The 144,179-nt window shown below is 34.7% G+C and overlaps 2 protein-coding genes across 3 annotated transcripts; one reads left to right on the forward strand and one right to left on the reverse strand.

The window, feature by feature from the left end:
- The first annotated feature begins 7,870 nt into the window (after positions 1–7,870).
- Positions 7,871–91,552, forward strand: LOC149776904 (CST complex subunit STN1-like). Of its 2 annotated transcripts, none has more exons than XM_089941610.1 (10): positions 7,871–7,905; positions 27,534–27,765; positions 34,819–34,914; positions 38,231–38,296; positions 46,604–46,774; positions 47,867–48,021; positions 50,636–50,770; positions 80,712–80,831; positions 81,754–81,826; positions 89,178–91,552. In XM_089941610.1, exons 2-10 carry the CDS (start codon positions 27,600–27,602, stop codon positions 89,342–89,344), a joined length of 1,149 nt encoding a protein of 382 aa, XP_089797736.1. In that variant the 5' UTR covers positions 7,871–7,905; positions 27,534–27,599; the 3' UTR covers positions 89,345–91,552. The 2 variants fall into 2 exon arrangements, with proteins under 2 accessions (XP_089797736.1, XP_089797738.1); XM_089941612.1 differs by lacking the exon at positions 7,871–7,905 and adding an exon at positions 7,923–8,118.
- LOC149776905 (3 beta-hydroxysteroid dehydrogenase/Delta 5-->4-isomerase type 1-like) lies at positions 53,548–76,631 on the reverse strand. The gene is made up of 5 exons (XM_089941613.1): positions 76,519–76,631; positions 65,316–65,527; positions 62,758–62,937; positions 60,477–60,692; positions 53,548–59,213 (listed from the first exon to the last, which is right to left on the reverse strand). Exons 2-5 carry the CDS (start codon positions 65,464–65,466, stop codon positions 58,657–58,659), a joined length of 1,104 nt encoding a protein of 367 aa, XP_089797739.1. The 5' UTR covers positions 65,467–65,527; positions 76,519–76,631; the 3' UTR covers positions 53,548–58,656.
- Positions 91,553–144,179: the final 52,627 nt, after the last annotated feature.

The following is a 144,179-nucleotide window of genomic DNA, read 5'->3' on the forward strand; positions in this document are numbered from 1 at the left end:
AAGTCTTCGTTACCGTATATATCAATAACCAGATCAACTGCGCCGACTAGAACCTGTGTAAACACTTTTTTGATGTATTTTTCAAGTACTTGCTTGTCGTGTATGAAAACCTTCACGTGTTGGTACATTATATGATACTTGATTAATTTAAGTTCGAAATCAAGGTCTGTCAGTAAAAAAATAAATTTCTTATGATGCACTTGCAGATATATTTTTTTTGCTTTTTACTTTAAAATTCGCATGATTTTGACGACCTTATTACTTTCCGAATAATGCAAAATGTAACATCCGCCTGAGAAAATCTAAGATTAGATCCTTAGGATTTCACAAGTAAATTAATATTAAGCGTTTCATTCCTTAAATCCAATAAGTGGCCTAATGGGTCTGTTAGTTTGAAAGTTATTCTTGATAACAGTGGACTATGGCATCGTAGATAGACTGGATTGATCGGCTCTTGCACAATCAGAAATCCAGGTAGTTCTTTCGGGGTGAATGAATAAAGAACAGATCCTTGCTGGGCTTGATTTGATACTGTTGTGTCTGTGCTGTAGCTGCCATCGATTACATCAAACACAAGATTGACCGCGACCACAGGGGTAATATTTACGATTTCCGGGGATACATGTCGTCCTTGCCCTTTCTGGGCCATTGTTGTGCCAGAGAATAGTTGCCGGCGGCAGTGTTTTTCTCCATTCTGCGACGATGACAAATCAAAAAGATGCTCATGAAAACTCTGGCATTGTTTTTCTCGTTGTGTTTTATGTTCTTGATTAATGATTTTTAAATATTCAACGATTTCATTTAAGTTAAAAGCAAGACCTCCTTCTCATATGGGACCTTTCTCAGAAACAAAACGCCATTCCATACTGTCCTTGCTGAAGAATAAAAATATATCAGTGAGCTTTGCATTTTTCATCCTAAGTAAATGATCTTTGTATGATGGTTCTGTTCCGTGGTATGAAGTCTTATCCATGACATAATCAGACATTTTAGGTTCTGGTGGCATTGGTGGCGTTGGTGGTTGAATTTCAGGCCATCCTAACACTGTTCTGATCGAACTTTGAGAGTTTATCTCGATGACCGAAGACAGCGTTGGTTCATGAGCGGTTATTGCTATTTTGGATTCTTTTCCTGTGATATTTTGTATTCGACGTTGTAATTCCTCATTGATTTCTTCGATTTGATAAGACCCGGTTGGTATTCCGACGGGGGTCCAGTGGGGTTCGCCCGTTTTTGGGTCGTTTTTATTTGCAAACACAAACGAATTATTCGCTGGTAATGCGCCAAATGATTTTGATCCGATATTGGGCCAGCTGTGATATACTCGTAATTGTGCTAGTGCGATTTCACTCACCGGAATCGCAGTTGGAAAATTAATACTGAATTCAGGGTTCGTCGAGCTCACTGCTATCATTGAGATTTTCACGGGGTTTGTATTTGCGGCTATCTGCTGAAGTAATTCGTCATTGTTGTTTATTTTTTCCCCATCAAAACGTGAATTTGTTTGTATGTGTATGCCATGTTCGTGAATTCGGAATCTGATATTGTTTCGTCGTTGAGGCTTGATGATATCAAGGACGACAATTTTGAGTATGCTGCTCTTGCTGTGTTTAGCCGCGTGACAGCGTCGTGGAGTTTTGTGCTCGTGCACGTTGATATCTTTTTCGCTTACGACATCTTCTTGTGTTTTCTTGATTGTGTCAATGTTAGTTTTGATATCAGAAAGTTTTGCGTCAACGGTCAGTGGGGTACCAAAGAATTTATATATGGCCTCATCGGTTTTTTGAAAATTTCTGCGAAGTCTTGCAAACGCGTTTACGTGAACATCATACTCGGCCCGCAACGTGGATAATTTATCGTCAACGGTGCTGTAGTTAACGTCAACATATTTTTTCGTCGCGGCATCTTCGTCGGATGTTGGATCTCTTAAAACCACTATTTTGTTTCCGTTCATGTTGAGTTCACCTCTCATTGTGTCACCGGTATTTTTTAGGCGATTAGCAACTCTCTGTATGATTTCATCTCTGATGATTGTAAACGATATACTTGAATCCCTGATTTTTCCGCTGTCAGTAAACACAGGGATGTTATCCGCGGTAGCTCCAAGAACTCTGCGAACTATGTCATTCCATTTGATATTGCTGGTTTTTAGCTTGCCATGTCGGTCTTGAAAAATAACAATCTCATCTGGGTCTATCTCGGAGAGAGATAAAAGATTGTCGACGTCTTCTTTGGTAGCATATTTTGATAAATCTACATCGCCGCGTTTTTTTGTCTTTGCTTCGATGAGAGACCTTCCGTAAATATCAACCATTATTCTTTAGGGATTGTTTAAAATGTTAAATCGGTCCGCGCTATACTAGTGCACGACTTTGTGAGGCGGTTTAGTTGATTTTGATAACGCGTCATGTACATTAATTACTTCACGGCCACATATTGGTGGATCGGTTAATGTTTGCATTGGTAGCGTTGAATACCAGACTGGAATGGGAGTACTTTGCACGTATTTTAGGAATTCAACTGGCGGTGCTAACCCGTACGAATCGAAATAGATAATTCCACGTGGACGTGTCGCGTAAGCAACCCAGTGAGTTCCTGGACCATCGCTGTTATCGAGATTAATAATTCCAGTTTCTGGATTATTCGGTTGTCTCGGTAACTGATCTCTCATAAAAACACCTCTGAAATTTTTTATATTTAATTGTTTAGCGGCATCGAGTAAATCAAAATTTGACATCGGCGTCAGCGGCGCTTGGGATACCATGATGGCGGAGTTCCTGGAAGTCTTAGGCTCGCTCCTTTTTTTGGTATCCTTTTCCGGTTGCTTTCTTTAATGCCATTCCGGCAGCGGTTCCAACAGCACCTAACGCAGCTGATTTTGCGACAGCTAGGGCAGCAGCAGCTATTAACGCTGGTATTGCTGCGAGAAGTGGAAATATACCACCGGTTTTAATCATGTTGCTGATGGCTTTTGGAGCGAAATCAAGTTGAACTCCGGTTTTTGCTTGCTTCGCTTTATTCAAATGTTTTAGGTGAGTTTTAGTCAACGACAATTTGTCTGGGTCACCATTAGCAATTTGATCTTGTTTTAGTGTTATCGTTGCCCCAAATGCGCTCGCGTTTTTTGATTGTAATTTTTTCGCCTGACCAGGAGTCAGAGTGACATTAACGTGACTATATGGCATTTTTATAATAAACGCGATTGATCTAATTGTCTACATGTTTTCCACTGGTGCATCAACAACTTTCATTCGACCACCAACACCCTCAAGTAGCATTGCTTTATGGCTGAGTATAACAGCAATTGCTCTGTAATTAGCTATAGCCCGTCTTGTCACATTAGCTCGAAAGTGTACATCAACGACTGATTTTCTAGTTAAATCAAGATGCTGTAGTGAAAAGTAATAGATTGGATAATATGTCATAAAATCCAACTGTGATATTTGCAAGCCAGTATCGATATTTATATCACGCGCTAGATATTTCGTCAAACGTTGATATACACGTGCAACATGATTATTATCAAATTCTAACAGTATATTCTCAGACGGTTCTTGATGTCCGTTTATTTTTAAGGAAATTTCTGAGACACCAAGTTTGTCAAATATCACATGACTCCGCGTTTGTGAGTTTATTCGTGTAACATCTTGAAGAGCAATGAAAATATGTGCAGAAACTCCCTGCAGTGATGCTATATGCCATGTAAATAAACCATTATGATTACTTTGAATACTATCTGTGGTTACTGTAAGCCATGATAACAACAATTTACCACCTTGATCCATAAAAGAAAGCAGTCGCTGTTCTTCAGCGATTGCCGGAGTCATTACCGGCATCCACAGTGATAAGTTTTTTGTTTCTACTTTACCAGCGTCACCTATGGGCCGCCATAAAGCATCATTGTCATCAGATTTTCTAAAAAGCACAACCGTATGTTTTGCTCCAAAAATTACCTTTCGGACATCTCTACAAAATCCAAATATATGCGACAGCGGAATTGCACAAGAAAAACTTCTACGATTACCACCCAACATTGATTTACGTGTATGAAAACCTAAATTAAATTCTGTATTTGCACCATGAACCACCGGCCACACATCAGCGTCGGCGTTGTTGGCATTATTTCTTGGTCGTCTAATATTGTACTGATCATTGTTAGGAAAATCAGAAGTGTCCTTAGCAAACATCATTGATGGACCAGCTAATTTTGTATAATCATCAGAATATCTTGCCAAACCTATTATTGTTGTAGCCACATCAACATTGTTCTCAATTGACTCAATTTTTTTTTCCGTCAATGAGATACGCAGCGCTTTCAAACAAGGCCATAATTCCGTTATTGACAAAACCGACTTTAACACTATCTCCGTATTCTGTATCATCTGTTTTTATAATTTCACCTGCTCCTTCAATAAATGCTTCAGCGGGTAAGAAATATCTACTTGTATCTTGAACTTGCAATTCAATTCGTCCTCGTTGATTTGGTTCTCGTGCGTCATAAGAATAATACTGAAAATCACTCAATGATTCATTTTTAAGAACCGGTTCGTCTATGTCAAACGCTGTGTCGGATTCACGTTTAAACATTTTATTATAATTTGTTATCGTCTAAAACGAAGACCACTTCCTGACACTAGACTTGTATTTATTTGTTCAGCCCCTTGATTTATCAGCGCTGCTAGTTTTTTATTTGCGGCTTGATTTATTACTTTACTGACATTTGCGGGCATCACTTCAGTACTGGGTAATTTCACTGGTGGTGGTGGTGGTTTACGTATTAATCGTGCTAGTCTGTCCTTGATTGGCAAGAATGCTTTACTGGCAACGTTACCAATAGCACCAGGAGCTTTATCACGAATAATATCCATTGCTTTCATTGATAATTGTTTTGCAATTGACATTGCTTTAGGGGCCATCCTCGCGAATAAACCCCGAACAACATCACCTAATCTATTTCCGTAAGTCATCCTGTATACTGGTAATCGCGAATTTACCACCCTAACCATAGCTGGTCTACGATGAGAATTGTGTACGATCATTTTATTTAATTATTCATTTATCTAACAACTAGTCACTGTGATAGTCATCAACGAGCTCATAAATAAGTTCTCGGTAGATACTAGTATCAATGATACCGCCTTGAAATAATCGTCGACAGATATCAGCTGCTTCATTAATTATTTCTGGTGAGTTATTCCTAGCTCGCTTTCCTCCTATGAGAACTTCTAACCGTTGCACGTCATCGATGATATTGTTAGGACAAGCAATAAAACCACTTCCCAACCACTGCCAGTAGCAGCGGGTACTTCTATTTGAGATGATTGCAGCTCGGCTTTTACATCTCGTTTAAATACTATGCAATTGGGATCCTTTAGATTAACACGCGAATTTTCAGAGGCAAAATATAATGCAGGAAGCCAAAAAGTCGTTACTTTTTCAACGTATCCAGGTTTCATATAATTTTTTCTAGACTCAAAACCACGTGCAGCAATACTGATTAATAGTTCCCGGTTCATAAAAGTATTAAGGGCATCATCGGTAAACATCACTGCAGGTTGTGGTGGTAGTTCGGTCCTGAGTCGAGATTGTTGTTGTTCTATTTGCTGTTGAGACGGAGGAAGTAAATAGGACTCTTGCTCAGGCGGAGAAGGTTGATAAGACCCTTGCTCAGACGGTAAATAGGGAGGTGGTTGTGATGTGTATTGTTTACGAAGTTCCTCTATTTCATCCCTAAAACTCACAAATCTTGGATCCTTATTTCTAGCCTGTTTTTTGTTGCAATACACACGACATATCCACCCGATAAAATTTCTATCACTTACGGTATCACACCTTGGTTTAAAAATTCTGTCTTTTTGAGTCGTACCTGCTAATGTTACAATGAGTAAATCCTCTTCTTTTCTTTCTTTAAGTTGCTTAATAACACCTTCGTTAAATTTTGCAATCAGTTCAACATTTTCTTTTACTGGTTTGGATTTATGCGCGATTTTTTTTTTTTTCACGTCAGCGACTCCAGTACGAATTTCGCTGATGCCTTCAAGTATTTCTTCATCGATGGACGCAGGTTGAGCAGCTATATTAGTTGGAAGATCTCGTAAAATCCTGTTTGTTTTTTTAGTTCTTGCTGCTATTTTTTCAGTCTGCTCAGCGGTTTGTTTTAATACTGAAATAATACCCAGCTTTTTTCTTTCCTCCTCATCCTTAATATCCCCCCATATAGCTTTTTCAGCAGCTGTTGTTACGGGTTTAAATAAATGTTCTGTGCCGGCTGCAAATTCAGCTTGTGCTTGCTGGCGTTCTTGAAGTTTTTGTCTTACAGAATCACGAACAGGAAGAAATTTTTTGATTGCTTCTAGTCGCTAATCTAGTGGTATGTGCTTCTCCGATATTTGCCATTATTGATAACGCAATGATTTAAATGATAGCAGCAGGGAGGGCCGCGACAACAAGTCGAGGTAGTCGCGTAAACTAAGGCTTTCAGCGACTTTTTTTTTCGTTTTGATGGAGGCCTCAGTTTACGATTTAAGGGCCTCTGAAAGTTTGTATGGTTCGCCCTCCCTGCTGCTCATGTATCTATATTATCCATAACAACCAGTAAAACATGTATCCATATTATCCATAGTAACCAGTAAAACATATATCCATATTATCCATTATAACCAGTAAAACATGTATCCACATTATCTTTAATAACCAGTGAAACATGTACCTATGTTATCCATAATAACCAGTAAAACATGTATCTATATTATCCATAACAACCAGTAAAACATGTATCCATATTATTCATAATAACCAGTAAAACATGTATCTATATTATCCATAACAACCAGTAAAACATGTATCCATATTATTCATAACAACCAGTAAAACATGTATCCATATTATCCATAATAACCAATAAAACATGTATTTAGATAAAGACCACTTAATAAACTGTACTAACTTATTAAATCTCCATTGAATATACTGATTTTCATTGCACAGCAGAGCGGTCATATTTAAGTGGAAAATAATTAGAGTAAATTTGCTTTATTATCTAAAGTATTAATTTTTTTATATCATTTTATCACCAGAAATCATATTAAGCTCATAGAGTGACTGAAACGTGTTATGATAGAAGTTTTTTTTTTTATATCCATTACATTTTTTGTTTTTATTTCCATTGCGTTCCATTTTTCCATTGCGTGTTTTAGTTGCGCTCTACAGTTTCGTATTTTGCATTGGATTATAGTTTTAAAGAAAAGAATTTCCCCGGTTTTCCTCACTGGTTATACTGGCTGTTTAAAAAAATAGACCTTGTGCATCTTATGTATTGCTCAAATAACCTTTGATTGCCTTTATTTTGGTGTATGATTGATGGGTGTAATATGGGTTATAGAGTATACAGCTTGTCCTTACTCGAGATATGCATCTTTCAAAAATACTGCTATCTCCACTTGGTCATTTTCAATTCCTGAACTTCAGAGGTAAATTGTATTTTTAAAAAAAGCCGATAACTTTTATTATATTTTATATATATGGTAATTCATTCATTGCACTTTCAGAAGCTGGTATTGCCTAGTCTGGCAAAATTCATGTTCCCTATTTTAATAGCTGCTAAACATAGTGTACTATTTTAGACTAATTTAGGCCGAGTTTTTTTTTTTAGCACAAGGGAGCAGTCATTTTATTTAGCACTGGGCTTATATCATGTACAATTTCCATAAGTACATTATCCAAAGAAATGTCAGCTACATTACATCAAAGTAGCATAGAGGTATGCCAATATTCTCTCCAATGTGCATGTTTAAAATGCAAACAACTTAACCTTACATATGTCACTCTCTCAAAAGTTCATAACAAATGGTGAGCGCCCCCTTTAGTAATACTCGTTCGGTTCGGTAAAGCCCCGAGGTCCCGTGGGTATGTAGAAAAATGTAAACAATGGAAACAATCCGTCATAAACTGAGTTTAAAAAAAAAGCACACGAAAACTTCATTTTATGAAAAAGTGGACCGTTATACCAAGGAATAGATTATATGTGTTGTCACTCATTATACTGAATCTATTACAAAAGGGTACTAACTTTCAAGTGTAATGTATTTTCGATGTTAGACTTGGACCGGATGAATAAGGGTACTTATGATATTAGCACTAGTTATAATGATATTTTATGTGGTTGTGATAAGTGAGATATTATATATATGTATTAAAACTGTCAGATCACCTGCTTTATGTAAGATTCTTATTTAGAGACGATGGTATTTAAATGAAAATTTTCATGTTTAGTATAGTTGAAAAAGAGGTAAAATTTAAACTGTTTTCAAGAATTTTAAGAAAAGAAAACCATGTCGTTTCGTGTGAATATCAGTCTAATTTAATACTGACATTATAAGGAAAAGAAAATCGACCTGTTGAATTTCTCTATTTAAACAAACAAAACATAATCATAAATATATCTTGAGAACTGGGTGCCAGTTCTTTCTCTCTCTCTCTCTCTCTCTCTCTCTCTCTCTCTCTCTCTCTCTCATTGACACTACTTCATGAACAGTATAATATTGCTCAAAATTGGTCAGAATTATTAAAAATTATTAAGAAAATATCTCCAATTCGGGATGTCCAAAATTTGGTGTTGCAATATGAAGAATTCAGACCATATTTACTGTAATAAAAATTTAGTGGAAAACCTGTACAATATGAGAAGCTGAATGAAGATTTCTGTCTTATAACTAAGTTCTAAAATGACAATTGTGGTTTATTAAATTGTGATTTCAGATCAACATATGTACAAGAATACTGTAATGAGTATAAACTATTGGCTTTAGGAGTAAAATAATTTTATTTTGAGTATGATTCATCATTGTGGTATTTCATGCAAAAATTTGTGGGTTGGGGTTAGAGAAAAGGCACAAAAGGCTTCAGAAGTACGTGAAACAGTGAAAAAGTGAATTTATACTTGAAGCTGAATGTCCACAAAACAGTATTAACTATATGGAAGAAATTTGCAAAGTTAAGCTTGAAATAATATTAAGAAAGACTTTGCAAAACGTGACCTAAGACCAATATTAAATATGGTGATGGTGCACATGTTTGAATGCTTTCTATGAATTTATTTGAAAACGTTAATAAAGATGAGTTCTTTTTTTAATTCAGCAACCACAAATTATGCATAAAACATTCAGTTGTAAGAGCAACATATACATATAATTTCATCATGCATCTGATTCAAGAATATTGTATTCAATCATGTTAGAGGGGCACATAATAAAAAAGGAATAGAAAGGCTTCAGAAGTACTTGGAACATAGAAAACGTCTATTCATCCTTATAACTGAATGTTCACACAACATTTCTATATAACCATATTTAAGAAGTATGTAAATTTCAGCTTGAAATAATATGAGGTAAAGATTCTGCAAAAAGTGACCAAAGGCCAATATTAAAAATGGTGGATGGTGCATGTGTTTGAATGTTTCCTGTGAATTTGTTTGGAAAGACATCATGAAGATGAGTTTATTTTTTAATTCTTCACATCTGAACTATGCAGAAAACATTCCATTGTTATTTATTATAAAATTCTGAAGAAAAAAAGAATCTTGCTACATATTGCTGCTTTGCACAAGTGATGCACCTTTGTGTAAGGTAAGGGGTTGCTCTGGGTAGAATTATATTATGCTTAATGGGGTCTGATTTCACATTTATGACAAAAGATTATTTAAGAAAATTCCACGAATTTAATCTGTCTCATTTTATTGAAGACAATTTATTTATGACACTTAAAAGTTGCATTATTTTCATATTTAACTGCCAAAGTTTCTTGTATATGGAGACTGTTTTACTCCAAAGGACCTCTGATGTTTGGAGCCCATGATTTTGTAGTAAACAGCATTGACAGTGATGGAGCATATGATAAAGTTACCTTTATGTTTATTCTTAGTGGGACTGATTACTATGTTAACAAAATATTTGAAACTTTATCAAGTTGAGTCACTATTCTTGCTGACATCAAACTTGCTTTGCACCAACCTTTTTGCCCAACTGATTTTCTTTTGGTCTTTTTGTTTAAAATGTCTGCTATCGATTTTTTTGGAGATGTTTACTTATAATTCCAGATTGAACTGAAAATTCATCATGTGTATTGATAAGAAAAATTAAATAAAATATTAATAGTTGGTACAATTGTTTGGCCTTTATTAAAACAGCTTGCATGATAATTCAAAGTCTCATACAAACTTTGAAAAAGAAAGACCACAAGAAATTGGTTTTGAACGAAAATGTTAAACATACAATGATAGCAAAAAGCTGATGCAGCACAAACTTTGATCATATCTTTATTGCAATATGGAATAAAGTGCAAAGCTTATTAATGAAAAAAGCTATTAGCCATTTGGCACCAATCAAATACATTGCCATATTACATGTATGCATAAATTTGCACTAGTTAGCTTGTAAAATCGTCAAGAATTAATATTGAAGCACTGAATCTCCATCCAGTATTTGTCAATGTGAATGTTTTCGTTCATCCATTTATCATGTAAGCAATAAAAATTGTCTAATTTGAGACTGAAATATATCTTATTGTACATTAAATTTTTATTCCTTCATTACTCTGGTGTTTTATAGTTCTGACAATAAATCTTTGAGGGTGAATGAATTCATATCAGACCACACCAACTAAATTTCAGTGCAACACATTGCAATGCTTAAAAGTAAACATCAAGATATATACTGGGAGAGGTGATCATAGTAAAGATTGCATATGACTTTAATAATCAAACATTTCAAAAGTGAGGCCTAGCCCCACAGTAAGGTAATAAATCCAGGTTTCCTTTCTTTTTGCTTTAGAACGTTATGATCAGTAGTGAATATTATTTAACCCTCGTTTTGCAACAAATGAGTTCTTGTATCATCACCACCTAATCCTGTGTTAAAACTTTTTTCTGTTTTGTAGTGATTCTTGACCTTTACTGATTGGTAGACTAAGACATCTATCTGTTATTAAATTTCCTGATTGGTAGACTAAGACATCTATCTGTTATTAAATTTCTTATTGGTTGAATCAATTTAGTGGAGGAGGCAATGGTGTGCTTGGATTCCATACGTGATTTTTAACATGTGTACTTCTTTGAGGTTACCTAACCACATGTGGACTTAGCTTGGTGTAACTGTATGATTTCTGTGTAGGACTCTTATTTTTCCATTTGAAACCTTCCAACTAAGATGCACACATACAGTTACCACTGGTCTGTAAGCTCTTTTACTAGAATGGTATGTGATGTCTTCTTATCATACACTGCTTCTGCAGTAGGGTGGAAATTTGTACCAACTTACATGAAGATCTATAACCCTTTGCTGAAAACTGGAATCTTATAAATATTTAACACATTCAGAATTATCATCTTTTCAATTTTTGTTTCTACTAAATTTGTATATGTCATTTTGCATAATGCAATTTATATTCCGAAAATTATACTCTGTGGCAGTTTTTTGCAAAATCACTGTATCAAAAAGTAGTAGTTGAAGGTTATATCCAACATATTAATGATTAGCAAGTGTTCCCCAGGAATCTATGCTGTTGTGACTGTATAATTATTTGTCTCTCTAATTTGAAGTACTCCATCCATCCCAAGCAATTATAATTAAATGTATTATTCATATTTTACATAGAAGTTTGATAATTTTCATGAAATCCTATAAAGTTTTGTAAAAGAAAACATTTGATTGGTTAGATCTACATATGCAAAAAACCAAAGTTTAATTGGGTAGATCTACATGTACAAAAAGACCAAAGTTTGATTGGGTAGATCTACATATGCAAAACAGCCAAAGTTTGATTGGTTAGATCTACATGTACAAGAAGACCAAAGTTTGATTTGGTATATCTACATGTACAAAAAGACCAAAGTTTGATTGGGTAGATCTACATGTACAAAAAGACCAAAGTTTGATTGGTTAGATCTACATATGCAAAAAGACCAAAGTTTGATTGGGTAGATCTACATTTGCAAAAAGACCAAAGTTTTATTGGGTATATCTACATGTGCAAAAAGACCAAAGTTTGATTGGGTAGATCTACATGTACAAAAAGACCAAAGTTTGATTGGTTAGATCTACATATACAAAAAGAGCAAAGTTTGATTGGGTATATCTACATGTGCAAAAAGACCAAAGTTTGATTGGGTAGATCTACATGTACAAAAAGACCAAAGTTTGATTGGGTAGATCTACATGCACAAAAAGACCAAAGTTTGATTGGTTAGATCTACATATGCAAAAAGACCAACGTTTGATTGGGTAGATCTACATATGCAAAATGACCAAAGTTTGATTGGTTAGATCTACATGTACAAAAGACCAAAGTTTGATTGGGTATATCTACATGTGCAAAAAGACCAAAGTTTGATTGGGTAGATTTACATATACAAAAAGACCAAAGTTTGATTGGGTAGATCTACATTTGCAAAAAGACCAAAGTTTGATTGGGTAGATCTACATGTACAAAAAGACCAAAGTTTGATTGGGTAGATCTACATGTACAAAAAGACCAAAGTTTGATTGGGTAGATCTACATGTGCAAAAAGACCAAAGTTTGATTGGGTAGATCTACATGTACAAAAAGACCAAAGTTTGATTGGGTAGATCTACATGTACAAAAAGACCAAAGTTTGATTGGGTAGATCTACATGTGCAAAAAGACCAAAGTTTGATTGGGTAGATCTACATGTACAAAAAGACCAAAGTTTGATTGGGTAGATCTACATGTACAAAAAGACCAAAGTTTGATTGGTTAGATCTACATATGCAAAAAGATCAAAGTTTGATTGGGTAGATCTACATGTACAAAAAGACCATAGTTTGATTGGTTAGATCTACATATGCAAAAAGACCAACGTTTGATTGGGTAGATCTACATATGCAAAAAGACCAAAGTTTGATTGGTTAGATCTACATGTACAAAAGACCAAAGTTTGATTGGGTATATCTACATGTACAAAAAGACCAAAGTTTGATTGGGTAGATTTACATGTACAAAAAGACCAAAGTTTGATTGGGTAGATCTACATGTACAAAAAGACCAAAGTTTGATTGGGTAGATCTACATGTACAAAAAGACCAAAGTTTGATTGGTTAGATCTACATATGCAAAAAGACCAAAGTTTGATTGGGTAGATCTACATTTGCAAAAAGACCAAAGTTTTATTGGGTATATCTACATGTGCAAAAAGACCAAAGTTTGATTGGGTAGATCTACATGTACAAAAAGACCAAAGTTTGATTGGGTAGATCTACATGTGCAAAAAGACCAAAGTTTGATTGGGTAGATCTACATGTACAAAAAGACCAAAGTTTGATTGGGTAGATCTACATGTACAAAAAGACCAAAGTTTGATTGGTTAGATCTACATATGCAAAAAGACCAAAGTTTGATTGGGTAGATCTACATTTGCAAAAAGACCAAAGTTTGATTGGTTAGATCTACATGTACAAAAGACCAAAGTTTGATTGGGTAGATCTACATGTGCAAAAAGACCAAAGTTTGATTGGTTAGATCTACATATGCAAAAAGACCAAAGTTTGATTGGTTAGATCTACATATGCAAAAAGACCAAAGTTTGATTGGGTATATCTACATGTGCAAAAAGACCAAAGTTTGATTGGGTAGATCTACATGTACAAAAAGACCAAAGTTTGATTGGGTAGATCTACATGTGCAAAAAGACCAAAGTTTGATTGGGTAGATCTACATGTACAAAAAGACCAAAGTTTGATTGGGTAGATCTACATGTACAAAAAGACCAAAGTTTGATTGGGTAGATCTACATGTGCAAAAAGACCAAAGTTTGATTGGGTAGATCTACATGTACAAAAAGACCAAAGTTTGATTGGGTAGATCTACATGTACAAAAAGACCAAAGTTTGATTGGTTAGATCTACATATGCAAAAAGACCAAAGTTTGATTGGGTAGATCTACATGTACAAAAAGACCAAAGTTTGATTGGTTAGATCTACATATGCAAAAAGACCAACGTTTGATTGGGTAGATCTACATATGCAAAAAGACCAAAGTTTGATTGGTTAGATCTACATGTACAAAAGACCAAAGTTTGATTGGGTATATCTACATGTGCAAAAAGACCAAAGTTTGATTGGGTAGATTTACATGTACAAAAAGACCAAAGTTTGATTGGTTAGATCTACATATGCAAAAAGACCAAAGTTTGATTGGGTAGATCTACATTTGCAAAAAGACCAAAGTTTGATTGGGTAGATCTACATGTACAAAAAGACCAAAGTTTGATTGGTTAGATCTACATATGCAAAAAGACCAAAGTTTGATTGGGTATATCTACATGTGCAAAAAGACCAAAGTTTGATTGGTTAGATCTACATGTACAAAAAGACCAAAGTTTGATTGGGTAGATCTACATGTACAAAAAGACCAAAGTTTGATTGGTTAGATCTACATATGCAAAAAGACCAAAGTTTGATTGGGTAGATCTACATATGCTAAAAGACCAAAGTTTGATTGGGTAGATCTACATGTACAAAAGACCAAAGTTTGATTGGGTATATCTACATGTGCAAAAAGACCAAAGTTTGATAGGGTAGATTTACATGTACAAAAAGACCAAAGTTTGATTGGGTAGATCTACATTTGCAAAAAGACCAAAGTTTGATTGGGTAGATCTACATGTACAAAAAGACCAAAGTTTGATTGGTTAGATCTACATATGCAAAAAGACCAAAGTTTGATTGGGTATATCTACATGTGCAAAAAGACCAAAGTTTGATTGGGTAGATCTACATGTACAAAAAGACCAAAGTTTGATTGGGTAGATCTACATGTGCAAAAAGACCAAAGTTTGATTGGGTAGATCTACATGTACAAAAAGACCAAAGTTTGATTGGGTAGATCTACATGTACAAAAAGACCAAAGTTTGATTGGGTAGATCTACATGTGCAAAAAGACCAAAGTTTGATTGGGTAGATCTACATTTGCAAAAAGACCAAAGTTTGATTGGGTAGATCTACATGTACAAAAAGACCAAAGTTTGATTGGTTAGATCTACATATGCAAAAAGACCAAAGTTTGATTGGGTAGATCTACATGTACAAAAAGACCAAAGTTTGATTGGTTAGATCTACATATGCAAGAAGACCAACGTTTGATTGGGTAGATCTACATATGCAAAAAGAACAAAGTTTGATTGGTTAGATCTACATGTACAAAAGACCAAAGTTTGATTGGGTATATCTACATGTACAAAAAGACCAAAGTTTGATTGGGTAGATTTACATGTACAAAAAGACCAAAGTTTGATTGGGTAGATCTACATGTACAAAAAGACCAAAGTTTGATTGGGTAGATCTACATGTACAAAAAGACCAAAGTTTGATTGGTTAGATCTACATATGCAAAAAGACCAAAGTTTGATTGGGTAGATCTACATTTGCAAAAAGACCAAAGTTTTATTGGGTATATCTACATGTGCAAAAAGACCAAAGTTTGATTGGGTAGATCTACATGTACAAAAAGACCAAAGTTTGATTGGGTAGATCTACATGTGCAAAAAGACCAAAGTTTGATTGGGTAGATCTACATGTACAAAAAGACCAAAGTTTGATTGGGTAGATCTACATGTACAAAAAGACCAAAGTTTGATTGGTTAGATCTACATATGCAAAAAGACCAAAGTTTGATTGGGTAGATCTACATTTGCAAAAAGACCAAAGTTTGATTGGTTAGATCTACATGTACAAAAGACCAAAGTTTGATTGGGTAGATCTACATGTGCAAAAAGACCAAAGTTTGATTGGGTAGATTTACATGTACAAAAAGACCAAAGTTTGATTGGGTAGATCTACATTTGCAAAAAGACCAAAGTTTGATTGGGTAGATCTACATGTACAAAAAGACCAAAGTTTGATTGGTTAGATCTACATGTGCAAAAAGACCAAAGTTTGATTGGGTATATCTACATGTGCAAAAAGACCAACGTTTGATTGGGTAGATCTACATGTACAAAAAGACCAAAGTTTGATTGGGTAGATCTACATGTACAAAAAGACCAAAGTTTGTTTGGTTAGATCTACATATGCAAAAAGACCAAAGTTTGATTGGGTAGATCTACATATGCAAAAAGACCAAAGTTTGATTGGTTAGATCTATATGTACAAAAGACCAAAGTTTGATTGGGTATATCTACATGTGCAAAAAGACCAAAGTTTGATTGGGTAGATTTACATGTACAAAAAGACCAAAGTTTGATTGGTTAGATCTACATTTGCAAAAAGACCAAAGTTTGATTGGGTAGATCTACATATGCAAAAAGACCAAAGTTTGATTGGGTATATCTACATGTGCAAAAAGACCAAAGTTTGATTGGGTAGATCTACATGTACAAAAAGACCAAAGTTTGATTGGGTAGATCTACATGTGCAAAAAGACCAAAGTTTGATTGGGTAGATCTACATGTACAAAAAGACCAAAGTTTGATTGGGTATGTCTACATATGCAAAAAGACCAAAGTTTGATTGGGTTGATCTACATATGCAAAACGACCAAAGTTTGATTGGTTAGATCTACATATGCAAAACAACCAAAGTTTGAATGGTTAGATCTACATGTACAAAAAGACCAAAGTTTGATTGGGTAGATCTACATGTGCAAAAAGACCAAAGTTTGATTGGGTAGATCTACATATGCAAAAAGACCAGAGTTTGATTGGGTAGATCTACATATGCAAAAAGACCAGAGTTTGATTGGGTAGATCTACATATGCAAAAAGACCAAAGTTTGATTGGGTAGATCTACATGTACAAAAAGACCAAAGTTTGATTGGGTAGATCTACATGTACAAAAAGTCCAAAGTTGTTGCTTAATTTCTTTTTAGATGAAGCATAAGATGTTATAATAATACATAATTAATGCATTGCTTGGCCATTTTCTAAATTTAAAAAAAAATCCATAACCTAGTATTGTTTTGTTTTATAATTGAATTAAGAATAGAAGTTGAAAATGGTTTTAAAAAAATATTGATGTGTGATTTAGACATGTCAAAGAATGACTGTATTGTTTGCTAGATATATGTTTGATAAAACTTGTATGAAAAATATAAAAATTGTTAAACTTTGGGACAGGTACTTAATTGAGACACAGAAGATAAGAGACAGGAAATATATTTATAATACTGCCAATACTGCAGACAGGTGTTTTTTTTATTACCGTTTTTTTATCTTCTAGCTTGTATTTGCCATTCCTGTTTTTGTCATGATTGATGTAATCATGCATAGAACAACTTATTGTCTTACCTTGTTTATATTGACACATTCCCTTTGCTTAAGTTCATGTTGTAATAATTTTTACGTTTCCTGGTGATAAGCAAGAAGAACTTTATGATAGCCTATTGTTTGTCTTCCAGTATCTGCCTTCTGATGAATATCCATCTGTTAGAATAAATGGTTATCACTACCTTTTAAACTACGTGGAGGACTGCCATGAAAACTTAACCACACATTCATTCTAAGGTCTCTTTGGTCCAGAATGAATATGGTACTGTGCTGACATCCACTATGCCCACCACTAAAGTACCATCTTGAATATCATGGTATCACTACTTCACTGTGCTGGATGATCATATCAGCTTGGGGTTTTCACTGAAAGACTTCTAATAATGTATGGTCAGTTCTGAGTAAAATGAATGCCAATCTCACATTCACTATGGCCACTGCAGCTGCTGCTTTAAAAGTCTTGTTATTGCTACTTCTTCTGAATGGAAACTTGTATCGTCATGGGGATTTCACTGGAACTAAATAAAAATGATGAAATCGATTATCGCCACCATGTCAGCAGTTTTGAAAAACTTATTATTGCTACTCCTAATGGAAAGCCATATCAAAATGGGGTTTTCACTGGAATTCTAATTTTGATATCTTGTTGATTGTAAATAAAAGTGGTTCTGATCTGACCTTTAATATGGCTACCACAATGGACATATTAAAACTTATTTCACTAATTCTCATGAATGGATGATGATATCAGTATGTTTTTTAACCAAAATGTTTCTAATGGTGTTTGGTTTGCCCTAAATCAAAATAGTGCAGATCTTACATCCAAAAGTGGCTAATTTTATAATTGTATTACTCAAGAATATCCAAGATGCTTTTGACACTCCTCAGTTACAAAAGAAAAAGGTTTTATCTTGAATTCCTGGAAATTCTTTGCATACACAAGAGCTCCAATCCCTTTGATTCACTCTTGGTAAATTTATGTTGACTACTGATAATGTTAGCTTTAAAATGTCATGTGCTCATTGAAATGTATGTAATCCATAATCATATAGTAGTTATAATCTATTTCAAAATAATTAAATAATGGATTAAGAACATAAAAAGATGTTTACTTAAAATCATGCAGAAAACCTTTTGTCATCTCATGGTGAAAAGGTCATTCTTTTTGTTATTGAGACTCTTCCTTTATGCTTTAGATTTTTGACTTTATCAGTGAGAATGAAAAATGAATGTTTATGACTGTTGTCATTACACTGCTGTGTGTTGTTAGCAGGAGGGCATTGGTCTCTACTGCTCATATACATTATTGTTAAACAATATTGTTAATGAATATTTTTTCTAAGTTGGTCACTGTTACAAAGCACAAATATTGTGCATTTTTAAAACGAGTTGGGGAGCCATTTGACATTTTCTTACCAAATAAAGTTTTCAATTCATGCCAAAGCAAAGAACTGGCCAATGGCCAAGTGGTCTTATTATCTGATTATAGTAAACAAATTTTAATACTTAAATATTTGTATTTTTGTATTTTTTGTTTCAGACAGAAGTTATCGAGAAAGTGAATTAAATTCTTGAATAAAATCATTTTTGAGTGCCTGTACTATTTATGCATTTCTTGTGGATAGATTTTGATTATGTGGCAATATATATTAGTTAAGGACATTGAATGTCACAAGCATCTTGGACTGTGTTTTAATAGTAATGACCAATGGCACACTTGTGTAACAGCAATGACTAGAAGGCGAATAAATTAATGTCCTCCAAGGACTTGGATTCAGATGCTACAGAAAACATTTTGAAAGATTTTAATCAGATTTAATATATTGCTTTTTAAACTTATTTTAGAATTTACTTTTGGAGGAATAATTATACTGTGCACAGAGATGAAAACAGACAATACAAATTGCTCCAGCATGCATTGTTACTGGTGCTACTAGATATGTTTCTGCTGAAAAAGTCGTTAAGGCAACTTGTTGGGAAAGTATAGCTGTCTGATGCTATAAGCATAGAATGAAAACTTACTTCAGAATAATTTTTTGATTGCACCCCTGCTTATCTCCTTGTCTTGGTTCCTAATAATGCAAGGCATGTGACCAATTGCAAATGAAGAACTGACTTTAATTTACTGGTTTCCTTGTGTAGAATAAATTTGTATCAATGTAGTTTGTAGAATAAATTTGTATCAATGTAGTTTTAAATCAATAGCTATGAGATAATATGATCTTTTCCCAAACCATATCAGAGGTAAGTTCCAGAGTATCATAGTTCCATGAACCAGAAGAGAAACTTGGAGAAAAAAAAATTTGATTGGAAAAGAGAAACTTTTGTAGATAAACAAATGAAAAAACTAACAAATAAAGGAACATTTCTTTTATGTGAAACTTTATTGGGAAAATAAAAAATTAAATGATATTCCAATTTAAAATATAATATTATACCTATGAAGTTGGAAAGTAAATATCTGCTTAAAATCTCCATAGTGCAGTGAAAAGTATGACAATTTCTGAGGCATGTGGACTGGAAATTTCAACCTGGTATATTTTATTTTTGGGAAAAATATTTATGACAGTTTATTTTAAGGGGTCAATAATTAATGGATACAGGCTTATTTTCTGTATTACTAAAATGAGGGTGTTATTACCTGCATCTCTTAAACCCTAAAAACATAGGTCTTTGTTGGAAAAAAAACAGGAGCCTGTTTCTCTGTTTCTTGTTTGGATATTGTTTTGTCTATCAAATATACTGAAGAAAGTTATGAATGATATTATACATCAAGGTTAAAAAGTGGTACATTTATTGGTTAGAACATTAGGATTATTTGAAACAAGGAAGCAATAACTATACAGTCTAGTTTTAATGTTTAACTTTGAAACAACTTTTTGAATTGTGTCCAGGTAATTAATGCATAAATGTTTGGTTTATCTTGAATTTTTGTGAATTCTATGCATAAGAGGATATAATTGTTTTGTAATTGGCAGAATATTGGACATTTATCAAATTTGAAAACGTGCTTTGTGGCTGCATGCATGCAGATCCATTTTTGCCCATTTTGTTTTATTATTTGCCGAAACTTGAAGGAAAATTATTTGGAAAATAATAGTACATGTATTAATACTAGTATTAAAAAATATTAATATTAATGTAAAAGAATGAATTACAAATGGGTAAATATGATGATGATATATTTTTGGATGGGTCAGATGAATCATTGAAATAAACTTTGAAAACATATCGTTTCTATAAAGTTTGAAAAAGACTAAGGTAGTAAGAGTGAGGTTATTATCAGTGCCCATTATGAAATTATGTGAAAACGTGAATGTAGACTGGTAGAATGGACTGTTCAAAATGTTGTGAGTGTTTTTCTTGACAAATGTTTATGATATATGGGAATTTAATTTTGAGGAAAATTGTAAAAGAACACCTTTAGTAAGTGGATGAAAAGGAAACTAACTGCCTGGTGAAGCAACAATAATATAATCCTCAGATCTCTCGACTTGTACCCATTTATTATTGCTTTACCAAATCTACAAAATTTGATTTTAATTAAAGACTGAATTAAACTATAAAAAAGTCTTTAAAGAAATGGTGGACCAGATAGAATGAAATTATAGTATGACCATAAAATGATATGAGAATTACATATGCAGGTGATGATAAAGGAATGTCTTGTAGAGGAGAGATGCATACACCAAAAGGCAAGGGGTCTTTGGTATGGAACACTGGAGGAGAAAGCTTCCAGAAGCTCCTTCATTTTAAGCATATCCAGGGCATAATTTGAACCATAAGGTTGTTTAATAATCATTTTGTGTGGGGGTAAGGGACATGCTCTTGGTCCCCTTCTCTTGGATATGCCCCTGAAATGGTTGATCTCAAGGATTTTTAAAAATCTATGCAAATTACTTCGTGACAATGAGTTATTTTAAAGAACGAAACTGGATCCATCTTACAAATGTTTCATGTATCCAGAACATTATATGCAAAATGCAGTGCTAATATTAGCCACACAAAATTAAACAAATGCATTCTGGAAAGATGCTGAAAAGCTTGGTCACTTTAAAGGTTGATTCTTTAAGACTCTATTTCATACACTATTGTTATAAGCGAAATACCTGCGTTAATAACATGAACTGTTTAGATTTCTTACATGATGATAGTGAGATTTGTCCTTCAGTAGTCAGAAGCAAAAGATTTAATGGGAAACAACCTTTCTTGAGTACTTTACTTTTTAAAGAAAAATACCTGATGTTTGGAAACAGTTAATCAAATTAAATGAACCAAAAGCATTTATTATAAATGTAACAGTGGTGTCAATAGATATGTTCGAATTTTAATTCATAGTAAAAGAAAGGAATACAGTTTTATGTGATATTGTTTTGAATGCAGATAAAATGTCAGAAGTTCGAAAGTGAAATATTCATTTACATGATGTTGGTCTAAGAGTGGAAACATTCCTATTCACAAAAGTAAAGATATAAAGCTCAAAGAATTTCAGTTTTCAGTTTTATGGTGTAATTTAGTTACAAATAATTTCTTTAAAAAAATGGGTAGAATTGATTTAACAAGGTATAGGTATTGTAGTCATGCACACACTATATTGTAATCCATCTAATGTTGGCAAGTAATGGGTGAAGACTTATTCAGAGTTAGTTATTTAGTTTTTGTTCCTGATCAATTTAAACTTACAAAATGAAATAAATGTTAAAATTATTATGCTGAATATTTTAATTTATAAAAATAAATTTGATAATAAAATTTAAGATTATAATCCTTTTTCTCATCTTCAAAAATATTAAAAACAGAAAATTATATGGCTAAAATGAATGAAACAGTGAAATATTTTCATGGAAGATGATCATCTCTTTATAATTTTATTTCTTAACATTCTGGGTACTGTATATGCTCTCTTACAAGTCCAGTCCATCTGCAAACTGCACAGACCAAGACCTGTTATCACATAATGCTGGCAGATCTGGGTCTATGCGTTTTGTTAGGCGTATCAGTAGAATGAACAATATAGACCCTGATATGCCTGCACATTATGTGACAGCAGATAAGGGTCTAGGGTGTTTGCAATTGGGCTCAATGTATAACCAAGTGTATGCCATATATTTAGCCTGACATGTGCCAGATAAAAGCAATATTTGGGTGTACAAGTGAATGCAAACAATTGATGTGAAATCTGAAAGCTCTTCTAGCATTGCTCTCTCTCTCTCTTGTATCCCAGGTGATAATATCATATTTTTATGTCTCAGGTGCTACATAAAGTGGAAGACCCAGATAGTAGCCATGCATTTTTAAACTGGTACACTTATTGATTGTGCCGCTATGTTACATATATCTGTAAAGCAACGATCCCAAGGATGCCCAACCTTGGCATCACTTGTCGTGTTCAGAGGAATAAATATTTTAAGTAAAACAAAACCTCTCTATCAAGCCCAGAACATTCAACCAGATGACTGATTTCATCATGGCCATGCTATGCAGAAAGGTTATCTGGCATTTCTCTTAAGTTCAGAATTCCAAGGGAATGTGCATTTTCACAATTGACTAGTCTTTTCTGGAACTTTTTCTTGACCATATGGATAAAAATACATGTATCTATGCATTTGATGGATTATTTATCTTCATCTTTGTTTATTATCACAACCCATCTGCATGAGTTGTTTGGTCTTCTGAAGTTGGGTCCATCGTTTGTTGTAATTTTCTTAAAGTGGTTGAGTGGTTTCTAGCTTGGAAGCAACAAATATGAGATCAGCATCTCATTGCTGAAACAGCAGGAACAAGTTTGACAAGGTGTGGCAGATAGTTTGGAGGAAGAGCAAAATGCTGACTGTTCAGTTTTAGATTCTTTTTCAATCCAGGTGCTGTAGAATCAGTGAAATTGTACAATCTTTTCATCCTGCCTTTACTACAATCCTCAGTCAAGGTGCGCTAGCATGGCCTCATAGAAATTAGCAAATGCATTAACCGTCTGGTGGTGTCATGGGATAGCCGTTGAAGGCTTGCCTAATTTTGATGGATTTCTCCTTGATCAGCCTCTTTATTTCTGCTAATTCTTGACTGTGTACAGCAGAGTAATTTAAAATATCTTTGTTTGATCACATCTAAAAACTCTTTGATCAAAATGATGTGTAGTTGCAAGTGATAGTCATTGATTTAGATGTGATATTCACAAAATTGGGATTTAAAGCTCACAGTTATTTGGCTACTCTGTTGTTTTGTTTTCCTTAATAGCAGTACCATCAGAAGTCTTCAAATAAGTTTGAGCACAGTCATCCAAGAATTTTGATATGTTTGAAAACATTGTGTATAATCCACTTTCTGTTGCTATTGTGTCTGAACTCTTTTCCTTGATCTCTTTGTATTTGGGCTTTTTATGTTGCATTTTTAAATGAATGAGAGAAAATTTGTACATTGAATTATATGATTATTATAGGTTTTAATAACAAAAAGGAAAATATTTCCCAAGTATTGGATGATCTGAATGATGTTGAAGTTTTTACTTTGCATCATTTCAGGTCAGAATAAAATGTTAGAGGAATTCTGATTTACACCAAAGTGGAAAACTTGAAGCTTTTAAAAGTCTTTTGTTCCTACATGCAGCTCATCGGCTATTATAAGCCTATGGTATTGGTGTGTTTTATCCATCATGCATTGTCTGTGGAATTTTAAATCATTCTTAAAACACATTGAACAAATTTTGACCAAATTTGGCAGAGAATTCTGGTACAAAGGACTTTTAAATTTGAACAAATGATGCCAATCTGCTATTGAACATGGCCACCATTACTAAAAATAGGAACAGCTTTAAACAAGTTTACAAAAGCTGCACTTCAGAATGTGACCAAATTTGACAGAAAGTAATTTGGCATGAAGGGGGTTCAATTTGTAGTGATGCTGATCAGACATCAAATATGGCTGCTGTTACTAAAATTAGAAGAAAAAACACAATTTATAACTTCTTCTTGAAAGGCACATGACAAAATGTGACAAAAAGCATTGCTTGCTTAAAGGCCTTTTAGATTTATACAAATGTTCCACTATGCCATCAAATATAAGTAGCCTCCCTTGCATAAAGTAGTAAAACATTTAAACGATGTAATTTTGAAAACTGCTGAACAGAATTTGACCTGATTTGATAGAAAACATTCTGACATATAAAGCATAAGTACAGTAGATAAAATATGCTGATCTTCCATCAAACATGAATGAAGATACACAAAATAGAGGAACCGTGCAATAGTTGTTTTCATAACTTGTTAAATCAACAGACATTTCTACATAAAGCATCCTGGTAACTCAGATTTCTTGGCCAATTGCTCTTTTATTTAGCTGTTAGGCATATGCCAGCCAGACAAGTGATCTCAGGCCAGTTATGTTCTACAATATTACATAATTTATGCATTTGCCTGAAAGTCAAGTTTGTTTTCATTTCACATTAAATGAACAAAGATTTATTAGTTGAATTCTTGTTTTGTAAAGTCTTAGAAAATACAGGCGTCAAAGAGCCCATTTACTGATGACAACATAAATTCTGGATATGAAAGCTTTTTCAAAAAAGGAAAGAATTTATATACGGTAAATGTTCTTAAAAGTAATGTTACTAAATCATGCAATGTTAGTCTCATAGTGGATCATTCAAAGAATTGTATTGTGTAAATACACATAAGTGACAATATCTATATGTATTTGGCTGTATTGGCTCATTCAAAGAATTGTATTGTGTAAATACACATAAGTGACAATATCTATATGTATTTGGCTGTATTGGCTCATTCAAAGAATTGTATTGTGTAAATACACATAAGTGACAATATCTATATGTATTTGGCTGTATTGGATCATTCAAAGGATTGTATTGTGTAAATACACATAAGTGACAATATCTATATGTATTTGGCTGTATTGGCTCATTCAAAGCATTAACTAAGTAAATGCACAAATGGCAACGCTTATATTCACATGTATTTGGCTGTGGGGATCTTTCAGAGGGTTTAATTGCGTAAAAAGAGAGAGTAGCAACAGCTATATGTATTTCACACTGCAAAAATCGTAGTGATATGACTGGAAAATTGTTAATGCTATGTTAAAAATTGAAATCACACACACACACACACACACACACACACACACACACACACACACACACACACACACACACCTGTATGTATTTGGTGGTAGTGGATCATTCAAAGGGTTTAATTGAGTAAACACACTGGCAACATCTATATGTATTTGGTTGTAGTGAATCATTCAATGAGTTTTATTGAGTAAATACACAGTGACAACATCTATATATACATTTGGTGGTAGTGACTCATTCAAAGGGTTTAATTGAGTAAATGCACTGACAACATCTATATGTATTTGATTGTAGTGAATCATTCAAAGAGTTTTATTGAGTAAATACACATAGTGACAACATCTATATATACATTTGGTGGTAGTGAATCATTCAAAGGGTTTAATTGAGTAAATACACTGACAACATCTATATGTATTTGGTTGTAGTGAATCATTCAAAGAGTTTTATTGAATAAATACACATAGTGACAACATCTATACATATTTGGTTTTAGTGGATCATTCAAAGAGTTTTATTGAGTAAATAGTCACTGACAACATCTATATGTATTTGGTTGTAGTGGATCATTCAAAGAGTTTTAATGAGTAAATACACATAACAGCAATGCCAACATGTATCTGGGTGTAGTGGATTTTCAATTAAGTGGATTTAATTGAGTAAATACACATAGTGGCAACACATGTATATTTTTGGTTATAGTGGATCATTCAAAGTTTTATTGAGTAAATAAATACACTTAGTAGCAACACCTATATATATTTGGTTGTAGTGGACAATTCTGAGGATTTGATTGAGCAAACTTAGTGGACAAACTTGGTTGAAGTGGAAAACTCAGAGTTTTACTGAGTAAATACACACAGTGACAGAACTTGCATATATTTGTTTGGAGTGGATCATTCATAGAGTTTTACTGAGTCAGTACACATAGTGGCAGAACTTGCATGTATTTGGTTGTAGTGGATCTTTCAAAGAGTTTTCTGGAGTAAATACACATAGTGGCAGCACCTACATTTATTTGGTTGTATTGGGCACACTACATAGAGCTGACAGGAAGCTGCAGTCCCAATAACGCTGATAGTCCCTTGATAATACGTTTTCAAATTCTTCACAAAATTTCCAGTGATGAGATTACTCAAGTGAAATCCTCTGTATATGTACAATCTTGCTGAGACAACACCGATTATATAAAGTATATTCATTTCATAAGAATACTTGGTGAGATTTTAAAATGGGTGTCAATGAATCAAACTTTGCCAGAAAATGGGAAGTCATTTATAATTTTGAAAACTGAAGATATAGATTTCTGATTTATTGATTTACTGCTGCATGGTGTGTAGAAGTACATCAGCACATGAAAGGTTCTGTTGTTCTGAGGGAGTCAAGTTTGTTGTGTAGGGACACTCCATGGTAGCTGACCCAGCCTCAGGTCTAGGCAGGATTTGAATCTTCACCTTTCGGATTTTGAGCCCAACATACTAACCATTCAGCCACTGGGTTTCATAGGTATGATTTTGAAAAATTAGAGAGCAAAACAATTAACTGGATGTCCTTGAAGCAACAACTCTTACTTCAGTTATCTCGTGCCATGTGTTCTTGAAACTTATTGTGCACAAACCTCAAGGTCTAAGTCAGGAGATTTTTTTTAAAAATTTAGAATCATGCAACTTTTAGATTCTTTATAACTTTGGTTCTTCTAATTGCTTCTAATTTTTAATGATCTAGATCTGGGGTCAGCAACCTATTTTTCATAGTGTGTTACCTTTTTCCGGATTAATTACAAAATGAATGAGAATATGATACCAGTAAGAGAGTATACTGTTAAAATTGAAAATTTTGGCTGCACCTTGTGTGCCACACGAAACCTCTTGATGTGCCACCTTGTGGCATGCGTGCCTTAGGTTGCCGGCCCCGGATCTAGATCAACTTTCAAAATAATCTGCTCTGAAGGTTTTGAGCTTGAGTTCATTTTGTGCTCAAACAATTTCAAGAATACTTGGCTCATTACAGAATGTTAATGAAAGCACTTAATCTTAATACTGTCAAGGTGCCTGTCAGCATTAAATTTAAATCATATAGAAATGATAATTAGTAACTGTAACTTTGGATTAATTATACCTAATTAGTGCATTACTTCTTCTAACCTATTCATTATCTTTGATACTTCTTTTTCAGATCAAATTTCTACACAAAAATCTACAAGATATATTTAGTGAGATAGACATTAATGGATATTCCTGAATGGCACATAGCACTGAAGTGACCTTTGACCCCAACCAGGTCAAGTTAGGACAGAGTCTGCAGTTTTATCCCCCAGATAAATGGGGGTTGGATTATTGCTTCAGAGTGTTTCAAAGGATGTACATATGCGATGTTTTAGACATGCCAGAGTACCCGATGTTTCCTGGTATATGAAAATTACTTTTTTTGAGGAGAGAGGAGAACTTATTAATCCCTTGATAAATTTATTGGAAAGTAACAAAAGATATATTGTAACATTGTTTATTCCTTTGGATGCAAAATCTGGCAGTTAGTTTCTAAATTGTACAATAAATATTTGTTATCTCCCATTTATTCAAAAGGATTTTGGACAATACATGTACAGCCACCAAAAATACCAAAAAATGGGATGCATGTGTATATGTCAGTATTTCACAATAATAAAAATAATAATAAAGAAATGTGATTATTTATGAAAGAGGATGCATATGTAATATCAACTAATTATAGGGATGGGTGGTTAGGGACATCTTGCGTGAGTCCGGGTACCCAGACAGGTTTTTCCACTGACATTCCTGCTGCTTGTACTGTACATGTGGCCATAATTACTAGGCTATTTACACTATACATATGGCCATACTTACCAGATTATTTGCACTGTACATATGGCCATACTTACCAGATTGTTTGTACTGTACATACAGCCTTACCAGATTATTTGCACTGTACATATGTCCATACTTACCAGATGGTTTACACTGTACATACAGCCATACCAGATTAGTTGCACTGTCCATATGGCCATACATACCAGACTATTTACACTGTACATATGGCCATATTTACCAGATTATTTGTACTGTACATATGGCCATACATACCAGATTATTTGTACTGTACATATGGCCATACATACCAGACTATTTACACTGTACGTATGGCCATATTTACCAGGTTATTTGCACTGTACATATGGCCATATTTACCAGATTATTTGTACTGTACATATGGCCATATTTACCAGATTATTTGTACTGTACATATGTCCATACTTACCAGATGGTTTGCACTGTACATACAGCCATACCAGATTAGTTGCACTGTCCATATGGCCATACATACCAGACTATTTACACTGTACATATGGCCATATTTACCAGATTATTTGTACTGTACATATGGCCATACATACCAGATTATTTGTACTGTACATATGGCCATACATACCAGATTATTTGCACTGTGCATATGGCCATATTTACCAGATTATTTGTACTGTACATATGGCCATACTTACCAGACTGGTTGCACTATACATATGGCCATACATACCAGACTGGTTGCACTATACATATGGCCATATCACATTATTTGCATGTAAAGATCATTGGTAAATAAAGAAATCAATGAGTTACCTAAATCCACATCATCCTTTAAATAAATTGTTAATCATTATGAAACTTAGATAATTCATTTTGTGACTGCTTCCTTGCCCCTTTGACTTTAGGCACATGTAAGATCTATAGAAATTTGCATTGAAGTTTTGCTTCTAGTTTTTAATTTGCCAGATTCCATGATAGATTTTGTTCATACTTGGATTGAAGCATAACGAATATTTTGTTTGTTTTGTTGTGTTCTTGGCTCATGAATAGAGATTATCAGGAATTTAAATCTCTGCTATATTACATGTGACTGGATATTTTTCCTAGTTAAAAACTATGACATGCAAAACCATTTTTAGAGAGAGAGAGTTCCTTTATATATATATATATATATATATATATATATATATATATATATATATATATATATATATATATATATATATATATATATATATATATATAAAACATTAAATAGAATGATTTACATCATGCTGTATAATACATGCATCTGAATTGTGACACTAGTTTTTTAATAATATTTTTGTACCTGGAATAGTCAGATTTAATTGCAGCATATTTTTTCAAATTATATTGGTCTCTTAGAAATTGTTTCAGTCCATCTAAACAAGAGATATCTCTATTTATTTTTTACATACATGCATATAGTATTTGGCGGTAAGAAAACAGAAATAAAAAGGTTTTTCATATATATACCTTTGGTATGTGTCTATCCCAATATAACAGTTCATGCAGTTGACACAGCATCTTCATTTATTCCAGATCCTGTGGGACACGTCATTCCACAGCCTGTTTATCACATTACATTCCCAAAACAAATGCAGTATTCTTTCAAGGAAAGTTTTACAGAAAGTATATTTATTGGTATCAAACAGTTTTAAAAAAAAAATCATTTGTAAAATTCCATTAAAAACACAAAATTGAAACCATAGTAATTCTGAGTTCCTCGTTATTTTAATAACTATAGGACTGCCATGATACTTTGCACACATATTCATCACAAGGTCTCATTAGTAATAAATGAAAATGATACTGCTCGAACATCCAATATAGCCACCACATTGGCAGATTGTAAATCTTGTTATCTAATAAATGGACCAATATATCAACATGGGGTTTTAACTAAGACACTTGTTTTGATGTCTAGTTGGTGCCAAATAAAAATGGTGTCAGTCTGTCGTGCAATATGGCCACCATGGCATTCATCTTGAAAATGTTATCACTACTTATTCTGAATGGAAAGACCTGTCACACGAGGTTCCACCAGAAGGCTTTTTATGTCTGCTGGATAATTAATGAACATTGTGCTACTCAGACATCCAATTTGGCCGCCTTGGCAACCATCTTGCAAATCTTATCACTACTCTTCTGAAAATGATGGTCATTTTCACATAGTGTTTTCACTGAAAGACTTCTTACAATATCTTATTGGTACTAAATGCAAATGGTACCAATCTTGTATCAGACATGGCTGCCACAATGGCCACTTTTTGAAAACCTTTTTATTGCTACTCCAGAATAGATAGTCATATTAGCATGAGGTTATCACCAAAGGTCTTCTATTGATGTCGCAAGTGTCTTAAATGAAAATGGTGCTGATCTTACATCTCACAGTTGCTAATTTGAAAACCTTGTCATTCAAAAACGTTAGATATAGTTTCTGCTCTCAGCAGTTAAAATGAAAAGATAAGGTCTTATCTTGAATCACTGGAAACAATCTTGTGCTTATTTTACTGAGATCTTGGATGAGTTTGTTTATGAGCAGCATTTATACATATTAAATGGGCGTTCTTGCATTTGATTGGCTGGGTTTGCAAACACAAAAGAGGCTGTATTTTTCAGGTGGCATTTGCTTTCACATATCATACCCTTCCCCCCCACCAACCCACTTTCTCTCACTCACATTTTACTTTTTATAGCACTTGTGGAATGTCAAGAAATTAAATGTTAAAAATTCATGTTGAAAATGTGATAGTGTGTACTACATATATTATATATGCTATATGGTTCCACAACAAACAGTTCACCTATTAAAGGAAAGTAAGGGAAGTAACCTTTGAAAAGCACTAGGCCTGTTTTGCTAAATGGGTTTCACAAAATGTATTTTTTTAATATATTTATTTGCTTTGGGTTCAATCTTAAAAGTGAAAACTGTGCAAAACTGGGTCATTTTTCATATCATAAAATAAAAAATCAAGTTGTTTATCAGTTATTTGGACTCATTTAAATCCAACATGTAAACTAGAAATTTTTTATATAAAAAAATGAATATTGTCTTTTTTTTCCTGTTCCAGCTCTGACAAAAAAGCATTTTCTGCACCTACATATGTCGTGACGAGAGTATTGTCTCATATTTGAACACTGTGGTCATCATAATGACACTGAGAGTATTGTCTCATATTTGAACACTGTGGTCATCATAATGACACTGAGAGTATTGTCTCATATTTGAACACTGTGGTCATCATAATGACACTGAGAGTATTGTCTCATATTTGAACACTGTGGTCATCATAATGACACTGAGAGTATTGTCTCATATTTGAACACTGTGGTCATCATAATGACACTGAGATTATTGTCTCATATTTGAACACTGTGGTCATCATAATGACACTGAGAGTATTGTCTCATATTTGAACACTGTGGTCATCATAATGACACTGAGAGTATTGTCTCATATTTGAACACTGTGGTCATCATAATGACCTAGGTCACTTGTAGCATCTGGAACATTCAATACTTAAATAAGACTGATTCATGCACTGATTCTTTTCTAAATGTATTCCAAATTATATGTAAAATGTCAGGACTCACAATTTTTACAGAAATTTAAATATATGCCAAATATGAAATTTTGGAGGGGAACTTGAGAATAACAGTTTTCTTTTGGGGGGGGGGGCGTACACAAAGTTCTTCACATTGTCAAAAAAATTCAAAACATATAAAAAGCTAATTTTAGAGTTCAAATGCATACATTTCAGTAAAATAAATAATGTGTAATTTAAAATGAAATAATATCATATAAAATAGAAATATAATACGTAACAAAGTTGATGAAATAATTATGAATATGTTTCTCAAGCCAATAAATTTATATTATTTTGTGAAAAAATAGTAAGACAGTATACGAGGAAACCTTTACTTAAAGGTGCAGTTAACTTGGTGGTCAGTTTGCTGGACTCCTATGCCAGAGTACCAGATTCATTTCCTAAACCAGGCTATATCAGTTGCTTTTTGATGTATACATAGGCAAGCCACATTCCTCTGATTGTCCAACAAAACTAACTAGGAAAACATCTTGAAGCAGGCTTATTATTTAGAACTCCTTACATAGTTATAGTTTTTCATTTGCAGGAAATTACAACTTTTTGTGATAGTGGTTTTCATAAGAATATATTTCTTGTAAAATCCCTGTCTGTCTTTCTTAATGTATTGAAGAAAAATGTTTCTAAAACATGACCATATGTTTGGTTGGTCCGAGTTTGACAGTTTCTAGTATTGCCATATTAAGGTGCCTGAAACATTTGATTTCTTTATGTAGTCACATTTATTGTGGTTTATTTCATGGCATTTATATTCAATGCCATTATTCACAAGTTATTTAAACTTATATTTCGTATTTTTATCTTTTAATAAATAAAGACATTTCCTTTTCTTACAAAACACTTCTAAATTAATTATTAAAATAGAAAAAAGCAAAGAAACCATGGGTTTAAAAAATGTCCTGAGAAATTCAGCAACTGATACAGGTTAGTCTAATGGTGGACTTTCATTGGTTTTGCACTGTCAAGTCCAATGTCTTGAGCACTGAGCCACCATGACACCTGAATTGTACAGACATTTGCTGAAGAAGCCTATTGATTTGAGGGTCAGAGGTCAAGATCACTGACTAAAAGAAGGCAAATTGGTTTCCACACAATTACATGAGCTTTACATCACAGACTTGTACCTATCTATGTGGATGACATGCACTTAGGTCAAATGTTTAAAAGTCAATGTAACTGTGACTGAAATTTAAAAACAAGTTCTGAGCAAATATTTTAGTTTTCAGACATTTACCAAGTTTTGTGGATAAAATACATGTGGGCTGGGAAAGGAGCATGTTCATGTTTGGGTCAAGATTATTTTGACCGATAAAATGGATACAAAAGTTGTCTAATAACTTTAGTCTAGATGTTGTAGCCTGACCAAAGTTTGTAGAGGCCATGTACATAAGGTATGGAAGAAGCTTGTTGATTTCAGGGTAAAAAGGTAAAAGGTCAGGGTCATTGTGGTTTAATGGAAAATGGATTGTGCAGAAAAACCTATGTTCTAGAGTAAATTTCTTGACCACACTTTGTAAATGACATTGTACTTACAGTATTATAGAAACCTATAGATTTTGTTTTATGGTAAGTCTAATAAGAAAAGTATTTTTTGCCTATTAAGTATAGTTATGTTCAAGAATTGGCAATCCTCTTAATTGGGACAAGATATGAAAACTAGATGTATACTCTTTATAGTCATAATCCTGAATGAACTTCATATGGATCACACTTAAGTAAATGCATTTTTATTTTGTTCCAGACAAGAGAAAAAAATGAAAGGAAATGATGAAAGTAATAAATGCAAAGCTGAGTTCATTTCTGAGACCATAAATGAAAAACAATGAAATGATAGATAAAATATAGATGTGAATGAAATGCAAATAGGATGTGAGTAGAATGCAAAATTAAATCCAGATTTTGTCTACTTATCCATTTTACTGTATTTAGGATATTTTCCAAAGTATTTTGAAAGTACTACTTACTAATCAGTTCAAATGTGAAATGAACATTCATATGTACTTCTTGAATGCGTTTTTTCCAATTTTATGATAATTCTTCATTGAGAAGCATGACACTCAGTTTAATTTTTGTATTAATTTTTCCCTTACAGTAAACATTTTAAAATCACTGTGTTGAATATATTTTAATATTTTGTACCTTCTTGGATCTTATGTCTGTGGGGGTGCTAGAAAAGAACATAAGCAGCACCAACATGCTTTCAAAAGCTGACCTTTGTCATTCACCCAGATGAATGCTGTTAGGCCCATTTTGGGTTCTCTTGTTCTGTATGGTTATAAGTTCAAAATCCAGGATGTTGTAGCTATTACACCTATACTGTTGAATCAGGAAGTTCTGCCTTGTCATATCCATCTATGTCTACTCTCACTTTGATCCTCATACAAGGTCATAGTTATTTTAAAATCATGGTTGACATTTTGGTTAAATTGTTTCTAGGTTATCAGTATTATAATACTTGAAGTGAATGTGTCATACCTGGAATGTAGAATCAGGAAGCTGTGCTACTTTACATTCATGTACTGCTAACTTTCCTCCAAACTAGGACCGTCATGCAAGGTCAAGGTCACTTGAAAATCTTGGTGAGGTTTATAGTTTTAGTTTTTCTTTATGTTCAGAAGTCCGAATGCTTTTTAAGATAGCTGTCATACATTGACTGTGGAATTAATCAGCTCTGCACATTAATATCCACATTTCCTGCCTTTCCTTAGGCCCTCTTGCAAGGTCAAGGTGATTAAAACTCTTGGCTAATATTAGGGTTAAAGTTTTTCTGCATTCTCATATATCCCTAACCTGGGAGGAATAGCTATAATACATGGATTATGGAATTGGGGATCTATGCTTTTTATTATTCAGATACTGTTATATCTGCCACCTGACTCTCATGTGCAAAGTCAACTTTATTCAAAAGTGCAAGGCATAATTAATTGGAATTTAATTTTAGTTCTGCAAGATGATGGTAAATACTTCACAAAATAGTGCTTATTACTCTGCTTTTGTATTTTTTGGCAGGTGCCTTTGCTTACAAGAATCATCCCATTTATAGAGTGGATGTCCTGGGTATCATTGTCAAGGTGGAGGAAAAGAGTAAATGCTTTATTTATGCAGGTAAACAAAGCTTTATAATAGCATGTTTTATATCTGCCATGTAATGATATGGTCTGATGGGTCATGTCTGTCCAGTTGTCAGTACATCTGTCATTATGTCTGTCAGTCTTTCAGCATATCTATCCATCTGTCAGTACATCTGTTAGTCTGTTTGTACACAGATTGAAGTAGAATGGTCATATTTGATATGAGGATTATTAAATGGCAATGAAGGTTTTTGGATCCTAACTGTAACCCCAGAGGAGAGTCACATTTCATGTGTAAGGTGGACTCTTTCTTGTAATCATAACTCCATCAACAAGTATCATATTTGATACAGTGTTCCAGAATGCTGTCTAGATGACAAGGAGTGTTGTGAATTCTGAATGCAAATAAAGAGATGGGGGTGAGGGTGGAAAGATATAAAAAATGTGGTTATTTGTGATGGCTACCATTCCAGCAAATAGCAAAATAATATAGTCACATTATGGTCCAGTGTCCTGCAGAATGGAAAGCAGTTTTAAAAAAAATTCAAGACTTCATTGGTCCTGTGCTTTTGTTGTGTTAGCCAATCCTTTAATTCAATATGTATGCATGGGACTTAAAAATTGAACCAGTAGTTGTTGTTAGCTTTGAAATATAGGCCACTTGTTAAACAAATCCTTACTTACTCTTCCTGGAACATACTTTTGAGAACTGGGTAGGTTGTTTGGTGGGTAGTTCTGTCTTTTTGTTTGTGCAAGATGTTTTTGCATGACATCAGACTTAAAGCTATGCTAACATTTGAAATGAGTAATTATAAAAAAATGTTTCCTCCCTGTCAAGGAAAATAAAAAGATTTTGATTTGTTAATTTTAGGATAGCAAAGTTCTTTTTTAGGATGGATTAGAGAAAAACCTGTCTGAAAGTTCACTTTCATTGGAAAATCACATTTTTGACAGCCAAATGTAATGTTCACAAAGTCCAATTACAGAAGGATGAAATTGAAATTCCACAGTCAATATCTTATGGCTGCTTAGTACAGGTTTGACTAGGGATTATCTTTAAAGCCATCAGAGATATTATTTATAAGCTATGTTAAATGAGTTCTCTCCCCTGACTCTGTTGATATCACAAAATTAATGTGCTTTGTATTTCTAACATATCCACTCATTTACACTTTCCAAATATTTGTAGCTTTACTGTTTAAATGGAATTCAAAATGATTTGGATTTATACAAGTTTGATTTGGTGCATTGAAGAATATTAAACAAGATGCATCAGTCAAAACACCTAAATCTAGTTCCAGTTTGGGTGAGTGAGATGGAAATACAGTTTAAAGATCCAGATCAAATGCCCAATCAGACATATGGCATTCATTGGGTTGTAATAAAAAGACCCAGAAACAGAGAGTCATAGTGCATTGCTGCAGATATATTTATTTGAAATGTGTGCAGAACACATTGGCCATATTTCTACAAGAAATGTAAAACAGTTGGAAATAACACATGCTGTAAACTGTGATGAAGATTTCTGAGATTTAGCTATTGCTGAGTTCATGCCATCTTGGGATAAATCGGTCCAATTTTGCATCTGAAATTTCATTCCTATGTTATGGTAGTAGAATTTTTTTCATTGTAAGGAAACATTATTCCTGCATTTGTCTCACATTCTGCAATTGAATGGAAATACAAAAGAAGAATATATTTTGGTACCATTCACACTTTTGAAAGCAACAATTATAGTACAGTAAAACCTTTCTTGAGAGACCACTGTGATGAGACCGCCTGTCTTGAGAGACCATTTTCTCAGTGATTTCATATGACTTTTTTTGAAGTTTATCTCTTTTAGGGAAGACTAAAAATAATGAAATTATTTGTCTAAAACAAAACAACTAGGATTTGCAATTGGGTAAAATGAATGGTATTAAAGATAATTGAATTACACAATTTTGAATGAAAATTAAAGGCAGTGCAACCCAAAATTGTCAGTTACACAATTTTGAGTTGCATGACCATATTTGGGAACACAACTATCACATAAGTCGGGTGATAGCTATATTGTTTCACCAGACTGTACATTCAGTTATAGCAGAAACTGGTTTGCTGACCAGAGTGTAGGGGAGTAGTTTTATTGCTAAAATTTATAAATCTTGTTTGCTTAATAGGTGTTCACTCTTGGCATGAAGCATTGTTACAGTTGGAAGATTCGGCCAATGTGGGTATGTGAGAAAGCTTGCCAGTAGCTTCTCGTGGGTCGGTGGTTCTTCCCGGGGTTTTCCCGGGTTCTTCCTCCACCATTAATACTGGCCGCCATGCATAGTCTATCGTGTGCTGAAAAATGGCGTTAAACCCAACAACAACAACAACAGTTGGAAGACATTTGGGTTGTATGATTTTTAATGATACATCAACACATCAGTGGGTATTTACTGCCAAGACAATGGGAGTAGAAGTTTCTTTCCCAGGAAACAATGGCAGTCATGGTAGGATTTGGACTGTTATCTTTCTGCTGTGAATCGAGCTCAGTACCGCTGAATCACCAGAACTCTGAGGAAATTTGAAACCTCAGATATGCTGGCAGAGCAGAAAATTCAGAATTCTCACAGAAATGATCAATGGTCAATGCAAATAATTCTAAAACTTTCCAGCTGTTCATTTATTCCTTGTCACCCTGTATGATATGTGTATGTTTAAAAATACCAAACTACATGTAAAAGCTTTTAAAAATGAACATAACTTTATTGTTGCCTACTCGAAGTGTGACATAAATCAGACTTACAATCATTATATAATGTAATCAGTTACAAAAAATAAAAACTATTATACCATAATGGTTTCCTGTTAAAAGTTGTTATACTGGAACTTTGACTTGTTGGACACTCCACACCAAGAGCAATTCTTGCTAGTCCCACATTATATTAGAGGGAATTGCTTTATTTCAAAAAATTCCTGGCAGCGTCTCTGGAAGCCAGAGGAAACAGCTGATGTTGGATGGGTAACCAGTCACCACTGTATGCCTTGATTCCTGACAGCAAGCCAGGAATTGCACAGGTGCAAAGGATGTGCATAACCACAACTGATTTTTCAGTTGATATTGTATTTAGGTGTAGCAAGTTGAGCCCAATGGATCAAGGGCATTTAGACAAAGGAAATTATATTTTTTGCAGGCAATTAAATTAGATGTTTATTATTATTCTAAAGCTTTAGGTAGAGGTCCTACCCTCCAGCTGTTCATCTCTCTCTCTCTCTCTCTCTCTCTCTCTCTCTCTCTCTCTCTCTCTCTCCATAACCACACTGCTATTACAATTACTTCATGGAAATGCACTGAAAATTTTTATTTTTTGTATCTATTTTAGTTGATGATGGAACTGGTGTGATTCCATGCTGCTGTTGGAAGAACACTTTCCAGTCAGCAGACTCGGGTATGGTAAAATGTTTTTCAAAGCCATCATGTTCAATATTCCCACACTTTAGCTTGAAGGGGGTGGGGGTGGGGATATTATGATACCCTTCGTCTATTTGTCCATCAGAATGCTCATCTGTCTGTCCACTCTGTATGTCCACTCATTGTCACATTTCCTTTTCAACGACTGATTGGAAATTCATGAAACTTTGTTTTTATGTTGCCCTTGGAGTAACCAGGCTTGATGGGTGTCATTCTTGACTTTCACATCTGAAGTCCCTGGGAGAGGGGTCATATGTAAAAAAAAAATCAATTACAATGACTTTTGTCAAAATTACACAGCAGTTCCAGAAGCTTATGGATGGATGTATATTACCATTTATCTGGCATCAACAAACAGATTAAGGTTTGCATGTAGGTCATTTTCTCATACAATGTTGCCTATGTTGCTTTTGTTAAATTATTGAGGGAGTAATTTAATCTTCTGCATGAGTTTATTATAATATTACTGTGTATTCTTGCTAAGTGTTATGTCACTAATATGATTTTATGACATGGTGTCACAACAGTATATTCTTGTTACTTGTTTATTCACAGTATGATTTTATTGTATGACATAATGTCCTGATAATACAGCCTTGCTAAATCTTCTATCACAGTGTGACACTGTATAACATTGTGCCATGACAGTAAAGCCTTGCTTAATGTTATGTCACAGTGTGACACAGTATAACATAGTGCCATTACATCATAGCCTTGCTTAATATTATGTCACAATGATAGTGTGACACAGTATAACATTGTGCCATTACAGTATAGCCTTGCTAAATGTTATGTCACAGTGTGACATGGTGCTGTGACAGTATAGCCTTTCTACATGATATGTTGTAGTATAACATGATTTTATTATGTCATGACAGAATAGCGTTGCTAGTTATGTTACAGTTTAACATGATTTTTGACATGGTGTCATGATATTATAGCTTTGCCATATGTCACTAAGTGTGTTTTTTTTACACCGCATCATGACAGTAATAAAAACATGAACAGTATGTGATAAAGGAATTTCTAAGTTGTACAGAAAAGATTTTTGCCAATGAAAAGACTTGCTTAGGTCCAGGTGCACAAACAATTGCTGATAAGGATTTGATTTTCCTAGCAAGTCCACACATGCAGGAATTACTGTATTTTTCTCATTACCACAAATTCTCTTTTTGAATTTGAATTTTTGTATACGGATGCAAACATAGTACTTCAATGCCAGGATTTGTTTGACCTTAGAGGGATGATATATTAGTTCATTCTTGAACGTTTTTTTAATGCCACATTTCCATATTAAATCAAAGTGCTGGAAATACTGAAAGGCATCAGCCATCCAAAAACTGCCAGGATATTTATTCTTGGTCCTGAAGTTTGCGTATCATGTCACTTTTCACTGTAGTATTCATTTGCATGGAAATATTTACTTTACTTGTAATAAAATTTTCTGTCCATGCCTCGACAATTCTGTAAAGATAATAACAGACTTAGCAAGAAATCTTTACCTTCATTCAGCTCACTTTAGGATGCATGGTCTCCCTTGTTCTACATTCTTATAACCTTGTTACTTGTGGTTCCATCAATGGTCATTCACATTACAGCTCACACTAGGACACTTGGTATAACATATTACTGGTATAACATGTTATAGCATGTTACTTGTTGTTCCATTAACTGCCAGTCACATTACATGTGACTTTAGGACACCTGGTACAATTCTTCCTTGTTAGAACATGTTACTTGCAGTCACATTACAGCTCACCTTCATTCTAAGTTGGTAGTTGGGTTTCATAAATGCTACCTGTATTATGTATTGAACTAGCTGTAGTGAGAATAATCAGAAATGTGATGCATGCATATTTAATGCATGTTCATTGCAGGCAGGAGGAGAGGGGGAGGGAAGACAATAGCATGCCAATCAGACATACAGTAATAATTTTAGTTTATGTAAAATAAATGTATTTTTTTACTGCATGGTATTTGTGTATTTAATCTTGTTGAATAATAATATGTTTAAAGGAAACATATCACTAAGCTTCATGCTGTATTCTTTCGGTTCATATTGTCATACATTTGACTGATCAAACCATGTGATTACCTTTTAAACAAAGACATGTTGTTGTTGCTGTTATGGGGTTTAATGCCATTTTTCAGCACAAGGTAGGCTATACATGGCGACCACTATAACTGGTGGAGGAATAACCTGGGAAAACCCCTGGAAAAACAAGGATATAAAATTCACCTGTGATAAATATACCTGTTGATGATTATTTATTATCACCAGGTGTCAAATGATTTCACTGAGAAAACTACTGTAAATTTAGTTTCAGTTCAAGCCAATACTTACTGATGTAATGAACATGATTGAGTGTTTATGTTTGGAATTAAGAACGTAGAATCACAAATTTGCCATTTCTAAACAAATTACAGTGAAATAAATGAATACGTAACAATGTTTCTTTAAAAACACAATGAGTTGTATTATTTATAAGTTAATGTGCCAGTGACAGGCTTTATTGGAGAGTTACGTATTATTTGTCAGTTAAGATACCAGTGGCATGTTGTATTGGATGGTTACAGATATTTGTCAGTTCAGGTACAGTATTAGGCTGTATCTGAGGCTTACAGATCATTTGTCAATTAAAGTACCCATGGCAGGCTGTCAGTTAAAGTACTAGTGACAGGCTGTATTGGAGGGTTACATATTTGTTGTAAATTAAAGTTCCAGTTACAGGCTGTATTGGGGTGTTATAAATTATTTGTCAGTTAAAGTACCTTTTGACAGGCTGTAATGGAGGGTCATATATTATTTGTCAATTAAAGTACATGTTACAGGCTGTAATGAAGGGTCATATATTATTTGTCAATTAAAGTACATGTGACAGGCTGTAATGAAGTATTATAGATTATTTGTCAGTTAAAGTACCTGTGACAGGCTGTAATGGAGGGTTATAGATTATTTGTCAATTAAAGTACCTGTGACAGGCTTTAATGGAGGGTTATATTTTATTTGTCAATTAAAGTACCTGTGACAGGCTGTAATGGAGGGCTATAGATTATTTATCAATTAAAGTACATGTGACAGGCTGTAATGGAGGGTTATAGATTATTGGTCAGTTAAAGTACCTGTGCCAGGCTGTAATGGAGGGTTGCAGCTGCTGATTTTATATATGATCACACTGGCAATTTACACTGTATCATATCAGAAGAAGGATTAACTTCTACCTGCTTAAAAGCAGCAATATAATTGGCATGTGACACATGGAGATCTACACTGACAGACCTGGTACTTTTTGTCTGGTACCCAGGTGGCTGAGTGGTACAAGGCATTCACCATTATAAATCACATATCTCACCTTTGCTTGGGTTTGAGTCTCTACAAAGCCAATGTGGGTATGTCAGAAAGCTTAGTAGCTTACCATAGGTTAGTAGTTCTTATTTGGGTTCTGCTGGGTTCTTCCACTACCAGATGTACTGGCAAATATGTATAGCATATCATGTGCTGAAAATGGTGTTAAACCCTTAACAGCAACTGAAATACTTTGGGTTTTCAACAGCCTTGCAGTAAATACAGTTGCAGACAGTTCCAAAATACAGTGATGGCTGATTTGAGGTGAATGCTGATGCTCAACTTAAATGAAGTGATTACATATATTTTTAATACATTTTACAGATTTGTTTAATAGGTCAATGTTTGGATTACATTATATGTGGAATTGCAAAATTATGTAAGGGGCATTGTAACAGGAATTGGGACCATAAAATGCTATCAAGTAAGCAAGATGAATTTGTCATGATTATTTAATCAAATTTGTATTTGGTCAAAATGTGCCACAGTGTAAAACTTTGTAAGAATTCTATTTATATTTGCATTTCTGCTCATAAAATAGTAAATATGTAAGGGATTTATCTCGAATTACTACCAACATGCTGTAATCAGTTCTGTTGGAAAACACTTTATTTGCACATTGATTACATGAGTGTCCACTTCAAGCAGGAGGAAGACACCGTTTGATTAGGAAGCACTTGACCATTGATTTGCAGAACCAGGTGACTTTCATACAGGAAATTTCATAGGGAGAAATGGAATAGCTGTTGAAAAGATTAGCTGCAGAATAAAAATAACTGTTATTACAGATTTGATTGTATTAATTGTTGAGGCATGTTTGACTGTGTTAAATGTGGAGGCAGGTTTTGATTATTAATTGTTAAAGCAGGTTTGATTGTGTAATTATAAAGGCAGTTTTGACTGTACTGTAAAGGCAGGTTTGATTGTACTGTAAATGCAGGTTTGACTATTGTAAAGGCAGGTTTGACTGTATAATTATAAAGGCAGGCTTGACTGTACTGTAAAGGCAGGTTTGATTGTACTGTAAATGCAGGTTTGACTATATTGTAAAGGTAGTTTGACTGTATTGTAAAGGCATGTTTGACTGTACTGGAAAGGCAGGTTTGACTGTTTGTGAAGGCAGGTTTGACTGTATTGTAAAGGCAGGTTTGACTGTATTGTGAAGGTAGGTTTGACTATTGTAAAGGCAGATTTGACTGTTTTGTAAAATTTAATGCAGGTTTGGCTGTATTGTAAAGGCAGGTTTGACTTTATTAATTGTTAAGGCTTTGTATTTAGTTTGGTACTGTACAAAACAGCAACACACTGTCATGTAGGTTATTTAGTGCCAAAGCAATTAGAGTAAAGTGCTTTTCCCAAGGATACATTACAGTAGCTCACCCAGGATGGTCCATTGGCAGGATTCAAACCCACACCTTTTCAGTTGGGAGTCCAGCACATTAACAAATGAACCACCACAGCTCCGAATTTTAAAGGCACTATTCATGAAATGTTAAACCTCTTCCAGAGTTATAAAATGCAAGTCTGGTAATGCTTGGAGAAAAATAGTGTCTGAAACATTTATCTTCCATGAAAAATATAGTTTTTGGAATGTTGAGCACTCACTTATAAGTCAAGTCCAACTGCAAACAACACAGACACTGATCCACCATCACATGATCTGCATACAGATCAGGGTCTGTGTTGTTTGTTCTATTGATAACTCCTGAAAAACTGCACTGACCCATATATGTCAACACATTATGCATTGGCAGAGCTGGGTGTATACAGTTTGCGGTTTGTTATAAGAGAGTATACACAGTAATACTATCACCATGCTTTCCTCAAACACTGAAAGAAACATTATCATATTCTTTGTACATCCATTTATCCCTCCATCAAAATATCTTCCCATTATATTGTTTCTGTCAGTAGCTATCTGTTTTTGACTAACTTGATGATTTGCAAGTAAAGACTTTAATAAATATCAATATATTGCTATTTTTATTTGGCATCATATTTGTTTTGACTTAGTTTTTCACAAAGTAGCTTAAAGAAGATCAGTTATAACAAATGCAGGATTAGTTGTTATTTTTAAAACGTTTTTAAAGAAAAAGTATATTTAAAAGTGTAGTCAACAACAGCATTGTAAAACTTTGAACAAATTTAAAACATGTTCATTTTTACGTTAGCAAGGAATTACAGTGACCTAGAGGCATACTTTTAATAATAATATAATCAGTCAGCAAAGGATGAGAGAGAGTACATCAACAAATTCTGGATTCTGCTTCTAGCTTGAGTCCATACAGATTTATTTGTATCTAAAACTAATTAAAATGCAGTTAGAGGGATAATTTAATAGCATTTGAGTTCAGTAGGTTTTGTGCAAACCAATATACTAATTGGAATATGTGCCCATTAATCAGTTAGACATTTAACATTACTGTCTCATTAAAATCCTCTGTGCCATTAACATACTTGGAAGTTGTAAGTTTTATTGATGTATGAGTGCAGCTTCTGCAGCCATGGAGGTTTGATATCTCACATCAAACTAGAACAGCTTGAGGTCACACATCATTTATTTTGCTGACATTTTTACCAGCATCAGCAGCAAATATTTAACTTAGCAATTAATATGTTGACAATCATTTCCCTGGATTAAGCTGTGTTATGCATGATGAATGCAATGCTGATGACCTCTAATCCATAACTAAATATTTATGTTGCACAGGCTCTAATATTTATATAGTATGAATGATTATAAATTTATTAGCGGGTACTGCCACTTGGTGATGTATATTTCTCACAAGCATCCCTGCCACAACGTAATGTTTCACGTAAAATAACATGATTTTTGACACCCAAATTTCTAACATTGTCATAATTTAAAAGAGCATGTTTTCAGTAATTGTAGACAACAAAAAAGTAATTACAAGAAAGCACAGAGATCAAGAGAGACTGTTCTTCACCATCAAGGAGGAATTCTCACCATATGTAGAGTTGTAACATTCTGATAATATTTAAACATTTGTGAAAGAAAATCTCACTTATCTTTCCGATTTTCAGAGGTGAGATAATTTGAATAGACATATTTTCCTTTGGCGATACATTACATTGTCGTGGACAGTCTCAAGACACAATCTCGATATTAGAATTTGCTCCGGTCAGCAGTAGCATACATTATTATAAACTGGATCATCCAGACATGCTAGGCTTTAAGCTATTGATTTTGTTACAAGTAATTTGTATCATTTAGGACAGGTCACTGGGGATCGATACCATAGTTAATCTAATAGACACCCTAAGGCAGTGCTATTTCCAGAGGTGGTATCTTGAATACCAGTCATCACTGTTTGACTGAAAGCATTTGTAAATTAAGTTATTTTTAGTTTTCTAACACTCGTTGGATTATTCATGAACTGTTTTAATTATTTCAATATACAGTGGAACCTGTCTTTTAAGACCACCCTTTCTGCCCAAACATAATACTCTCATGACAGGTGGTCACTCATAATGGGTCCTAACACTAAATAATTAATAAATTTGTACATCAAGAACCTGGTCTGTCAAGACAGGTGGTTGCTTATAGCAGTGGTCTCTCAAAACCATTTTTACAATGCCATAATTGATATATACTGGATCTGTAAGCCTCAGTAAGGTTGGAATTTCTTTCTTTTTTGGATAAAAGGGGCAGGTAGCATTTATTAAAATGTGGGCTTCTATGAAAATAACTATATTAGGTAATGTACACATTAATGACCAGTACATGACACAATCAGACTCGAATAGTTTTAAAAACTAAACAAACATCAGAACTGCAACATTTCTGTTTTGTAAAAGAAACACCAAAACATCATCACGGAAGGGTTCTTATTAGCAGGCAAGGATATAAATACAAACTAGCTACCATGCCCACTTCCTGCTCTCCTGATAATAGGTATATTCATTTTCAGCTATTCAGGAGAAATTATAATTTTCATTAGCACATAAATTATTTAGCCAGAGAGAAATTACAGGAATTATTTGTTTCATGTAGGTATATTTGCATTAATTAGAGTTAAGATAACAAAAATGTTTTTTCATATCATTACATTAGGAACTACTTTTTTTACCACATAAGACCCAAGGTCATCATTTAAATGGTTGAAACAACCATCAGACACAGAGAGAGAGAGAGAGAGAGAGAGAGAGAGAGAGAGAGAGATGGATGTAATAAAACCCAGTTTATTTACTAGTAGTATTAAAAGAACTGCTTAATTATGAATATATTTGTGAGGGTCAGATGGAAGACTAAGTAATGAGCCACTTTATAAGTGTACAGTACATTTTTATGTAAAAAGAAAAATACACATAAACAGTCTAAATGGTATTGGTGATCCTTCATCAATGTCAGCAGCTGAAATTTATCTATAAGTCAGTCTTGCAGATCTCACCAGCAAGTCTTGGAATTGAGTATAACATGTTCATTAATCATGCCTCTTGGCCCATATTCCTGTTCTTTGCAGTCTAAAAGAATGATAATGGCAGGAATGATCATAAGTTATCCCATATGAACCGCCACTAGATTGTGCAAAAGAAATGGACTATTTCTGACTCTGGCACTGCTGAAGTCCAACTGAAAAGCTGCTGCCTGAACATGAGGAGAGATATTAGCCATGGATTCCATCTCTGTTTAACATAGTACAGTCTTAAAATTTTGCTTCAGCAAATGGTGAGAAATAGGTATGCATTGGCAATGTCATTATCATATAGTCTTACAGTTTTTACTTAAAAGTTTAGTTGTGGAGTTTTTAAAACTCATATTCAGTAAGAATACATGCAAATACATCATACATGGTTTGAAGGCAGAACACTTGTGATCTTCTAAATCATAATTCACACATTGTGAATTTATTATAAGAATCTGTTGTCTCATTGTCTTACAAAAACAATAATTATGTTCTTCGTTTCATTTCCCAGCTGGAGAACATCAGTTTGACACCCTACCAGAGTTACTGAAACAGAGAGCCAGTCTGCTGGTTAGTAGTGTAAAGAACCAGTCTGCTGGGTACAGTCTAGGTGAACTTGTAAATGTCAAGGGCAAGGTCAAGATTTTTAGAGAGAACAAAGAAATTGTCGCCACTTTCCATAGTATCCTTTTCATAACTTGTTGTATGATCATTTCTTCTCATGACACCTTATAGAATATCTCATTCCATGGTCATAAAACTATTGAAACACAAAAATTATGTCAGATTCAAAACTTCACAAATGAAAACTGAGTCTTTTGAAATTGCAGTGTTTGGTCAAGTATGTAAAAGAAACACTACTTTAAGTTATAAAACTTTTATGTTGCAACTATTTATTTGTGTGCCCTTAAAAAAGGCTGAATTTCTTGCTTTAGACAGTATTGTTTAGGTTTTGGAAGCATTTAGCTGAGAGATAGGTGGATATAATTATGTAAAACTCCAGTTTATTATCTTCTCTTTTTTTAGAGCAGGATAAAAGTCATAGCAATTCTTGTAAGTTGTTATGGCAGCAACCTAATCTTCAAGTTTTTATGCAAGCTTATATCTCTAACACTACCTGTAGGAATTTGATGAAACTTACTGTATTTAATATTTAAGGAGTGAGGAATGTTTTATATTCCTCAGAGTTGTTTTCATCCCATGTATGGAATGGAGGAGGACACCAATTATGTATATTTTATATTTGAGATGATCCAGTCCACATTTGTTCTAAGGTGTTTTTATCTTTGGATATTGCACAAGTGGAAAAAAGAAATTTCTTTTTAGACCAATATTGCCCCTTGGTTATGCATCTGTTACTGCCCCAAGTGCCCTGCCCCAGGGTCCTTACTTGGAAAACATTAAGATCACACCCTATAACATAATATAACCTTTCCATATAATAAACAACCAAGTAACTGATGCAGCCAGCATTTACCCTGGGTCTCTCCTTACCCACCTGGAACTTGTTTATGGATCAGAACTTTATAACTGATCAGAACCCCACCCAATAATTATCTGCACTTACTTGGTATCAAAGGTAGCTGCTAACAGCAAATGGTTAGTCTGAGGCCCAGAAAGGCAAGCATGTTATTCTGTGGAACCCATGTTCATTATTAGTATTTGTCAAGATTGATCTGGAACCCATGTTCATTATTTGTAAAGATTAATCTTGCAGAATTCGTTTGTTGTTAATATGCATGTTGAGTCATTAGGACCTTGACAAACACACTAGGGAAGATAGAGGATCCTATGTTTGAAGTCCTACGTATGACAGAACTCCCAAATCTGTATGCCTCCTGCTATGACAAGCCATTTGAACTTCCATACAAGGTTACTCAGGAGCTTGCTATGCACAAGGAGGAGGCAGAGACTGGTCAATGTAGTGAGGTAAAATAATGTCAAATAACTTTTACTGAATGACCTATAGTTACTGTTCTATGATAAACTCAAAGTTGCCTGCCCTGTGAATTTTTGGCAAATTGGCATATAAGATTATCATTAGAAAAAAGCTTTCTTAAAGAGAAAATTGGTCCATATTTCACACCATTTTGAAGATGTGTTTATTATGGGAGTATGAATTTAACATGGGAGTTTGGGTTTATCATGGTATGATGGGTTTATCATGGGAGTTTGAGTTTATAATGGGCATATGCATTTATCATGGGAGTATAAAGTTATCATGGGAATATGACTTTATCATGGGAGTATGGGTTTATCATGGGAGTTTGAGTTTATAATGGGCATATGCATTTATCATGGGAGTATAAATTATCATGGGAATATGACTTTATCATGGGAGTATGCATTTGTCATGGGAGTATGCATTTATCATGGGTTTATACTTGGAGTATGGGTTTATAATGGAAGTATGCATTTAGCTTGGGTGTATTGTTTATGATGGGAGTATGGGTTAAATCATGGGAATATGCATGTATCATGGGAGTAAGGGTTTATAATGAGAGTATGAATTTACCGTGTGTGTATTGCAGTTTCTAACTGTAATCTTAATTCAACATTGTCTTCAATATAGTTTAAGGTAGGTCTTGGAATTTTAATAATAATTTGTCTCATAGGTTCACTTGTTACTGAAGTTGAGTCCATTTGTTAAGGTCTGATTACACATGCTTTATCACTGAGGTGTGTGTATGATGCCTTAGTTTGCTCTTGAATATTCCAGATCCCTGTCCAACACCATCACAATTTTCACTCCATCAAAATGAATTCTGGTGCACTATCTGATCTGATCCACCTTCTTGTTCCTTTCATGATTCAGTTTTTCGGGACATTTAGCATGAAACCAGCTCAACTAAATTTTACTTTGTACATTGGTGTCCTTAATATGGAGGTTGAACATGAAAGTTAGACAATGAAACATATGTGTAGAGGTCAGTCATTATAACACTGTTCTGGGGAGCTGTAAAAGTGCAAACATAGTATATGCGAGTTTGCATGATGCTGGACAGGTGTATGTACATTATCTGGAGATATATTTTTCAGCCAGTATAGAATCCATGACTATGAATGTGCTATATCTGGGAGTGTGTTATGCTGAGGTGCTTTAAAGAGAGAGACCCCTGTGACATGGAATACATGACTATGTCTTTGCTATATCTGGGAGTGTGTTATGCTGAGGTGCTTTAAAGCGGGAAACTACTGTATAATGGAATACATGATTATGTCTTTGCTATATCTGGGAATGTGTTATGCTGAGGTGATTTAAAAAGGGAGACCACTGTATAATGGAATACATGATTATGTCTTTGCTATATCTGGGAGTGTGTTATGCTGAGGTGCTTTAAAGAGGGAAACTACTGTATAATGGAATACATGATTATGTCTTTGCTATATCTGGGAATGTATTATGCTGAGGTGATTTAAAAAGGGAGACCACTGTATAATGGAATACATGATTATGTCTTTGCTATATCTGGGAGTGTGTTATGCTGAGGTGCTTTAAAGAGGGAGACCCCTGTATAATGGAATACATGATTTTGTCTTTGCTATATCTGGGAGTGTGTTATGCTGAGGTGCTTTAAAGAGGGAAACTACTGTATAATGGAATACATGATTATATCTTTGCTATATCTGGGAATGTGTTATGCTAAGGTGATTTAAAGAGGGAGACCAGTGTATAATAGAATACATGATTATGTCTTTGCTATATCTGGGACTGTGTGATTTATAGAGGGAGACCAGTGTATAATGGAATCCATGACTATGCCTGTATGTTTGCATCGGAGACTGTATCATGTTGAGGTGCTTTAAAGATGGAGACCACTGTATAACAGAATCCATGGCTATGTCTTTGCTATATCTGGGACTGTGTTATCTTGAAGTACTTAATAGAGGGAAACCAGTGTTAAATGGAATCCATGACTGAAACTGTGTTATATCGGGGACTGTGTAATATGATGATGTTGTCTTTTATGTGTAATCATCCTTAACATGAAGGTTCTGTTAGTCTGAAGAAAGTGCTTTTTAAAATATAAAACTGCCTTGATTTTGCATATCTGCACCACAAAAGTCTTGCAGAGGGCAAGAAACAAATCATGAATTCATAAATTTGTGCAGACGAACTTAGATGTACAGGTATGAGATCTTTGGTGGGATTATATGTTAGAGTTCATTAGTTTTGCCATTACAATTACAAACACCACTGTTGGTACTAACATTGGTGTCATGTTGGAGGTCAGTGGTATTTGTCTTGGTGGGTAGCAAAGTAACATACCTTTGATCAGATTCAACATTTCTTTATTCTTTAAAAACTGAGATTATATGAAGTTTTCTTTATCCCCATCCATCTGTCCACACATTGGAGTGGCATTATTTTCTAGATTAATACATTTCTGGCATTATGAAAATATACTCAGATGATGTTCCCCAACATTTTATGAAACACAAAAATATTTTGGACACTGAAAAAATGTCAGCCTGTTTTAGTGCATACAATTATTACAGATTGAATTACAATTAACTTTTGCTGTTGTTTTATTATTTACAGAGGCGACTTGCTTTAGAGTTGAAGTCTGTCCTAATTGAACATTTTCAGAAGAATGGTGTGGTAGATGTCTCTGCACCTGATCTACTCATTTTGTCAAAGGTCAAAGGCGTCCTTGATAAGTCACCCACTGACACAGTAAGTCCTTACATTGTATAATAATAACACAGTGAAAAGCTGGGGTTGTGAAAGGGACACAAAATGATTAAAATATTCCATTTTAGTGTCTAGTAAAGTGTTAGTATTTTTTGAGGGGGACTACTGTATTAACTTCCATCATTTATATCTTTTTTGTTTTTTAAATTACTTTAATAACCAGAAGTCAGCACGTACAAGGAAAACAGATACCAGCCATGTACTACACATGTTTTTCCTTTCTGGAAGTGGAAGTTAATACCTTTGTTTTATGTTATCAACATGAACACATGATAATGGCAAGAAAACCCCAAAAGTTAGACTGCTTTAATTGACTCAGGTTTAGTCCCTCAGCATTTCCTTTTATAATGGCTGACTATAAAGCAATACTGTAGAGTCTGAGTTTATTTTGTACCCTCTAAATTTTATGAAACCATTAACCCATAATTACTTTTTTCTTTTTGTTTCTCATACAGGAAGACTGTATTCTTATTCAGATTTTAAATGTATATCTATTTAAAAATCAGCTGAAACTGCTAATAATAATATAGTATGTACTATAAATAACATATGTACTTGCTTATAAGTTGAATCCAACAGCAAACTGCACACACCCAGATCTGCCATTGCATCATGCACTGGCAGATATCATTTGCTGCAGTTGTTAGGAGTAATCAGTAAAATAAACAATGTAGACTCTGATCTGCATGTGCATTATGCTACGGCAGATAGGATCTTTTTGTTTTTTGCAATTCAACTCGACTTATAAGCGAGTATGGATGGTAATCACCAAGAAGAAAGTCTATGCAATATTACAATGCAATGCCATAGCCCATTACCTCATGCAAGTACCTTTGGACGCCTCTACTCCATTCGCATGGAAGCGCCTTTTGACGCCTGCAGTAAACATCAGCCATTTTAAGCGGGTTTTCATAGCACCACCTTCGGGGAAAAACCCCCTATTAGATACTACATTTATTTCTGCGAATGACCATTACATTAGATCATGTGGTCACTGTTTATGCTTTGGTTGAAATCTGCTATTTAAAGTAACTGGGTTGTATTCTCCACTCTCCAAAATGGAGGTCACGGATTTCATTCAGTACTTACGAAGTTTTCACAATTAGAATCACAACTATGAAAGCTTCAATAGCTTAGGTAAAGGCTCTGATATTGATGTAGGCAGCAATTAGTTTGTATAAATTATAAAATTCAGATGACTTAGTGATGTAGACATGGACAAAAAACTTGTAAATTTCGAGTATGAGAAATGGCAGCTACGGTTGGTCACACGGCTTCACTGACTTGACAGTGAATGAGATCTCTCAAGATTTTAAATCACATAAAAAATTCTTCCTTGAAAAATAATTACACAGCTAAAACAATCAGACTTTACTCTTAAATTTTTCCTCACATAAAAGATGTTTACCAATAATGTAAAATGGTTAAAATTGCTGTTAAACGTAACATACACTACATTGCTTAACAGTTAACAGGCAGGCCTATGCGTATGGAGTCGAATAGGTAACAGGTGTTCTATTTATAGCGCACTGCACTGGCTAACTTTGTGGTAAATGGATAGCTAAATAAATGGTTGGTTGGTTTGTAGGAAGGGTTGTAACTGCATTTTGAGCATATTTCTTTTCCATATATTGTGAATGAAATGGGACCTATGTGCCCTTCACAGAGGCACACCAAGGCAAACAACACAGGCTGATTGGAGTGAGTATTGAACTCTGGACCTGTGGACAACAAGTCAGATGTAGAATGAACTAAGCCAGCTTAAGAAAAGGATGTCATATGAATTAGATTACTGTATGTACTCGCTTTTAAGTCAGGTCCAATTGCAAATAACATAGACACTGATCTGCCATTATGCACTGGCAGCTCAGGGTCTACGTTGTTTGTTCTGCTGATTATTCCAAACAAACTGCATAAATCCAGATTTGCTAGCACATTAAGTGAAGGCAGATTTCCGTCTCTACAGTCTGCAGTTGGGTCTGACTTGTAAGCAAGTATTTATATAGCAGAGGTCATACAGGTCATGTATACGTTCCACATTAATTATTACAGTAATGGTGTCATTTTTTAGAATTTGATTCTACATACCTTTAAATGGCAATCATCCATATTCCTTTGGAAGGTCATTATTTACAGAATCAATGTTAACATGCATGGAAATTTTTGGACGAGATCAACATACAGGTTTAATCCAGTACAATCTGGATTGAATGTCACATGCTGTGATGTCACAATGAAAGCTACGTATACATACAGGTTTAATCCAGTACAATCTGGATTAAATGTCATATGCTGTGATGTCACAATGAAAGCTATGTATGTTGCCAAACAAATTTGTACTACCCTATAATGTGAAGATTTGACTCAACATTCTCTTTTCTTGATCCAGTTTAGTACCTATTCACCATGGTAAAAGTCCATAGCAATTGATAATTTTTGTCTGGAATTTCTTGATGACATTTGAGGTGCAGAGCATTTGGTAAGGATTAAAGAGACATCAGTTGATCAAAATAAGTATTCAATTTTAAAACAACAATTTACATTTAATGTAAGATGAATAAATATGCATACATGACCTATATGAAATTTACTATAGTAGGTCTTTTGGAAATATTAGCTGTGCACTTTGAGACATATGCTATTATGATGAAAGGAGTGTAGAGTGAATTAAAGGATAAGAAAAAAAAAGTACAAATCATATTCCTGTGTAAACAGAATTATGATGAGAAAATCACAAATTTAATACAGAATTAGAAGTGTCCATTTATAATTTTGTATTGTCCGTTAAATACTCTTATCTAATTCAGTGAGAAAGAATATACCATATACTCACTTATAAGTCTGATAAGCCATAATGTGGCAGTAGATCTGGGTCTATGCAGTTTGAATGGGGTAATTAAAAAAGCAGACAGCAAAGGCCCTGACATGTTTGGCATATTGTGCAATGGCTGATCAGGGTTTATCTGAATTTACAGCTGGACAAAATTTTAAGTGAGTATATGTTGTAATTAACATTTTTAAAAATTCAGCAATTATACTATTTAGGCATTCATTAAAATTTGTTTCAGCAATTAATTTTAAATCTGCTTAAAGGAATGTACAAATAAAGTAAAACTATAAAATAAAACATTTTGTTATTATGGATAAATGATATCATGAGTTGATTTTTAAAAAAAAACTAATAACATTAGCTTTCTGTGGAAGAACTTGAACAAAGTCTATTAAGACAATCATCGTCATTTAAAACAAGCAAAAATCAGAGATATTTTCTTTTCTTTTGAACATTAAGTCTCTCAACTTTAAACAATGAACTTTAAATTACCAGTTCAAATCATCCTTTTTAAATTCATTGGAACTTTCATCTGTGGCAGGGGTACAGAAACCCATTGTCCATATTGTCGAAGTTGGTAATTTGTTCTTACAGATGAACAACTTTTGAATGGTTAGTCATTCACGTGCAAGTAAATTGTAGCAGGTACCTTGAAAGGACAGTGTTCCTATTTTGTTGGAGCACCATTCATATGTATTAGTGAGTATCATATGGGTACATTTGTTGTTGTTTAGAAACTGTAGACTGCAGTCTATCGATCAGGACTGAAACCATATGCAGCTTAATCTTTAGTTACAGCTACTTGGGGGCAGATGGTATTAGCTTAGGGAATATCTTCTAATGGCTACATCACAATGAATTTCATTGGCTGAAGATTATGGTTTCCCAGAGTAATCCATCATTTTGAACCAATCATTTGACTCCAATTGAGCAAGATAATGACACATCATTTTCTGTATCTCCATGGATCATTTTCTTTTAAAACTTGGGCAGAATGATAAAATGTTGAATGAGAGATCAATGGCTATCATAGGGAATGCAATAAAAAAGAAAGTGGGAGTTTTAAGATATCTGATTGCAGGAGTTCTCATGACTTGAGGCCAGCAAAGATAGAACGATCAGATCATGCAATAGAAGTAAGAGTTACCTACCCCTCAGTTGCAGACAGAGCCAATTTATTGTTTGCAGGACAAGTTATCACAAGGGAAAAACACTGTTAACTCATCCGAAAAGTAGAAAGCACAATGCATATCAGATGATGTAAACGCCCATTCTGAGGAAAAGGAAGCTGTGGGTATTAGACAGAGTGATTACTAGATACACTGTGAGCCTAACACATTGTTACAACAAGCTCTTTATCACATAATAATCTTTAGCAAAACAGAAGGTTTTTTTTGATACTATGAATTTCATTTTGCGGTGCAAATCGAAAATGGTGTTGAACAAGGAACTAACTGATCACATAAATAAAATTGCATGTAAAAATTTAACAAAGAGTAAATCTGATGTCCTACTGGAAAATGTTAAGGATAAAATATCCACAGCTACATTTATATCCATCCTGTTAAATTGTAGTACTGATTCATTTTTTATTGACCAAGATGCATTCTTATTAGATTTGTAGGCCCTGATCTTGAAAGTCTAGTTACAATGGTCTCTAGTGTAGAATATCTTGAAAGTCCAGTTACAATGGTCTCTAGTGTAGAATATCTTGAAAGCCCAGTTACAATGTTCTCTAGTGTAGAATATCTTGAAAGTCCAGCTACAATGGTCTAGTGTAGAATATCTTGAAAGTCCATTTACAATGGTCTCGTGTAGAATATCTTGAAAGTCCATTTACAATGGTCTCTAGTGTAGAATATCTTGAAAGTCCAGTTACAGTAGTCTCTAGTGTAGAATATCTTGAAAGTCCGGTTACAATGGTCTCTAGCGTAGAATATCTCGAAAGCTCCATTTCAGATGAGTTCTTTTATTGCATTACCTTGTGATATCAACGTGCATCATGATGATAATTACAACACCCAACTTAATGGCCCTCACTGTGCTTGTGGCAACATGAATTATACTTGTGTCAACATGAATTATGCTTGTGTCAACATGGTTTGTCTTTGTGTCAACATGGTTCGTGCTTGCATCAACATGAATTATGCTTGTGTCAGCATGGTTTGTGCCTGTGTCAACATGAGATATGCTTGTGTCAACATGGTTGTGCTTGTGCCAACATTGTTAGTGCTAATTTAAATACAACAGCAAAGAATGATGTTGTATATGGGCTTTTATACACCATTGATAATCCTGTCATCATAACTTAGTGTGTAGCTCATTGGTTAGAGCTTGGTGTTGCAGTTAAGAAATTCCCTTACATTGAATTAATGGAATAGTTAGAATAATTTGATCCTACAGTCCTTAAATGGCATACAGATCTGCAGGAAATGTCAGGAATTTAGCTAATGATCTGATCATGTGTTCTGATATCAAGTCAGTTAGATGGGTAGCCAGCAAAGAAGGACTGTAAATGCCATACAGACTTTAAGCCAACAGACACACTCTTGGAGCGTGTCCTAGAGACCAACAGATGAACATGGTCAAGCTGTGAAACTTCTTGATGATATACTCAGGTCAAATTTGTAAAATGTATGCACTTAATGCTTGCCATCCTCAGACAAGTAGTTATTCAGCTGTTCTAGACAATGATCTGAAATAAGTGTACCTGTACATTCATGGTACACACATCTGCATGACATGATAGTGATGCCTGGAGGGTGTTTATCTGAATTATATTATCAGTTTGAAACTCTGATGTTTCAAGACATTAGACTAAAGGGTCCATTACCAAAGACCTTCTCTGATAACAGTGACAATCAAAGTTTTCTTCAGTATGTGAGTAAACACGTATTGGACAGATTACAGATTTTTATTGCGCCCTCTCTGTTTAAACAGAGACCCTAGAACAAGACATCTAACCAATAATGCCAGGCTCTCAGCCTGAACTAGTTAACTTTCTTCGGGATGTTTTTCATAAAATTAGATGTTGTAATTGCCAGAATAAAAATGAAACAGGCCATAACTTCTGGTCGGTGTTCTGTTCAGTAATCAGCGTGGACTGAACCCAAATTTAAATTTGCTTGTGACTTTATTAGAGTTGATTCTTTTGGGGTTTTTTTGCCAACACACTGACATATTATGATAATATAACAAATTGCTGAAAGGTCTGTGTAAACTTTATTGTTTTCTTACTTGAATCTATAGTCAAAGAATACTTTTACAGCAAAAACAGGACAAGTTGAAATATCATCCAGGATGTCTTACATGTCACAGATCCATTCTGCATCTGTTTAAGTGGTAACCTAAACAAATTAAAAATTTCAATACTGTCTTCTGCTATTTCTTTTAGCTATGTAAAAGTACAGATCAGTTAGTTTTGTACAGACAGGTAATATTTTTAATTTACTTGTCTGTGGATAACTGGATTTTGATAAAAATTCTGCACACCTTGCTACAGTAGTAAACAATAATTTTCACCTCAGTTTATTTTATGCTCTTTTTTGCACCTTAATTTTAGGGTGATTGCATTACAATGACAAATAACAAAGAGCATTTTTGGTCTCAGATAGGGTTATAAAAAAAAACTGCACAGTAACATCACATCATTTTAGATTCATTTGGAATGTATCCTCTTTCTTTCCAAAGAGAGATAAACATTGTCATTCAGTTGATAGAAAAGATCTAAGCACATAATTATTCCAAAGTAAGACAAACACACCTGTCTCACAGAAAAGTACTCATGGGGCTATTTTGGTGTTTCCTTCTGATTTAATCAGTGTTGCAGAGGCAAGACATTCTTTCAGAATAAAATATTTATGTTGAAAAAGAAAAGAAACAGTTTGATACATTGCAGCAGAAAGTGAAATACTGCACTTCACAAAGTGAGTACTGTGAATGCAGCTTTCTTTGAAAATTTCAGAACCTAATCAATGTATTTTAGCAGCCAAATTTATTGATTGGAGCATTGAGGAGTTGCAGTGTGCTGGTTTGTATGTAACTATTATTTGTATCTGAGGCTTTTTTTCTGGTAGGTGATATTTGAAGTGAAGAGTTTGTGTGTAACTATTACTTGTATCTGAGGCTTTTTTCCTGGTAGGTGATATCTGAAGTGAAGAGTTTATGTGTAACTATTACTTGTGTCTGAGGCTTTTTTTCCTGGTAGGTGATATTTGAAGTGAAGAGTTTGTGTGTAACTGTTATTTGTATCTTAGGCTTTTTTCCTGGTAGGTGATATTTGAAGTGAAGAGTTTGTGTAACTATTACTTGTATCTGAGGCTTTTTTCCTGGTAGGTGATATTTGAAGTGAAGAGTTTGTGTGTAACTATTTTTTGTATCTGAGGCTTTTTTCCTGGTAGGTGATAGATGAAGAGTTTGTGACTGATACTTCTACTGTAAAGCAATTATATTTGAAGGTTGTTTATATCTGAATTTATTGGGAGAAAACAGCACAACAAATAGGCATTGCAAATAATATATGGCTTACAGTATACTTTTGCCACCAAGGTATTGATTTGAAAATGCTGCTAAAAGTTGGCTTCTGTATGTAGTACATACCAGATATACTTGATTACAAGTCGAGTTCAACTGTAAACTGCACAGCCCCATATCTACTATTGCATGATGTGAAGGTAGATCTTGATCCGTTCATTTTATTAGAAATAACTTTGTATAATAAAACAAGAGACCCTGATCTGCCTGCAGATTATGTGACAGCAGATCAGAGTTTGTGTTGTTTGCAATAGGACCAAACTTATAAGCAGTACATACCATATATACTCACTTATAAAATGAGTCCAACTGCAGAGTTTGCAAACCCAGATTTGCCATCACATAATGCAGTGGCAGATCTGGGCCTATGTAGTTTGTTAGTAGTAATCAGCATAACAAACAACATAGATCCTGATTTACCAGAGCATTATGGGTCTTTTTTGTTTTGAGTTGGACTCAACTAATAACCAAGCATGGAGAGTACAGACATAATTATATTTAATTTTTAGTTCAGATTGACATTTTTGTAGTAATGCATGCTCCTTTCCTTTGATTCTTCAGGTGTAAATAGTGGTGTGAATCCTAGCGTTTCTTTTGCTTTGGTGTTCCTAAAATGTATGGTCATATTTATATATTGCACACTGTACGACTGAGCTGGTAGATCCTTTTTTGTGAAAGGGGAGATGATTCTTACCAATCCTTCTGCTGCACACAGAGAACCATATACTAGCCAGTAAGGCAGACTGTAGGATGATAACCTGTATCCGCGTGCCTTTAAATATGGTTCCATGAAATTGAATGTATTTTGTGGTAGAGTATCATCAGGCGCATAGAAGACTTCACCTCCAAGCTCATGTCTTTGTTTCAAGGCTCTGTCAGCACAGATAAAAGCCCAAGCTGTATTGCCGACATATACTGCTTGGAACAATGCTTTCCCATCACCAACTCGATGGAGAACTCCCTTTGCATTGTGGGCAGCCTTCAAACCACTGAGGAGATAATAGGGATCTCCCTCGCCATACATCACGTTAGCCCGTATGCAGATGGTGTGTAGTGGGTTTCCTGTGACACACAAAAGCATTATAATTCAACTGTTACATTAGTAAAACTGTTGTTTACATGTTATTTTAAATTTGTGTGTGAGGATAGCATTATCGGTTTTACTACTCAGCAGTTACTTGGACTAATATGTCTATAATATCCTTTGAATGCCATCTGACATAAAACATATGCAGCAAAGCAATTTGTCATGAGTTATCAGTATCCTTCTCATAATTTAACAGACATGCATTAGTGTTTTCACTCCAAGCTCCACTCCAGGGGATGAATCCAAATCCCAGGATCAACTTCAGAGGATGGATCCAAACCCTAGGCTCCACTCCAGGGAATGAATCCTAATTTTAAAACTGACAACCACCAATCACATTCCAAAGTTTGAAGACTCTCTCTAAGCGTAGGTGTAGTGCAACATTACAAGGCTTATGAAAATCAATACATATTTGATAACTACCGTATATACCCGCATATAAGCCTGATCCAGCTACCTACTTCATGGACCCAGATCTGGGTCTATGCAGTCTGTTAGGAGAAATCAGTAGAACAAACAATATATATCCTTATCTGATAAGCACATTAAGTAGTAGCATATCAGTGTTCTTTGTTGCTATGCATAAAGTGTCTCCAACATTGCCAACATGCTAGCTGCACCCATAGGAGATGAATTAAAATTCTGAAACTGTTGTATACATCTATACAGCCTGCTCCACCCCACCCCACCCTGACATTCATATCTCAAAGTGTGAAATCTCTGACTTAAGGAAAATAAGACCTAATAAGTGAATTATGGATGGACATGTTATCTCATTTTTTTATATAAATTCTTGAGGATAAAAAAGAAAGAAAAAAATCTGTTTTTCTAGCATAAAGAAAAGTTTAAAACACTCTTAAAGTACATGTAGACGTAAATGTCAGTATCAATGTTACCTATCAACATGCATATTTGGTGGTGCAATGGCTAATGATGGTACAATACACAAATGCCTATTAAGTTAGAGAACAGAGGTCTTCATGATACTGCAAAGTATTAAAAGGGAAATTCAGCAAATAAAAAGTTTAGAGTTAAGACACATGTATATATCACTTGTCATAGTTAAAACTTAACTGGTCCAAGATTAGTTAATAATATTAATAGCAGGTTAAATATTGATTATCGGAATATACAAATTTCAGTTTAGCAAGTAAGTATATTGTACATCTTTCAGATTAAACTTAGCCGATCAATAGATAGATAAGTGGATAGATAGACAGACAGACAGACAGACATACCTTTGGCTGTAGTGACTCCATTAACTTTACGAACTAGACATTCAGCCTCATATTTTGTACTTGGGTATCCTGGGAATAGGAATTTTTCAGGTGGGTGGGTGTTTTCCTCTGTTCCATCTACAATCTCCTCTGATCCAACTACAACATCCACAGTGCTACAGAAAATAATCCTTTTAACTCCTGCCTCCTGGCATGCAGAAATCACATTCTCTGTACCTGTTGTCAGAAGTATTTAGTTTGTACATACAAATAGATGTAATTTTCTGTTTTATCTGACAGTTAGCGTATCTTGATATAAAGCATTTTTTATATGAAGCATTTTAGTAATTAATTTTATTCCTATCTATTTAAGAGAATCATGTGATATATATATATATATATATATATATATATATATATATATATATATATATATATATATATATATCCATCCACCTATTCAAAAAAATAAACAAGAAATATGTGTTTGTTAAACACATATAGCTTCACTTTGGACTTCCACCTTCGGGGCCCCAGGTGGCTGTGTGGTCTAATGTCCTCACCATTGCTGTCCTCACCATTGCTGATCCTTTTTGTCTCACTTCTGTCCATGTCATGGGTTCGAGTCTCGGGCTCGATCATTGTGGATATGTGAGAAAGCTCGCCAGTAGGGCGAGGGTATGAACACTGTTTCAAAGTTATGATCCAGCCCCTTGGTGTAGGGAATGACCCCTGTGTTAATACTTGTTGCATTTATCTTTTCATATCCATATATGTGTGATACAGGATTGGGATCCAAGTGGATTTGAATAATAAGTATCGGGAACTAAGCAACTTTTTCATGGTTATAGGGTGGAGATATCAATAGTTTCTATGTTATGACTCGGGGGAATTTGTCAATATGGGGCAGGCAAATACCCTGGGGTATGAACCATAAGTATCAGCCACATATGTGTAGACCCTTCTGTCATTGATCACACAAATAAGATTTTACACATGTGAAAAAAAGAATTCTGGAGTTCATTTGTGTGAAAACACTCCTGTATTCCATCCCACCCCCAGTTAATTGGCACAATCTAAATAATTATGAGGCAAGTTTCATTTTTGTAGCTCTAATATTGTAGTATGAGCATTCAGACATTATACATGTAATAGCCGTACGTTCGGATTTAATGTTTATCAATAACCCAGTGTTTCGCTGAAAGCATGGAGATAATCAGTCAATCAATCATCAATATTTCAGTGGTATTTCAGTTTGATGATATCTAAACAGGTCCGTCTACGTAGCTACCTTCCTCAAAACAGTTACGTATACACACATACATGCATACATGCATACATACATACATACATACATACATACATACATACGTGATTAGGCTCTTACAAAAGTAACAAGAGTGAAAACAACAAGCTTTGTAAAATTTAACGAATAATTTATTTCTCTGGAGAAACAAGGTAATAATGAGAAAAAGAACTTATGGTTTTCCTAATCAAATCCAAAATAATCCAAGAATTAAAAAAATAGAAGTTCTAGTAAGAAAAGGTCCTAATGAAACTGTGTTTGAATCCCGATGAAATCCACAGTGGAAGGCGATGAAGTATGCTGTGGTCAGCATCGTACTGCTGTGTCATCAGTTCTTTGTTGAATCAGATAAAATAATATTCCAGTTTTTGAATTCTTTATAAATTTTGATAAATGTCTTTGTCCAAGAATTAATTTAGAGCACTAGTATTTCCAGGGAAAACAAACTTGAAATCCAAATAAATTGAAGACAATAAAATAATTAGCCCAAAACTGGGCACAAAATAAAACACTGTAACTTCTTAAGTGTTAAGGCAAGAATAATTATTATTTCTCAAAACACCAAATAATAAATCTAACTACAACACAAAACAGATGCCCGGATGTGGGTCAGTCCGCTGGAAAAACCAGAGTTTGTAACAATGGCTGCATGTTATTTGTCACGTACTCCAATTATGGCCTTGATACCACTTTATGAACCTTACTCTGAGAAAGAATTTAAAAAAATAAAAGTTGTTTACTGCAGATTATCACTGGTTCTGAATCAAGGTCAGAAACTAGGTCAGCATTAGATACGATGTTTCTGTAAAGCTGTTTACGACAAAATAAAAGAAAATCAGCCAGAACGGAACTCTATTCCAGTAAATAAAGTTACATTACAGTAGCAAGTAATGGAATAAAAAATAAAAAAAAACTTATAAACAATCAATTACATTAAATCGAATATAAACTAAATCAAACATACATGCATACATACATACATACATGTAGATTTACCTCTGACATTCACATTTCTCATCCCTTCATAGTCTGGGAAAGTCCCATAGCTGATGAGTCCAGCTACATGAAATACACTGTCCACATCTTTGCAGGCTGCCAACACTGCCTGTCTGTCTGTCACACTGCCCACAATACTCTTGACTGGCTTTTGACTGACCGCATTGTCACCCTCGAGGCCTGAAATACATTATAATGAATCATAATTATGGTCAGCTTTTTCCCCCCCAAGCATTTCCGAAAAAATTGGGAAGTAGTTAATGTTTCTTGTTTGTCTGTATGTGTGCGGTTGATGTTTCATAATCCCCTTCAACCATTTAGGATGGAGATTTAATTCTAGGATAGACCTTGGGTGTCTTGTAAATGAGCACACTTGTTTTTGACTTTTTATTCTTTTTCCTCTTTGTAATTCATTTTCGGAGTCGGTGCTGACGGTTTGAGTGAGGACTGTCGGATGAATAACTTCTTGTTGTTCTGGATTTAACACCAATTTTCAGCATACATTTGGCGGTACACGACGGCCAGTATAACTTGGAGGAAGAACCCGGGAAAACCTTGGTTATAGATCCATTAGGAGTTACTGGCAAGCCTCTCAGATACACACATTGGCTGAGCCCAAAGGCTTGAGTCCGGAAAGAGGTCGGTAAAGGCGAGCGCTTTAGACCACTTGGTAAACCGTAGCCAATAATGAATAACTGCCAGAAAGAATTAAAATAGAAAGAAAGAAAAGTGGTCATATGCAAACCGTTGCTGTATATTTTTAGCCTAATGATTTTTTTTTATATTGATATTTTTAACTTAGTATTGCTGACGAAAACTCCAAGAAGAAATTCAATAGAATCTCTAAATTTTAATTTACATTCATGTTAGTTTCATAGGTACATTTCAGTTTCGTCATCAGCAACATCAAGACGGAAGAATAAGAAAAAATGTTTCAATTGAAGATAAATGTTGAATTGTGCAAAATGTAGAAACTATTCCCCCCCTCCCACATGTTTCATTCCAGTTGTAAACAATTACATTTTTCATTCGGAGTCAACCTGAATATGTACTTCGTTGCATGTTACGAACTAATTCATGTGACATTACTTCTTTGATAAATTGAATGTATATTTGATGTAAAACAAAATGATCCTTGTTTTATTGTTTACGAGTCTTTACGTATGCAAGTTTTGTTTAGGCTGGAGGTTATTTCTTCACGATCATTTCTTTTCATATTTTTTTCTTCTTCGTTTTTCTGTTGTTTTTTTTTCGGCCAAGGAAAAACTGCGAAGACAACCTGATAACCCTCCACCCCCACGTTTGTGCAGTATGACGTGCATTTGTAACGTCGCTGAAATCCATCTTACTGTTCGAGATAGAAACGTCAAACTTATAAATTTGCAGTACGGTTATAAATCTTTATTCACCACATAGAATTAAGGGGCGAGTTTAGCGAAATTCTGGGGATGGAGAATGATAATTGAAGTAGAAAAAAATATCGGAGAGATAATTCTCGAGTTAAGAGTTTTAGTGTTTAATATTGTTTATTATCCAAACGTTTCTTAAAAGGTGTCGGAGATGTTGCAGTACGCGGTCTGTGCGTCCGTCCGTCTGCCGACATGTCACCACACACTTCTTGTACTGCAATCCCCAAGTGACGACCTTCTGCGAAACGGGAGACACAGTTGGCTCCCTCTCCTGAAGGTTCAAATGTCAAATGCACTGAAATTTCAATTAAAGTCGTTGTTGTTGTAGGGTTTTAACGCCATTTTTCAGCACACGATATGCGCAATACATGCAGGGCCGGCGCTACCATATAGGCAAACTAGGCAGCCGCCTAGGGCGCTGATTTCAGGGGGCGCATTTTTTAAAAAAAAATTATTGTTTATAAATTCTGAAATTGATATTTTCCGGGGGGGGGGGGGGCTCCAGAATCTAACGTTGCCTAGGGCGCCAGATAGTCTGGCCGGGTCTGGCGCCAGCCCTGTATACATGGCGGCCAGCATTAATGGTGGAGGAAGAACGCGGGAAGACCCCGGAAAGAACAACCGACCCTCGAGAAGCTACTGACAAGCTTTCTCACATACCCACATTGGCCGAATCGGAGACTCGAACCTACGCAGACAGAGGTGAGATGGCAGTGATCTGTAACAGAGAGCGCTTTAGACCACTCGGACACTCGGGGCCCCTTCACTTAAAGTCATGTTTTCAAATATTTTATGACTTCATATGGCGATAAGATGCGTTATATATAACGGATTATGCATTATAACCTCTCGGTAACTGTCACGAGGATGGGGGGTGAGTACGAGAAGGTGCGATAGGAGATTGTGTAGGAGTATGCTGTTACAAGCTTAGTAATTTGCATTGGCGAGCCAATGCAGTTCTTAAAATTTTTGCCTTTGTCTTAGCGGCTTCGAAATCTTTCAATGACAACCCAACTGACGTACTAAAATTTAAGTATAATTTGTAAATCATCCGAATTAAGCTGCGTTTCAGTTGATAAGGTGCTGTAATTTTGAAACTTTTTTTGGATAAAGGGAGTTTGTTGTATAAATTGCAACTAAAAGACCTACCTTTACAGGGACTGCTGTTGAACACCTTTATATCCAGGACTCTTATCTCCTTCACATAATCAGCTCGTGTCTGGAGTAAGTGAACAATATGTTGTCCCAGAAATCCCGCACCACCCGTTACCATGACAACTTCCCCATTTTCTGTGGCCATAATATCTTTGGGTTTGCTCTTTGTCAAACTGAATTCAGATACATCCGATTTAGAGCTGCAACTAGACATTATTGCAAGCAAAATATTAGAATTAAATAAGATAGCCATTTGAAGCATCGTAAAAAATATATACGGTTGGTTTAAAAGAGAATTAGATGCTTTTTCAATGATTTGTTTGAAATTAGGTATTAGGAACTTCATTGTAGTTTCATTGACGCAGTTTTGTGGCAGAAAATAAATTTTTACAGATAATACCTTATAAAACTGTTCAGTTTTATTTTAACGTTTAAACTGTTCAATATTTAAACTGTTTCTGTAATTTATCTGCTGTAATTTACAGCAAAATGATTATTTTTTTTAAAAGCAAGGTAGATAGGCAATACAATATAAATCCTTTTCCGCCTTAGGTTTTTTTTAAAATTTTGATCCATACTTTATACAAGCCAGTTTGCTTGGAATCATATGAACAAAAGGCAGGCTAAAAAGAAGAAACAAATACAAAATATAACAGATTAAACGAAAAATGAAAATTGAAAAATTAAACTGAACGTTGTTTTCAGTGCATAGAGTTTTCATTTTATATTTCTAATAAATATAACAAAGCTATGTAATCGCTCAAAGAACAATTAAAAACAATCATTAAGTTCGGTAGGAACAAAAACAATTCCAAAACATTATATTGGAAAAGACGAACACTTCAAAACATTCGTTTCATTTGGTATGAACAAGAATAATTACAACAACCATTAATGTCAGTATGAACAAGAATAATTACAAACAACCATTAAAGTCAGTATGAACAAGACTAATTACAAACAACCATTAATGTCAGTATGAACAAGAATAATTACAAACAACCATTAATGTCAGTATGAACAAGAATAATTACAAACAACCATTAATGTCAGTATGAACAAGAATAATTACAAACAACCATTAAAGTCAGTATGAACAGTAAGAATTACAAACAGCCATTAAATTCAGCAAGAACAATAAGAATTACAAACAACCATTGAAGGCAGTATGAACAATAAGAATTACAAACAATCATTAAATTCAGCAAGAACAATAAGAATTACAAACAACCATAGAAGTTAGTATGAACTACAAGAATTACCAAAAAACATTAAATTCAATATGAACAAGAACAATCGCAAACAACAGTTAAAGTCAGTATGAACAAGAACAATTGCAAACAACCATTAAAGTCAGAAATTGCAAGAACAATTGCAAACAACCATTAAATTCAGTATGAACAAGAACAATTGCAAACAACCATTAATGTCAGTATGAACAAGAATAATTACAAACAACCATTAATGTCAGTATGAACAAGAATAATTACAAACAACCATTAATGTCAGTATGAACAGTAAGAATTACAAACAACCATTAAAGTCAGTATGTGCAAGAATAATTGCAAACAACCATTAAAGTCAGTATGAACAAGAACAATCGCAAACAACCATTGAAGTCAGCATGAACAACAATAATTACAAACAACTACTGAAGTTAGTATGAACTACAAGAATTACCACAAAAGAAACAAACATTAAATTCAGTATGAACAAGAAGAATTATGAACAACCATTAAATTTAGCATGAACAACACTAATTACAAACAACCATTGCAGTCAGTATGAACAAGGAGAATTACAAATAACAAAGTCAGTATGAACAAGAACAATTGCAAATAACAATTAAAGTCAGTATGTGCAAGAACAATTGCAAACAACCATTAAAGTCAGCATGAACAACAAGAATTATAAACAACCATTAAATTCAGTATGAAAAAGAAGAATTACAAACATTGATTAAGCTAGGTTAGAATAAAAACAATTACTGGAATACTCAGATTGTTTGTGCTAAAATATTTTTTAACGTCTTTGGATAATTAAAACAACATACCTTCTGTTTGCTAATTTTGCTACGAATAAATCCGGGTATATTTTTATAACCACGGCTATTCGAGCAGATCTAATGATAGTAAGCATATTTCGTCGTTCCAGCTAAACGTTTATCGATGGTTTTCACAAATAAATAATTCTCTAGGCTGTACTATGCGTACTTAACTCCAAGGTAGGCTGATATAATCGGATTGCCTTCTGCTGTTCCTACTGTGATTATGGTGATGAATTATGTTTAAAATTTGCAATGTTAGCTTGATCTAACAAGCACGTGAAAATGCCAAGATCGGTGTCGTAAATTAATTCTGAATGTCTTTACCAAATTGTACTGAATGTATTCCGTAGCATCGCAGTTTCTTCAAACTCTATCGAATATATATGTAGGTTCTGTTCACTTTTGTAACCCTTAAACTAGCTTACGTCTTGACCAAACTTAACAATATTTTCCGTGACACCGCAGTTCCTTCAAAATGTGTGTGATTTATATTCACTTTTGTAACTCTAAAAATCTCCCGAAGATATGTGGATTCTATTCAGTTTTGTAACCCTCGGACTAGCATTTCTTTGTCAACGATACCAGTTTTCCAGTTTCGCTCCTTAAAAAAAATCAAATAATAAAGTGGAAATTTGGGCTTTTTAAAAAAGCTTTTCGCATCATGGTAAGACAACGAGATTAATAATCAGCGAAGGCTTGTTCCTGGAAAATACAATATATGCTATCCCCCATACCATCGTTTTGAAACACGTCTAGAAAAATGTTCTTGACTGGAAAGAGTTCACATAATCACACAGTTGTATCTAACGGCTAATGAAACGTATTGAGTGCAATTGAAGGAAAATATCATTCGCAGAAGATGTATTTTTGGCAGACACATGGAGAATCGCTGTCAGTAGCACGTAAAAGCTCCTATTCCACTTAAGACTTTGTTTAATATCAATTCGTTGAAGTCAGTCTTGAAACTGAGATGGTCGATGAGATCACTGCAGGGATATCGTCAAGAATAGAAATTAAGCCGATATTAAAAGTCGCAGTGAAGCGATCACAGTATCCGCAGGGATTAATCTGTGTGTGGTGGATTAATTAGAAGAGCCAAGAGCAGTATTTCTGGATAGAATCGAAATATTAGTTTATTATTCATTGGTCAGTACGTTCCCTGGAGTAAATATAATATCAATCCTTAAATTTGGACAGCATTTGTAGATTGGTAGTCAATGACGGTTGTAGCATTGTTAAATTATATAATCCTCTCGACATTTTTTGACTGTGTTATGACCATTTTAAGTGTTCAGAATATAGCTCAATATATTATGGTAATTTTCCTCTTGCAGCATAAAGTGTCATTTGACCTAAATTACACAACATAAATAGTGGCATAAATAATACTGTATACAACTTTTCAATGTCAATTAATTAGAAATATTTTTTAAACATAAAATGACCATAAGACAGTTTTTATGTATAAAAAATTTAAGGAACGTTTTTAGGCGACGAAGAAACGTGTAACTAATGTTAAATACAAATATCGATGATTCTTTGACACAAGTTACCTATTTGTATGAAGATGCGCTTTCCATATGTGAAGAAAATAGTGTATAAGAAAGTAAATTTCAACCTAAAACGCAAATGCAACCACCATGGTGAGACAGAGAATGTGAAAAGTCATAGCATGAAAAATATGTACGATATATATATGTGTACATTCCGGCTTACTATTTCCAGTAATGATCTGAAGGATTACAGGAAGTTCAAGAATTTTTTTCTCCCATTGTGTATGTTAAAGAAAAACTACTATCAGAGAGGTCAAGGGGAGAAACTAATAAAGTACAGAACAGACCCACGTTTACTTTGGAAACATTTGAAAACAACGACGTTTATAAAGGACACATAAATTATCTCAAAGAATGGTTTGGCACGAGTATTTTAAAAAGCTCCTACATATTGAAAACCCTGAGAATAGTAATCTTGACAATGATGATGATACTGTCGTATCGGAAGCTGACACGCCTTAGATGATATAATAACGGATCAAGAGATCGTAACCAGTTTAAATTTAATGAAAAGTAAAACTCCTGGAAAGCATATGATTCCAGTTATATGTTACTAATTGACTAGTAAGAGTGTTTTACCATTACTAAGCTATCTTTTTAACAGAATATTTGGTTCTAGTAACTTTCCCAGTGAATGGGTTAAAAGCGTTATTTGCCCAATATGTTAGAATGGGAGCAGAGATGATCCTAATAATTATAGAGGTATATCCCTAATTAAAACATTATGCAAGGTTTTCACAAATATTTTAAACAAAAGAATTTACTCTTGGGCAGAAAAATATTATCGCATTGGCGAGGCACAGGCGGGTTTTAGAGAGAAATATAGTACTATTGGTAACATGTGCAAAGTACTTATTCAAACGAAAGGGAAGGTTTTTATGTCTTTTTTATTTTAAGACGGCGTTCGACAAAGTTGATCATGGAAAACTGGGCATAATTTATCCGTAAAGGTTTACAAGGCAAAATGTTAACTATACTAAGAAAAGTGTATGTATCCATAAAGAATTTGTTAGAACTACTACTCAGCGGGGCCCCGAGTAGCCGAGTGGTCTAAAGCGCTTTCCTTTACGGATCACTGCCATTTCACCTCTATATGCGTGGGTTCGTGTCTCGGATTCGGCCAGTGTGGGTATGTGAGAAAGCTTGCCAGTAGCTTCTCGTGAGTAGGTGGTTCTTTATGTGGTTTTCCCGGTTTCTTCCTCCACCATTATAGCTTATCGTGTGCTGAAAAATGACGTCAAACCCTACAGCAGCAGCAGCAGCAACAACAACAACAACTGGTTTGACAATCCTTTTAAACTATTCTTGGGACAAGACATGGTTACGCGCTAAGCCCAGTTTTATTTAGTTTGTAACAAAATGATCTGATCTCAGAGTTAAGAAGCAAATGTAGCAAAGACATGCGTATCACCCCAGGCTTTGAAGAACTAGTTGCTTAATTTACCCAGATGATATAGCAAACTGCTCTTATACAGGTAGATTACTGCAACATCAAATATATATTAAAGGAAGCTTTTGTGATATAACTGGCATGGATTTAACTTCCCCAGTGCCAGATATCACTATACACTGTCACATTGCAAACATTATTGAAAATCCCCAACACACATACACACACACGCGCGCGCGCAGAAACAATTAAATATTTTAAATTCTGTAGTTTTATTTCCTCTTTCAAAGTATTCTAAATACTTGTTTATTTCTTTCAAGTATATTTTTTATATTTATGAGGTATTTCAAATACCTCAGAAAGAATCAGGTACGAGGAAGCCAGCTAACGCATGCCGATTATGAAGAAAATATGTCCGTTTCCAGAAATGTTTCAATATCGCAAGCGGATCGAATACTAAAAAAAACTAATGACACAAAGTTATAAAATTCACACTAATAAATAGCAGACGAAACGAACAACTTAATTGATACTGTTTACCCTGCATCGTTAAATTAAACACTTACAGTTAATAACAGTATGCCTTTGACGAGGCTGTTCAATTTCCAAATAGATTCGCCAACTAACATGGGCAATAAAATTGGTTATTCCTATTTCATTGAGTGAGTTTACGATTGACTATCTAATAGCAGAATGGTACTGCCAGACAAAATAATGAAGTAGCTGTATTAGCAGATTAGTTATTAATACTCTTAAATGGTATAATTTAACGGACGACTATGGACATGTGCTTATGTTGATGTTATTGTTGTTGTTGTCGTGGGGTTTAACGCCATTTTTCAGCACAAGATAGACTATACATGGCGGCCAGTATTAATGATGGAGGAAGAACCAGGGAAAACCCCAGAAAGAACCACCGACTCACGAGAAGCTACTGGCAAGCTTTCTCACATACCCACATTGGCCGAACGCGAGACTCGAACCCACGCAGACAGATGTGAGATGGCATTGATCCGTAACGTTAGGCGCTTTAGGCCACTCGGTGCCCCCTTATGTTGATGTAACTTACTAAAATTAAGACTTCGTTGTAAAAGAGATAAACCTCACAGAGTTGTAAGAGATAAGACTAAAAGAGGATGCAAAATTTTAACTGGGCAGAGGTTGTTATGGCAACTGTTTCTGGTCGAATCGTTTTTGAAACTGCTAGACTTGAAATTACAGAAATAGATAAAGGATTCATTATACTCCTAGCTTTTACAGCGTTTAGTGCCACTTTACTCTAGTTTCGTTGTAAAGCTTAAAAATAAGCAATATGCAATAAAAAAATATATTAAAATATGATGAGGTTGTAACCGCCGGTCTAAGTTGAACAGTATAGATCAAATGGAGAGTAAAACTGAAAACGATTACAAAACAAGTTGCGTAGAAGTAATATGGTCCTGAATACAAACAATGGATGCAAGAACGTAACATCAAGAGTGATGCAAAACAGGACGTTTTCTGTAAATTGTGTATCTTAAATGGAAGACTGTTACAACTTAATATGAGAAACCGACTTACGTAACAGCGAAGCCTGATTACATTATTGTGGAAGGATTGTCTGGGAAAGAAACACACTTCCCAAATCCAGTTGATGACTGATGGTAAATTATTAATTTCAAAGAATAGATTGTGTAGTTATTACAGTATTTCAAGTGATCACAAATAATATTTTTGGATTACGTAAACGATAAGAATTAAACTAAGACAATACCTATACCGTATGGCCTTTACAGTTTAGAAGTGAACATGAAGAAAGTCAACATGGACATGACTGCTAATAATTACACGGAGCAAAGTATATTTATTGCGAGAATAATATTTACACATTGTATTTTACCAGCTACAACTCTATTATAGTACTATGATTTAACAGAGATCTTCAAATATATCTTCCGAATCAGATACAGTTTGTTGGTTTTTAAAGGCCAAATATTTTTGCATCTTCCTTGATCAGCGAAACAGTACAACGAATTCTTGCACAAGTTTGTTCGTGTCCTGTATTTTGCGGTATTTCATATCATACGATGTTAATAATCCATATAAGTAAATTTAACTCTATAAATAGGAAATATTAAAGCAAAAGATATATATCTCCTAACATGGGGGATCACATCACAGGTTGTTAAGCATCATAACCCAACACGTCTTTGTATTATGCACTCTCCATGTAGTATAAAACCTAAATATTTACAAGTTGTAATATTTATGTTGGGATATAATGTATTGATTGTACCAGTACTTTTTCATATAAATTGGTACCAGTGGAAACGGAGATGCAAACAGACCTTATGATTATAACTAAGAATATATCTTATAAACATTTAAGACCTTCTGGAATGAATTTATGTAATATTTATTTCTTAGAGAATGCTAATTTTGACCTAGGTCAGGTAAAAGAGTATAAAATATTGTTTACGGGGGGAAAATATTTATTCCTGCTATAACGTTTGATACAGAAATCAGTCATATTATTTTGTCCAGTAATTAATTTGGGCTGGAACTTTTTATTTAAATTATTTATTCACTGGAAATACAAAGAACTCATCTAACATAATATTCTTGGCAAGAGAGACTTAGATTTATAGTGAAATTCAAGCAAGGATATATCCTTGGATATTATTTTTTTGAGTAAACAAAAGAATGTTCGTATATCATTACTATTCAGACCATCACAGGCACATCACTTACATCGTTGAATTTATTTTTGATTACCAAAAAGGTTTATTCAGAACTGTAATCACTAGGTCTTATGTTAGAAATATATGGGATTTGATTCGCAATACCATAAATTCTTTTTTCTTCACATTTTCGCTTTGTACCGTAGGGCAATAAACTGGTTGTTGAATTGAACAAAACTTGTTGGCCTTCGTTCTTTTCTGTTAGTTTTTTTAAGACCATAGAGTCACAGCAAAACTTAGTTTGTTATTCGAACTTTCTCACGTATTTTATATTTGAGTGTTCCATCGACATCTGTAGGATAAACAAATACGTAATCCATGTTTTTGACCTGTTGCTAGGTTTACAGGCTTCAATTGGCGACATGTCTAGTCTATGTATGTGTGATATGATCAATTATTTCCGTCAATAATGCTATATATATATATATATATATATATATATATATATATATATATATATATATATATATATATAAGTATAAAAATATTAGATATTTTCTTTCTCCGATACATTCTTGACCTTTAGGTTTCAACACTCCTTTACTTTATCGAATTTTATTTGTTCTGGTTTCTGTCTCATTAAATATTTCCCTAAAAGCGTCGTGTATGACATCTCTTTTTATAATTACTATTAATTTAGCCCATGCTTATTTTGAGAACACGTCTATCACTGTCAAAATATGTTTATAGCAGTTATTACATTGTTGAATGCTTACATATAAAATATATGTGCATATAACTGGTTATCTAAATGTCTACGTGTCTAAAATAAGCCCTTCTATATTTATATCTTTTTGCGGGGGGGGGGCAGCTGGTGCAGTAAATACTAAGTAGGCTGTTTAATGAACCTATCTTTAAGTTCATAATATTTTATCACTGTATCCAAGTTAATTTGTCTCCACAATAAATTAATATTTTAGAAAGAAACTAGGCTTTTAGGATCGAAGCACAGATTTTTACAATACTGTTATCGGTACGTGGCAATAGACTTGGTCGTCATTTTCTTAAAAAATTATATATGATTTTTTTTAAAATTAAGTATATAAGTCTTATGACCTTTTTAAATATTCGTTGCAGTCTTGGATTCAAACGTCAAGCTCCTGATAATTTAAATCTATTCTGTATTGTCTAAATTTAACATTTCTGAATGCCCAGCGTAGTACATAATTTTTTATTAGCTGTCTGTAGTACGTATGAAATAAACAATTGGCCACCAACAGCGGGAGGCCTCAATCCCCTTTGCAGATCGTTATGCTACTTTCCGCTATAATAAATATGTTCTCCATTTATTGCATACAGTGGATTCTGCGTCACATCTTATAAGACGATGGTCGTATTATTATTGTATATTGTTTGAGCTTCTTTTTTTTATATCCGCGGAGATATTTTGAATCTGCTTTACTACTCTGTTCACTGTATGTATGAATGTGCTACTAAATTATATTTGTTAAATGTTTTAGGCCGAAAACGAGTTTCGATCTGCCAAACATTAGTTTCGAATCTGACGAGTATACTACCAACTTTTATTCCAGTCAGTAATTCCAGTCAGTAATACTATAGGTTCTAGTTTATATATGGGTTGACGTCTTGTTACATTTATTTATGTAAAAGAACGCACCAAAACATATTATTGACGTATACATTTGTAAGTATTATCTCAATAATGTTATATAACTTAATTATGTATATTAAGAAAATACGGCTGTAAATTCTTACACTATACGTTAAAACACGACAGGCCAATATATAATAGACTAACTAGCTAGTTAGCTGAAGAACGTTTTGTCAGGTAAGTAGGTAGATTCGCATAAACATTTTTATTGTTTTATTAATGTCGTATTCGTACCTACGTAGGTAATGTCATCATAAATTTACGCAATTTCAGTATCTGTTTTAGTTAATTAATAAAAATATGGCTCTACAATTATTGGATTATACGTCATAATAGGACGATGGGTAGCTGCATTAACTAAATGTCTGATAAAAATACAAAATGTCGAGAATACAAACGGCTGCATGTGTTAAGTATCGTCTGAATAAACTCATTGCCATTCGACAGGTGTTTGTGTCTAAAACTATGTGGTGATATGATTTACTGACTAATAATATATATTCACATAATTTACAAAGAATAACCGAGTTATAAAGCCCGACTTGGGGATGTCATTAATTTCAATAGATCAAGGGCGACAACTTGTTATTTGTTTCCAAGATAGAAAAGAGTTATGTAAACTTAGACTATTCAAGAAAATGAGACAGTCGATTGGTTGGACATTTATGGCCCGTGTTTTTCTTAATCTTATTTTTGGTATATTGTTTTGTATTCAATGCATAGTTAATAGTATTTACGGAATTTGAACATAATAGAATGGGATATGTGAAGACTCCCTCTTCTTCATGCCGTTTCGCTCTGCTGGCTTTATAGACATTGGTTTTGGTATGATAAAGTGAATAAATTAGGTTTGTATGAAAATATTTCATATTTAGTGGCAACATCTTTTAAAATTTGAAATAATGAGGGTTAGGAGAATAGAGTGTTTTTTTTTTCTTCTTTCTTTCTTTATAAGTTTGAATAACAGTAGCCTACGGTTTTTAGTGATCTTTATGCGGGTTGTTTTGTTGGGATTTTTTTATATTTAGTTTCTTTTTGGTAAACGTCTGAGTTAACCGGTGGCCGTGGATTTTTAATTGCATTTGACATGTGGAATCGGTTTTTGTTTAAAATTCAAAATTAAATTTATAATGAGGTTTTATAACATTTTGAATGACCATTGGCTTTTGTTTTAAATGAAATTTTGAGTGACGAGTAGCCATGAGTTTTTCATAAATTTTAGTCTTCGAAACCAGGCTACACAGCTAAGATTTATGGTAAATAATATAATTTTCGTCGAAGGTGCTTTAAAACGGTGTCTTTATCCGGGTTTGTTGAAATCTAGACCAAAAAGTAAATAATGGGTCAACAACGAGTCAGGTTGCTCATGACCTATGCATTCTTTACTATACAGTAACACCGTTTTATAAATTTGTGGGATTGCATATGACATCCCAGTTAATATTGAAAATGGGGCAGACTGCATGGGCTCTTGTTGAATATAGTAAACTCCCTCTATGTAATAACATGTCATCATAAATGTATTAAATATTGGTGTACATTACTGTGTGTTAAATCATAGATACCCCCTGAATTGTTGTATGATTCTTAAAATTTCCTGATTAAGGATGGTGTGTAAATTAGGCCGCCTGTATAATGCATTTATTTTTCAGATTTCATTTTGGAGTTATTTGAACTTTACAAGATGCTGGTAATACTGTGCTCATTGATTTTTCCCGCTCTATTTAAGAAAGGACTATCTAACTGTATGATACAGCAGTGACATATGTTGGGCCTGTATGGTATAGTAACCTAACATTATATCATTCACTTTCTATTTAAAATGCCGACAGCTATTCCATCTCTTTTAACCCACAACAATGTTCAGTTTCCTACCTGTGGAAATATCATCATTTGCGTCGAGCTGTCGGGTTTCATCAGGCCAAAGTGCATCATCTGTATCAAGTGTATGAAAGCTTTAGAAACCCGATATCCTGTTTCGTATTAAGATACTCTGCATATAGGTGTCTGCAATCTGGTGTTGATAACCAGGCTAATTCAACTTCATGTACATTACGTTTACCGATTGCGAGGCAAGAGGTCATACATACATGTGTGTGTATGTAGATTTGACAAAGTTTTATTCACGAGATTTTGTACCTATCTGGATACCCGTATTATAGCACCATTTAAGCTGTTGAACTAGTCAAGCGGAGCATTTATGGCGTTTCATCATGCCTTCAATGCATCACCATCCAGACAAATAATATCCACATCTAGATAAATATGGCAAACCTTTCCAGTAACCTTTGACCTCACCGTCAGGTTCTGATCTCTTAGTTTTCAACAAAAATGTAGTGTTTTTGTATTACCGTGTACACTTAATAAAATGAGTCGATGTATTTTCTGTTGTAGCATAGTACAACTTCATTATCATTAACAAATATGTATCCATCTTCACCCCACCCCAAACCCCACCCCTTTACGGTACAGAGACGTCTAATACTGTTATAAGCCTCCAACGATAGTAACTGTCCATTTTTATGGACGGAAAGCCGAACCATGGTTTGTAGCTTATAACTGATATAAAACCATGGTTTGTAGCTTATAACTGATATAAAGCCATAGTTTGTAGCTTATAACTGATATAAAACCATAGTTTGTAGTTTATAACTGATATAAAAACATATAAAACCATAGTTTGTTGCTTATAACTGATATAAAACCATGGTGTGTAGCTTATAACTGATATAAAACCATGGCGGAACTTAAACTTGTATATTATTTGCTGTGAATCCACTAGCATAGGGCATGAGAAAGATATAAAGGTCGAGATTTGTATACATTTGAGGTAGGTTTTCTTTTCCCAAGATAGATTATAAAGTATAGATGATAAAATGCTTTCTTTCGAGCCTGATCTAACCTATTTCATTAGAATAATTGTTAGATATATATAAGTAATTAAATGGATAACTTGGAGGATGAGCACACATATATTCTGGACATTATGCGTACATGCGCACCAGCATTAGAGAAATTTTGGAGTAAATTAGAAAACGTAAATCAGTTCCTAATTTTGGCTATTTGATAGTAAGTTTGCTGGTTCCAAACTTGATTTAGACACATGTAGAATAATTCTGATTACAAATACGATACTGCCATCAGCTTCATGATAGAAAATTGTGGTTTTGACCGTAGGAGACAAATGTGTTACATTTGTCAGTTTCGTCGTAAAGATTTAATCTTAGTGCACGACTTACATGTGAAAAAGTGAACTTTTGCAGAACAGAAGCATATCCTAAAGGTGTGTTGCACATCTCTCAAGTGGACTGCGTTGATCTACGGTACTATTTTTAAAAGGTTTATTTAATCTAGCTTGCGTTTCGTGTGTGAACTCCATTTTGTTACCTGTCATTGCCGCCTACGCATTTATTGGAAGGGAAAATACTCTGGATACAATATCCGTAAGAACCTAACTCCTGTAATTAATAGATCACCTATTAACCTAAGTAATTTTATGAAGATTTTGTGTCTGTTGGTAAAACCTATACCCCACTGCAGAATTCAGTGTCCCAAAAGTTCAACAACCTGGAAAGCATTAAACGTTTACATGATAATAATAATAATGAGGACTTTGTATAGCGCCTAATCTTTAGAAGCTCTAAGCGGTTTACAACATTAGACAACACCTATAAGATAAGAAACATAATAATATTATTACAAAAACAAACAACATGAAATTAGAAAAAACAATAAAAAATAAAAAAAACATGCTGAGAATATTTCAGGTAGGAAACATTATTAGGTCTTTAAGTTTGTTCTTGCAATCGAAATAAGTGAGTTTTGAGAGCCATTTTGAATGTGATGACTGTGTCTTTGTGTCTAAGTTCAGTGGGCAATTCATTCCACGTTGCTGGGCCCTGATATGCAAAAGAACGCTGTCCATATGACCTTGTTTTCATAGTGGGAATAATGAGTATACGATTGTCAGAAGAGGAGTGTAAGTATCTTGCTGGTGTGTACACATGGGTGAGGTCAGATAGGTATGTTGGACTAGAGTCTGACAGTGAAATGTAGCACAGAGAACAAATTTTGTGTTTGATTCTGGATCGAATGGATAGCCAGTGTAGGGTACAGAGCAGCGGGGAGGTGTGCTTTGATCGTGGTACTCTAAGTATGATCCGAGCAGCTGTGTTTTGAACTTTTTGGAGTTTCTGGAGTAGATATTGAGATGAACCAGACAGAATTGAGTTACAATAGTCCAGTCTTGAAAGTACTAATGAAAACACAAGTGTTTTAGTGGCATCAACTGAAAGATATTTGCAAATTGAGCTGATGCATCTCAGCTCAAGATATGCAGCCTTGCATATGTTCATGACATGTTGGTGCAGTGTGAGAGTACTGTCCAGAGTAACACCTAGGTTTCGTACTGATTGTGTGAATTTAATGTTGGCATTGCTGATATTTATTGTTTGAGGTAAAGGATGTGAATGAGAAAGTCTTTGTGTTGTGATCAGAATGGCCTCAGTTTTATGATCATTCATCTGCAGCTTGTTACAAGTCATCCATGATTTCACATCAGAAATGCACCTCTCTACACCTTGGATGGTAGCATCAACTTCAGTTGCGTGGCTAGATTTGTATATTTGGGTGTCATCAGCGTACAACTGGTGAGACACTGGATGATGATCTATGACACTTGCGAGCGACTGAGTGTATAGAATGAAGAGAACGGGTCCAAGAACAGACCCCTGTGGAACACCACAACATAGATCAACTGGGCTGGAGTGTATTCCATTTGCAGATACATTTTGTGTCCTGTTGACCAAGTAGAACTTGAACCACAGTAAGGCTGTATCATGAATGCCAAATACATGCTGGAGACGGTGAAGTAATATATCATGGAATATTGTGTCAAATGCTGCAGACAAATCAAGTAGGTTGAGAACTGTAATCTTTCCGCTATCCAACGCAGAGAGAATGTCATTAACTACTTTTAGAAGAGTAGTTTCAGTACTGTGGCAAGGGCGATATGCAGATTGTACATTGCTAAAAAGACTGTTTGAATTTAGATGAGAAACAAGCTGGGATAGAACAACCTTTTCTAAGATTTTTGAAATGAATGGGAGATTAGAAATTGGGTGGTAGTTCTTTAAATCATTATGGTCTAGTGTTGGTTTCTTCGGCAGAGGCTTTACAATGGCAGTTTTGAAAAATGATGGGAATTCCCCAGATGAGAGAGAGGTATTAATAACATCAGTTAGTGAAGGCAATACTGGATCTAAGCACTCAAGCAGCAGTGATGTTGGAATTGGATCAAGTTCACATGACTTTGTTGCACTCTTCATCACGATTGTACATACGAAATCCATAGAGACAGGTTCAAATGCTGCTAATGGTTGCCGCTCAAATTCTGTATCCCAGCTGTATGGTGACGACGAGTCAATTGAAATTGTGGTGTCAAGCTTATCTCTAATGGTTTGTACTTTGTCACGGAAGAAATTTGCAAACATGTCCGGAAGGTCGACTGGAGAGAAGGAAGTTGGAAGTGGTGTTGATTTGTTCCTTGACGTTAGCTTGTTAGTAATCTCGAAGAGCTCTTTGCAGCTGGAACTTTCCATGATCTTAGTACTGTAGTGGGCTGATTTCGCTGCATGGACTATGTTTGTGACATTCTTCTTAGTGACTTCATAGATCTGCTTTTGAATAGTGAGTCTGGTGGAAAGCCAGAGCCTCTCAGCTTTACGGCGGTCTCTTTTAGCAGTGCGAAGCTGGTCCCTAACACTGCTATACCATGGAGAACACTTTTGAATTGATACTCTGCACATGAATAACATGAATATATGGACTTGTCATCTATGCATATAAACAAACATGTCTACAGAATTTGATTTGTGTACTTGAGGTGGTTTTCTTTATTCGTGCTAACTGCTTTTGCCAAAATGTCAGTCAACAAAACTTTCCAAAATGTGTGATTGATATAATGGCTTCAAGCAGAGAGAACGTGCCGAAAAAGAATTCATCATAAATAATTATTAAAAATGGAAAAGACAAATGTGAACTTGTTATTTCGTAAATTTTCATTCTAGAAGCCATCAACATCTCGTGCAGATCCTATTGATGGACTTGGAGTCGTTCTGCAAGCTCTTCACCTTCTAGAAATCGATGGGCAGATCTGCCAAAGAGGAGACAGGCGGATGTTGTATGAGGTAAGGTTGAGTGCATACCGTCAAAAGTTAAGCGTTATTTATTGGAAAGATAATCATTTCGTTGAAATAGATAGGTCGTTGAATTGTCAAGGAATAGATATGTCATTGAATTGTCAAGGAATATATAGGTCGTTAAATTGTCATGGATATGCCCGTCTTGAGGATAAACCTTAATTTGTGTTAATGAAACAAGAATGCCCCTCCACATTGACCATGAGACAAAGCTAAAAATCAGTCAGATGAATGCCCGCATATACTTAAACATACGTAAAAGGATATCAGTATATCCACTGTCCACATTTATAGAGAGCATCAAAATGACAAAATAAGTGGGTGAAAATCATTATAAGGGTGAACCTCGTTCAAGCCAGTGAATGTAGTTTCGGAGGGGGGAGAACTGTCCAAAACCGAATATTTTAAAAATTACCATCTTTGATTGCAGTTGATGATATGTAGATTAAATTCGCCGGCTGTCGTAGATTAAATTCACTGGCTGTCATAGATATAGAGACAGCTGAGTTGCCTTAGTGGGTTCTTGTTACATTCGCAAAGCTAGTTTGTAATTTAATTTTACAATAAATATGATAAAGTATGGCGTCAAAAAATTATCTTCTTTTATGAAGGAAAAACAGCGACAGTTTTTAGTGACCTGATTTCCATATATATTGCAAATAATTAAATGAATATAAAATTCAAGCTGGCCTTTGTTGCATTCATTTATTGTGTGTCAGTTCCTTATCAGACCTTTAGGTTACACTTCAAATACATGATGCACATAATTCTATGTTAAAGAATGAATTGATATTCGAATTAAGTATGTTCACATGAAACACAAGCCATTATTTAAAATATAAATACAAATATAAATTGTCATCTGATTTCTCAAATTACATCTCTTTCTTCCATTTTATTTTCATTCCAGGTATTGCTACACAAGTCAAAATTGGAGATGGAGATTTTAAAGCTGTTGAATACGGAAGTTCAGAAATCTAAATGTGAGTTATATTGTATTTCTTTATATCTTAAAACTCTATTTAAACCACCCTGTTAATTATTATTTTATACATGCATCATGCAGTAGACATTTTCAGTGCTTACGCGAAAAGAGATCCAAACGTGGGTACAGAAAGGGTGTCCAGATAGTACATGTATCATGATTTTCTGAGCCTGTCGTAGACCGGTGTACACATAGAATTGTTTGTAGTGAAAGTATTTACTGGCTTTATAGAAGACTTATGAGAACTCCTTCTCCTTCACCGCCCACACAATTACTGTCATCTTATTCATTCTCCTCCTTCACCAGCCACACAGTTACCGGCTTATTCATTCTCCTTCTGCATCATCTTCCACCAACATGAATACTACTTTTGCCAACAAGTGATTTCATAGAAGCCTACTCCATAAGTGCAGGAATTTCACATCTGTCTCAGGGTCATAGGTCAAAAGGGCCCATAGCACAGTGTTAAGCTCGATGATAAGAAGCAGAGAGAGAGAGATAGGACCTGTAGCTTCTTGTGCCATAAATTTGGTTTTGCTCATTCTTGCTCTCAACAGGTGTAAAGGAACTTGATGAGGGTGTAGGGGAGGAACCACTTTAACGAACTAGCTCTTGTGGCTGCAACTGGAAATGTCTCTAACTTGGCAGTCTGTTAATCAAAATCTGCAATCAGTACCTGAACTTTTGGGTTACATGGAACAACCAAATCGACCCAAGTATATCCATATACATTCAAATCCACCACCCAATATACCATTAATATGCCTAATATACAAAGTATTGTTATGTGTATGTAATTGTGTGCTTGAAGGTTGTGGATAGAGTTTTTGTGTACCTGACTTTTGTCATGATTGTCATTGAGGGTTGTGAATGGAGTTTTTGCCTACCTTACTGTTGTCATGATTTTAAGAGTAAAGAAGATGTTAACTAGAATTTGAGCTCAAGGGTTAGGGGAATTTTCCATGGAAATGATTAGTTTTCCAGATTATTTGGGATTTAGTTCACAATATTATAAGTGTCTCCTCAACTTTTTGTTTGTAACTTAAAGAAGAAAAAAAAGTATTTGTTGATTTCACTAAACTTGTTGGTGTTGCATTTCTGTTTTACATAGATCAAGACCTAGAGTTGTAACAGTATTTGTTCCTTAGTTTCGTATCTGACATGAAAATATCAGAAACGTAGATAAGTTGCAGTAGTTGGTTCAGATTTTCTTTGCATATCATACCACACAGTAATGTGTGTATGCATTTTTATTGCACTTGTTTGTTCTGTTTATACATATAAAATCTCACATTATTTCTGTCTTTTTTTTAAATTGTTGATTTTGACACAGTAGTTTCCAGCATGTCAAATTTATTTTAGTGTTTTATTATAAATATAAAGTATCTTGTTTATATCGCTTATCATAGATATTAAAGGTATATTTGTATGTACTTACGTATGCACAAATGTAATCTAAATAAAGTGTATTTTGCAAAAAAAATATCAGAAAGGTTAATTTCTTTGTTTTAAACTGTAGTTCCAATTTTGGAACCAAAATTAACCCAATATTTCATATGAAATATTAATTTTCATCTTGAACTTTAATTTGACATTTACAGTTGTTTAAAATATAATATTTCTTGCCATTCCCAGGCATGTTGGTCTGTTGAAGACTGATTTAAAGGAAACAAACCCATGATTTTATGTAAGATAATGTGTTCTGTATATAAAATTAAAGAAAATAATATAAGACAGTTTATTTTGCAATTCCAATTTATTAATAAAATATTTTAAAAGCAGCTCATTCACCTTTGTGCAAAATAGAAATGTTTGCTTAATTTTACCGAGACATAAACGTGTTAGGAATGCAGAACAAAATAGTAACAATATGATTCATTCAGTGAAATTATTTTCATTTATATATATTAGTTTGAGTATCTTTAATATTTGTCTTAGATTTATGTAGCATTTATCTTTGTCCTGTATATTGTACTTCATACTTTTAGTGCTAATTAACACATACTAATTATAGTAAAATCAATTAAAGCATTCTTGTTTCCATCATAGAACACAAAATATTATCATGACTTTAAATAACTTTGCAATCTTTCGTTATGTGACAGTGTTATTATATTTCTAAATATAATAAAACATATATATTTATTAATAAAAATTTATTGGATTTAATGTGTTTTAAATAAATGATTATGTTCATCCATAGTTTGCTAAATTTTCAGATGTTAGAATGAAAACTAAATTGGGGTATTGGTTAGAGATTCAACTCATGAAAATTGATAACAGTAAAATATGTTTTAATACTATGTTACTCATTAGTACATAATATTTTTAATTATATTTAAATATTATTATAATAAGAAAACATGGTTTGCCTGAAAAACCAGTACAAGTCATGGGTTAGTGTATGTTTGATAGTAATGAACTGATTTATGAAAAGTTTCAGAATGTTTTTCAAGATATTAATTCAGTTTTCTTTATTGTAAACATCGAAAATGACATGGTTTTAAAAAGATATTCTAAGATGATAGCTCATTTTCCCTGATTTCAGCTAGAAATTTACAGGTAGTAAGATACCATAAGCAATTGAAAATCAGACTTTTGCGTTCTCTTTCTATCTTCTTCAACTTGTTAATTTTTGTCCATTTTCGTGTAATATATGATACATAAAGAACATATTCTTTGTTTATTATGTGTATCAAAGGTATATTTGGATGGATAGGAGTATATTTGGATGGATTTGGGTGCTTTTTGTAACTTGAACATTTGATCTTTTTGGTTGTTTTGTTTTGGTTCTTATTTTGTTTGGTTGTTACAAAGCTTGTTTCAGAAAAAGACCTATGAACACACACACACACACATAATATATATATGTATATGTAGAGGGAGAGAATGATTGTGATTTGGATTTTTAACATAGATTTAAAAATGTTTCAATTATATCGCTACGATGTCTGCAGTGTGGCAGTTTATAGTGATGTCTAGCACTGGGGCATCATGTCGCAGACATGTACCATGATGTCCCACCCAGTCATTTTATCTTGTCACCATGCCAACCAGTCCTAACACTAACCTCTTAATGCTGAACACCAAGCAAGGCAGCTGTTAGTACCATTTTTATAAGTCTTTGTTATGACTTAGCCGAGGATTGAACCCACAATGTTTCGCATCTGAAGTGAATGCTCTAACCACTAGGCCGCCGGAGCAATAGAGAGAGAGAGATTGATTTTCCTAAATTGTTTGAGAAGCATGCGGCTACATAAAACCAGTATTAAAAAAAGTTCACCCGATTAAAAATTTAGCTGGAAAAATTTCATCCACTATTGTCATATAACACTGGACAACAAATTTTTACAAAAGTCATGTTACTGAAATAAAATTAGTCAATTCTTATCAATTTTTATGTGCTGAACACGAATATGACAGTCAAATTGCAAAATTGGCTCTAGTTTTTTTGTAATCTGCAAGAAATTAATGTTTACATAACGAAATGCATTCCAATAGTAAAAGGTCAACTGTAATAGCCTACCTATAAAAAATCAAGTCATTGACTACATCTTAGATTTCTTCGCCTGTCTCTTGTACAGCTGTTCAGGAGCATCTCTGAGGAGTGTCCAGCAGTAGTCAGCCAGCATTGTAGTGGACCATTTTCCCTGGTATCTTTGTTCCATTGTTGCGATATCTTGATGAAAACGTTCGCCGTGTTCATCACTAACAATACCACAGTTGCTAGGAAAGAAATCCAAATGGGAATGAAGGAAGTGAATCTTTAGAGACATATTGCAGCCAAGTTTCTTATACTTCATCAACATGTCTTCTACTAGTTCCTTATAGTTTTCTGCCCTAACATTTCCGAGGAAGTTTGTAGAAACTAGGCGAAAAACATTCCATGCTTGTTTCGCGTCACCTTCCAGCAAGTTGTTGAACCGGTCATCTTTGAAAAGCTCTCGAATCTGAGGACCCACAAAAACTCCCTCTTTAATCTTTGCTTCGCTGAGTCGAGGGAATTTTTCATGCAGGTATCGGAATGCTGGCAAAGTCCGGTCAATGGCTTTCACGAAGTTCTTCATCAAACCTAGTTTGATGTGAAGGGGTGGTAGCAAGATTTTCTGAGCCTCAACCAGAGCTGGGTGTTGGATATTCTTCTCTCCAATGGCTACATTCTGCCTGTGAGTCCATTCCTTCCTCATGTAGTGCATTTCCCTTGCTCGGCTATCCCACTCGCATAAGAAACACATGTATTTTGTATATCCTTGCTGCAGTCCCATTAAAAGGGCAACTACCTTCAAATCACCACAGAGGTGCCAGCTGTACTTGTTATACTCAATGGAATTCAGTAGCTGCCTTAAGTTATCGTATGTCTCTTTCATGTGGACAGCATACGCTACTGGAATAGATGGAAGAATGTTTCCATTGTGCAAAAGCACAGCCTTGAGACTCAGTTTCGAAGAGTCCACAAATAGTCTCCATTCTTGTGGGTCATGAGTGATTTTTAAAGCATTCATGAGGCCCTCAATATCGGAACAGAATATCAGATTACTTTCCTTTCTGAAGAAAGGCTCCAATTGCTGGTGGCGCTTTCGATATGCAGTAATTGTGACATCTTCTTCTAGAAGATTCCATTGTTGGAGTCTTGATCCTAGCAATTCTGCCTTGTTCTTTGATAAGTCCAAATCACGAATCAGGTCATTTAGTTCTTCCTGTGTTATTTTGTGTGGGGTTGATGATGCACCACAGTGAAAATCTGGATCACTGCATGCTGATGGACCAGGAGAAGAACAGGTCGACTCACCTTTGTCTTCGTCAGATGAATCAAGAGAATATTCTGCTGGAGGTTCTGGAATAGGAAGTCCCTCACCATGTGGAACTGGTCTCAATGCAGACGGAATGTTTGGGTAGACTATTCTCGACTTCTTTCGCTTCGTTATTCCGCCGGAAAGAGGAGGAACCAAGCAGAAGTAACAGTCATTTAGGTGGTTGCTTGGCTCTCTCCACACCATTGGGACTGCAAACGGCATTGATGACCTTTTGCAATTCAACCACTGTGAAAGCTGTGTTGTACATGTAGCACAGCATATATGCGGAGCCCAAGGCTTGTCTTGGTCACCAACCTTGCATCCGAAGTAAAGATGATATGCCTTCTTCACTTGAGAATTGATACTTTTCTTCTGGTTGGCAAATGTCACTTCCCCACAAATATAGCAAAAATTGTCCGCGGTATTAACACACTTTCGAGGCATTACTGTTCTTTATTGTACGTAAATGGATAAAATAATAAGTTTTATGTAACAGTAGCTTGAACTGTCTGGCACAACGTCTAAAATATTTTAAATGCTGAACCTATCTGATTGGGCTTTATATAGTACACTGCTTACGTCAGCTTCAGCAGCCGCCTGGCATTAGTATAATAGGCCTACACATGTATAGTACACTGCTGACGTCAACTTACTTCAGCAGACGCATGGCATTAGTATTGCATTGCATCAGAAAATGATGCAATCAACTGTGGATGATGTGAGCATGATGGTATTATGCAATGTTACATCATTATTCCGGATGTTGCTGCAGTCCTACTGGAGAAATTTACACAGTGAAACATAGAAAATGAGGTATATGAATATCTTCAAAACGAGAGCCAATACAAATTTTTCACGGTTATATTCGTGTTCGGCACACCAAAATACTACAGATTAGGGCCTTTTCAAGTCAGTAATGATTTCACTGTTGACCAGTGTAATACATGATAAATATGAATTTAAAAGGAAAATAAGTGTTTTATCACAATCTATGTGATAATTTCAAAAACAGCTTGTGACAACATGTTAAAAACTAATAATTCTCCCATGAAATTTTAATCCATTAACAATTCTCAAGAGTTTCAGTTATATTAAAGAATTACTGATGTAACCAATGTCATAGACTAATACTTATTCAAATAAATAAATGCAACACTCTCCCTTACAGAATCATTTACTGTAAGGAAAACTGATTAGATTTTGCACTGTGTTCATAATTATAAATCACTAATTGTTAAAATATTTCAGGCTCATACAATTTTAAAAGGTTTCTCAAATTCCAAAGGAGGGATTTTAACAAAACTTCAGAGTGTTTCACAAAATATTTTATTTTAAATTTATATGCATATAAGTCCATAATATGGTTTTTATGCATGAGGAATAACCAGCTGCAATTTCATTAAGGTTCACGTGTAACGTTTTCGACTTTTCACTGTTAATCACCTTGAAAAATGTAGCTTTAACTTAAATAAATTGAAATAAAATGTGGATCATTCTAAAGCTTTCTCTTCCCACCTTCACCATTAACAATAATTTAGTTTTACCTTCAAGGTGTTTCCTTTTCAGATTTCAATCACACAAAAAGAGACCTTTTCACTCACATTATATTCTGACAAAATTACTTCCACAAAACTAATTACAACAAACTTATAATGAATACAATATTATACGTTACTAACAACTAAATCGAGCTATATCATCATTACGTTTTGTCTTTGTCAGAGATTCATTATCAATTATTGCAATGTTTAGGCCCCTATTACCTCGGACCTTTGAACACTAACATCACATCATGAACAGATGACTACTGTCACCACCATGACTATATCATGATTACTGCTATTATAAATACAACTTGTACTATCCCATATTTTCTTTCCTCTTCCTACTCTTTTCTTCTTCACCATTATAATTTTCTTCTTTGTCTTCATGTTCTTTTATGTCTTCATAAGTGAGTTTGATTAATAAAAGAAATTAGGTTATATGGGGAGGAGTTTCTTTTAATCATGTCTCAAGAAAATATATTGAAACCAAAAATCAGAATAGTCGTTATAAACTTTTATTTTCCATAAATCAGAAGAACAAATAAATGTGATCATTAAAGGTTCTAAAGATATTAAAAACAAAGTTTGGTATCATTCCTGGAATTGGGCAGAACAGAAATGAAAACAAAATTCCTCAGCTTTCATGCAGATTTAATTAGATTTGATAATGTTTGCTGCATCTCTGAGTGATAATATATTGTAAGGCTAAATCAGCAATTTATTGGCATCACTACTAAAGGCACTGATTTGCAGAATAATGTGACTGTCTTATTCAAGTAAAAGTTCTTTGTCCAACACTGATTATCATAACATTTTCATTGTTGAGACAAACCAATGACATCATAAATCATGCTATTTTTGGCATGAAATAATATTTAATTATGTGAAATTCTGTGCAAGAACAGTATAAAAAATTATTGTGGCAAGTAGACTTAAAATAAATAAGTTCTAAAGATAAATAAATAAATAAATTTGTGGCAGATAAATAGACGTCTGATATATTTTTTGGCAGATGAAGAGAAAGGATGCCATTATTTGCACATTGTGGATGAACTACAGAAGACATTGCAATATCCCAGAGTGCAGAAGAGTGCAGTTCTTTTTGTTCTGCAAAAATTAGAGGCTCACAGTGATGTCATACGGACAACACAGGACCACTATCTACCTTGTAATGTGTGACAATTTTCTTTGTGTGGACTGAGGCATATATATTTTGTTGCATGAAACAGCAACTATAGCAGTAGTAAGGAATATAGGAAAGGTACAATATCATGACAGTACAGTATCATGAGAGAAGTGTTTTTGCAGTGCAATTCACCATTATATCATGCCTGAGATGGACGTATGTAATATTATGCCAAAAATAAGATTAGATAATGGATTTTGCTTACTCTGTTCAAGCATACCTGTGTATGGTCATTCAGGCAATCCTGTATATGATCATTCAGGTAATCCTGTGTATGATCATTCAGGCAATCCTGTGCATGATAATTCAGGCAATCCTGTGTATGAACTTCATCACAGCACTTTATTACTATATATGTGCAGTATTAAATATTCCATCTGTAAAACCTTCATCTTGTACTCATTTATTGTCAGAATTTAAGTACTTTTAATGTAATATCCACATTTACAAGAAAGCCTGTCTTTTGATTTGTTTTTACTTTGGTCAAGTCAATTTGCCTTTACTCCCAGTGTGTCACACTGTGAATAAGCTACATTCATTTCCAATGTGTGGTTATTGTTTACTGTGGACTGGAATAAGCACAAATGGTAGTTTACCTACACACTGCAGTGAGAAAGTAGGTGTACATTCATTTTGTCTGGCAACCAAGCTTTGTTTTGTCCTAAATTGGTATAACATGCAGCTGTTCTAAGCTGGTATAACATCAGACAATCCTAAATTGGCAGCATAAGAATCTGAAATATAGCATTCTGGAACCACGCTGATCTATAAAATTCAGAAAACATTGTCAGAAATTATGTTGATGCTATCTATTTACAACTTGTATCATGAATTAGGTCAACACATGTACTTCTCTTGAATTGTCAAACATGGTCAGAAACTAGTGTTATTGGCATAAAATTTGTCAGATTTTGGAATGTAACATTTATGACAGGAATGTTATGTCCAAACATGGCAAAGAATAATTTGATAAATTAATTTATTATTTTATTTTGTTATTAGGATCCTGACATAATTACAAAATTTACAATTTCTCAATAAACTGAATGCCAATGACTGCCTTCTGTGAATTATGATGAAATTTAATCATGATCCCCTTATTTTAGACATGATAAAATAATTTAACAAGTAGAAACCCACTAAAAATATCATGCCATTAAATAAATGAACTCTCCAAAATACCTCTCCTCCTGAGATGATGCCACTGTTGGATATGGAAGTGCAGTACTTTAGTATCAGTAGACCTTGACCGCTATGAAGTTTTTTAAAGATGACAAGTTTTTAGAATGGGATATTTTGAAGAAGAAAAATTCCCTAAAATCATGATGTAACAGAAAATAAAGGCATTCAAATACATAAGATATGTAAAAGGATAAGGAACACAGGTAATGACAAAATGTTACACATGAAAGGTGTGATAAGGAGTCTGCATTGATCTTGGTGGGTAATAAATGCTACCAAAAAAAACATTAAAATTATACCATTCACAGATTTGAAGTTGATTACAACAAGTTTTAAAGTCTTCAGACCAGGACACAAACTAAACATTGCATATTCGCAAATTATGAATTGTTGAAAATGCATGTTAAGATTTCAGTTTCTTGAATCATTTTGCAAGTGCTACATTTTGCGATGATACATAGTAAATCTTTTTTATAAAACTCATTTTAGTATTTAAATTTAGCAAAATTGCTTACATAATACTGAAATGTACATCTCAATGAAGCTTGATTTAGGATTGATTAATTTGCCATGAGATGTGATGTCTGGTGCATAGCCTAATACATGTACTTCAGCCATACATGCACATGAGCACAAACATTGTATTTTGATGGGGATGCAAGAAGTTGTTTGTGCTTAGACATTAGAAATATTTTTGATATCTTCATTGGCCATATTACACACTGTAATTCAGCAAGGTATTTGCCCTAGTGCTTGCCATTTTGCCCAAATAGGCTTGAATATTTGGGTAAATTGTATGCATTTGCTGCCAAATTAAGAGTACATTGCTAGTAAAAGTAAATGGGTTTATTTACTAGTTAATCCTTTTAAAGTAGTAAGAAAGAAAGGACTGGCACCTTGATATCTGTTGCTGGATTTTGACACTAACCGAGTTTTGAGGTTACTATCTTCTTCAATAACAAGGTTGTGCAACAAGTTTATTAAATCAAATAAAAGTATTAATATTTTCATAATGCTCAGTGAGTATTTCCTTTGGTTTTTTATTATTTGACTCTAAGGTTTAGAAAAATGGTTGCTTTAAACAACTGTTGTCAGTTCTAAATTTGACTGCTCAGCACTCGCCTCTCATTTTCCTAGTCATGCAAGGTGTTTTCTACCTTTCTTTCCAGTCTTTACTTTCTTAATGATTAGAAAAATAAACTGATTGAAAAGTATTGTAAGACAAATACTAAAATTGCAATTTAGATAGTAACAGTAACTAGCCCAAAAAAGCCTGTTGAGATAGAATATATATTTTTTTCTCCATTTGCAACGAATGTATGTACTATTAGTCAGATAAGTTAAATCTGAGATGTAAGAAGGGTACTGTAATGAAAAAAATAATAAAATAATGAGAACATTTATTGTTGTTGTAGGGTTTAGCGCCATTTTTCAGCACACGATAGGCTATACATGGCGGCCAGTATTAACGGTGGAGGAAGAACCCAGGAAATCCCCAGAAAGAACCACCGACCCTCGAGAAATTACTGGCAAACTTTCTCACATATCCACATTGGCCGAATCCGTGACTCGAACCCACGCAGACAGAGGTGAGATGGCAGTGATCCGTAACGGAGAGTGCTTTTGACCACTTGGCCACTCAGGGCCCCGAGGACATTTAAGCATCATTGAAACTGCATTCAAGGAATATAACAACACCATTAAATATGTATTTTTCCTGAACAAATTTTTTATCATCTTTAATTTCATCAGCAAAGCCTTCAGTCACAAAGAGTTAGCACAGAGTTAATACAAATCAATGGACATGATAAGTATTTTTAATTCATATGATGCAAGTAAAATTAAGTAAATTATATATATATATATATATATATATATATATATGACAGTCTGTAGACCTATCAGCTTTGAAAATGCCATTTATTGAGAATTTTTTGGGTATAGTGTGATCTGGATTTTTAATGTAGCTATAACAATTTTTCAGTCATATCGCTATGATGTCTGTAGTCTGTAGTGTGACAGTTTATTGTGATATCTAGCACTGGGACATCATGCTGCAGATATGTAGCATGATGTCCAACCCGGTCACATTATCCTGATACCAGGCCGACCAGTCCTACCACTAACCTCTTAATGCTGAGCAGCTGTTAGTACCATTTTTATAAGTCTTTGGTATGACTTGGCCAGGGTTTGAACTTGCAATTTCAGGTATCTGATGCAGATGCTCTAATCAGTAGTATTCAGAATTTTAAGATGGCTTTAAACTGAGGAAATCAGTGGTACAAGTCATTATATCTGAGTCTTATTCAGTTCTGAAAAGTTCCAAAAGATGCAAAGATAACTGATGGAGAAAAATGAACAATAAAATAGAAATAATAGAGATGCAAATGTTGTTGAAAAGAAACAAGATTAAATTGATATTTCAGTGGAGAAAATAAAATAATGAGAGAAATCAGCAAACAGTCACATGACTGTATAAAAGACCTACACTTAAAAGAGGCATATTGTCTTTGCACAAGTAAAACAAATCTGATTTTTAAAAATTTAAATGATGGGCTAGCTAGGTGTTTTCATAGATGCAGACATTAGACTCCATTTGTAGATGATATAGGTTCATGGACCCTAGAGAAATGGTAGGACCTTGGATCTATTGCAGTACACCCACGGTTTCCTGCAGGATATTTCCTGCAGGATACTGGCACATTCTGTGGAGTGATAGTGGCAACAGCAGCAGTAGTAGTGCTTTCTCACAAAGTACATGTATATAAATCCACTGCTGGTGCATCTTAACACAAAAGCTTTATCTTCAATTCAGTCATGTGTACTTATTTATTTTTGTTGATACCTCCAGACTTCCAGCTAGTGAAAACTGACGGGGTTATTAGGTGTCCCCATTCCTTGTCCAAGCTCAAAAATGGTTCTATATCTCTATGTTTTCCCTGGATCTGCATTTTGTTTCTTCTTTCAAAATACAGTAAAAGGAGTTTTGAGGAAAATAAATTATCATTTCATTTGGAATGGTATTCATATTAATTTTGGACCACTACATAGTTAGAGCCTTGTTACCAGGATTCCATTCTTTCTGTCAGCATGCTGAAATTATGTTTCAAAAGAGGTTTGTTCACCCCATCTCAGGCATTGTACCTATTACCTAGTTTCCACTTCCATTTAAAAGTTTTAAGTGATCCCTGCCAGGGATCGATCCTTTTTTGTCCATTCCATATATTCACATATTTATGTTGCATTTGCGCAATTTATCCCTAAATATATGAACTTGACAAAAATGGCTTTCATTAGGGTCCTTGACAAAAATGGCTTTCATTAGGGTCTTTGACAAAAATGGTTTTCGTTAGGGTCCTTGACAAAAATGGCTTTCATTAGGGTCCTTGACAAAAATGGCCTTCATTAGGGTCCTTGACAAAAATGGTCTTTGTTAGGGTCCTTGACAAAAATGGCCTTCATTAGGGTCCTTGACAAAAATGGCCTTTGTTAGGGTCCTTGACAAAAATGGCCTTCGTTAAGGTCCTTGACAAAAATGGCTTTCATTAGGGTCCTTGACCAAAATGGCTTTCATTAGGGTGACAAAAATGGCCTTCATTAGGGTCCTTGACAAAAATGGCCTTCGTTAGGGTCCTTGACAAAAATGACCTTCGTTAAGGTCCTTGACAAAAATGGCTTTCATTAGGGTCTTTGACAAAAATGGCCTTCATTAGGGTCCTTGACAAAAATGGCCTTTGTTAGGGTCCTTGACATCATATCCTCTCATCATTATGAAAATTCATCATCCCTTTCTTAAGGGACGTAACCACATTTTGTTTTCTTTTTGTTTTGGACCAAGTCCTGTTACTTATCTTTCATACTAGTCTTATGTTAGCATTTCTGAGACAAATATGTTTTGTGTTAATATAGTTAGTTTTTTGTGGCCCTATTTTCTTTGGAGCCTATTTTGGTCTTTTTTTTTGTATCCCTAATTTCAGGAATGCTGTTTTATATGCTTTCCTTCCTTTTCTCCCTTAATGAGAAGTTACCATGAAAATTATGCCAACATTGTTCATTTTTTTGTGTATAAGGTTACCATGTGAGTGGACTTGGTTGTCTCTTTTTGGGGGTGGAATTTTTCTGTTATGTGTGGGTATGGGTTGTCCCAGCCCTCATGGTATATATCTGCATGTTTTATCAATTCTCCAGTCATTTTAATTGCTTCCAATTCACATAAATGAGTCTTACCATTTGGCTTCATTAAATTCTTACATACTGTTCCATTTTATTATCTTATTCAGACAGAAGAAATTTCATTTTTTATTGCTTCATACCTTTTCATTATATCTAACTTTATGTTCCTTTGGTTTTCATAAAATTTACATTCTAAAATTAAATGGTCATTTTATAAATGTGCCATTTGTAACAGTTAAAACATATTCTTGTGAAGGGAATTATATTTTTCATCTCCACTGCTTTCTTTGCTAACCATGGATCATGTAGATATAGAAATACTTCATATGCAAATTTTCTTTTAGTTTCGATTGTTGCCAATTTTGCCCCATTTCTGACCATTTTAGGTGTGGCAATTTTTCTTTATATTTTATTCTTCTGTGTATTGTATTTTATCTATCCTTTGCATAATTTTTTTAAACCCACATATCTCGATTGTCTGAGAATTCTAATATAAGCTATTGATATTCCATATATCTTGTGGGTATTTCTATAGTCATAAATAATTAGTTATTTCAGTTTATTACCATATATTTTTAGTCTAATTTTTAAACAATACCTTAAACAGTGTGTGTGAGTCTATATATCTAGGTCTTAACTTATGTAACAGAAAGTGAAACCAACAATTTAAGTGAAATCGTCAAAAAATGTATTCCTTTAAGTTAGAAGGGAAATTTTAAGAAACACAGTATTGTGAATTAAATCCCAAATAATCCTAAATGACTTTTCATAAATCCAGAAGTACAGAATGTTCCAAATAAATTTCAGTAGTCTTGAATGTCCAATGTACCACAATAATGCAATCCACGATGTCTTTGAATGAGTTCACAATAATTCCAAAATAATGTGTTAATGAAAAGTCAATGATCACTTAGTAATTCAATGAATAATTGAAACAATATATTTCTCTTGAATCATATCTTAATAAAACTGTAAACTCTGATAGTAAATGCATTACAGAGACTGGTCTAATATAGAAATGAATTATTGTTTATCAAATTACTATTTATACATATTTTCAGATGACCAATAATATAATATAATGTGAAGATTTCCAATGGAAAAACCTAGTCTTTCTGTAAAGAAGAACTCTTGTTATTGTTACGTGTTTAGGCTTGAATAAACAGTAGCACAAGAAAGAGTGAAAACAACAAGCTTTGAAAAATATAACAAATAATTTATTTCCCTGGAAAAATTCTGTAAAAATGAAAATATATGAACTTATGGTTTCCAGGATTAAATCCAAAAATAATCCAAGAATAATCCACGAATAAATTTTTTGAAGTCCTAATATTGATATGTTCTAATTATTTCAAGTTCGAGTCCCGATGAAGAATCCAAGATGGAAAGCAATGACGTATGCTGTAACCTGTACTGTGCTGAAGTCTATAGTTCCTTGTAGAAACACAATAATTATTGCACCGATTTTGGAATTCCAAATAAATTTTTATAAGAGATGTTGTTTTTCAAGAATTCTGTATGAGCAAAGAATATTTCCAGAGAAATGAATTAATCATTTGGAATCCGAAAAATTAAAATAAAACTCATAAACTCGAAACTAGTCACACCAGATAAAAAACAACTTAATATCAAGAGTTTGAAAGCCCCTAATATCTGAGATCTCTATCTCTCTCTCTCTCTCTCTCTCTCTCTCTCTCTCTAAACATCGCTATTAATACTAAGTATTTCTCAATTTTGGAAATGCATAATTGTGAAATAGAGAATCACGTGATTATGTTTACGTATAAAAATCACGTAGCCCCTGTATGTCCTTGATAAGAACCAATCATTTTACTCCGAGTAAAAGGCCAGGAACTAAGTAAAAAAAATAGAAACAAGTGTTTCTATTATTAGGTATTTTCATGGAAAGATTCAGGTCAAACTGAATTTTCTGGAAAATATCAAATTCCTAATAAACAAAATTACATTACATTGACATGTAAAGAAAATAAAAAGACTCCAGAAACCCACCAATAATCAAATCAAATCCAACACAACTTAAATCAAATATAAATTAAGTCAAATATATGTAACATTCCCCCCCCCCCATAAAGAAAAAGAAAGATTTATATGATGAAGCTTTCTTTTCACCAGACTAATTATACATTAGGTTAAAAAGAACTCATATAAATTACAGTGTACATGACATAATACATTGTTATACACGGGAAAGTGCGTATGCTATTAAATTATCTTTTCCCATGATGTGTCTGATGTCAAGATTATATTCCTGTAACAACAAACTCACCTTAGCAGCCTTTGATTTTTACTTTTCATCTTGCCGGTGAATTAAGGGGGTCGGGGTCAATAAACATAATAATCGAAGAAGGAGCTGAATTAAGGTAAACTTCAAAATGTTGTAATGCCAGTATCAAAGGCAAATATTCCTTCTCGATTGTTGAATAATTTCTTTGGTGCTTATTTAATTGCTTAGAAAAACAGCACACTGGATGATCAATACCATTTTCATCTTCTTGAATAAAAACTGCTCCAAGATCACTTGCATCAACATGCAATTTGAATGATTGGCTGAAATTTGGACCTGTAGGAGCTGGCGCGCTTTTAAGTATGACATTTTTCATTCCAAAGGAACTTGTTTTTCTTACTCAGTAAATTTGTCAGGGGTTCAGCAATTATATAAAAATTGGAACAAAATTTTCGATAGTATCCGGCCATACCCCGAAATCTCATCAGTTACTTTTTATTTACAGACACAGGAATTCAAAAATAGCCTAGACCTTAGCATCTATAGGTTTATCTTGTCCATTTCCCACGATATGTCCTAGAAAAGTTACACTAGCACAACATAACTTTTAGATAAAAATTATTGTCAAACATGCATCAGTGGGTCTGTTAAATAATTTCCGAATTGTTGCTAAATGTTCTTTCCAGGTGTCGTTGTAGGTGATGACATCATCGATATCAGCATCACAATTGTCTAGACCAGAGGTAATCATATTCATGAGACGTTGAAATGTACTTGGCAACCCTTTCATCCCAATCAGCATTACTTTATATTGGTAAAGTCCATCTGGAGTCACGAATACCGATATTTCCTTTGCTCTTTCCGTTAGTGGAATTTGCCAAATTCCTTTGAGAAGGTCAAATTTGGTGACATACTTGGCACTCCCGATCTTATCAATACAGTTATCGATTCTTGGTAATGGGAATGAATCTGTTTTTGTCACACTATTCACCTTCCTATAACACAAAAGGTACGGAACGTTTTATCTGCTTTTGGTACAAGTATGCATGGTGAACTGCAGTCACTTATACTGGGCTCTATAAAAGCATTCTCCAGGAAATATTGAATTTCTTTTCTCAAGTATTCCTGTTTGAGAGGGATCACCCTGTACGGGTGTTGTTTCACAGGTTTGGAATAAAGAATTTCAACGTCATGAAAAATTTTGCTTATTCTAGTAGGAACATTTAGAAATAAGTGCTCATATTCAGATAATAACTGTTTAAGTTCATTTCATTCTCGCTCTTGCAAATGTGAAAATTTCTGGTCCACATCTTTCATAATTTCTGAATTCCGAAAATTTGTCTTTCCAGTGTCTGTAGAATCCGATGATATTATTTTTCTTAAATCTTCACTGAGTAGGGCAGGTACAACTAAATTGATTGCACCTTTAACCTGGCTATCTCGTTCAATATACTGGTACTCTTATAATTATTTAGATCCCAGGAGCACTATTATTATTATTTAACTCATTCATTTTCTTTTTAACTTTGTAAGGGCCGTAATATCTAAACTGAAGAAAAATTTGAAGAATGAGCAATAGAGACAGAACTCTTTTATTATGAAACTAAAAAATTCTCTCCATTAAAGATATGTCAAACCATAACTTCACTTTTGACTTGAATTGAAGAATGCCAAATTTATGAATAATAGGCTGGAAAGTTCCAGACCTAAAATTTGACCCTTGACCCGATTGGACAGAGTTGGGAAGGACAAATTGAGTAAATAATGTATCACAGTTTTTATATTCCTCAAAGGAATTACATCTGGAAACTTTGTTGACGCACACATAATGGTTAAGAGGTATTGGTTACCTGACTTGGTCTTAGGTGAGGGATCAACACAAGGTACCATAATTGTGCTAAATGGTTCTTCAAAGGCAGGGATAGGTTGTAGATGAGCCTCATGTATTTTCTGATTGGGTTTTCCTACCATATGACAGGTTTGACAAGATCTACAGTATTTACCATTATCACTTTTGATTAATGGCCAATAGAAGTGAGTTAAGATCTTGTGATAAGTTTTACTGATCCCTATATGACCAGCCAATGGAGTTCATAAGTCAGACTAAGTATTTCCTGTCTGTAAGGTTTTGGAACTACAGTTTGATAGTTCACTGACCACTCATCACCAGCAGATACCTCGAGAAGTCTCCATTTTCTCATAAGAATTTTATTTTTAATGAAATAACAGACAGGAATATCAGTGGCTTCATTTTCACTAGTGGCCCATTGAAACAAACAGGAGATCTCATAATCTTTTTCCTGTTCGACGACAAGTGATTGTCGTTTATCACCCTCATTAGAATAAAGAGAATGAGTCGTTAAAAGAGGATCACTGTGATCAATACTTTCTGATTGATCCAAACAAGGACTGAAACTGACCTCATCAAAAGCCTGACCAATACGTGTGTCAGCTAAAGGAATTCTTTCCTTATCAAAATCATTATCTAGAGCTTTCTTTGCCATAGTTCTGGTAACTGCACAAGCTGGGAATAAATCAGTGAATTTTTAATTGGATCAACTTTCTGATCAAAACAAGGCTTGTCAGTTACAAGTGGATTAACCACAACCTTGTCTCCAGCTAGGTCGTTGCCAAGTAACAAACGAATGCCCTCAACGGGTTCAACAGAGACTGCTGCGACTGTCACAGGTCCTGAGACTAGGTCTGATGACAAATTTACACAATGAAGAGGAACATTAACAAAGCCGCACTCTACTCCCTGAATAAGAACACTCTCATTAGAAGAAGACTTCTCAGAAAAAGGCATAGTACCTGACAATAAAAGACTCAGAGAAGCTCCAGTGTCCCTTAAAATATAAATAGGGATAGAATTGGCCGAATCAACCACGAGTGATATAGAACCCTTCGATATGAATTGTTCAGAATTCTCCATAATACAATCAGACTGGATTTCATTAGACCCAACAAATATATTGCTTTCAATACATGACCGTGACCTTGACCTCTTAGAAATAAAGGCTTTTGGAATAGGTCTGTCTTGATTACTTGATTATGATGCCTTTAACTTTTTAGCAATCAGAAATAACATGTCCTTTTTCTTGCAATATTTACACGTTGGATCAGACAAGTTTCTTGAAATAATCTTCTCTGAATCTGATTTTTGGAAGTTGTGCCAATTTGAGTTTGGGGCCCCGAGTGGCCGAGTGGTTTAAAGCACTCACCGTTCCGGATCTCTGCCATCTCACCTCTGCCTGCGTGGGTTCGAGTCCAAGGCTCGGCTAGCGTGGGTACTTGGGAAAGCCTGCCAGTAGCTTCGGTGATCGGTGGTTCTTCCCTGGGTTTTCCAGGGTTCTTCCTCCACCAGTTATACTGGCCGCCATGTATAGCCTATCTTGTGCTGAAAAATGGCATTAAACCCTATAACAACAACAACAGTTTGAGTTTCAGAAGGGCTTGTATTAGGCTGAAATACCTTTCTGCCAGAAGACTGTTCAGTAGACGTCTTATTTACAAAATGAATTTTATGAGTTAAATAATACTCATCAGCAGCTCGAGCAGCATTTACCAAGATTTCATTCTGATGCTCGTCAGGATAAGACTTAATATCACTATGGACACAGTTTTTGAACTCTTCAAGTAATATAAGTTGTTTGAGAATTTTGATAATCTTGTTCAACTTTCTTGGCTAAGAACCATTTATCAAATAACTTCTCTTTTTCTCTAGCAATTTCGACACGAGTTAGTCCAGCTTCCTTTCTAGTTTCTGAATTTTTTGCCGATAAGCTTCGGGACTAACTTATAACCCCTTAATATGCATTCTTTAACCGTATCATAGTCACCACTTTGTTGAACTGACAGTGAATGGTAAATATCATTAGCTTTACCAAAGAATACACATTGTAATAACTGAGTCCAATACCCCCTTGGCCATTTCAAATTTTCAGCAGCTTTTTCAAAATAGAGAAAATATTTGTCTACTTCTTGATCTCTGAAAGGGGGCACTAATCTACTTTGCAAGATCAAAACTTAAATTTAGATTTTAAGTATGAATGTGCTTTTCACTTTCCAGCTCCATTTCTTTTATTCTAAATTGATATTCCCTCGCTTTCTCTCGTTCTTCCTTGTCTAATTGCATTTGCATTTGTTCTTTTTGTAATTGCATTTGTTTTTCTTTTTCACTTTCTTCCTTTTTTACTTGATCTTTTTGTAACTGAATTTGTCTTTTTTCTCTTTTTCTTCCGCTTGTAAGTGCATTTGCTCTTTCTTTTTTTCATATTTCATTTGCTCTTTTTTTTTCAATTGCAATTGCATTTGCATTTGTTTTTCTTCTTTATCTTTCTGAAGTTCCAGCTTCCTCAACTCTAATTCCATCTTTTATTCTAATTCTGATTCCTTCATATTTATGTTGGAGTTTGATACAGACTTACTGATCGAAACCAAAGCACTTTTATCCAAAACATTCTTTTCTACCAAATGCTGAACTACAATATTTCTTTTTTCTTGTTTCTGAAATATTATATCCAAAATTCAAAATTATCCTGGACGAACCTCCAATTCTTACGTTACATGTTTATGCTCGAATAAACAGTAACACAAGAAAGAGTGAAAACAACAAGCTTTGAAAAATATAACAAATAAGTTTTTTCCCTAGAAAAATTCTGTAAAAATGAAAATATATGAACTTAGGTTTCCAGAATCATATCCAAAAATAATCCAAGAATAATCCACGAATAAAATTTTCGAAGTCCTAATAATGAAAAGTTCTAACGATTTCAAGTTCGAGTCCTGATGAAGAATCCAAGATGGAAGACGATGACGTAACCTGTAATGTCCTGAAGTTTACAGTTCCTTGTAAACACATAAATTAATCCTCTGGTTTTGAAAATCCGAATAAATTTTTTATAAGTTATGTCGTTTTTCAAGAATTCTGTATGAGCACAAAATATTTCCAGAGAAATTAATTAATCTTTTAGAATCCGAAAAATTAAAATAAAACTAAAAACTCAAAACTAGTCACATCAAGTGTTTAAAAACTCCAATCATTTTACTCCGAGAAAAAGTTGCTTACTTTACCCTCAATCAAGGCCAGGAACTAAGTAAAAAATAGAAACAAGTGTTTCTATTATTAAGTATTTATAGAAAAGATTCAGGTCAAACTGAATTTTCTGGAAAATATCAAATTCCTAGTAGAGAAAATTATATTATATTGACATGTAAAGAAAACAAAAAGATTCCTAAACCCACAAACAATCAAATCAAATCAAACACAACTTAAATCAAATATAAATTAAATCAAATATACGTAACACTATGTAAACAAGTCTGTTTCTTGATTATTCTGAAGTCACAAAGCAATGTTAACATCTTATTTACAACTAATAATCATGGACAAAAGTTAGGTATATAAAAGGTTGTTTACAAATGACCATTCTATTGAAGTACAATCTATATATTTATTTATTTTAGTGCGTGTATATGAATATAATCCACATGAATGTGATATTTTCCTGTATCTGTTTTTATTTCGTTTGAAATTGTCTTATATTGGTAGTATTTCATACACACTGCGATTGCCTAAAGATGAACATGGTTATTATTTGTACTGGTGGTTATCCATTTTGCTGAGGTTTTCATAAGACATCAAGTTGAGTTTATCGGGGCTTAATAGTGAAGAGACTAATCACCATCCCCCACTGCAATGTTTGCTGAACAGAGTGTCAGATTCAGATTTTGAAGAGGCTGAAAGATGAGAGTGATGTTGAGTTGAATGGTCTTGTTAGCGTAGAGCTGTCATCAGACGTAGAAGAAGACGACTGGAAAACAGCCCCAGGTATAATCAACATAGTCAAGCAAGTTCTGTCATTGATAATGACTTGCGGTCATCACCTGCCATTGATTTTGACATCGATGCGTTTAGTGAAGAGATAAAAGCTTTTTGGACTCCTCGTCCTCATGTGAATTTTCCAAAATGCCGTACAATAACATGTATTGGTATGAAAGTCATTTCATTGGAAATCTTAAGTTCAAGCAGACAATGCCAGTGAGAATATTTGAAAAACTCCTCCAGTATATCCATATAGACGCTGCAGGAAATCCAGAACCTAATAATCGCCGTAGAAAGATCTGCCCGATTATGGATACGACTGCTAGAGCATTCAGAACCATGTACAGATCACAACAGAACTAGAACATTGATGAGGCGATGATCAAGTACAAAAGCAAACAATGAAGCAGTGCATGCCACAAAAGTCAACCGAAAGATAAATGAAGGCGTGGACGTGTTGTGACTCTGTAAGAGGATTCGTCATCAGTATAGATTTACCTGGGATGGTTTGACGAAGGCAAGCTCTGGCAACATGAGCAATTGAATGATTCAGTAATGGATCCAAATGGAAATGTAACCACATTTTTACATGGACAGATTTTGCACCAGCACTGAGTTGTTGAGTACGTTTGAGGCCAATGGAATATATGCAGCTGTTAATTTAATTAATTTTGGCAGGTTTCCCCCAGGAGCTGAAAAGACCTAGCAGGCTACATAAAATACACTCCTTTGTCAGCATGGTATGTTTTTTGTTCATCTTCTCGTGTCTTCGTTCTCTATCGCATGTCTGTTTATCAGTATATTGTATTTTCTCGTTTTTGGGAGATTTTCTACATGTTTGCAAGACAAATTTAATATTGAAATTTATCAGAAAATGTATTTTAAATCATCCTACATTCCAGAACAAACTCTTATAGTACTGGTAGTACAGCAACTTTTCTTTAAGGTATGGATACTTCTTGAGTTTGGCTTGATTTCAGATTTTTGGGATGTTGAGAAATGTACACAATCACACTGGGACCTACGCAGCAAAAAACAAAAAAAAATGGAAAATGCAATCCATGATAATTCATAATATAAACAGTAGATATGCTTCATACATTTATCTCAACACACACATATCCATTTTAGGACCACACATTCAGCAATATGTAAAAATGTAATCATGTTAGTAGCTAAGCCACTCTAAGTAATTAAAGTAATAAAATGGTTGTCGCCTTGTGGGGAAATACTGCTGACATTTCGTCCATGGAAGGACGCCAGGTTTAAATACATGTAATTTGTAAAAGAAAATTCTTAAGTCTTCATTTCATTTCATATGTGTACTTCTTACCCGCCAACTCGGCAGAAATTACACTATCAGCAATCTGAGATTTTATAGTCACCAGTCCTCCAAAACTATCAGCAATCTGAGATTTTACAATCATCTGTCATCCAAATCGCACGTAACTTCGGTTTGGTACAACGCAGAAAAGTCAAAGATGGCTTCATGGATAGAAAAATATCTCTTGAGTAAAACAAGCCGTGTAGTATGGACGTGTGCCTTTAAAGACGGAAATAGCAGAAGGAAATCGAGGGTCATGGGTGGGACGAAGTATTTGGAAGTTCCGTACCTTCTCTCTTATATATTATGATAGAGAGGGTCATATGTCAGAACGGGTCCTGGGGGTAAGCTAAGGTATTTTTGTCACTGTATGATTTTTTTTTCTCCTTTAGATTATTGTTTTCTTCCTCAACATCAAGCTCGCGTCGAGCACATGTGGCAAAAAATGGTGGAAATATTTGTTCCAATTCCTCATTAATCTTTGGCAGAATAATTAATTCAGTATATTATCAGACATGGATACCTACAATACAAAGGAGAGGTCAACCCTTAAGGACTTCCACATGGACTTTGCCATAATGCAGGTCGGGGACTTTAGGAATCCCAGACAATGAAAGTTATTCCAGGTGTTCATCATGCAGTTCTTCAACACTTGGTGGCCAGACTGGACAAGAAGTAGTGTGCATGCAAACAGTTCTAAAAAATATATACCCAAATCTGTCTAAAATGCTTCTCTTTGGGCATGTACAGCCGATGCATATATATTTATTTATACATGGAAATTTATTTGAATCATTTCTTCCTTTAAATTTTATCAACTTCTATATTTGTCCAAGATTTTTAAAATAAATATTTTTAGATCAGGTTGTCATTGCCCCTTACCTCTGAACATTTCGTAAATTAAATATTACAACCACATTTAATTCTTGCGCTGAAACATCATTTCATTTTCAATTTTTTCCCCCGTTTTTTAAAAGGAATTTCTTAATTTTCATTTTGCATTGTTATTAGATGATATATCTTACGAATTATTTTATGTACATTATAAGAATACTATCTTATGGTTTCCAATCTTAAAGTTCAGTATTGCTCTTATCTTTTTTGTTGAGTTAGTTTCAGTAATCTTTGAATTTGTTCTTGTTTTTATTTTATTTTTATTCCACCTTTTGCGGGGGGGGGGGGCGATGTTATCTCAACCTTCTCTTTCACATCTTATTTTTCTCTATCTCTCTCCTTGTTTTCGCTATTGTTTCTTTTTTGTTCAATAAAGATTAGGTCGGAATTTGATATGAGGTTCGAAAAGTTTGTGGAGCCTAATAGGAACTCAAATATATATGTCCATACATTGTTTCTGCCGTTGGGGTGGGGACGGCAGGATTTGGGGTACGGTTCAAATTGGATTTTGTTTCCAGTAGAACGTGACAACATTATGTGATTATGTGCTAATGTTGAAATAGTGAAAATATGTCTTATGCTGGCGTGAAGAATTCGACTGCATTTTATTGGCCTTGAGTTATGAGACTACCTTTACAAGAGGAATTCATTTACCTTTTCGGCCGAGTTCTGCATAACTACTATTTCCTCGCATGCAAATACGTACCCTGTCTCCAACTACTTAAGCGTAGTTATGTCCCTTTTAATTTGTGTGTTTTTTTTTTTTTTAATCCGTTACTCTTCGTCCAGGTGTGACAAGTTTTCCCGCATTTAACAAGGGCGGTGAAAGGCCTAAATACACCCTGGTTACGATGTTCTCATTTCGAAACCCATACAGTGGCGTCACTAAGGTTGGTGTCGCCCAGTGCGGTAACTCATGGTGTCAACCCCATGGACTTCCATCCGTTACAGACCATTCAGAATCCTTATGTATGTCATTTTGTTCCCACCCCCTCTGATGGTGTCACTCGGTGCGGTTCGCACCACCACACACCCATAGTGACACCACTGAACCCATACAATAGAATCTTGCTAAATTTATTTTTTCATCTCTCTTAGGGACCCTAAATATGTGTACCTCATTAATGATATCGGGGTAGGCTTTGCAAGACTCCGAAGTTATGATCTTAAACCATGTTATAACATTTTAGTTTCATTGTTGTATATCTGGACATTAATCGGAAATTTAGGCAGACCATATAGGTGTTTCACGAGGTAGTTTTTTGAGGATTTCGTTTGGAAAATGCAGTTTTTTGGAATTGGAATTTAAATTAGTATACTTTTTTGTAAAGATGATGATTGTTAGAATTTTTGTATTTTGTGATTATAGAGTGTATGCCTTGAGCGAAGTCTATCATTGGTAGCTCAGTATTATTGTAAAACAAATCTTCAGTAGAAATAGCTCTTAGGTGTTACAACAAGTCGAGTAGCAAATACACTACATACATTAGGCTGCGATGTACACCAACAGACGACTTACTATGTACTACCAGTACATTATACTATTGCTATCAATTCAAAGTCTCAGTTTAAGGATTGACGATTCATCGAAACAGGAAGAAATTCTCTAAATATAAGGGAGCTTGCGCTGGGAAATTAAACCGGGGTGGAGCACGTTACAATATATTACTTCACCGTCTCCAGCATGTATTTGGCATTCATGATACAGCCTTACTGTGGTTCAAGTCCTACTTTGTCAACAGGACACAAATTATATCTGCAAATGGAAGACACTCCAGTCCAGTTGATTTATGCTGTGGTGTTCCACAGGGGTCTATTCTTGGACCTGGTCTCTTCATTCTATGCACTCAGTCGCTCTCAAGTGTCTTAGATCATCATCCACTGTCTCACCAGTTGTACGCTGATGACACCCAAATATACAAATCTAGCCACCCAACTGAAGTTGATACTACCATCCAAGGTGTAGAGAGGTGCATTTCTGATGTGAAATCATGGATGACATGTTACAAGCTGCAGATGAATGATGATAAAACTGAGGCCTTTCTGATCACAACACAAAGACTTTCTAATTCAATCCTTTACCTCAAACAATAAATATCAGCAACACCAACATTAAATTCACACAATCAGTACGAAACCTAGGTGTTACTCTGGACAGTACTCTCACATTGCACCAACATGTCATGAACATATGCAAGGCTGCATATCTTGAGCTGAGACGCATCAGCTCAATTCGCAAATATCTTTCAGTTGATGCCACTAAAACACTTGTGTGTTCATTAGTACTTTCAAGAATGGACTATTGTAACTCAGCTCTCTCTGGTTTGTCTCAATATCTGCTGCTGAAACTTCAAAATGTTCAAATGACATCTGCTCGGATCATACTTAGAGTACCACGATCAGAGCACACCTCCCCGCTGCTCTGTACCCTACACTGGCCATCCATTCGATTCAGAAACAAACACAAAATTTGTTCTCTGTGCTACGTTTCACTGTCGAACTCTAGTCCAACATACCTATCCGACCTCACATATGTGTACACACCAGTAAGATACTTACACTCCTCTTCTGACAATCGTGCACTCGTTATTCCCACTATGAAAACAAAGTCATATGGACAGCGTTCTTTTGTATACCAGGGCCCAGCAACGTGGAAAGAATTGCGCACTGTACTTAGACACAAATGCACAGTGGTCACATGCAAGAGTGTTCTCAAAACTCACCTATTTCGACTACAAGAACAGACTTAAAGAACTAATAATGTTTCCTACCTTAAATATTATCAGCATGTTTTTTTTTTAATGTTTTCTAATTTCATGGTGTTTGTTTTTGTAATCATATCATTATATGTTTTTTTTTATCTTATGTGTGTTGTCTAATGTTGTGAAGCGCTTAGAGCTTCTAAAGATTAGGCGCTATACAAAGTCCTCATTATTATTATCTTTATTATTATTATTATTATTAGTAGTAGTAGTAGTAGTAGTATTAGTATTATATAGTAAATGAATGAATGAAAATTTAAAAGCTGCAAAATGAAGAAAATACATGACTACTGGGGAAAGAACTGAAAATGTTAAACGGCCAAAACATCTATGGAAAGGGAGACCTTCAGGACACCCGGTATTAATGATATAGCAAAATGGGAACTAGTACTAATATTAGTACCCTTACTCGTACCTCGTGGACAGGGTACTAACATGAGCATATACGTGTTAATGGAGCAAGCCGGGTGTGATTCACACCCGGCGTTCCTTTAGCCTAATAATAAAACTTTAAACACATTCCTTGCATGTAATCCAATAAATTGAGTAGTCCTCTTATTTAATACCGGAAGTATCGAAAATCATTGTAGAAATGGTTGTAAAATCTCGTTTACCTTTTTTAACCGATATTTTCGTTTAGATCGTCCACCATATTATTTCAAATAATAATTACTTCCGTTCTCAGCCTCGTTTGTTTATGTGCCATATAAGGACATTGGCGCCTTTTTTGGAAATGTAAACAAATCGTAGTAAAATTTTGGCGCCGTTTGGGTCAGATATTCTGCGCATTAAAAGTAAATACGGTTTACCGGCAACTTTGAAATTCCACCAAGAAGCGATTATTCGCACTTAATTGATAATTGTATAGCTTAGAAAATCCAAAATATAGTCTGGCAAGACTTACGTAGAAAAGGGGTCACGGCGAGAGTCTCGCGTTATCTGTCATGGCGGACAGGATAAGGTTAGAGTAACCATGCCAATTTATTTTATCGCGTATGGGCTTAATAAATTCAAAATAAGCCAAATTTCTTCCACAGTATGATTATACTTATGTATTTGATTTCTACACTGTTTGTTTTTCTGACTTTAGTGACGAATTTTTTTTGCTCCATTACATGATATGGGATCAGTTCGTAGCCTCAACCACAACAAATCAAGTTGAGGCTACGACATCGTAGCTAAATGGGAACCAGCCTGGAAATTGGTGCATATAAAATAGAGTATATATGAGTTTGGCTGACCAGGATTGGTTGATAATGTAAGTTATGTTTTAAGAAAAAGAATATGTTGAGAGCTTATCCTAGTTTGGAACACTAATTACTAAAATTAGCATCTGACTCTTTGTTGCGGAATTTAAAGCACGTGTTTTAAACACGTGCAGGACCAGAAAATGCTGCGGTTTATATCCTTTCCTAAACACAGAAGCTGACATCAAGGTTTCATCTATACTGAAAAATATAGATTTGACCATGAGCACTCAAATTTTTTAATTTTTAATATCATTGTGTTTGCATAGGTTTAATGTAGAAACTGAATTAGTATCGTGAGTCTTTTATACGAACTGGATGTTGTATGAAACGCCTTAGTTCGTCTGCATTCAAGGGAAGTCACTCCAATCCGTGACGGACATAGAGCATCGTGATCAGCATGATAACAGTTCTTTGAATTTTCTGCGTTTAAATTATTTTTAAATGTTCATAATGGATGAAACAAAACTTTCACTGGTAAAGTTTTATATCGAGCTTACATTTCATTCAAGAACTCCATTAACAGTACACAGATGGATACTGAAACAAGAATCAGCTGCAGGTTACACATGGGTTTGAATTTGGTTACTTTCAAACTTGCATTTATAACGACAATGTTTGCCTGTAGGTTAGCATTACATCTTGGACGTGAACTTCAGTATATGTATCGGTTAGCCCCGTACTGGCTCACAACCAGATCAATTACTATCTGGACATGTGGGTACTTTGAAAAAAATGCATCATGTTTTGCTTGGTTAAATTTGAATTTACGAGTGTTGCATGGTCTACACGATTCGGCTGTCTGGAGAGCCGCTACAGTGTCAAGAAAGTTAGCAAGTTCCCACAGCTTTGAAAAGAGGCTTAAGATACAGGATCATGTAAATGCAATGTTTCAATCCTTTGCTGAGAAATTCCCAGTGAACAATTTGGATCCGACTGAAGCTGCTGACTGTTTGAAATTTATAAAAACCTGTATGTTGTGCACAGTGACAGGGTTTCAGAATCAGCCTTCTGTGATCACATTTGATGAAGTTTTTCATTATCGAAACAGTTCGGAAATTTTGATATCTGTGTTCCAAAATCCTTATTTCCAGAGCTTATTAAACCATATCCAAGGACATGTTTCACATTTTACAGCAGCAAATAATGCAGAACTGTTTGCATGCTTGGTTACTCTTGGGATTTCAGTTGAGCATTCAATTATGCAGGAACTGATTTCCCTCTTCCAAGATGAAAAATATCCGATGTCTTTAAATGATTTGGCTTTAATTGTGCATGGTATAATACATTCAGATCTTAGACAGGATTTATTTTTCTTGCGAGTTTGCATGCCTAGATTGCAGAAAGAGTATGAAACAAACATTTTTGTAAAAAATACAAGCTGTACACTTCCAAGATTAACCATACTTTTACCTTTATTCAGATTCATTCAGTGTTCAAAAATGAGAGACTGGTACATAGAAAGACTATTAGCAATGGCTGAAGACGACAACTGTATGAATCTTGATAGTGTAAGAAATATCTGTACCATGTTTATAGACTCTTCTTACAGATCATTGCCATTATCTTGCATTGTAAGACTAGCTATATTATGCTTTAAAGAAACTGAGAAAAGATTGCATGAGCTGAAGCCACATCACATCGCAGTTATTGCAAATACTGGTCGGCATTGTGCTGGAAAAAAATTGGGTGTAACCACTCAAGCATTGCACATTGTGGAGAAGATCCACTTCTTGGCTTTGTATATGCTTAAGAAAGTTTCATCATCAACATCGTTGACGGAGACTTTATTGCTTTTGTCTGGAGTCAGATTGGAGATTCTTGATGGGATTAAAAGGGAACAAATCGGAGCATTAGTAGCTGAACGTTTAGAAGAGGCAAATATAAATGAACTAATAAGAGTTGCTCATTTCACCCCAATAGTTGAAATTGTAAATGAGACTTATAATAGTGCATTCGATGCAGCAGTTAATAGGAACATGGATATAATTATGGCTGTTCCCTCAGTCTTTTGGAAGATCAGCAATTGTTACACTTTATTCCCTGCATCACTGCCTCTGTATAGAACGCTGATGTGTCATGTGCATGAAACGCAAATGATGTTTGAACCAAGGGGATTTGTCTATTTAGCACAGATGATCATGTGTACATTTTCGGAAGACAAGCCATTTCCTAGACTTATTATTGACAAAATTGAAGCTATGATTTCACAGTTCTCACTGTTTGGTATAGCTGTTCTCTTACGAGGACTGGATTGTTTAATTAGGAACACGCACACACGTGCAATGGTAAGTACAGTAATTTGTGCAATTTTTCATACCCTTTAACTTTAAGTTAACTTTAGATACACTCTCAGTCCATTAAAAACCCAAATTATGTTTTGTCCTTTTAAGTTTTTCGAATAGATAGATTATATTTACATTTTGCAAATTTGTAAACATAATAATACAGCAACTGATGTACTTTTTCATATCATATACTATTATGACATTGTGCTCCATTTAAAAACACTTTTAAAAAAAATAATATGGATAACATCAAATTCCTCTTACACTTTGCAGTTCTTTATACATAATACAACCAAAAATATTCGTAAGTATGGTTATCATGAAATATTGACATGTTTTGATGATTCTTGTTTCAGTCACTGAAATGAGAATGTTTCCTTTATAGAAATAGATTTACAAGTGATTAGACAAACCATTATGTGTTTTTCTTTTTTTTGTCACCTAAATTGTCATTTGGAATTCAACTGTTGACACCAAAACTGGAGAGAACAGTCAGCAAGTTTTCCATGATATGGCTATATACCTAGGTCATTCTCTATTATAATTAAGAGTAGTGAAATTACCAATTAATGATAAGTTGCCAGTCCAGTGGCCTAAGTGGTTGAGCGTCTGCCTTAGATGCAGGAGGTTGCAGGTTGGAACCCTTTTCAAGTCATTCCAAAAAGACTTATAAAAATGGTACCAGCATCTGCCTCGCTTGACTCTCAGCATTAAGAGGATAATGTTAGGACTGGCCGGCCTGGTGTCAGGATAATGTGACAGGATGAGGACATCATGCTACATGTCTGCAACATGATGCCCCAGTGCTAGACATCACTATAAACTACAGACATCGTAGCGATATGACTGAAAAAAATTGTTAAAGCTACGTTAAAAATCCAAATCACACACACGACTGGAAATTTCCCTCAGATTCCTTGATCAGCTATTTAAATTATATTTTCAGAATGTCTCCACTAAGAAGAAAACATGCAATAATCCAGAAAAATATAACAAAAGTGACCAATATAATGAGGCTATATTCTAATCTGCATCTTTCACTGAATTATCCAGTGATTTCCTGTCTAAATGCAGACTTCACTGCTTAATTGTACAAGTTTTACAAAAAGTCAGTCTCACTGAGTACCAGTCACACTAAAAGCCAGAGCACCAAAGAGTGTACAGAGTTAAGCAACAGCGGCTCCAAAAAGGGTACTCCAGCTAGTTAAAATGATTTTTAGACTTTGCACACCAGTGTTCTAAATTAAGCTAATTCGTGAAACTGCATTTAGTGACTTTGTTGACTGATCAGTTAAACACCAGCCATCACAAATCCATTGCAGCAGTGAAAATTATAATCTGTCGTTTCTTGGCTAGCCAAGGTTCTGATGTGTTAACCCTATCTGAACACTGGCAGGTTGTTAAGACATTTTGGTGCTTCGGGTCTGTGAATTTCATTCGATGCGACAGCAAGCCAGTGCATCCAATCATAATCAAGTTTTTCAAATCTGAACACTGTTCCTAGAAGATCAAGCACACAACTGGTCCAGGAATGGACTCATAAATAAGCACTTCAGCAGCAGGGATGGTGAACCCTACAGAAGTTAGGAGGGTCCATTCGCAAAAATAAAGGTTCCCACAAAAACAAGAACACAAGGTCAGTAATGCCAAACTCAGAAACCTCTAACCGACCAAGGTTTCTCTAATTGGGTTAGTTCATTTTATGTTACTTTTTATGCTTGTGTTTTCAAATTTGTATGTTTATTTGTTTATCCACCCATCCACTCAGTTTTTGTTGTCACTGTCCCTGCTGCTGTTTCGTACATAAATTTTATCAAGACTAGATATTGCGACCAAGGATCATGTAAATTTATCGTGATAAATCCATGTGGGGTAGCTTGCGCACGTGAAAAGAAGTTTTTGAACTTAATTATGTCCATATCCCTGGAACACCAAGTAAGATGAATGTATGGCAGACTATGTGTATTGACTCCATTAAATATAGCTAATATATTGCAGTTATCACTTTAGGTATTTGTGTATATTGCTGAGTAACATTATTATAACATCTTTGTTTTTGTGTCAGCCTCAAGAAAATATCTGAGCTGGATTTGATTGTTTGTCCAGCATCACATAATGTATACTATTATCTTATTTATAAATCCATTGAGGTCATCGAGTGATGGAGCTGCATCAGTGTCAGTGATAAAATTAATAATATCATTGCCGTCCTCATCCAGTAATTGTGCATTTTCATTAAAATCATTAAGCACATCGTAACATCGCTGATCATTCTATAGATGGTGCTGCTAAATATAATTTCTCCCACTTGAGCCATCTCATTATCAGATTAAGTAATAATTGCATATTACCAGAGCCAGATGGGCCTATGATAATTGCTCTGATAGAATTTGGTAGCATTGGATGATGTTTGACTGGCTCTTGCTTTCGTGTCACTGAAAATGAATGGTATCCATGTTGTACAAATATAAGGTAGATTTATGTTGTGTTCGATGCAGAGCATCCCCCCAGAAGTGGATTAACAACAATATAATACCAATTAAATTAAAAGCTTTTGCTTATGGGCAAGTATGTGAAATGTGGTACAAAAAATACAAATTTATTTTGTCTCAAATGAAGACATTTGGTGATATCTCTGCTTCATTAGGAAAATTTTATTCTTAAAATCAGTTATATCAGGATTTTCATCATTATAATATTTCTTTTGTTTTAGTAACCAAACTTGTTTCTGCGTACGATATCATATAATTGCTTCACTTACAACCAATGATATCAATATTTTGCATATTGTATAAAAAATATTAGAGCCCAACTGTGTCCACTAAAATGCATGCGAATCCAGTTAGGTCAAAATCCGGTAAAGGTCCATTTATCGCAACTCTTGTCATCTCGTGTTGTATGTCCAAATCTTTTAAAGTATTTAGAACACTTTCCCATTCCAAGAAAACTTCGGGATAACATGTATCCATATCAACCGAGATAATATCCTTATAATCGTATCTGGTATTCCACAGTCCACCTTGTCCGTATTCCACACAACTGTGTTGTATTTCTTGAGTTTTCCTTCTGAGCAAAATGAGCAGCAACTGACAGAATGGTAAAACAATTACTCAGTAATTCTTCAGCCCTGACATCGTCAGGAGTACATTTCAGCGCAAGATTTTTTCATTTTGTCATGGAGAGATTCTGTATGATAAATATCTCCATTAGGTTGTACAAATTGATCATAGTTTCCATCATTGGAACTTTGAAACAGCCACATGGATACAGGATCACTTTTACTGATATTTCTGATAAAATCGGAACATATCACAGTCATCGAATTTAACAGTGCGATTTCGTGGAAATATTGTTATATCCAAAGTCCATGTATGTGCTTGTGATCAATAATCTCTTTTGAAGCTCCATTTTCTTTAATATTTCGATTCATACAAATTCTCTCCCGTTTATGTCTTTAACCATTATTGGAAATCTTATTTTTTTCTACTTTAGCAAAGTCTTTGATAGACTCTCTGGTATCTTTAACTGTTTCTGCCCACTCATTTATTATTTTACATCTTAGATCTGTTAAACCGTTTCCACATAACATGTTTGTGAAGTGTTCTGTAACTCACTCAGCTGCACAGTTTATCCTAGCTTGACAGTTTCATTGGTTTGGGATCTTCAATGCTAGGTTTATCATTTAACAGATATATCGCATCAACAACTGCAGTCACAGGATACGCTCGTTTATAATATAGTTTGTCAATACCAGTAAACATTCCTGGTTTGGAATTTTTATTTGACTTCACAATATTTCCAGTATGATGTAATTGAATAGGGTCATGTTTAACACGGATAATCCAAGTATCGCTTTCTTCCGCAATAAACTTTACTCTAAAAAATATCTTTGATTGTTGAGATAATTAATGATCGTCGCCCCTTGTTGGTCATTCATTGTAGCATCGATGACTTTGTCATTGCACATGATTCTGAATGTTTACCACACATGAGTTGCACCATCGTTGCAGAATTCTTTTTTGACACCATGACTACTTTTAATCAGTTTTATCATCGGATCAACCAGAGCCATCTGTCATGATTAAATTTATCATCAGAGGGTTCAGTCACAAATAATCACTCAAACTCTTTTATATTATAATTAAGGCAAATATATATTTAAATTGAAGTACATGTATTATGTCAACATCCTCGGGCCCGAGGAAATATTGTCGATGTAGGCGAATGTTGAGATAAGTGTGGGGGGGGGTCTGAAAGAAAAGTTAAATTCATCAGTATGGGGTGACCTGTCATCTTTGAGTAGCATTTACACTTTGAGAAAACAACAGTGGAATTTTTGAGTACATGAAGACAAAACCAGTGTGACATACACATGTATGTTGACAATTTACATTTTGGTACCTTTGTGTAATAAAATCCACAATAAAATATTGCATCGGTCACATCCTGATATGATAAACATTCACTATGATATTCAATGTCGATATTCAGTGTCAGCATTAGCACATGGTTGCATAGTTGTTATTTACATGCTTAAAGTACATGTACTTAAATTGGCCTAGATTTTAGTTAGTCTGTTCCCATCGTATTAATGAGGCTACCAGGAGGATGAGGCTGTTCGCAGGGAAATGAAAACCTGGTTTAAACCAGAGGTGGTTCTAAATAACATAATAAATTTTCAGTTGTTAATATGTTGCTAATATTTGAAAACTTAAACTTCAAAAGAAGCACATTTATTTGATAAACAGAGTCAGTGCGAATGATGACTTGTTCCTAGGCCGCATGAAAACCCTTGACGGGCCGCATGCGGCCCGCTGCTTGTAGTTTGCCCACCCTAGGTTTAAACAGTACATGTATTTAGTTACAGAATTCACCATGAAAAGTACATAAAAGTGAACAGAGATATGCAGATATAATTAATGAAGGCATAATATTGTATACATTGACACATGCTAAATAAAGTTAAAAAGGAAACTGTCACAGCACAATAAACTTGTTTTAATCACCAATCACTTTGGAAAATGCAAGAATTGATAAGATTTTATTGCTTTAATATTTAAGTTGCCGCAAGAAGCCAATTTTATAGGACCAAACAAAAGCTTGTTTTTTTTTTTATCCAACCGCAACATTCAAGCCTGGCAGCAAGATCAACTAATTGTTGAATAAAGTACAGGTCGGAACTGGCCGCTTGCCGACATAAATGATTAGGCGAGAAAATTAAAGCCTGTTGGCATAATCAACTAATTGTTGAACAAAGTAGGGGTTGAAAATGGCAGCTTGTCGACATAAATGATTAGAAGATTTGCTGTGACCAAAGACTTCTGGCGACATGTACATTTATTTTTTATCTTGACGTTGCTTTTTTGTCAAAATAGGCGGCTTGTTGATATAAGTGGGTAGGAATATATTATATATATATATATATATATATATATATAAACTGTAAATGCCTAATGATTGGCTGTAAACTCCCTTTAACACGGCTTACATCAATGAATTCTAAGGAGAAACGCAGTTGTGTCTGCAATCTGGTGGTTAAGAATACAAAAAGCTGAAACGATATTATGATTTTTTAAAAACAATGCCGTCAATGACAATGCCCTCAGAATAAAAAGCACCGAAGACTATCTTGCCAGATTTTTCAAAATAATAAAGTTTTTAGACAAATAATATTATATAAATTGAGCAAAATGAATTTATGAAACATCTCATCATCATGAATTATGAATAATCTTGAGATGGTGTAATCAGGAACTGTCGACTTAAAAGAACCAGTCGGTGTTGATAATAATGCTTGATTGATCATATTAATTCACATCCAAAGGATAATTCTTTGTGTCATTTACGAACTGTTACACTAAGTCAAAATTGCAAATTTGGTGGTACTGGCTCTAATGAGAAGGGTGCAAAAGCAGTTACATCTGTGAATGTAGAGACTGGCAAATAAATAATATTATTATTGACATATACAGCATGTAAATATTTCGATATTTTAAGGTTCAAACCCCGGCTGAGTCATACCAAAAATGTACAAAAATGGTACTAACAGCTGCCTCGCTAAGCGCTCAGCCTTAAGATGTTAGTGTTAGGACTAGTTGGCCTGGTATCAGGATAATGTGACTGGGTGTGACATCATGCTACATGTCTGCAACATGATGCCCCAGTGCTACACATAACTATAAACTGCCACACTGTAGACTTCTTTGCGATATGACTGAATTTTTTTTAAAGCTATGTTGAAAATCCTAATCACACCGATTGTGTTGGATGCAAACACTTCGGATGATGCAAAATAACTCTGTCAAACAAAGCTCTCTCCGGTAGAGTAATTAAGTAGTACCCTGCTTGTTACTGCATAATATTACATGACTGCTGTGATTTTTTTGTGATCATGATCGTTATATTCAGTAATTTTATGGAAGTTCCATGTAGGCGTTATAACGATTATAAAAGGCAACCATAATTTTTCTCCTAGTCATTCTGCAAGTTTATTAATGGAGTGAACAGGTAAGTAAAACCTTAATTTAGTAATCAAGGGGTTGTTGTTGTGCTATACTGTACAATTGTATATATTCCTGGTTGATGAATACAATTTAAATATAAATTTATAATATAATGAGTTTCAAAAATATTAATGCTATTATTTCTGCAATTAAAAAAATTACTGTTAAACAAAACGGTATAAAATGTCTGATCAACTCAGTCTTGAAACAGTTATTTGTGATTTTTAATCAATACAACAATGAAAATTCAAAAATAGATATACATAACCTGCTGATTATCGATTCATTAAGCTGATTCAGCAGTCTATGTTACGATCCTTGTCGATAGTCAAAGATGCACAAGTTGAACAATTCGTTTCACTCGCATGCACAATTGAGAAAATTAGATTAGAATTGTCACACGAATACGAAACGAAACATTGTGAATACGCGTGTAAGGCAGTTGGGAAAGATTATGACTGATAATGAAACGATCCATTGTAAAAGCGTTGACAGCATCATTAGTGATTTAGAAAGTGAAAGTGTTAACACAGAATAATAACGTGCAATATTTAAGATGATTCAGTTTATTTGTTATTTGTGAAATTATTATTGCATGTAATCTTTAATGTTTAAAAAAAAATATTTTGAGTACCGTTTGTCTCAGCAAATTATGAAATTTGGACGAGAATCAGTAAAAAAAAGAAAATTTTATAAAATATTTGTTATTTGTGAAATTATTATTTTATGTTTTAAAAAAATTGTGCCTTGACTTTGTTCAGGTGATGAGATTTTTTTATTATTTTGAGTACCATTTACCTAATTAGTTTCATGAACAATAATTTTATCATTATTGATTTAATTTGGGTAAGACACCCATAGAATCTGTGAAATTGTTTAATAATCTGAAAAACTATGGGTAATATACCTGTAAAATCTATGAAATTAACCATTAATCTGAAAAATATTAATAACAATAAAAACATTCGAAAATCAATGATAAAATCATTCAATATAAAATCGTTAATGAATTTGACTAATAATCTGATTTCATTTGGGCAACATGCCCATCAAATGTCTGAAATTGTTTGATAATCTGAACAATTATGGGTAATATACCCATCAATCTGAAGCCATTAGCCTTCACTGATTTTATTATTATTTTTATTCTGAATCAGATTCAGTGATTTTATCATTGTTATTTTTATTGTGAATAAATAGTTTCACAATCAGGTTCAATGATTTTATCCTTATTTTTATGCTGATCAGATTCAATGCAAGAATGTGCATAATTCAGAATCTGATCTCAATCGCGCACAATAGTAATAACATCTTCTCGCTTCAGCTCATTTAACTGTTCCTGCATAATGAAAAAAAATTCATCGCCGTATTCATCAGTAATTATATTAACACTAAATTTGTCTGCCTTGACTTTGTCGATGACGAAGTCATTTGAGGACAGTGTCAAGATTGTTATGATGGCACTTTCAAGTATCTCTTTTCTGTATACAAAAACTCTCACATGTTGGTACATATATAATACCCCTTGATTAAATCAAGGAATAATTAATTATTGACAGCATTTTTTGTTTTTAAAAAAATACTGATCTTGGTGTTTTCGACGTTGAAGTTATAGGAACTTAGGAACGCATACATAGATTTATATTTAAAAATTCTCCCCATAAATCAAGCAAGTGTCTGGTTTGGTCAGTAAGTTTGAAATTTATCCTTGATAATAGCAGATTATGACATCACAGATAACCAGATTAACGGGTCCTAATAGTTAAAATTCAGTGTGGGGCTTGAGGTGTAAATGTATGTAAAATATATCCCTGCTGGGCCTGACTGGATTTTTCAAGATCTACTTGGTAGCTTCCATCAATTGCTTCACCTACAAGATTGACTGCGATCATTGATATTATATTAATAATTTCTGGCGAAATATGATGACCTCCACCATATGGATCATTGTTTTATCTGAGAGTACCTGCTGGTGGATTTATACTTCTCCATGTGGTTAATATATTGTGGAAAGTATTTATCGATAATATCATAGACTGATTTTTTGAACATATTGGCGTTAAATCCTGGTATGACGAAGTTTGGTTATTCTGCTCCTGTTATTTTATAATGTTTGAGAAATAGTTCTATATAAGATAATTTTTATATATAAGGAAACAACGCTTTATGTCCGTAGAAAACTACTGTTTGAATGATTACTCAGTTAACGAACTTGAGATCTGATGCAACATGGTTTAGATGTTGTATTGTTTAAATGTTCTGTTGTTATATATCGTCATTGTAATGTTGTGCTATAGAAGAAAACATATTTAGTAGATTGCCGCATACTCGGTTATGTTCAGAATTAAATTCATTGGAAAATGAGTTAGTATATTTTTTATCAATGTAATAATGTTCCTGTTTTTTTAAATCATATATAAATTCTGGTAAATTAGGAAGTCTTTTGCCATCAGCTGTAGTAAAATAATTTTCCTTACCACAAGATTCAATCTTCAACCATGGTTGTCTTTTTCGATATTATGAAAGTTTCAGAAATATTCTCTTACCCGTGGCCAAATCAGCTCATTTAGGTTCTGGTGGTCTTCGATATTCAGGGGTAACCCCTTGCCATCCTAATACGTTTCTGGTCGATGAAGAACACATATCAACGGAAGAACCTAGCAAATTTATTTCTGTTGCTGCAGATGATGTTGGTTCGTGAATAGTGATATCAATTTTGGATTCTCTTTCCGTAACAGATTTGATTCTGTGCTGGAAGTGATCATTTATCTGTTTGATTTGATAGCAGCATGTAGGTATACTCAAACCTTCCAGTCTGGGTTGCCATCGGGTTTATTTTCATATGCAAATACCATTGAATTATTTGCATGTACCCACCAAATGAATTTTATCTGACATTTTGCCAATGATGATTATACTCATAATTGTGCTAGTGCTATTTCTTTCACTGGAATTGCAGTTGGAAAGCTAACGCTAATGTAAGGATTGCTGATATCATCGTCGTTTTTGACGGAGTTGTATTAGTGATGATCTACTGTAGTAATTCTTGTGATGATGACATTATTATTATTATTATTATTATTATTATTTAAACCCAGATTTTTTAAATTTTTAAATCCTGAATCCTGATTTTTTTTTATAGTTCTCCATCTAAGTATTGCACAGGGTTTTCTATATTTTCATCAAATTTCCATCGTTGTAAATCTTAATTATTTCTGTGAATTCGCAATCTGCTATTATTCCATCACCGAGATATGATAGTGATAATTTGGAGTATGCTAACATCGCCGCGTATAATTTTATTGTATATTCATATGCAGTTTTTTATTTGTTCACGTAGATATTTTGTTGCCAATTATATTAAGATAATTGCTGTTGCAACTGATACACCAGTTGTTACAACTGCTGGTGATGTCATTGTTATTCTTGATAGCAATGAGCCGGTTTCTGCAATAACAGCGGACACCTAATACACAATTATATCAACGACAAATACACGTCAACGTTAATTTTCAGTTTCGTTTGCCAGTCACATACTTGCTTGTATCCATAATGCTGAATGTTGATTAGGGAGCTCATTGTATATTTAAGAAAGTGGTAGTTTATTGATTAATTCGAGACACCAATAGTACAACAAAGATAAGTCTTTTTCTTCGGGTTCCACTGCAGATGTTTCCTCATCGTTTTGCTCCAACATCATTAACATAGATCCAGAGGATCCATTTAGTGAATAATGCCGTGAAATTGTGGTAGATATCGTTGTAATGCCGAGTACTGAGAACCTGTATATGCCAGTAACCTTAGCGCGATGTCTAATGGATTTATTGAGTGGTGACCATAATGTTGATGCAGACGCTACTGTATATACTTTACTACAAAGTTCTTGATTTCTGAGAGTTTAATGCCGATAACTTTTGGCTTTACAAAGAAATGATTACGATTTCATTAATTTGTTTGCGAAAATTTATAAATGCGTTTATATGATTAGAGTATTCAGATCCAAATGTGGTCAATCCATCATTGATTGTCATTACGATGTCATCATTGGAATGTTGCTATTGCCCACATATCTCTTCGTTGCAGCTTCATCGTTTATTATTGGTTCTTAAATAAGCAATGGTATTACTAGCTGTTGAGATTGCCAATCATTGTATCACCAGCTTTATCAACATATTTACTGATCTCAGTTCTGATCGTGGTGTCATTGCTGTCCATGTATCTTTTTGTCTGATTTAGGTTCTCTCACATTAATAATTGTATTTTTACTCATGTTGAGATCACCATACACAATATCTCTAATTCTTCTGATCGCGATGCATCCAGTAATATCTCCCATGAGTGTTAAGACTGATTCATCCAGGTTTTTAATTGTACCATTCTTAGCAAACACCACTAAGTTATCTTCGGTCGCATCTGGAACCTGCAGAATAATATCTATCAGCGGGATATTGCTCGTCTTTAATAGTCCTTGTTTATCCTGAAAAACACAGTGACTTCATTTTGGTCCACATTTACGAGACTTGAAAGATTAGCGAGTTCATCCTTGATGGTTTCAAAATGTTGGACAATGATGTATACTCATGCACGACTTTATGAGGTGGTGTTGTTGATGATGACACAGCGTCGAGTACAGCGAGTGCTTCGCGGTCAAATATTGGCAGATTTGTTATTGTCTGTGTTGGCAATGTTGAATACCAGATTGCAGGAATGCTACGTATTCCATTGCTCACATATTTTTAAAAAAATTGGTGGTGCCAGTCCATACGAATCGAAATAAACAATTCCATGTGGATCAGTGGAATATGCCACCCAGTGAGTACCAGCTTCCATCAAGATTAATGATACTGGTTTCAACACGTCTTTTTTTGTTTTGATAATTGTCCACGCATAAAAATACCTCTGAAGTTTTTAATTTTTAATGTTTTAGCAGCATCAAGTAAATCAAAATTGGACATGGGAAGATGATGTTTTGCGTCTAATGAAGTGTCCCAGGAAGTCTTAAACTGTTTCCGTACCACAAATGGGGGGGGGTGTGTCCTGTTAGACTTAGACCCTTTTCTTTTGGAAGTCTGTATTCCGTGCCCTGTTGCTTTCTTTAGTGCCATCACAGTGGCTGTTCCAACAGCATCAAGTGCAACAGCTTTGGTTCCAGCGGCTATCAACGCTGGTATTGCTGCAAGAAGTGTAAATATACCAGTCTTCGATCGTTTGGAGCCTGAGTTGACGTTCTGTCAGTGATAGTTTATTTAGATCTCCTGTGATCTGATCTTGTTTTAGTGTGTGTTTTTTTTTTGTTCCGCATTTATTTGCTGATTTCAATTGTAGCTTTTTAGTGTGACTAGGAGTCAGAGTAATATTAACACGTTTTAATGACATGTTTTCCACTGGGGCATCAATTACTCGCATTTGTCCATCAACACCTTAAAGTAGCATTGTTTTGTCTGAGCGTATAACAGCGATTGCTCTATAATTAGTAACACCAGCTGGTAGTGCACTTACTTGAGCCTGAAAATGTATGTCAACGATTGACTGTCTAAACAAATCTAGATGTTCCAGCGAAAAGTAGTAGGTCAGTCATAATGTCAAGAAATCTCGCTGAGATATTTGCAAACCAGAATCCACATTCTGATCACGCCCCCACGAATGTCGTCAAATGATGATAAAGACACGCTACATGATTATTTTCAAAATCAGCAACACTTCTTCATACAGTTCTTGATGTCCATTTATCCTTAAAGAAACTTCATTCACACCAATTGGGACAAATGCCATATGATTTCATATTTGAGAATCCTGTCATCGGATATTTTGAAAAGCTATAAATACATATCGTGGTTCTGAAACTCCCTGCTGTGATGTGATCAGTCATGCAAATGTGCCAACAGTTGTACTCATGATCGAGTCTGTAGTCACTGTCAACCATGATAGTGTTGATTTTCCAACGCTGTCCATAAAAGAGAGCAGCCGTTGTTCTTTAGCGAGTGATGGTGTCATTACTGGCATCCACAGCGAAAGTGTTCTCAGTTTCACATTTCAGTGAATTTCCGCGGTTTGCAGCTGGATCAACTCCTTCAGCGTGCCAGATAGCTTCATCGTCCATGGATGTTCGAACGAGAGCAACTGTATGTTTTGCCCCAAAGATAACCTTTCTAACATTTCTGCAGAAACCAAAGATATGCGACAGTGGTATTGCACATCTAAATTTTCCATGAGCATCAGCTTGATTTTTACGTTCTGCGAATCCCTGATTAAAATTTGAATTTACAAAGTATAAATCATTAACGTCGACGTCGGCATCTGCAGTGTGATTTTTTGGTCTCCGAAGAGTCTAAGGTTTTCTATCAGCATGATCAACAGTATAATTTGCAAACTTAATTAACGAACCAGCAGACCGTGAATAGTCATCGTGCTGTATCAGGATAGCCCCAATATCGTCGTATCAACATCATTATGACAAACCTCAATTTCCCGACCATCAGTAATATATCGTGTACTGTCGCCATAATTCCATTATTAACAAACCCACCCTGTGCATCACCATAAGGATTACCATCGGTTTTTACAAGTCTACCCTGAACTTCAGTGAATACCTCGGCGGGCAAGAAATATCTGCTTGTATCCTGAACTTGTTCGATTCGACTATGCTGGTTTGGTTCTTGTGCTTCATACGAATAATATTGATAATCACGCACAGATTCATCATTGAGAACTGGTGCATCCATGTTAAATGCTGGATCAGATACACATTTAAACATTTTATTATAATAGTTATCGTTCATATGAAGACCACTTACTGCTGTCAGGCCAGCAGTTATATTTTTTTCTTTATCTGACAGTGGTACACAAGCCAACTCTGCTAAATTTTGATTTGTTATTTTACTAACATTTGCAGACATAACATCAGTGCTGGGTAATTTTTACTGATTGCGGTTTTCGGCGTATTAATTTTGCTAGTGTGTCCTTGATTGCCGAGAATGCTTTACTAGCAACATTACCAGGAGCACCAATACCATTATCACGAACAAAGTCAATAGCTTTTATTCCCAGCTGCTTTGCATTCGGTATAGCTTTTGGGGCTATCCTTCTAAATAGACCCTGAACAACGTCACCAAGTCCATCACCGTAGATCGCTTTGTATGTTGGTAATCACGAATTTATCACCCTGACCATTACAGGTCCACGTTGAACATTATGTATGATCATCTTATTTTCTTGTCACTGATCTAACTACATATCCTCAATCACTGAAGTAATCATCAGTAATTTCATCAATGAGGGACCGATAAACATTAGTATCCAGGATACCTCCTGTAAATAATCATTGACAAATAGCAGCTGCTTCAATAATTATTTCTGGTGAATTATTACCGGCTCGTTTTTGGCCAATCAGAATTTCTAGTATGTCCACGTCGGCAAGGACGTTGCCTGGGCATGAGGTAACAATACCAGTTTCTTGAGTGACCCAATCACTCAGATCACTTCCAATTGTTTCTTTTGCTTTTGTTTACTTGTTGAACGTAATTCCCTCTTTCGTCTAATTTCTTAAAAATGTAAATCTTGAGGTGGTCTTAATGGCGATGTTGTTTTTTTGGTTTTTTTTGGGGGGGGTAACATATCTTCGGGTACTGGCGCTCTTTTAACATCTGCGACTTCATTCTCAAAATTTGCAAATTCATTGTTATATTCACCATTGATTCTGGATAAACCATGTTATTTTCGAAATGCAAAAGGGATCCATTTTTGTTTAGAAAAAATCGATATTGATTGGATCTAATAATTTATTGTGATCTGAATATCCAGTTGTGGCAACCGCTACAGCGTTGTCTTGAAGTATTGTTATGTATATTTGATTTAATTTATATCTGATTTAATTTATTTGTCTGTCTGTTAGTTTTAAATTGATTTTTAGTATTTCATTACATGTTAAAATAATGTAATTATGTTTACGGGAATTTGACATTTTCCAGAATTAGTTTGATCAGACTGCTTAGTTGTAAACACCTAATAATAGAACTTTGTATCTTTATGCTGAGATAATTCCTGGCCTTCATTGGGAATCAAGTTAACAAGAATTTTTTATATTATTTATCATTCAAAACGTGGGTTTAATAAGAGTGAAATCAAGGCTGACTGGGAGTATGTGATGTATAGTTTCTGTTTCTAGAAATTGATCACGTGACCCGCATACCAGTATCTATTTTGCATCTTACTAAGACTGTATAATCGTTTTCTTCAAATGAATCAGCCAATCGGCATTTGACCTTTACACTGACAGGTATTTATATCTGTTGTGACCAGTTGGAGTTATATTTTAATTTTTCTTCAAATTTTTTGGATTGTAAGAGATTATTTTTTTCCCCTATGAATATTAAGTTCTTATACAGAATTCTTCGACAAAAACATTTATTGAAATTTTATTCCGAATTCAAACATCGGATTATTTCCTGTGGTTCAACAAAGAATTGTTATCACTTCATTTCTATACTGGCTACAGTACCAGTCATCGCCTTCCATTTTGGATTTTTATCAGGTCTCGAACTCAAATTCATTAGAACATTTTATAATTCTTAGATTATTCTTGGGGTTTTTTTTGGGGGGGGGGATTCTTTAAACCATAAGTTCTTTTTTTCATTTTTACCTTGTTTTTCTAGGGAAATAAATTATTTGTTAAATTTTACAAAGCTTGTTGTCTTTACTCTTTTCTTGTTACTGTTTACATGAGCCTAAACACGTAACAGTATCTTACGACCTTCTTTGGTAAATCGGGCTAGTGGTTTTGATTTTGGTTTTGGCAGTACTTGTTGTATTTATTCTTGTAATTGTGGTTGAACAGCAGCTATTTCACCAGGAAGTTTCGTAGAATCTTTTTTTTTTGTTTTGTTTTGTTTGTTCTTTCTTTTATTTTTCCAGTTGCTTTAGCAGTCCGCTCTAAATTGGGAAGAAAATCTTTGGTAGCCTCTGAAATAATTGTTCTGCGCCTCTGTAAATTCCACCTGAGACTCCTGACGCTCTTGTAATTTGTAAGATATTTCTTAAATACTTCTAGTCGCTGTCGAGCTAGTTTAGCTGTATGAGATTCCATTATTGATATAATGATTTAATTACACCAAACTACAGCAGCAGGGACGGTGATGACAAATATTGAGTGAGCGAGTGGTTAAACATATAAATATAACAATTTGAAAACGCAAGCATCAAAAATAAAGTAACAATATAAATTAACCCAGGTAGAGAAATCTCGATTGGTTAGATGCTTCGGTTTGGTGTTATTGACCTTGTGTTTTTGTTTTCGTAGGAAGCTTTATTTTCGTGAAAGGACCCTCCTAACTTTTGTAAGGTTCACCGACTGTGCTGCAAATTCTCCACTGACGGTCCTTAAAATACATCCTTTCCTTCAAATACACATATAATGGCTTTTCTTTGGTATATAGTCATACTTTCGATGTTAAACTTACAAAGTATCCTTTTGAATTCAGTTGCCTCCACCATTTCAGCAGACGTACAACGTACGTCTGTTACACGCTGTTGGTTAGTTGCCATTACATACTAAGAGAGACAACTCATGAAATCCATTAGATGTCACTAGAAGAATAAAAAAAAGAAGCTCTGCAATATATGTACGATCTGCCAAGTTATAGATGAGGTTAACACATCGGAACCATGGCTAATGAAGATGTCATAGCAGTTAAAATGTGGCTTTGTGTCGGATGTATCAAAACGTTTGTCGGCATCCCCTTTATTGGTTGTGTATAGTGGCCTTGTGCCGGATGTATCAAATTAAACGTTCTTCGACATTCCATTATTGATAATTGTGTCAAGTGAGTACCTACCAATATCATTCACTCGATGAGGCACATAAATGCATGCGTCGCAATGGAAAAGTGTTAAACCACTCATCTAGCAAATTAATGTGGTCATTGCCATAACAGTCTTCGTGCATGTGGAACTAGCTTTGTGTAATGGCCCGAAGCACTGATTGAATAAATGAAGATGACAAAAGGCGTCCAATTTAAAACTAATGTTGATCAAATAGAAAAAGTCACATTCAGTGAATAATCCAGAATTATACTGGACAGTATGCTTTAATACCTCAATGCTGCCATGTATCGTAATTTTTTAAAGTTTTAATAATATTTGTCAAACCATCTTTTAGAGATATAAATAGTTATCAATCAAAGAATGTTTTGAAGTATGTTGTTTAAATAAACTTAAAATCAATGGAAAACAATCACTATCCTTGCAGATTCCGAAGACAGCATCCCCACCACCACTCTGTTTCTGTTGAACTTATTTGAAAATAAAATTTCCCTTTGTTGTTGTTGTTGTTGTGGGGTTTAACGCCATTTTTCAGCACTTGATAGGCTATACATGGCGGCCAGTATTAATGGTGGAGGAAGAACCCGGGAAAACCCCGGAAAGAACCACCGACCCACGAGAAGCTACTGGCATGCTTTCTCACATACCCACATTGGCTGAATCTTAAATTTCCCTTTGTCCCACTACATTAGTGCCAGTTTTAGTCTACAGCAAAATCTACCAGTCTCTGACTAACGGACTAATGTTAGTTTCAAACTTTGAAAATGTCTGTATAAACCTATATTCATAGTCCTCGATCTAAGTCTGACAATTATCTAAACAATTTTAATTTAAAATAACATTACTCTATAGTTTTGGTAATTTAATTTAAAATATCATTATTCTTATTAAAAATTTTTTACTGCAAGGTGTACTTTTTCCTTCAAATTAGGGCATAGATACACCATGCTAGAAAGATGTTTGTCCACATTCACTAATCAGATTTAAGTTTTCTTTTAACTGTTTGACAGTTAAACATTGTAAATCCTCTAGGCTATAATCTATATATGCTTCTCACGTTCTGGCAGTTTGCTTGTAATTTTCCCAGCAGTGCGAGATTTTCGGAATTTCGAGATTTTGCGTGATAACCTGAGACGTGATTAAAGTAAAATTAATAAAATAAATTAGTATCAGCATTGGATTTATGTTCACACCATTACCGTAAACACATTATTTTATTTTTATTTTAATAGACTGATATATTATATCTTGCTTTTGCCTTACTGTATCTTCGGCGACATCTTGGCTAGCGAAGATGCCTTCGTGATGCAAGTGCCCTCATCTGGATATCACTTATGTTGCCACCACACGACTCTGTCCCAATACATAGCTGGTAAAGAGTGTGAAGTGTAACCCTATTTTTCATTGCCTAAAAGTAATCTTTTAATTAGAATATGCCTAGAAGAGTGTTGTTGTATATAAATTGAAAAATAATAATAATATGTAATAGATATCTTAAGATTAATTTTCTCAGGGTTGATCTTTGGTTCGTTTAATCGTATTTTGTGAGTTGTCCCTACATGTTGGTTCTGAGCTGTACTTTCTCCCCACCCGGAAAGTAGGTTGGTTTCTATACTCAGGCCAGTACTTGCGACTCACTAGAGTAGGTGACTGTTTTCTTGACCTTGAACCTCTCACGCATAAACTTAGGTTCGTACTCCCATTTCTCTAGACACAAGTCCATTGATAAGGTTTCCGCACCTATCCCTTTATTAGAGTTACAATGTTTTTATTGAGTGACTTTTCTGGATATCACACTGTGGGTCCATCCAGCATAATCTCTTCACTGGATGCTCTAGGTGTATGGGGGCAGTCAATAATACTTCCAGAAAAATGTCCTTCATTTACGTGTTTTAATACAGTTTTCCATATTAATTGAAATTTCGGGGGTTTTCTTTATCATTCACCCCCACCACTGGCCTTGCTAAGTTTATTTGTATTTCCTTCTTGTTATTTTTGGGCGATATTTTTACTTTATTTTATTCAGTGGTGTTCTTGTTAATTTTACACAGTGTAAGGTTAACTATTTTAGCAGTCTCCCCTTACATTCTCCCCTTTGGTGAGCTTTCCTTCGCAGTCATGGTTCTGGATTTTAATTCCATTATTCATAATTGGTAATTTACATTTAGTAGGTGCTCGCTACATTCATTCTTGCATTTAAATAATTATAGTTTACTCCATCATCAGTATATTTTCGAATTATAATCACTAGACAATGCTGTTTTAAAGTTTGACTTTAAATAATTTAGCGCATAATGACATTTAGTTACTACCAGGACAGTACTACATTAATTGTTGTATTATTTTTTTTATACTGCGAAGCACTAGCTTTTCGAGTCTCGGATTCGACCAATATGGGTATGTGAGAAAGCTTGCCAGTTGCTTCTCGTATGTCAGTCGTTCTTTCCTGGGTTTTATACTGGCCGCCATGTATAGCCTGTCTTGTGCTGAAAATGGCGTTAACCCTACAACAACAACGTAGCTTTATCTATTTTTCCAGTCATATCGCTACAATGTCTGCATTGTGCCAGTTTATAGTGATTTCTAGCACTGTGGCATCATGACGCAGACAAGTAGCATCATATCCCGCCCAGTCATATTATCCTAACCCTATGCCAACTAGTCCTAACACTAACCTCTTAATGCTGAGCACCAAGCGTGGTAGCTGCTCGTACATTTTTTAAAGTCTTTTGGTATGACTTAGTCAGAACCCGCGATCTCCCGCATCCAAGATTGATGCTCTGATCACTAGGCCATCGGAGTGGTGGGAAAGGAAGAAAATGATTTGTTAAAAAAGCTATCTGATACAAACTGTTTTATGAAATAGTCAGAATGTTGGGCTTAAATGATGTTCAAATATTCAATTTAGAATTAAGAGACATCACCTCTTAATTAAGACAACAAAAGAAGCTCGTAATTCTGTTCTTTTTAAGGAGTGCTTCAAAGGAAGTAATGTGATGCATTCGACAAATTCCATTAATGACAAATCAAATAACGGCGTTTGCATGTGACGTACAAGTAGATTTGACATTTTTTAAATTTTATTGTGTGAAGTGGATATGAAGAAAAAAACGTGTGCAATAGATAAAAATAAGATTCTGTTGTGTATTGGTGATCAGCTGGGGCACTGAAATACAATAGTTTGAAGGGCGAACTTTGGCTAAGGACAATCAGGAATAGCTTCTTATATTTACAACGGTAGACGTCATCAAATCTTGTGTTCCAGCTCTCAACTGTAATTGATTCACCTACGAATGTCGCCAACCAAGATCAGATTCATTGGTACACATGTGAATAATGGTCTTGTTTCTAACTTCAGGGGAGAAATTACATGACTCATAATGAGATGAAACAACCATATTATCTAGGTTTCATGAAACCCAACAAAGTATAGGACCATTATCTTTCAAGATTCAAGACTGTTAAGATGATTTGGCATATGTTGAAGAGTATGCTCCTCAGCCATCCTGTGGGACAAATACCCCAAATTTTAAATGCTTCATTTTCACATCAAATTTGTTATCGATCAATGGTCCACTATCCCACCTTCTATAAATTACCAGTTGGAAGATAACTGTCAGTTTTTCATTCCAAATATTGCTCGTCAGAGCAATGCTGTCATTAACTTGTAACCCACATAACAAGATGGACAAATTAAATATTTAACTGATGATTTTTGTTTAATTATTTGGATAATCATTAGCATAAATTAATTTGACTACATAATGAATAAAAGCAACATCATCAACAGCATCTTTATGGTTAAGTTGTATATAAAATGTGTTCATTTATCATGTACGCATAATTCATCTGCAAGAAACAACTTCAAACATTACATTACCGTGTGCAAACTGAATGTCGTGTGCAACTGTTGAGGGTTTCGGTAAAAATAGAACCCCATATATAACTCATGTAACGGTGAATGTGGAAAGACATGGACGGTTTGTCTATAAATTCATAAATTTGACAGATGTTAAATGTATCAAAGTATTTAAGTTTTCTTTATTCAAACACAATATAAAATGACTACACAATTATGAACATCTTACTATTTATTTAAATGAAAGCTTTATGACAGAGCAAGATGCCGATCATCACATAACCAGTCGGACAGACGCATCACATGTAACAATGGGGTGATAAAAATTAATTTTTTAAAGCATTATTTTTCCATCCAGCATGGTAATTTTTTCAGGTTATAATTCAGAATACACAAGTTTGTACCAAATAGCAATATTTTTATGTACTTGCAATCTGGTTAAAATCACGTCTCCGCTATCCTGGGTGAAGATCTGACAGCGACCACATAGAGGTCATGCTCAGCCTCTGGTTAACTTTTAGTTTGTCAGTGGAAATGCTGCTTTCGGAAATTTTTAAGTGAATCAAACTGTTAGGCACAAACTGGTGCTCTTTAGCTTTACTGCTCAGTCTTCCAAATGCGAAGATACAAGGCTTTATCTGGTTGGCTTCTACAATTAACGATTATGGTACTTACATATGTTACCAGAAAATGACCCCTAAAAGCGGTCGCTGTCAGATCTTCACATAAGACAGTGGAGATCTAATTTTAATCAGAATGATGTACTTGCAGTGATGAAAAAAGCTACTGTAATCTTTTTTTATGTAGATGAGCAAGATCCCATTTTTATCTCTTGTTAATATAATGTTTTTGGAAATGGTAGAGATAATTAACAAACACATGTTCTATGTCAAAACTGTCTTTATTATCACAGTAGCACATGAACATATATAATAAGTAGCATTTATGAGCAATTAAAGTCTGCAATGCTTTGCACAGCCTCTTTTCAACAAGGATGTGGGAGGTCGTGGGTTCGATCCCCGGCCGAGTCATACCAGAGACTTACAAAAATGGTACTAACAGCTGCCTCGCTTGGCATTCAGCATTAAGAGGCTAGTGTTAGGACTGGTTGACCTGGTGTCAGGATAATGTGACTGGGTGGGAACATCATGCGACATGTCTGCGGCATGATGCCCCAGTGCTAGACATCACTTTAAACTGGCACACTGCAGACATCATAGCGATATGACTGAAATATTGTTAAAGCTACGTTAAAAATCAAAATCACATCTTTTCAACAAACATTAGCATCTGACAGCAGACTGAAGAAACAGCCATATACGACTTTTTACACGTAACGGCGGCATTGGAGCTTTAATAATTTACTGAACTGCTTCTTGTAAGTACTCATTTAAGCAGTACAAGGGCAGAACTAACCATCGTACTGCTCCTGGTAAGTATAATGCACTCAATCGTAACAGGAAAGTACGTAATCTTTATTTTTAATAACATTATGACACCGATTCTGTAGCATACAATTTGCAATCAAATTCTTGCATCATAATTCTTTTTCAGAGGCACTGTCTTTGGCAGTACACATTTTTCATGTCAGCTGATAAGTTAGGACAGATACACTTCATTCATGTCAGCAAGTCTTTTAGGCTGGATATTCTTCACTCATGTCAGCAAGTCTTTTAGGATATATACTCTTCAATCATGTCAGTAAGTCTGCTAGGATATATACCCTTCACTCATTTCTGCAGGTCTGTCCTGTTAGACCACTTGCATCACTGACCCCATGCATCTACTTGTGATCCCTCAAAACTGACTAGGAAGCGTTTTAATCCTAATTGTCCTTTTTGGGGCCTTCAGTGAATTTATTTAACCCTTTACCTCATACAAGCATCTTTTGACGCCTTTACTCCATTCGCACAAAAGCGCCTTTTGACGCCTTTACTCCATTCACATGGAAGCACCTTTTGACAACTGCTGTAAACACCTGCTGTAAACATCAGCCATTTTGAACTGGTTTTTGTAGCGCCACCTTCAGGGAAAACCCCCCATTACATACTACATTCATTTCTGTGAATGACAATTACGTCAGATCACGTGGTCGCTATGTATGCACTGGTCGATATCTGCTATTTAAAGTAACTGGGTTGTAATCTCCACTCTCCAAAATGGCGGTCGCGGATTTCATTCAGTACGTACGAAGTTTTCAAGATTAGAATAACAACTATAAAAGATTCAATAACTTAGGTAAAGGCTCTGATATTGATGTAGGTAACAATTAGTTTTTATAAATTATCAAATTCAGATGACTTAGTGATGTAGACACAGACGAAAACCTTGTAAATTTCGAGTATCGGAAATGGCAGCTACGGTTGGTCACACGGCTTCACTGATATGACGGTGAACGAGTTCTCTCTCGATTTTGAAGCACATAAAAAATTCTTCCGTGAAAAATAATTACACAGCTATAACAATCGGACTTTACTTTTAAATTTTTCCACATATAATAGATGTGTACCAAAATGTAAAATGGTTAAAATTGCTGTTAAACGTAACATACACTACATTGCTTAACAGTTCACAGGCAGGATTTCATTCAGTACTTATGAAGTTTTCACGATTAGAATCACAACTATGAAAGATTCAATAACTTAGGTAAAGGCTCTGATATTTATGTAGGCAGCAATTAGTTTTTATTGATTATCAAATTCAGATGACTTAGTGATGTAGACGCAGACGAAAAACATGTAAATTTAGAGTATGGGAAATAGCAGCTACGGTTGGTCACTCGGCCTCACTGATATGACGGTGAATGAGTTCTCTCTCGATTTTAAAGCACATAAAAAATTCTTCCGTGAAAAATAATTACACAGCTATAACAATCGGACTTTACTCTTAAATTTTTCCACATATAATAGATGTGTACCAAAAATGTAAGATGGTTAAAACTGCTGTTAAATGTAACATACACCACAGGTGCTCGACGCAAGCTTGATGTTAAGAAAAAAACCCACAATAATCTAAAGGAAAAAAAATCATACAGAGTGACAAAAATACCTTAGATTACCCCAATGACCCATTCTGACATAGGACCCTCTCTATCATAATATATAAGAGAGAAGGTACGGAACTTCCAAATACTTCGCTCCACCTATAACCCTCGATTTCCTTCTGCTATTTCCGTCTTTAAAGGCACACGATCATACTATATGGCTTGTTTTACTTCTGAGATATTTTTCTATCCATCGAGCCATCATTGACTTTTCTCCGTGCTCATCTGAAAACCGGTGACAAGAGCGATATAGACAATGTTTTCAACTCTATGGTGCATCCCTTCTTGAATTAGAGAACAGCGGTAGATGCAAAAGTAAGTTTTTTACTTACCATTAACTCGATTCAACTTTAGGAATCCTGTTCCATGCAAGAATTATACATTGTCTTCTTCACTGCACAACACATCGTATACATGCATCTCTATTTTCAAAATAGGCGGCACTAACATCAACGCCGAAATATGATTGGCTCAAAAGGTTATACTTATTATCATAGGAGCACGGAAGTGTCCACAATGATAAACTTAGCGAAAATCGCACATTTCGGAGCCCGTAACTTCAGTTTGGTACAACGCAGAAAAGTCAATGATGGCTTGATGGATAGAAAAATACCTCAGAAGTAAAACAAAGCCATATAGTATGGTCGTGTGCCTTTAAAGACGGAAAAAGCAGAAGGAAATCGAGGGTCATGGGTGGAGCAAAGTATTTGGAAGTTCCGTACCTTCTCTCTTATATTATATGATAGAGAGGGTCCTATGTCAGAACTGGTCATCAAGGTAGTCTAAGGTATTTTTGTCACTCTGTATGATTTTTTTCCTTTAGATGATTGTTGTATTTGTTTTTCTTAACATCAAGCTTGCGTCAAGCACCTGTGACATACACTACATTGCTTAACAGTTCACAGGCAGACCTATGCGTATGCTGTCAACTAGGTAACAGGTGTTCTATATATAGCTCGCTGCACTTTGTCACTATGCAGTATGAGGTAAAGGGTAGGTATGCAGCCCGAGTCCAGAAAGTGATTCAAATTTTAAGCCCCTCGCTTGCAGTCAGAAAGTTCATGGGAGGAAGTCAGTGGACCTGTTTGTTCCACTTTACTAAGCAAGGCAGTGTGAGTCTAACCCTCTCCGGCTGTGCACCTCTTTTCACGGGATTCTCGTTAGTGATCGGCTAGTCCTTTCTCAGAAGTTTAGTTGAGCATAGCGGAGGGCTTGTGGGTCGGCCTTCTCTATAGTACAGGAAGAATATCAGTACTAGTAACACTCCTCTCACAAGGACCTCGATTTCTTTCACCAGTCATATCTGGGTTAATTTAGGGGAAGAGTTATACACCGTTATGCAGAAGGGTGCTGTAGAGAGGGTGATAAACAATTAGTGTCCGGTCTTATACTCTCGGATTGTCGGGGTGTTAAAAGAAACTTAAAGTTTTGGATTATTGTTAATCACTCAGCTGAAAACATTTCTTCAAGAGAAACAATACAGTGGCTTCATAGAGTCCTTCCATCAAATTCTGCTCTACTTATTCTGATAGCGCATATGTGGCTCCATCAATTGTGGTTCAGTGATCTTCTCGACCTGTTGGTAGACCATAACTTGACAAACAGGGGGTCTCCTCTATACAGCATACTCGCAGATTCTCCACCTTCATGTCTGACTTATTTTAAGTGGAGCGATCAAACATAATCCATTTTTAAATTCGCTTTCCAATTGCATCATTCAGGTGAGGAGATTGTCCATGTCAAAAGTCTACATTGCAGAAAAGAGTATTTTTGCAATTGGTTCAGTAGGAACTGTGTTAATCGTAACGTTTTTGAATCTAAGTGCAGTGATAGACTTCTTTTCATCCTGTGTGACAAGAGAGGGGATTTACTTGTACAATTATGGCTGTTAGGCAGTTCTGTCCAACACATTTAGGTTCTCTAAGACCCAGTAATTGTTTGGATTCCATCATTTTGATCTTGTCAAAGTTTATTTAAACTGTAGACACCAGTGTCCTGTGACTACCTAGTGACTAGAATGAATCTCTCCAGGATGTTAAGGTCCTTGTCAAAATCCCGTTATGAATCGTTGGGTGAAACTTTTTTCAAAACCTTGCCCATAGGACTGTTTCCTGCATTCCTTGGCATCTATGAAAAGAAGGAGTAATCTTCAAGCCTCGTCTATAGAAAAAAGTTGTTGTGGTTCAGTGGTTGTCAGGAGTCTTTTTCCCTCCATTGTCAACCTGTGAGTTTTTTTTTTTTTTTTTTATAGCTGTTGTGAAAATACAGCTTCTTTCAATAGCTCCACTCCCTACAGTAAATCCTAGTCTCATTTGTATATGTGCTGATGAAAATTAGAATATGCTTCTTTGCACAGTGATGGTGTTACAATGCTATTTGGCTGCATCAAAAGGGAGAAGGTGAGGTAGCAAGCATCTCTTATGCCTGTAAAGGGCTCTGCTGATACCTTGGTGTTGACCATTTCCATGTGGATTGGCTGCACTATCAACAGGCCTTATCTGTCCCTTAATGAGATGGACCCTTTAACCAAATAAATCCCATGATGTCAAGGCTATTGTCACTTTGCAAGCCTATTTTAATCAAATTGTCTTTGGAGAATGTAAGAGAGTCGCATTTTGGTGTTTGCAACTACTTTCTGTCTTTTACTTTTGGTATTTGGCACACTAGAGCAAAGGCATACTCTCCTGAGCTACAAGTCTCTTTGTTGGCAGTTTATTTGATAACTTGATATTTTATATCTTGACTTTAATTGCTGTTCTTTACTGTTACCATTGGACATAGATGGAACGATATTTTTGTGGTATGTGGGTGGTATTTCACTGAACAAACCCTGCCATAATACACATGATTTTCAATTTTTGTTATGCCTGTCATAAGTAGCATATATATTATGTTAAGGCATTGTCCCTGACTTGTACATGTCAGTGTCTGTCTGTCTGTTTACATTTGCTTCCCATAACCATATTATTTGTAACTGTTGGAAAGATTTTCATGACCCTTTGGCCCAGTATATACATGTATCACAACTAGATGGTGTGTCACACACTGTTGCTGTGCCCCCCTGAGTCACACAGAAAGGGAAAATATAATTCCCTGAATTGCATCATTTCTAGGAGTCGCAGTATCGTAATGTACTGGATGCCCAAAAGGTGTGTGTCAGAATCTTACCCCTGAATCAGCCTAAGGCAGATACCATAGTGTGTACTTGGGCAAGGCCCTGTACTCTAGTTCACAGGTACTTGACACGAGCTTGATGTTGAGAAGAAAAAACAATAATCTAAAGGAAAAAAATCATACAGAGTGACAAAAATACCTTAGATTACCCCAATGATCTGTACTGACATATGACCTTCTCTATCATAATATATAAGAGAGAAGGTACGGAACTTCCAAATACATCGTTCCACCCATGACCCTCGATTTCCTTCTGCTATTTCCATTTTGTAAGGCACACGACCATACTATATGGCTTGTTTTACTCCTGAGATATTTTTCTATTCATCAAGCCATTATTGACTTTTCTGCGATGTACCAGACTGAAGTAATGGGCTCTGAAACGTGCGATTTTTAACTCTGAGACATTAGTCCGAGCTCATGTGATAATAGGTATGACCTTTTGAGCCAATCATATTTCAGTGTTGACGTGTGTGCCGCGTAGTTTACCTATTTTGAAAATAGACTTGCATGTGTACAATGTATGTGCAGTGAAGAAGACAGTGTATAATTATTGCATGGAACAGGATTCCTAAAGTTGAATCGAGTTAATGGTAAGTAAAAACTTACTTTTGCATCTACCACTGTTCTGTAATTCAAGAATGGATGCACCATAGAGTTGAAAACATGGTACATGTAGCTCTTTTCACCGGTTTTCACATGTGCACGCACTTGTCCAGAAAGAAAAAAAAATCATGAAAATTTCATGTTTCGGAGCCTGTAACTTCAGTTTGGTACAAAGCAGAAAAGTCAATAACGGCTTGATGAATAGAAAAATACCTCAGGAGTTATACAAGCCATATAGTATGGACATGTGCATTTAAAGATGGAAATGGCAGAAGGAAATTGAGGGTCATGGGTGGAATGCAGTATTTGGAAGTTACGTACCTTATCTCTTATATATTATGATACTAGAGAGGGTCCTATGTCAAAACAGGTCATGGGGGTAATCTAAGGTATTTTTCTCATTCTCTATGATTTTTTCATTTAGATTATTGCTTTTTTCTCAACATCAAGCTCGCGTCGAGCACCTGTGCTCTAGTTGCCTCACCACCAGTTAAACTACATGTAGTTAATGTGTTCTCGTACCATAAAAATATTAATACGAAAATCAGTCATTGAATCCTTGTATGAGGTATAATGTTTTAACTACTGAATTAAGATATTTTAATGACATTATAGCCATTTATAAAACATGAGAATCATGTGCTCCTTACCTAAACCATACCCCCTGCTGCAAGGTTAAGCTCTCATTAAGGGAAAATGTAACTCAAGCTTATAGCATTGTCAGGAGTTTGTTTTTGTTTTTGAATCACTAAAAACATTTAAATGAAACCACTCCCGACACAAGGTCAGGGTCACAGAAAAAAATAATATAATCAGTGACCTCTTTCTATGTACATATATAACTTTGTATTGGCTTTATGTCATTGGTACAGCAAGAGAAGTAGTTATTTCATGCTGATGTAGATGGAGTGAAGTGCCTTTCAAATAAACACGGTAGCTGACTGGGCTGATCAAATGGTAGGAATTGAACTGGCGCTGTTGTGGTTACTAGTATAACTCTAACCACTAACCCATAACTGTTCTGTTCTCCATTAGTCTTCTCTTATGGCATGCGAGAAGGCATGTTGAATTTATTTTATATTTCCAAACAGACATGGTCATATTTTTGAATCACTGAAGATGTTCTAACGGAATTTTAGAATTTTATGTCTTGACTTTGCCATGTCTTGTGTATCATATATACATGTACTCGCAATTATACCTGACAACAGACTATGGTCATAATAAGGTGTAGTGTAAGTCACCTGTATTTTCTTTAACCAGGCTATCACATATAAGCCCTGCAGATATCTGGATGAAATGCTTTCCAGGTCCATACCTTATAGTAGTCAAGTCGTTAGCTCAAAGGTCAAAGTTCATTAATATGGGAAATTCTGTGAAGGGGAGTATGGGAAATTCTGTGAAGGGGAGTATGGGAAATTCTATGAAGGGGATGTATCACTGGCTATTTGCAGCACTCTTTGTTTCGTTTTAGATCCTTGATCTTCATATACTGCTAGAGAGAGCATTTGTTCAGAAGATTGAGACAACAGAGCTACAGAAACTTTGTGATGCCACTTACAAACTTTGTTCTTTGAGGAATAGCAACGTCAGACATGCATACAAGTTTTATCTACTGTTTGACAGGATGGCAAAGCTAACACAGTTCATGGCGGCAGATGAGTTTCACCAGATAGCCCTTCTTATTTGCAGTACAAATCTGTACCAGACTGATATTCTTGATGCTTTGACTCTGTATTTTATCAGGCACTATGAAGCTGTGATGGAAACGTCTTTTGTATTTCTTGTTCAGGCAATTGCAAAGTCTGGATATGTACCTCAGGAGTACAGTGAGTTCACTAAACTTTGCATTGAAAAGACACTGAATCATTTTAACAAGATGGACATCCAGGAACAGATTTCCCTTGCATATTTTCTTTCTCTCTTACAGATATGTCCTCAGGAGATCTTGTGTCGAATTTTCTCTTTTGAGTATCTTGCACTCCTTGACAAGCACAAAGCACAACTTGGACGAGACATGAGCATAAAGATTATGTACTTGAACCGATGTGCTGTGTTGGAATATCCACAGTTAAATATCCCATGGTTCCATGAAAGTTTTGGAGCTCAATTCACCCTCTATTTTGATAAGATTGATCGTTGTTTTTGTTATCTACCAAATGCATTATCTCAGGTCCTTGGTGGTCCCAAATTCTTTCAGAAGAATGTTCTTACACCATACTTTCATCCACTTTCTGCAGAGCTTTTTCTTGATGAGAATAAAAGACCAGTTTACTACTTAAAGGCCAAGGAAGTTCAGGCAGGAAATGCTCCATATCAGCCAATAGCTATTCTTGCTTCTGCTAAACAACCTACACGATTAAATGAAGATGAAAAACTGACTTTCATAATGCAGGCAAATATTCGACAACTCGAAATCATGGGTTACAAAGTTGTGGTCATTCGCTCCACTGAATGGAACTCCATGGCAATGTTGGATGAAGATGAGAGAGTGAACTATCTTAAGGAAAAATTGTTCAGTGTATAAAAATGACCTGATTTGATTTAATGGCTGATTCTATGGTGCGTTTAGCTTTGTACTAGTCAGAAATTTATGACTTATGATACCATAATGGAACTAACCAGGATTGATTTGCGCTAATACATCTAAATCACCAGCCATTTGAGGCTGGGGTGGGGATCTGAGCTGGAAGTTCAAAACAAATTCTGACTTCTTTTTTCTGGGGGTGTACCCATGTGTTTTTTCCTGTGTCTTACCTGCAAGTGATTAACATCCAGAACTAAAAAACATTGTTTGCAAAAAATGAATGAAATATTTCAAGAAACAGCACATTTGATATAGTGAATGATTGTAGTTTAGCACAGTGCTTCTGTTCTGAAATAAAATTTAAGTCACTGTACTTAAAAAATCAAAATATTAGTGGGTACAATTGAATTATTTACAGAATACCCTCCATACTTTTGCTCATCTATCATTCTTCATGCCATATCAGGAACTAGCATGTGTAATTTATGGGTAGGCAGCAAATAATACTTTTCTTTTGATTGGTTAAAACTTTCACATACAAGGTTCATAAATAAAGTCACCACACATGCACTTTGCACAGCTGGAAGTGTTCATCCAAGCCTGAGATTTCATTGTGTAATTTTGAAGATCTCTCCCATTTTACAACCGTTTCTACAGCTACAGTTCATTTCTGTCTTCTATTAAGTATGTATTTATATTCAGACTGTTCAGTTTATAATGTAAATTTTGTTGGTTCATAATTAATTTGATATCTGTGATGCTGTTCATCAGATTGTTAATGAATTTTACCATAGTTTCCTTCTATGTTAATATAAGAAATCAGTCCTGTGTGATTTCAGGTATTTTTATAATTGTCAAAGATGTCTATATTTTCATGCATTCAATGAATTTGTATAATTGCCACATATATCAGCTTGTCCAGAGTTGCTGAATTGAATCATTATTATATGATTCTCAATGAATAGTCATTCAATATTAATCAAATTTGAATACATATTCCTTTTCTTGTTCGTAATTAAATTTTATTATTATATAATGCATGCCTAGCTGAAAACAGTTAATCCATTTCTGCTGAAAATGAGAAATAAAGTGAATGGTGTGGACCATCTGCCAGGGCATTGTACAATGGTAGGTCATGGTTTGTGTGGTTTACATTGTACAGTTGAAACTCTTGGACTGCATACTTTGCATTACACAGTTGTAGATCTTGGTCTGTGCTGTTTGCATTATACAGTGGTAGATCTTATTCTGTGTTTGCTTTGTACAGTGGTAGATCTTAGTCTGTATTTGCATTGTACAGTGGTAGATCTTAGTCTGGGTTTGCATGGTACAGTGATAGAGCTTAGTCTGGGTTTGCATTGTACAGTGGTACATCTTAGTCTGTATTTGCATTGTACAGTGGTAGATCTTAGTCTGTGTTTGCATTGTACATTGGTTGATCTTAGTCTGTGTTTGCATTGTACAGTGGTAGATCTTAGTCTGACTTTGCATTGTACAGTGGTAGATCTTAGTCTCTGTTTGCATTATACAGTGGTAGATCATAGTCTGTGTTTGCATTGTACATTGGTTGATCTTAGTCTGTGTTTGCATTGTACATTGGTTGATCTTAGTCTGTGTTTGCATTGTACAGCGGTAGATCTTAGTCTGACTTTGCATTGTACAGTGGTAGATCTTAGTCTGTGTTTGCATTATACAGTGGTAGATCATAGTCTGTGTTTGCATTGTACATTGGTTGATCTTAGTCTGTGTTTGCAAGGTACAGTGGTAGATCTTAGTCGGTGCTGATTGCATTGTATAGTGGTAGATCTTGGTATGTGTAATTTGCATTGTCCGTGGTAGATCTTAGTCTGTATTTGCATCGTACATTGGTTGATCAAAGTATGTTTGCATTGTACATTTGTAGATCTTTGTCTGTGTCTTTGCATTATACAGTGGTAGATCATAGTCTGTGTTTGCATTGTACATTGGTTGATCTTAGTCTGTGTTTGCAAGGTACAGTGGTAGATCTTAATCTTTGCTGTTTGCTTTGTATAGTGGTAGATCTTGGTATGTGTAATTTGCATTGTACATGGTAGATCTTGGTTTGTGTTGTTTGCATTATGCAGTGGTTGAGATTGGTCTTTATGGTTTGCATTGAACAGCAAAAGAGCTTGTTTGTTGTTGTTTAGATTGTACAGTGGTATATCTTTGTCTTTGTTGTTTGCATAGTGCAGTAGTAGATCTTGGTTTGTGTTATTTGCATTGTGCAGTGGTAGATTTTAGTCTGTAAAGTTTGCATTGTAGATTTGTAGATATTGGTCAGTGTTGTTTGCATAATATACAGTTGTAGCTTTCAGTTTGTGTTGTTTGTATTGTATAATTGTAGATCTTGGTCTGTACTGTTTACATTGTACAGTGGGAGATCTTGATGTGTCATTTGCATTTGCCAAGATTGTAGATCTTGATCAGTGTTTCTTTTGCATTGTACAGTTGTAGATTTTAGTATGTATAGGTTGCATTTTGTACAGTGGAACATATTATCAATGTAGATTGGATTGTACAATAGTAGATCTTGAACAGTGGTGTTTGCATTGTACAGTGGTAGATCTTGGTCCATTTAGTTTGCATTGTACAGTGGTAAATCGTGGCATGTGTAGTTTGCATTGTACTGTAGATCTTGGACAGCATAGTTTGCATTATACAGTGGTATAATGTTCTGTGTAGTTTGCATTGTACAGTTGTAGATCTTGCTCTGTGTAGTTTGCATTGTACTGTAGATCTTGGTGTGCATAGTTTGCATTGTACAGTGGTAGATCTTGGTCTGTGTAGCTTGTATTGTACAGCGGTAGATCTTGGTCTGTTTAGTTTGCATTGTACTGTAGATCTTGGACAGCATAGAGTGCATTATACAGTGGTATAACTTGGTCTGTGTAGTTTGCATTGTACATGGTAGATCTCGGTCTGTATAGTTTGCATTGTACAGTGGTATAACTGGGTCTGTGTATTTTACATTGTACATGGTAGATATTGGTCTTTATTGTTTACGTTGTACAGTTGCAGAACTTGGACTGTGTAGTTTGCATTGTTCAGTGGTAGATATTGTTCATTGTAGTTTGGGTTGTACAATGAAAGATTTTGGGGTGTAGTTTGTATTGTACAGTGTTAAATCTTGGTCTCTGTAGTTTGCATTGTACATGGTAGATATTGGTCTTTATTGTTTACATTGTGCAGTTGTAGAATTTGGACTGTGTAGTTTGCATTGTACAGTGGCAGATATTGTTCACTGTAGTTTGGGTTGTACAATGAAAGATTTTGGTTGGTGTAGTTTGTATTGTACAGTGATACATATGTGTGTAGTTTGCATTGTACAATGGCAGATCTC

The sequence above is a fragment of the Sinohyriopsis cumingii genome, chromosome 18, assembly GCF_028554795.1.
Source record: "Sinohyriopsis cumingii isolate HCF-2022 chromosome 18, ASM2855479v2, whole genome shotgun sequence".
NCBI lineage: Eukaryota > Metazoa > Mollusca > Bivalvia > Unionida > Unionidae > Sinohyriopsis > Sinohyriopsis cumingii.

What these genes read in the sequence shown, in the direction of transcription:
- LOC149776905 (XM_089941613.1), bottom strand. Translation starts at nt 65,466, where the DNA reads ATGGCCACAGAAAATGGGGAAGTTGTCATGGTAACGGGTGGTGCGGGA. An exon ending in GAGAAATGTGAATGTCAGAG is followed by an intron (nt 60,693 to 62,757) that starts GTAAATCTACAT and finishes TTCTGACAACAG; the next exon opens with GTACAGAGAATGTGATTTCT. An exon ending in TGGAGTCACTACAGCCAAAG is followed by an intron (nt 59,214 to 60,476) that starts GTATGTCTGTCT and finishes TGTGTGTCACAG; the next exon opens with GAAACCCACTACACACCATC.
- LOC149776904 (XM_089941610.1), top strand. Translation starts at nt 27,600, where the DNA reads ATGGCACATAGCACTGAAGTGACCTTTGACCCCAACCAGGTCAAGTTA. An exon ending in AGAGTACCCGATGTTTCCTG is followed by an intron (nt 27,766 to 34,818) that starts GTATATGAAAAT and finishes ATTTTTTGGCAG; the next exon opens with GTGCCTTTGCTTACAAGAAT. An exon ending in AGACTGGTCAATGTAGTGAG is followed by an intron (nt 48,022 to 50,635) that starts GTAAAATAATGT and finishes TATTATTTACAG; the next exon opens with AGGCGACTTGCTTTAGAGTT.